This window comes from Sorghum bicolor, chromosome 8 (assembly GCF_000003195.3).
Source record: "Sorghum bicolor cultivar BTx623 chromosome 8, Sorghum_bicolor_NCBIv3, whole genome shotgun sequence".
NCBI classification, from domain to species: Eukaryota; Viridiplantae; Streptophyta; class Magnoliopsida; order Poales; family Poaceae; genus Sorghum; species Sorghum bicolor.
In genome coordinates this window covers 60,871,961-61,001,018 of record NC_012877.2, presented here as the reverse complement: position 1 = coordinate 61,001,018, position 129,058 = coordinate 60,871,961, and the positions used below count along the sequence as shown (strand labels likewise).

At 43.7% G+C, this 129,058-nt stretch overlaps 15 protein-coding genes across 28 annotated transcripts; 8 read left to right on the top strand and 7 right to left on the bottom strand.

The window, feature by feature from the left end:
* LOC8084467 lies at nt 13,661-18,300 on the top strand. The gene is made up of 4 exons (XM_002443541.2): nt 13,661-14,498; nt 15,783-15,932; nt 16,051-16,719; nt 16,830-18,300. The coding sequence occupies exons 1-4, from the start codon at nt 14,082-14,084 to the stop codon at nt 17,937-17,939; spliced, it is 2,346 nt and encodes a 781-aa protein (XP_002443586.2). The 5' UTR covers nt 13,661-14,081; the 3' UTR covers nt 17,940-18,300.
* LOC8071488 (methyl-CpG-binding domain-containing protein 10) lies at nt 21,131-27,176 on the top strand. 3 transcript variants are annotated; one of them, XM_021445784.1, is made up of 4 exons: nt 21,389-24,031; nt 25,093-25,270; nt 25,489-25,630; nt 25,732-26,988. In XM_021445784.1, exons 2-4 carry the CDS (start codon nt 25,268-25,270, stop codon nt 26,676-26,678), a joined length of 1,092 nt encoding a protein of 363 aa, XP_021301459.1. In that variant the 5' UTR covers nt 21,389-24,031; nt 25,093-25,267; the 3' UTR covers nt 26,679-26,988. The 3 variants fall into 3 exon arrangements, with proteins under 3 accessions (XP_002443585.1, XP_021301459.1, XP_021301458.1); XM_021445783.1 differs by having other exon boundaries at nt 25,085-25,270; XM_002443540.2 differs by lacking the exons at nt 21,389-24,031; nt 25,093-25,270 and adding an exon at nt 21,131-21,382 and having other exon boundaries at nt 25,732-27,176.
* On the bottom strand, nt 27,234-28,315 carry LOC8084466 (RING-H2 finger protein ATL70). Its single transcript, XM_002442518.2, has one exon. The coding sequence runs from the start codon at nt 27,840-27,842 to the stop codon at nt 27,354-27,356; it is 489 nt and encodes a 162-aa protein (XP_002442563.1). The 5' UTR covers nt 27,843-28,315; the 3' UTR covers nt 27,234-27,353.
* On the bottom strand, nt 30,071-31,166 carry LOC110429787 (putative RING-H2 finger protein ATL71). The gene has a single exon (XM_021446365.1). The coding sequence runs from the start codon at nt 30,961-30,963 to the stop codon at nt 30,439-30,441; it is 525 nt and encodes a 174-aa protein (XP_021302040.1). The 5' UTR covers nt 30,964-31,166; the 3' UTR covers nt 30,071-30,438.
* Nucleotides 32,591-33,424, bottom strand: LOC110429823. Its single transcript, XM_021446483.1, has 2 exons — nt 33,009-33,424; nt 32,591-32,920 (listed from the first exon to the last, which is right to left on the bottom strand). Exons 1-2 carry the CDS (start codon nt 33,262-33,264, stop codon nt 32,820-32,822), a joined length of 357 nt encoding a protein of 118 aa, XP_021302158.1. The 5' UTR covers nt 33,265-33,424; the 3' UTR covers nt 32,591-32,819.
* On the bottom strand, nt 36,584-40,555 carry LOC110429650. Of its 2 annotated transcripts, none has more exons than XM_021445918.1 (6): nt 39,922-40,555; nt 39,719-39,850; nt 39,029-39,103; nt 38,860-38,910; nt 38,173-38,361; nt 36,584-38,077 (listed from the first exon to the last, which is right to left on the bottom strand). In XM_021445918.1, exons 1-6 carry the CDS (start codon nt 40,489-40,491, stop codon nt 37,268-37,270), a joined length of 1,827 nt encoding a protein of 608 aa, XP_021301593.1. In that variant the 5' UTR covers nt 40,492-40,555; the 3' UTR covers nt 36,584-37,267. The 2 variants fall into 2 exon arrangements, with proteins under 2 accessions (XP_021301593.1, XP_021301594.1); XM_021445919.1 differs by having other exon boundaries at nt 38,860-38,907.
* LOC8071487 lies at nt 51,292-52,714 on the top strand. The gene has a single exon (XM_002443539.2). It carries the CDS (start codon nt 51,292-51,294, stop codon nt 52,711-52,713), a length of 1,422 nt encoding a protein of 473 aa, XP_002443584.1. The 3' UTR covers nt 52,714.
* LOC8071486 (E3 ubiquitin-protein ligase EL5) lies at nt 57,502-58,467 on the bottom strand. Its single transcript, XM_002442517.2, has one exon. The coding sequence runs from the start codon at nt 58,398-58,400 to the stop codon at nt 57,786-57,788; it is 615 nt and encodes a 204-aa protein (XP_002442562.2). The 5' UTR covers nt 58,401-58,467; the 3' UTR covers nt 57,502-57,785.
* On the bottom strand, nt 60,920-62,897 carry LOC8071485. Its single transcript, XM_002442516.2, has 4 exons — nt 62,716-62,897; nt 62,434-62,630; nt 61,750-61,814; nt 60,920-61,358 (listed from the first exon to the last, which is right to left on the bottom strand). Exons 1-4 carry the CDS (start codon nt 62,880-62,882, stop codon nt 61,272-61,274), a joined length of 516 nt encoding a protein of 171 aa, XP_002442561.2. The 5' UTR covers nt 62,883-62,897; the 3' UTR covers nt 60,920-61,271.
* On the bottom strand, nt 63,457-73,002 carry LOC8084465. Its single transcript, XM_002442514.2, has 5 exons — nt 68,707-73,002; nt 68,252-68,594; nt 67,611-67,890; nt 64,168-67,180; nt 63,457-64,078 (listed from the first exon to the last, which is right to left on the bottom strand). The coding sequence occupies exons 1-5, from the start codon at nt 71,534-71,536 to the stop codon at nt 63,699-63,701; spliced, it is 6,846 nt and encodes a 2,281-aa protein (XP_002442559.2). The 5' UTR covers nt 71,537-73,002; the 3' UTR covers nt 63,457-63,698.
* LOC8084464 (protein IQ-DOMAIN 1) lies at nt 74,167-80,148 on the top strand. Of its 2 annotated transcripts, none has more exons than XM_002443538.2 (7): nt 74,167-74,498; nt 75,063-75,193; nt 76,012-76,254; nt 76,583-76,810; nt 78,264-78,377; nt 78,985-79,480; nt 79,687-80,052. In XM_002443538.2, the coding sequence occupies exons 2-7, from the start codon at nt 75,110-75,112 to the stop codon at nt 79,842-79,844; spliced, it is 1,323 nt and encodes a 440-aa protein (XP_002443583.2). In that variant the 5' UTR covers nt 74,167-74,498; nt 75,063-75,109; the 3' UTR covers nt 79,845-80,052. The 2 variants fall into 2 exon arrangements, with proteins under 2 accessions (XP_002443583.2, XP_021302131.1); XM_021446456.1 differs by having other exon boundaries at nt 74,168-74,386; nt 79,687-80,148.
* Nucleotides 87,452-90,089, top strand: LOC8084463. Its single transcript, XM_002443537.2, has 2 exons — nt 87,452-89,070; nt 89,658-90,089. Exon 1 carries the CDS (start codon nt 87,932-87,934, stop codon nt 89,027-89,029), a length of 1,098 nt encoding a protein of 365 aa, XP_002443582.1. The 5' UTR covers nt 87,452-87,931; the 3' UTR covers nt 89,030-89,070; nt 89,658-90,089.
* On the top strand, nt 100,461-106,050 carry LOC8071483 (nuclear transcription factor Y subunit A-10). Of its 8 annotated transcripts, none has more exons than XM_021445706.1 (7): nt 100,461-100,691; nt 100,794-101,285; nt 101,425-101,826; nt 103,508-103,608; nt 103,754-103,822; nt 104,571-104,714; nt 105,133-106,050. In XM_021445706.1, exons 2-7 carry the CDS (start codon nt 101,141-101,143, stop codon nt 105,529-105,531), a joined length of 1,260 nt encoding a protein of 419 aa, XP_021301381.1. In that variant the 5' UTR covers nt 100,461-100,691; nt 100,794-101,140; the 3' UTR covers nt 105,532-106,050. The 8 variants fall into 8 exon arrangements, with proteins under 8 accessions (XP_021301381.1, XP_021301387.1, XP_021301384.1 ...); XM_021445712.1 differs by having other exon boundaries at nt 100,471-100,691; nt 100,794-100,860; XM_021445709.1 differs by lacking the exon at nt 100,794-101,285 and having other exon boundaries at nt 100,471-100,691; nt 101,435-101,826.
* LOC110429604 lies at nt 106,604-113,126 on the top strand. Of its 3 annotated transcripts, none has more exons than XM_021445779.1 (8): nt 106,604-107,190; nt 107,297-107,387; nt 107,513-107,569; nt 110,268-110,370; nt 110,652-110,711; nt 111,171-111,265; nt 111,600-111,746; nt 111,881-113,126. In XM_021445779.1, exons 5-8 carry the CDS (start codon nt 110,702-110,704, stop codon nt 112,706-112,708), a joined length of 1,080 nt encoding a protein of 359 aa, XP_021301454.1. In that variant the 5' UTR covers nt 106,604-107,190; nt 107,297-107,387; nt 107,513-107,569; nt 110,268-110,370; nt 110,652-110,701; the 3' UTR covers nt 112,709-113,126. The 3 variants fall into 3 exon arrangements, with proteins under 3 accessions (XP_021301454.1, XP_021301455.1, XP_021301456.1); XM_021445780.1 differs by having other exon boundaries at nt 110,198-110,370; XM_021445781.1 differs by having other exon boundaries at nt 107,297-107,569.
* LOC8071482 (GTPase LSG1-2) lies at nt 120,354-124,238 on the top strand. Its single transcript, XM_002443535.2, has 7 exons — nt 120,354-120,729; nt 120,862-120,951; nt 121,048-121,134; nt 121,506-121,599; nt 121,911-121,967; nt 122,582-122,661; nt 122,744-124,238. Exons 1-7 carry the CDS (start codon nt 120,482-120,484, stop codon nt 123,879-123,881), a joined length of 1,794 nt encoding a protein of 597 aa, XP_002443580.1. The 5' UTR covers nt 120,354-120,481; the 3' UTR covers nt 123,882-124,238.

Genomic DNA, 129,058 nt, shown 5'->3' with positions numbered 1-129,058 from the left:
GTAAATCATGACTCATGGGTAAAGATGTGCAACCTCTGCAGAGTGTTAAAAACTGGTATACTAGCCGTGCTCACGGTCAAGAGCGGCCTTGGGGATTCTTGCATCGACGATGATGATTCTTGTGTGTTATATATGTTCATTATTTATTATTTAATGCTCTACATTATTTATGTCACATTGATCATGAGATTGTGGGAGCTATACAATCTAGTTGCTATACTTGTGGAGTTCGACATGGACTCACTCTTGCAATTTCTCCCATACCTCAGGAGAAGTTTTGGGCTTGTGATCAACCAGTCAGTTGGATCCTGTAGAGAGAAGTTAATACCCGAAGTTGGAGTTGTCTATCCGCTGTTTGCTATCAAAGGTTATCCCTTTTATACTAAGTACGTTATATTTGTGCATTGTCTTTTGATATTACACCTTATTTGTAGCTATATGTGAGATTTGGCTTCTAAAACTCACATATAATGTATATCTGGTTTTGTCCTTAAAATCGGGTATTACATGATTAGAGTATTAAAATAAACGTAAAATTTTGTAGTTTTGTGATAACTTCAATAATGATTCATCAGTTTTTCTTACATGGCTCATGAGGATTAACGCAGATGCTCCACTAATAGACCCCTCTAACTAGTAATGTATTAAGATCAATACTAGATTAAACAACCATAAAAGTTTGTTGACTTACATTTTCATCCAAAAAATGGTCGGCCTTCACTGATGGCATGGTTGGTGAAATTGGTTTTGTTGTTTAACTGATAGCATGAGTGCATGAGCAAAAGGGACTCTAGCTGAGTTGGTTAATTAGGTAGATTGGTTAGCACTCCTCGAGTTTCGAGTTCAACTCAGGAGCGATTTTTAGGCTAGCATCAAAAAAATCCCTTCACCTATCCTATGACAAATCACAAGTCTATGGTTCTGGATGGGATAAAAAGGTTGTTCTCAAATAGGCTACGATGCCGTTATGTATCGGGGAAGGTGCACTTCACTCAGAAATTAAAGTACTCATCAAGTCATCATAAGATTATGGGCTTTCTTTCATCATACCAATTCTCTGCAATGTTGCTATCATGTGCAGTGTAGCTTAACACACAAGTCATAATAAGGCACCACACCACAAGTCCACAATGGATGGAGAGCGTGCATGCAATTAATGCACGCATACATATGTATATCTATCTTGATCCATACAGTATATATGTACCAAAGTCTTCTCCTAGCGGCCACTAGCAATCATGTGACAATACACATAAGTCGTTGTCACGATGCTAGCTAGCTAGCTGTATAGGTATGCACATCAGGAGAGATGGCGATGAGATTGTTCCCCAACCGAATCCAATCCAAACAGCAAGAATTCCAAGCAACTAGTGGTTGAATGCATGATGGTGAGCAAGTCAATGGCGGATTGGTGATGCTATCTATCTATCATCTCGGTCTTTGATCTCCACCAAGCTAAGCAAACGAAAACAAAAGTCCTCTATAATATTGGCTCAAGCTGAGCACGTCTCCTTCGACATTCAAAAAAAAGTACGTCTCCTTCAACTTTTACCACTCCTTCATTTAATTTTCAGATTGAACAAACAAAAGAAAACGAAGCCGATGGACCACTTCCGCGTATTACTTTTACTGTAGTATTCCCTCAAGTCAGATTTATATGACGTAGAAGGTTATTGACTTCATGTAGTCAAATTATATATACAAGTTTAGGACGTAAAACTCATATCAATATATTTGTATTTAAAATGCCTTTGAGATTAAAATATATTATATTATAAGACAAATTAAGGGTCAAAATCAATTTTATATGAATTTTCTCTAATCAAAATACACCGATTACGCCCATGTGAAGCGTCATATAAACTTGATTGGAGGTGATTACTTTTCAAAGAGTCATCAACACCGTTGAAAACTCGAATACTCTTGTGTATAAAAAACACAAAAAATGCAAATCCCAACAAAAAAATATTTTTTCGATGGTGTACCAGAAAAATGAGTTTTTTGTGCCGTTAGAAATAGTTTTCTGTCGGTCTTACACACACAGAAAAATTATGTTCACCTAGACTAAAAACATTTTTTATATATGGATATCCACATAGGAAAAAAGAAATAAACATACGAAAAAATATGTATTTTTTTGTGGGTTTAGTTGAACTCACAGAAAAAATAAATGCAAAAAAAATAATTTATTTTCAAACAGCAACAATAACATATTAAAATATATAGTCCATACAATAATTTTATCATACATCACAACATCATATAGTCGCATTAGAACACACAGATCTTATAACATTATAAGTAGCATACACCAACGTTTGTCTAGTTTATAATATTCACATGATGATGTGTCTAGTGGAACAACAACAAATACTAAAGGATGTTAAGTACTGGTATGTTCTGTGCATGTTAGCAGCTACATCTATCACCATTAACCTAGTGCCAATCGACAATAAAGGAGAATATATAGGGTCACTCTTGAAACAAAACATCCCTATTTTTCCTAGGTCCTGTTTGGATCCTTGCAATCGAATTTATTTAATAATTATAATTTAGACACATATTCATTAATCTAATATGGTTATATATATGGATTATATTTGTATATTATTGTTAGTTATATGAGAGAGATACTTATATGTTGTATTTTTACCGTAGTGGAGCGAGTTAAAAGAGCGTGTTATTATAAGTTGCAAAGTAGAAATATAGAATGATACTCTATAGAATCAATTTCCATCTCGTACCCTATGAATTTAAGATAAGCTATATGTGAACTTCGGAATGTAATGTCAAACTACAACCCAAATAGACTAATTTGTTAAGTAGATTTTAATTTTTCTCCAAATGAAAGAGTCCAAACGCGGCTCCTAATTGTTTTCCATGCGCGCGCATGTATGCACAATAATCTTAATTAATTTCTAGATGATAATCGAAGGGAGAACATTAACAAATTGGGGAGACAAATAAAGAAAATGAGTGAGCATTTGGACCAAAATGCCCAATGCGCCACGGCAAATACCGTCAAATTAAAGGAATACGACTTGTGCGTAAACTAAATTTTTCATCCATGCATTTTCAATGCTTACGACAACTCTTAATTTTCCATTCATGCATTCGTACTACGACGAATCACGGGCTTTGATCGATCATCGAATACATGATGAGGGGAGACACAATTAAGCCACTGGGATCGAAAAAAAAGGATTGATTAATTAACGAACTATCTTTTCCCTAGCTACACGTACGCACGTCATGCATTCATGCATAAAAGAAATCTGAGACCGTTTACGTCAGAAATGATGCAATGATATATATGCATTCATGCATTATCACATATATTATATATTCATGCACATATGATAATCTTGTTAATTTGATGATGATTTAATGACGCGAATGGACGGCAAAATTAAGGAGAAAGCAGTGAACGTATGTGGTTTATATATGACCAAGCCTACCCAAATCGCCGCCCAATGCGTCACAACGCCGTACGGCAGCTATATCTTATTCCTGCTACCATCACGACTAGTTAGATCATGATGCATGCATGCAAACTAAACCCTGATGCATCATATAGTGAACAAAGATATTTTTTAAGGTCTTAACAAAGATCTTTGACAAGTGTTGAGTGAGAGGGAGCCCATATTAATTAGGAGCACAAGTTACTGAGCTCTTATTAAATATCACAGATGTAATTACATTTGTGTTTAAATCAATCTTTAAATTTTAACTTTGATGACCAATTAATGAAAATACATTACATTGACATAACATAAATAGTAGTTTTCATATGAATGTAGCAATGCTAGTCTTAGTTTGTCCTATATAAGCTTTCGGATCAAAACTGATGGTCAAAGTTGAAAATGTTTAACTTACTATAAACTACTGCCTCCGGACACAAATAAATACTTGACAAATTTTAAAAAGTTTTCATAATTTATACATATATCTTATATTTTTCTAAACTATAAATAATTCAAAATTTGTCGACTTTTTGAGTTTTATTTATGTTTTGACCAAATATCTTATCTTAAACGACACAAATTTTTATGATAAGAGGGAGTAATGTTATATTCATCATTGTGATTTGCATGATTTTCCTTTTCGGGATAGGTTTTGACTTGCTAACATGAAACCGATCCTTCAACGGCTCAACTTGCAATTGCAAGTGTGGCTACCATATATAAGTTCATAACCCATCCGAATTAGAGTAGTAGTGGCAGTCGTCGTCATCATGGATTGAGCAATATGGGCTGCAAGGACGTCTTGTATTCTCTTGTCCCTGTTTCGGATCACTTAGAGGGACTGACAGTTAGTAACTTAAAGTCGATCAAACTTAGGATAACTTTGACAAAGGACAAACCAGGAATTGCATCAGCATAACTTAAGCCTCTTGTGGGACAAATATGGAATAGTTTAAATTTTTTGCAATGGGGTGAGAGCTTTGTTGATTGTTCTATTTATACAAAATTTTGGATGGATATTGATAGTGAAAGTTAGAAAAGATTTGACTTGCAATTTGTATGGCATTCTTCTTGTGGCTAGCCTTTTTTGACATGTGCACGAGATGGACCCATGCATCAACCTTCCGGTTGCAATCGAAAGTGTGTGGGTGTGGTGTGGCTATCGATCATCCAGCAGCCCCCAAGGCGAGCAGTAGTGGTGGTCGCCGTCATGATCGACCAGGCGGTGCAAAAGGGTAACCTTTAGGTGCACTTCTAAACCTCTTTAGTTCAAATATTTCTACTACTTCTTAATTTTTTTAGATAAATAGTATAAATATTTAAACTAAAGAGATTTAGAGGTGCACCTAATCGTTACTTATTTGCACCCCTATATCGATGTGGGCTATAGCTAGCTGCAGGGACGTCTTGTCTCTCTTGTTGTCCCTGCACTTGCATGTTGTCTGCTTCTCCAATTCATCGATTCCTACTCTCTATCGCATGCAAGAGAGACAGCACCTTCGATCAGGCTTCTTCATCAGCTGACTGCTGATCACACCAATAGCAGTTAGCCAACCATCTATTTGCTCTGACCCTGACCAAAAGTGGCTGCCTCTAGCATCTTCTTTCGATCTCTGCATTGCTGCTATAAGATATGGCCGTGCCAATTATTCATTCAGAATTTCAGGTCAAAATGCTAGACACTAATAACACACCCCATCAAACTTTCATTAGGATCGACACGCATGTCTAGCTACTCACATTTTTTTTATAAGTGCTTCGTCTTTGGTGTCGATCGAAGAGAATCAAACCATTTATATATACTAAAAAAAATGTATACAAGATAGTAACAAATTATGTTTTGCTATGCATATGTCTTAATAGTAAGAGCAATAGTTCTGAAGAAGACAAAATACCGTCTTATAATTTGAAATGAAGAGAATACGTAGCAGACGTCTCTGTCAGTGCAGTAATTCTCTTTATGATGATTCTGTAACTTTGTTTTGTAGTGTATGGGTGTGCGTGGTCCCCCACTGCACACGGACAAAACAAATCAACCGAGCATTATATTTGCGTGCCACATGTTTTTTTTTACAATAGCAATATATATATATATATATTAAGCAGCCATATTACAAGTAGGTCCTCCGTGGAGAACCGAATTACAACAAGGTCCTATAACCGGATAAGAACAGCAACAACAACGGTGACAGTGACGCCGATGAGTTTGCCGGCGAGGGGCCGCAGGGGCGCCGAAGGCGCATACACCCAGATGGAGAGACCGCGCGATGCGACGGTTGAAGTTGAGCCGACAGAGCCGATGAAGAAGGACTTTCCAGACGACCGAAGAGTAATATTGTTGCCGTCGCCGGAGGTTAAGGATGAAGCTCGCTGTAGAATCCCAGAAGATGGCGAAGGTGACGGGCCAACATCGGTTGAAGAGCTGGGATGGAGCCTGGATGGACCGGGTTGATGGCTGCAAGATAGGGGTGGGGGCGGAGGCGAGCTGTGGTGGAAGCGAGTCGGAGCTCGGATCTGGCGGAGCGGTGGAAGAGGATGGAGGATCCGAGCCGAGGTGGGGGAGGGCGAGGGGATGAAGGAGCGATTTTATTTTATTCTCGCTTACCTGGGTTGCGATTTCGGCGACGACGACGAAGCCGATGAAGACGGCAACAACGACGGCGGCGACGGCGCTTCCCGGCCAGCGAACTTCACAAGGAACAAACGCCATTGAGGCACTTTGAAGAAGCTACATAAACTAAAACTACTACACCTAGCTATGGAAGGCTGCCGGCCATCCAAAAATGTGCGTGGTCGGTGACAAGAACTATATATAAATTATAATACTAAGTATGTGTATATGCTGGCAGACCAGCATCTATATGGGAGAGCCACTCCATGAGTCCATGTGCAGGCGTACAGAATCGGAAGCTTAAGGCCTTGTTTAGTTCAGCCAAAAACCAAAAAGTTTTTAAGATTTTCTGTCACATCGAATTTTTCGGTACATGTATGAAACATTAAATATAGATAAAAATAAAAACTAACTGCACAGTTTAACTGTAAATCGCGAGACGAATCTTTTGATCCTAGTTAGTCTATAATTGAATAATATTTGCCACAAACAAACGAAAGTGCTACAGTAGCGAAATTCAAAATCTTTTTGCATCTAAACAAGATCTTAAGCCTTAAAGTGGTCGGTCTTTGTTTAATTAATAAATAAACAAGTCAGAGCAAAGGTGTAAAGTGTGCGAGCCACACATATATGGCCATATGGGGTCTGTCGATGAACCAACAAATGAGTGGGGCATGCAAGAGCTAGAGCTCAGAATGGCCATGGATTGAGGGGTGCACCATCATTGCAGTGCATACCAGCATACCAGTTGTACTGTTCAGCTCTTCTGATGGCCACACATCTCTCCGCTAAAAAAAAGGTTATTCTCACTTTTCAATGAATTACTCCCTCCATTTTAAATTATAAGCCGCTTTAATTTTTTAGTTCATATATTTTACTATATATCTAGACATATTATTATATCTGGATGCATAGCAAAATGGATGTAAAAAAATCAAAACGACTTATAATTTAGAACACAGAGAGTAGTAAATTTTATGTTTGACAAAAATATAACATATATATATATATATTGATATTTATAATACATAATAAATATTATTAGGTTTATAAAAAATGAATTTGTTAAATATTGACAGTATTTCTATAAATCTTTAAGAAAGGTTGACTTAATTTTAAACCTAAAATTACATTCTTTCTAGGCAGAGAGAGAAATGTTCGTCATTAGGCCGGCACAGCACATAGCCGCCACGCCTCCTATTACTCCTCTACACCACCACCTCAATCCTTTATGGCAACCTCGCGTCAGTGATATATGGAGAAACAGGGGTCCCTCTAATAGCTAGTCATACTCTCATATCCTTTATGGGCCACTAGACGATATCATCTTTGTCGATTCCTCACCATATCTTGTTTCTTGTAGAGAATTCTAGTGTGAATGTCAGACACTTAATTTTCACGTCGTTTTTGTTTTTGCAGCTGGTTTATATGAGTGGTGGGGGATGGTCCTGTTCATCGTTTGCATCTTGGCATTGTGATCCCACACGTTGACCAAGAAGTCATCTAGACTTCCAATTTTAGCATGGCTGCTACCGATGGTGCGAGATGATTGGTCTCTTAACTGGTCATCTTCGACGACGAGGGCCAGCAATGCTCTTTGGATGTGTTAGCGCAAGGGAAAGAGAGGGGTTCCATGGTATTGGATCATGCGGCGTTATCAGAACTAGAAAATTATCATGTAAATGAATTGGAGATGCCAGGACTAGGAAATCTTTTGAAAGTGCAATACGCTATTGTATCTTTGTTGTTAATTCGGAAACTAATGTAAATATGAATATCCTTGTTCTCTGAATTCCTTCCCTCAAAATAAATTTAAAATCTTCGTCGTTGGGCCAGCCGGACATGCTGCGTGTAAGATATGTGACGACGATATATATGATCGTCCCATGACGACCAACCAAAAACTAAAGCAAGTTACTTGCGTATATGTTGTCTCTTCCTCTGTAATGTAACAATTATATACACCAATTTCTCTAGAAGAAATAAAACATATGCACCACCTTTTGCTATACATACCTATTAGACCCATATCTATCTATCTATCTATCTATCTACTCCCTCCGTCCCCGAAAGAATCAATTCCTGGGATCCGTGCCAGTCAAACTTTTTAAAATTTGACTAACTTTATAGAAAAGAGTAACAACATCTATAATATAAAATACACATTATATGAAAATATATTCTATGATGAATCTAATAATACTAATTTGATACTATAAATCTTAGCATTTTTTTCTAGAAATTTGGTCAAAGTTTAAAAAGTTTAACTTAGAACAACTCTAGAAATTGACTCTTTCGTGGACGGAGGGAGTATCCATTATCTATATATATCGTGCTTTCTTACACATGCACGTGAACACTATTATATCTACTACCTATATATCTATCTTGGCAGTTGGCACACTCGGTGATTTGTCTCGATGCGAGCAAATCTCATTTGGATTTGAATGCATGCATGTCTGCTGGGTCTTCGATCGTCTGGCTGTCGTCGGCGTCCCGGCGCGCGCGTGTCGCGCCCCCGGAGGCCTACGCCGGCCGGCCGGCCGGCCGGCATGCATGACGCCGCACAAGCAACTAGCGGACGCCGCCAACGATTAAAAAAAAAAGCAAAAAGTCATCCATTTTAAAGTGTTTGAAATTTATCGATATATATACTTTTTTGTTATATGCACTTGTATAGCTAGGCTGTTTCATTTATAACTAAACAAAACGTACATATGTTAAAGATTAAAGACTATATGTATATAGAAAAGTCAAGCGATAGTCTACAAGAAAGTATCTTTTTTTTCTAGATATACAAATGTTGGTATAATATATACTTCTCGATTAGTATATATTCAACGGTTATACTGATCATGCAAACAATATTATTAAGTCTTGTAAATATTTTTTTCTTGACATTTTTTCTATCAACTTTGATGAATTCAACAAGACCTATCAAAGTTGATAGAAAAAACTGTAATAAGCTCTCCTATTTTTAATTTTCTCAAAACACACATATAGCCAGTAGGATCACTAGTCCTACAAGACGTATGTATGTATATATCAAATTGCATACTACTTATCTTTCTCTCTATATATATATGTAGCTTCCTTGTAGCAGGTATAGTGACGTATGCCTGCAGTTTCTATTCTGTGGATAGTGATACGATCAAACGCGTGGAAAGTGCAAATTAGGTGCATGTCAACAAACGGTTCATCAGAGTCCACTAGTATTTCATTCTTAGGACATAAGGCATTGTGTTGTTTCTTCTCCATTTGGCAGCATATGCATTGCAACACCAATCAGCGTATACGTTTCTCTTAATATGATCATCCACACATATATTGCTGCTGCCGCCACCTCCATTTTCACAAACTGAACACGCATCTAACATGAACAAGAAATCGGCTACAATAAAAGAAGACATGCTGCTATCTCCATACCCAAAAGAATACAATTCTCAGTTTAGCCAAAGTCAAACTATTTTATGTTTAATTAAGTTATAGAAGATATTATCAATGTTTATGACTCTAAACAGATATATTATAAAAAATCATTTCATGACAAATCTAATGACATTTATTTATTTATTTATTTATAATATACAATAAGGAGAAGAAATCCAATGACATTTATTTGTTTGGTTTGCCTCCTAAACTTTTAGTTGCTCCTAAATGGTTTAGTCCCTTTAGTTACTCTAAAATAACTAGAGAGGACTAAAGGCCATTTAGTCCCATCTCGTTATAGTGTTTGGGGTACAAAGTGACTAAATAAGACAAAGGCCTTGTTCAGTTGTCAAAATTTTGGATTTTCGGGTACTTCGGGTACTGTAGTATTTTTGTTTGTATTTGATAAATATTGTCCAATTATAGACTAACTAGGCTCAAAAGATTCGTCTCACAAATTACAAATAAACTGTGTAATTAATTTTTATTTTTGTTTATATTTAATATTTTATATATGCGCCACAAAATTTGATATTACGAGGAATCTAAAATTTTTTGCCAAACTTTTTGGGAACTAAACAAGGCCTAAATTTAGGAACTGCTAGGTGAAACAAACACCCCCTAAGTACTTGTATCTTTTTCATCTAAATTTGGTCAAACTTCATCAGGTCTGATTCAACATTATCCTAAGATTTTATTATTTTTTATAGAGGGAGCACAAAAAAGGAAGGAAAAAACACTTTGCTACCCTACAGTGACGAAGCTACACATCAGCATGTATCTTTCCAAAGTCTAAAGTCCAACATCCAAATAAAAGCGCACATAGCCCCAGAAGCAACACCACAGAAATATCACGTCATATCCCTTGGCTAAACGATTCAGAATTCATATCCACAGTCCAGACCTGCATGCATAGCTAGGTGTGTACACTAGCGCTAGTGCGCATTGACTTTTGGGGCACGCAGCGTCACGACTCACCCTCGCTGCGGTTGACATCGCTGCACCACGAAAAAAATGGGTGGGGTACACGGCGTGAGGGCCCCCGAAAATTAAACGGCACCATCACCAAGGGTGGTGGATATACAGTGGGGTGTGCCGTCGCTTTCCGTGGTTTTCTGGATGGAATTTTCTGACCGCGGAAAATGGAGGCAGATGCCTTTTACATGCTTGCATAAAGTTTTTTTTTAGATAAAGGACATGCTTGCATAAAATGGTGATGGAAGATAATTATTGATTAATTGTTGGTCAAGTACTCAAGTTATTATGGAAAATTGGTTTCCTGTACCGGCCTCACATCACATAGTACACGTGTGAAACATGTGGCGTGGAGAGAAGACGGTGATTTTTTTTTTAATTTCACAAGGATAGAATTGAACAAAAATATCTAGCTATGCGTGGTGCACGTGCAAAAAAAACTTATATTACATTTTTTTTTCGTGCATACGCACTTGGTTTAATGTACCACAATGATATTATTATAATCAATAGTCTGTTTGTCAATGCATATGTCAAATATAAGAAAACAACAAGGCATAGATTTTATATTATATTTTTGATTAATAATATGCACACCTAGAAGATAACACTGCTATATATATAGCCTTGTGCCATTTTATTTTTTAAAAAAATACCTCCAAAAGCTAGAGTAGACTTACAAAGACATGGCGCTTTGTTACACAGAAAAGGTAGATTTATGATATACAGTATGTTTTATTTTATCTCAACCTCGAAGAGAAAACATAAATAATGCTAGCGATTATATATATTTTGCGTGCTTGCAGCCACACGAACAATGATTTTTGTGCACAGTTGGCATTGCTTGTGAGTTGTGGGCCTCCCTGGTGTACGTGCGTGCACTTGGGGCACCGATTGGAATTGGAATAGTTCCCACAGCCTGCCACGGGAATTGCTTGCAGTGCTAGGTGCTCGCAGGCATATTCTCCCCAACCTCTCTCTAGCTGGCCGGCCATATGCATCACCTATACCTAGCCCAACCCAAGGGATGAGAAATTCTTCTGCATATTTGCACATGCCTGCCATCCCATAGCATCTATCTATCTATCTATCAATTGTGTAGCCCATGCACATAGAAACTTTATGGAAGAGCATGTCTTCTTATCCGAAAAGTCATGACTGAAAGTAATATTTGCTGATTTACTATAAGAGAAAAACACAGCTGACTGGTAAAAAAAAGTACGGCTTATAAGAAACCTCCTATATTTTATTTTATCTTCTTTCTTTTTTTTTCACACTTGCTAATTCACTGAAAGTTCCATAAAAAATATAGTACTAAACTAATGTCAACGAAATGAAGGGTAACTTTTCACACTAGCTATAGTACTTTTGTTAATTAGCAATGTCGTCCTAGAGCGTGAGGTGCACATAATCCATGCATGCATGCTCTCATGGCCCCCAAGAGTCAGAGTAATCATTCCAGGGTCAGCTGGTCAATCCGCCACGCGTGTCCAGCGCCCAAAACTTGTGGTATTAGTTTAATGGCTCGGCAAAGATCACCATCAAGGAGTAGGAGTAGTACAACACAAGCACATACTAGACACGCTTTTGCTTTGAATAATGGCTCGACATTTGTCTGGCTCTTGTATGGACACACACTTTGTAGAGCCATGATTATATACATAATAACCGAGGAACAACAAGTGCACATAATATATAGTTTAATCTTGTGATGACCTCCCTGCCTTTTTGTCTTGTTCCAAAATGTCTTCTTTTTGTTCCTTGCCTTATGTGCACCCCCAAGGACCCAAGTACTTTAGTTGTGTGTAGTGCAAATACTAGATATATAGTTAATTATGTGCATTGTATAACTGCTCAAATAGTTCTCCGATCCTATTCTATATTCTCAAGAACTCTCTATCATCTGTAATTGATTATGCCTGCTTCTTTCCCCCTTGAAAATATAACCTAGCTTTGTCACTGTATTGTGCGGTACGATGTTTTAATGCGACAGCATGTGCCGAGTAAATCGATGCTCAAGAGCATATGACATTTATTTCTAAGCAATATAATGTTTTCTTTTTTTTTATCAGAAACAAATATTATTACTATTATGTAAGCTTAAAATATTTAGTATTCACTCTGTACGATTAAACTAAACACATGTATTTTTAGAAGAACAAATCATTGTTCCTTGTTCCTTATAAGTAAAGCCTATCATGCATACGGAATATACGTGGATCCTGTCTTTCTAGGAAGCTACTACATGGTGCATGTAGTGCAAGGTAAGAAAACAAAACAAAGGCATGAACTATTCCATTCAAAATTAAACCAAGAAAATATGTTACCTGGGAGCAGTTGTAAACCTATGTAGTACACAATCAAGGCAATTGATGGATATTTATGTTTTTTATTATATTTTCGTAACATCCAAAAATTTGTTCCAAATATGATATCAATTATAAACCATGACCGGATAAAAAGTGATAATGGAGGTTTGAGTTTTCCTCCCACTCACATCAAATCATATATAATGTCAAGAATATGAATATATACTATTGTTTCCATTTTCATTCATCAGCGTGTAATAATAAACACATGTATATGTATCTAAGAATATTATCCTTGCAATAATACCAAAGAATAAAATGACATCAACAAAATGTGCTCCACCATATTCCAAGTTATGACCATTACCTTTTCATTCTTGAGCATGAACTCGTCATAATCTACCCAACCCAACAAAACCAAATGATGTCACGCATGTATCTATCTAAGCATATGGAATTTTTTTTTTTTTTTTTTTTTTGCGAGCAAGCATATGGACTAGCTTGTTGACACATCCTCGAATAATGATCCAACGGCTCAACTTCGAAGCAACACGAGTTATCCGATAATTATCCCAACATTAAAAATAGATAAACACATCCACACGATTATAACAGACTTAACTATAAACCCCCTAAAATAGCATTATCCAGAAACTAAAAAGGAGAAAAACAAAATAAAATAAACGAAAAGTAGAAAAAGCGAAATTGAAACGACAGCAGGGGCTTGGCCGGCCGGTGGGTGGGCCCACCCCCTCTGCGATATCTCCCACCCCAGAAAATTACAAAACAAATAATAAAATAATAATAATTAATTAATTAATGAACTGGTAAAAAAAAAGCTTTTTCCTCCCCCCTATTTATTTCCTCTCTCCTCTCCTCACTCTCCCTCCTCGTCGCTCGCTCCGGGCGTGCATTGCATCTCTCCTCGTATATTCCCGTCCCAATCTCCAACTCCCTCCTCAAATCCCGACCCGCTCCGACACAAATCCGCGCTTCTAATCCCGATTCCGCCGCCAAAATCCAACCTTGCGCCGTTCTCGTCCCCCCCCAATTCGTGGATCACTGGGCCGGCCGGTTCGGGCGCGGAGATCGAGTCTCCCGTGGCGCTCTTGTTGTAGCCGAGCTGGGATTTTCGGTGGCAATTGGGGGCGTGGAGCACGATCTTTCTGTGGGAGTTTGGATTTCCGGTCGGAGGTTGTTGGTAGTGTGGTCGCCGGGAGCCTTTTTTTTTGCCGGAAGGCATCGGTTTCTTCGCCGGAGGGGCGGGCTGTTTGACCGACCGCCGGTACGGTGATGGTGGCGAGGATGATGCGGTGGCCTCGGCCCCCGCCGGCGCGAAACTTCCGCGTCCGCCTGGTGGTGCGGCGGGCGGAAGGGCTGCCTCCGCCGCCTTCGCCCCTCTCGCCTGAGGGGTCTCCCGAGGCCGAGGCGAAGGTGTTTGTAGAGGTGAGCTGGAAGGGCCCCAAGATGTCGCCGCTCACCTCGCTGCGGCGGTCCCAGCGGCCGCCCAGGAACCAGACGCGGAAGGAGGCGCTGCCGGCCGTCGCCACGGCCGACCTCGAGGATGGCGCCGCCGCCGCTCCTGCTCCGGCGGCGGTGTCGGCGGTGGCCTGGGAGGAGGAGTTCGAGAGGGATGCGGCGCTCACGGCGACGTCGCACCGTGACCCCGCTGTGTTCCATCCCTGGGACGTCGCCTTCTCCGTTGTCAGCGTGAGCATCTCTTCCATCTCTCGGACTCGTCTCCCCTATGCATGGATTAAATCTGCTGTGGGTTTGTTTGTGCGACAAAACGAGTAAACTTTTTTTTTAATATATGTGAATCCCACCATTTCCATTGGATTTGATGTTTAAGTCGGTTGTAACAATGGATTAATTCTGCCATTGGTGTTACCGTAATTCTTGTTTGAATTTTTTAAAGCATTTCATCTTGGTCATATTGATGGTGAAAGTTTTGACTTTTTGCTTGGAAAGGGTCAGGCCTCATTGGTTATTTGTTGGTACCGTAGAAAGTGATGAATTATTAAAATTCCATAGGGTTTTGTCTTTACATTATAGGGGAAAAAACTTGGAAGGCATCAAAATGATGCTTTAACAGAAGAAGGCATCTAGGTCGAATTATTCTTTGTGCATAGATATATTCTGTGATTTTGTCCTACAAAGCCTATCATTTTAGGAGTCTTAGGAAAATTGTTCCTGTTATCCACATATATATGTTGACAGTTGTCTTTGCTCCATTTATTGTTTTTAAGATGAACAGCCTGGCCGCGTTTTATTTCCTGCCATGTTGAGGTCAATTCATGATGTTATTTTTATGATTTTCTAATCGGATTGATTTAATTTTGGTAACTTACTAAGAAAAAGGTGAAATATTTTTGTTACGTAAGTTATGTTGGTTTTGCAACCTGAGATATTGGATAAAGAAATAGTCTAGCTGTCAAACAGTTAAATTGACAAGTAATTCAATAGCTATCCTGCCTTGACTAGTTCATGTTCCACGTTATCTTTTTGTAAGAAGAAATGGCAAATCAGCAAGCGGCATAATTTACCCTCTTGTTGCCCCGTAAACTCAGGAGAAATTGGCCGTTATGAATTGTTTCCGTTTGTTGTCCTTGTCTTGCATTGTTGCCTTGGGCCCCCGAGACAAGCACAAACACGCAAACTTTTTTATGGTTACAAGGATACCGTTTTGTCTTTTTTTGTTTTGACTTGTTTCCACTTGGGGGGACTGCCATTTTGCAGTGCCATTTCCTTGGGTATGCTTTGAGTGCATCGCGTGAATTGATCACACAAAAGAATCAGAGAAGCTAAAACTGAGGTCATTAATTCCCTCTAGTGGTCTGGTGCACTTTGTGATGGTTATTTTTTTTTTCCAGATTCTACTGTCCTTATAAACATGCAGAACTAGTAACGGATGCAATCTTTCCTTTGTCGGTATGATGGAACCTTATGCAGTTTATTTCAGCCCCCTTGACTTTTATTTTTCTGTTGCTCCAGGAATCAAATAAAATGTCAAAGAGCAAACTTGTTCTGGGGACTGCTTCACTGAACCTAGCAGATTATGCATCTGCCGCTGAAGAGGAAATCGAGATAATCCTACCATTGTCTGTGCCTAGTAGTGCAATGGACCTGGCCCCATCACTCCATGTATGCCTCTTGTCAAATATATGGCTTCATGTATTGGGTTACCAAGATTTATTTTGGTTTGTGATTCTCGTCAGATAGTTAAACATTGTGTGACATTTAGTGTTATTTTTCTTTCCAGCTTACTTTAAGCCTGGTGGAACTAAGGATATCTCAACAATCGCCTGGTGCTTCACAGCGTTCTGTTATTGCCCCATTGTCACCTTCCTCTGGTGACTCTGTTCCTTCTGGAAAAGATGAGGTTTCTGTCATTAAGGTGGGGCTGAGAAATCTGAAAATCCTAAGAGATCTAGTATCTACACGGAGGTTCAAAAAGACTAACCAAGATTATGACGGCAGTGAGGAGAAGTATTATGTTCACAGTGATGGTGCAGAATTTTCTTGTGATACTGACTCTCTTGATGATGACCTGGATGATAGAGAGCAGGATGATGAGTTTGGGGGTTCAGCAGTCAGGAAGTCCTTCAGCTATGGCTCACTGCAGACTATGAATGTCGGTGCCCTACTTTATGCACCTAGGATTGATGGAGATGACGAGGGTTGGGTACATTACAGCCACCGAAATTCTGATGTCAGTTATCATGTTGAGCAAGTGCCATCCTCCACAGCTGAGGAGCATGCTTCCATCCCATTGCGGCGGAAGAGGAGCCTACTTCCAGCTCGATGGAGAAAGACAAAATTACCAAAGGCTAAAGGGGAGCCTCTTTTGAAGCCATATGGAGAAGAGGGTGGTGATGATATTGACTATGATCGGCGGCTGTTGACCCCTTCTGATGGATCTGTTTCAGAGGTACATATTTTCTTTATATCTCAAGATTTTTTTTATTTTTTTTATTTTTTTTGTTGTACTAGCATTATGTTGGAGGTTAATTGACAGCATACTATCTTCTCCATTTGCAGGGATCAAATGGCTCTGGTAATAGTATGGTGTCGGTATTTGGTGATGATGATTTTGTTGTGGGGAACTGGGAGTCGAAGGAAGTATTTAGCCGAGATGGCCACCTGAAGCTTTCTACACAGGTGTTCTTTGCATCAATAGACCAGAGAAGTGAACGGGCTGCAGGGGAGAGTGCTTGCACAGCACTGGTGGCTGTTGTTGCAGACTGGTTCCAAGCAAACCAAGACCTGATGCCAATCAGGTCACAGTTTGACAACCTGATCCGAGAAGGCTCTTTAGAATGGAGGAAACTTTGTGAGAATGAGACCTACAGAGAACGCTTTCCTGATAAGCACTTTGATCTTGAAACCGTCCTTCATGCAAAGATCCGCCCACTCACAGTTGCACCCAGCAAGTCGTTCATTGGGTTCTTCCATCCTGAAGGTACTGAGGATGTATCTGGATTTGACTTCCTTGATGGCGCAATGTCATTCGATAACATCTGGGATGAGATAAGCCGAGCAGCAGAGTGCTCCTCTGGAAAACCTACCATATACATTGTCAGTTGGAATGACCACTTTTTTGTCCTCAAGGTTGATGTTGATGCTTATTACATCATTGATACACTTGGTGAGAGGCTGTCTGAAGGTTGCAATCAGGCATACATATTGAAGTTTGATGACACCACCACCATTCACAAAGTGCCTGCTGAAAAGAAGGAATCAAATCCTGATACCGATGGACGCCACAACAAGGATTCCTCAGAGATCTGCTCAGCTGAGCAGGACAGTGGAACGGACACTGAAGAGTGTGAGCTTGTGTTGAAGGGTAAGGATGCATGCAAGGAGTACATCAAGAGCTTCTTGGCCGCTATCCCAATCCGGGAGCTGCAGGCTGACATCAAGAAAGGTCTCATGGCATCAACTCCCCTGCACCACCGCCTCCAGATCGAGTTCCATTACACGGAATCTTGCCCTGCCGAGATCAGCGTGCCTGCTCCACTGTCCCCATTCGAAGCCCCTTTTGAGTTCTGTTGGCCTGAGCCACCATCACCCCCACCTGCCACTGAATTCGCTGTAACCTATCCTCCTGCCATGGAGGTCGCCATAACCCAGGCCGTTGCCGTTATATAGCTGACCTTGGTTGCTGCTGTGACTAGGGCAGTGGCTGCGTAGTTTATAACATATAGAGAGCTGCGCTTTTCAGAGCGAATTGTGAAGTGGACCAGATCGAAGATTTGGCTTCGTTTCTAGTTTGCTCGTTTGCTGTCCAAAGTCCAACTAAGATGAACTGACTAGTATAGCTTAACTGTCTTTTGGTCTGCGTGTGTGTGTTTGTTTTGTTCACTTCTTCCAGGCTTTTGGGGAGCTTCCATTTTGTAAAGAAAGAAAGGATGTTTGCTCCTGCACATCTTTACCTGTGAAGTGAGTTTGCTGGACTTGTAATCCTGGCTACATTATCATTATGTTAATTATGTCCTGTTCTCTGATACTAGATGCGTATCCTGGTGATGTTCTCTCAAGAAATTTACAATTTGAGAGTTTCCCTATCGTTTCCTTGGATTCTAAAGGAATTTGTAATCAAATGTGTGACTGAATGAGGGGTGTGATTTTGGAATGCACTGTAGCTGAACTGGGACAAGGTCACTGAGTGCATCCACACAAATGAACAAATGGTCCCTGAGCCTAACGAAATCGTTGAACCATTGGGCTCGGTGTCTCCATCAGTGAAAAGATTTATGCCAAAGCTGACCTCTCGCTGTCAAGGCTACTCTGCTTTTCCGGCGCCGATCCACCACAAGCAAGCAAAGCTTCATCACGAATTTAAGAGCGCCAAAGAACCGTCAAATTATTGGTGAGCAAATGTTTTCTAGTGAGTGCGACAGGTGAGCTGCTGCGCCTCACTGACAAATGAACCGAGGTTCCAAATAAATTGGCCATCCCCAAAGGTTCATGCACTCTGCATGTAAGCGCAGGTCAAAAGATGCATTTGGGTGTAGCCTAGTCGCCAATCATCAATGGACGCATGGGTTTGACATGGAATATATTCTTTCTCACCTCTTTGAAGAAAAAAAAAATCATTGTGTTGTGAGTAGTTTTTATTGCAAAGCGTGAGTTGGCACCACGATGTCTCTTTTCCAGGTCAACGATATGATGTATGAATGTTCATCAGATGGGTCAGGGCTGATCCGATCAAACAACAAGATACTATAATAATGCAAAAGCAGACGCAAGTGACAGCTTAGTTTTCTATGGAAAAAAAAGGGGGTGAAATTCTTAAAACGCTACTAACACTAGTTGAAACCTACCCTTTTTCAGTACAATCAGGCCAGCCCTTTCAGTAGAATCAGGGCCAGGTGGTGGTTGTACCCTTTATTGCCACTCTCATTGAACGGTTCAGAGATTTACATTTACCTACGAAAGACAGACCCATTCACAGCACAAAAATTCGAACCATGACCGCCGCAAAGATGTTTATCTTTCATGGTCTTGATCCTTGACAACCACCTGTCATGGTTGTAGAATCAGACACCAAGGGTTTGGTCCTCATTGGCTGCTGTAGTACTAAGCATGGGGCATGCAGGAGGTTGAAGACAGACATGTTGAGGCTTGAGAGCTTCACCAACCAACCAAAGCTGCTGCACCAAATCACGTCACTGAAACCAACAGAGCGTTGGGGGTCGTAGTACTACAACCAGTAGGTGGTGGCACGGCCATTGCAGGACTGAAAAGGCTGCTACAGACCTGCTGCAGTGCAACTGTGCAAGCCCTTTTGGCTGACCAATGATTTCTCGTTGAGTTAGCATCAGTTAATGATTCATTTAGATTTGGGTGTCGGGAGAGTTTCAGAGATGGACCAAAAGCGGATTCGGTTCAGTAACCTGCTGGCTGCTGCAGCACTAAATTTCGTCTGAAATCTTTGGTGCGGATTAGATTTCTGAAGCAAATCCATCAGGCGAGATCGTGGGTGCTGGTACAGCATCCGGAGACAGATTTTCCCTGCTGTGATGAATGCATCCATGAGACGATCCGTTGAGCATGAGCAGGAAAGGAACCATCATCAAAGGCATGTTGGAGTCTGCATTGCTGCACTCCAAATCCAAAGCCTGGATTGCCGAGAGAGCCACGCAGACACGGCCCATCCTTTCTACCAACGGCCCAGAATGAGATGTGCCCGGCCCAACTGACACCGCTAAAAGGCAAAAGACGGTCAATGGGTCAGTTTTCTCGATTATCTCACGCACGCCTTTCCTTGCCCTATATAATATTATTATATGTTCCAAAATATATTCTACAATTTATTTTAGCTTTCTCACAATACACTATTTTTACTATGTATCTAGATGTAAAGGATGTCTAAATCCATAGCAAAATATATGTATTTAGAAAACCAAAAAAATCTCTTATAATTTAGAATGGATGGAGTGTCATTTTAATGTTTCTTTAATGTTTTTAAGTTTAGATAGTATTAGTATCTCTATCTCTATATCTTATCATGAAGATATATTCCGCTCTAGATAGGAGTATATTAAAAAAATATTAGTACTTTTATGGATAGATTTTATCAAACATCAAAAAAGAATTATTAACTCATCAAAGAAAACAGGACCGTCAATAATAAAACAAACAAAGAAATGAATAGAACAGTACACTACACGTACTACTACTAGTGAACGAATATAATAATGGCAAAAAAAAATGAGAGAGACGGGAGCGTGGGGTCCCCTCGGCGCTGCGTGGCCGCGGTGACACGACACGGCCCACGAGGCGCGCGTGCGGGCCGCTGCGCTGCGCCGCGACGCCTACGTCACCCCGCGCTCCCCCTCCGCCCGTCACGTGCGCCGCGGCCCTGCACCGATCCGCGCCACGTGGCGAGCGCGCAGCCCCCGAGGACGAGGAGAGAGAAAACCCAGTTCCCGCCCGCGCCGGACTTCACGAGGCGGGAGTGCAATCCGGTTTGCCGTCGGGCCTCGCCGTCCGGCCTCCCTAGACCCGGTCCACGAGGTCCGTCTCACAGTCGCTGGGCCCCGCAGCTGCCTTCCGGCGCACGGACCGTGCCCACGCGGCACGCGCCACGCCCCCCACGCCGTCGGCACGGCACCGTGGTCCCCGCACGTCCGTCCCGGGTCCGTACCAACATTCCTCCGTCCACACTCACTGCCACCCCGGCCCCACTCCCTCCTCGAAGGCTCCTGGACCCACGCGTCAGCCGCGGGCGGGCGGAGGAGGTGTCCCCCGTCGTGGCCGACCGAAAGGCAGCCGTTATCCGAGCGAAGTGGATTATTTTTATACTATTATTATTTTGCATAATATAAAATGCAAATGAAATCCCACGCGCCCGTCGTTGCCCGCCCCCCTTCCCTACACTACACCTGCACACCAAGCGGCGAGAGCGCGTGACTGACAGCGAGAGCCGGGACGAGGCAGCGAGCGAGCGAGAGAGCTAGGGGATAACCATACCCACCAACACCAGCACCATGGCGACGCCCGGCGAGCAGAAGGCGCCGGCCGCGGCGGCGGCGGCGGAGGAGGTCGTGTCCGTGGAGATGCCCGCACCAGACGGGTGGACGAAGAAGGTGATGACGACCTGCTGCCCGCCTTCCTGCCTGTCCTGTCTCTCTGCTCGCTCGCTCGCTCGCTCTGCACTGCTTCGTTTCGCGTCTGATTTTGGGGGATCCAGGGGTGGAATTCGCGGGGTTTGCGGGTCCTGGGAAGCGGAATTCGACTTCCCCGGCCGCGAATTCTAGGGTTGGGTTTCGGCGGTGCTGGTTTTGCTGTTCGAGAGCTTCCGTTTCGGGTTTGGGTGTCTAGGGTTTGCGACGCTGCCCCCGGCCAGCGACCGACCACCGCGATTCATGTCCTCGTGGGGGTTCCGGAGCTCGATTTGAGCTGGGAGTAGGCGCGTCGCGAGCTCGGCCACGAGTGTTCCAGCTCCCTGCTCCGGCTGGAGCAAGCGGCCTCACTCTACTCGGTGGGTAGGTGTGGTTGGTGAGCTACGGGCCCCGTGCCCGGACCGTACGGCGATCATTCCAAGCTGGGGCGCTCGATGGGGAATTTGGGATTAGGATCTTCTAGAGATTGTCCGGGGCGACTTGAGCCGGGGGAAAATTGCTAAATCTGGCCGCGAAGTGTCGCTGTTCACTTGCTTTGTTTGCTTACGGTACTGTGTTTGCTGCTTGTTTGGACTGGGGGATGTTTTGCTGTTTGCAGGCTGGGGCCCTTGCAATTAGGGGTGCTAGGGTTTAGCCCATCGGTTCCCAAATTTGATATTGGTCATTGATAGGCTAGGAATTACAGTGCTTTTGTTTATACTGAAATGCTTGAGCTTAGTGTTCGTACACAAGCTATTAATTCAGATTAGGATGTTGATTCTGGTGAGAAGTTGTGCTCTTCTAGTGAGGCTGGAATGGGGAATCTCCTGCAGCACTTGGAGCTATGGCAATCACACTGCTAATAGGGGCTTTAGCCTAGCCATTTCTAGTTGGATGTTGAATTCTTTATGATAGGTTACAGGTTCCAGCGTTCTGTTTGGGCTTGAAATGCTTCATCTATTGCTTCAGATTTAGGCGGCTGATTCTGCTTGAGTACCTGTGTGCTTGTAGTGAGGCTAGAATGGGGAATCTCCTGCAGCTTCGAGCTATGACAATCACTGCTAATGGGGGCTTTAGCCTACCCATTTTTAGTTGGATGTTGATTGTTTGATGATAGGTTACAGGTTCCAGCGCCTTCATCTGTTCAGGCTTGGAATGCTTCATCCATTACTTCAGATTAGCGGTTGGTATTACTTGAGTAGCAGTGTGTTTGTAGTGAAGCTGGAATGGGGAATCTCCTGCATCTTGGAGCTTTGGCAATCAGCCAGTCACTGCTACTAGAGCTTTATCCCCTGATCTCTCCAATTGGATGTTCAATTGTTCATTATTAGATGGTGGGTTAGTTTACTGCTTTGTTTTGTTCTGACTTCTAATGGTTCGGCAATTACTTTGGATTCAAGGGGTTAACATTGCTTTAGTAGTAGTGTGCGTGTGGAGAAGTTGTAATGGAGAGTGTTCTGCACTAAGAGCTGTTGATTTGCTGGTAATAGGTGTTTGTCCTACCCATTTCCAGTTTCATGTTGATTATAGATGATGTGTGCTTAGTGAATCTGGTCATATTTTGGTCCATGGTTTTGGTTTTAGTTTCATTTTACTGTGATTAGTGCCAGTTTTGCTAGAACAAGTGCTTGTTGAGCTGAATCATGCAACAAATGAAAGCTTGATGCAGCAGAACAGGGTGCCGTCACACTGATATGGGCTCCTATTGAGTGTTTAGAGGGTTTGAAAAAGGATCCATTTGCTCAGATGTAGTATCACTTGAATACCGACCTGAAAATCTCAAATATTGAACCTTTGAGTTTTTGTTCATTATCGGATGCGTCTATGGTCGTTTCAGTATCCTTTTTGAATCAGATAACAGAAAAGTGCCAAACAACCTTATTAATGTAGGGATTACCTGTTCTGTGTAGTCTGACATGGTTATTTTTTATTCCTAGCTGGAGACTGATGGTGCTTCATAGGATTTACTGTCGGTGTTTTGCATTATTTGTTGTTGGGATGCACTTTTCATGCTATTAGTGGCGGCAATGTCTAGTTTCTCTATTGGCGGGAAGCATTGAATAGCTCGGGCAGTTGATATAGCTTGTCGTCTAGCGTGATCTGTTTCTGTTTTTAGCTGGGTGAAACCGACTGATGCTGGATAAAGTTCAATGTTGGAATCATCTATAAACTGGTCTAGAGCTGGAAATAGTTCTTGTGGATTGTACCTTTAATGTGTTGCGTTGCCGCTTGTGGATTGTACCTTTAATGTGTTACGTTGCTGCATTAAAATGAGAGAAAATTTCCTATTTAGCCCTAAAAATAATGGTCCTTTCTTATTTGACACCCAAACTGAAAATCTTTCCTGTATGTCCTCAACTCGAGTTTTTCTTTCCAATTTGACACTTCCGTTAGTTATGCGAGCCATCCCCGTTAGTTGTCCAAGTAAGGCAATGGAAAAAGACCGTAATGCCCTTCTGGGAAGAAAATGAGTCGTGGCTGTTCGCAACTTGACTCGGTCCCGAGTCGTGGTCGTAGGGGCGCGTTCCCCTACCTGTAACCCTAGACCGAGGGCGGCACATCCATGAAGATGGCGGTGCGGCTTCGGCAGAGGGTGGCACAGACACGGAGGCGGCACGCGTGGCCCAGGCAGAGGTGACGTTCTAATTCTTTGTCGGATACCTATTTTTTCGATTTGGTTATTAACTGTTTGCATGCTTATCGTTCTGTTGGTCACATAGCAACCGGACACGTGATGTTGCTAAATCAGCCACTAGGTTGGTTCTTGTCTGTCGTTGTTCAAACAAAGGGACAAATCTTGCCTAATACAAATAGATATTATCATCAAGTGTCTTGCATTATTTTGTGCACGTTTCCATTTTTTGTTGGTTTTGCAGCTTTCTGTTATGTCTAGTAAAAGTATTGTTTCCATATAATGTGATGTTCAAAATTAACTATGTAGTTGTTGATGGCAATGTATCTGAAGTGGATGATAAGGGTTTGGAAACTCTCTATAAACCTCATTTGGAGTTTGCTGATGCATTCAAATTCTCCATTATAAGGCTGTCATTATATTTTTGCTGATAACCTTCTAGGAAACTAATTTTGCTAGGTGGATTCCCAATAAAGATCACTTCTATTAAGCTGTGAGATAACTGTTTATTTCCTGTTCATTTCTGTAGACACTGTGAAAATCAATCTGCTAGTAGTTAGAAGTTTGTCTGGTGACATTTTATCTCTGCTAAGCTGACCCATAAGTTTCACACTAATATTCATATGAAATCTATCTGTTATTTTTTTCCTTGCTGAACTTGAGTGGATTGAATTTGGTTTCGGCTAATCATGTATCCAAAATCCAATTACTTAGCTAATTGTTTTTGAACGTTTGAGTCACATTGACTGTAGTGCAGAAACAATCTCACTATCTTTCTGCTTCTTAGTGTCTTACTTGGCACAGTTAGCATACTTCCAGTCTACTAGTTCATGTGAGAGGAAGATGGCACTGATTATGGTGGTGAAAATCAAGAGTGTAATGTGAAGTTAAAACTCTAGTACTATCTCTGTAGCAGTGTATAACAGTGTAGTTCTTTGTTTATTGTGATGCATATGTAGCAGTGATGAATTGGCAAGTATGCATTCCACTGTCTCCGAGCATTATGTCTTTTACTTACTCACTTGGGTCCTAATAGCTGCTGCTCTTCTTCTTAGATGAACAGTATGTGTAGGGGTGATTGCTGCTGCAGCAATCACAGCCGAGCAGGCCCACAGTTTCCCCACGTGGTGTTAATGACTACCTGGCTGTGGAGCCGGCAGTTTTCTCAGTTAGTGGTCTCGTGCCTGTGCTTTTCAGTATGTAATCCTCTGGATGATAGATGAACATCCAAACATTAAATGGTACCAAGGCTATTACTGTTCCACAAAACATTATTTCCCTGTTAGCATGTTTATGTGTTCCTTTAACTTTTTTTTGTCTTTCAAAGTAACACTTCTCTTTTTCTTTGTGTGGAATTAGAGAGCTGTTAGTAGGCGCTTATTTCTTTCATTAGTTAATGTGTATTTTATGGGGATATCTGATTGCATGAACTAATATACTTTCTTTCTCAATGTTACAGTTTACTCCCAAGAGAGGGGGAAGATCTGAGATTGTTTTTGTTTCACCAACTGGCGAGGAAATTAAGAACAAGAGGCAACTAAGCCAATACCTGAAGGCACACCCTGGAGGACCTGCTTCTTCAGAGTTTGATTGGGGAACTGGTAGATACCTTTGACTATCACTCCTTATTATTTCTTTAAATCTCTGGCTCAAATAGAAGGCTTTAGAAGTCTTTCTCCATCTAATTTTTTTTTGCAAACAGGTGATACTCCAAGGCGTTCTGCTCGCATTAGTGAGAAAGTGAAGGTATTTGATAGCCCAGAGGGCGAGAAGATCCCAAAACGCAGCAGAAACTCAAGTGGTAGGAAGGGTAGGCCAGGGAAGAAGGAAGCCACTAAAACTGAAGAAGCCAAAGATGCTGAAACTGGCGAGGAGGCAGAGGAGGCCCCTACTGAAGATGCTACAAAGGAGACTGATGTGGAGATGAAGCGCGCTGAAGAGGCGAAGGAAGCTTCTGCTGAAACTGAAGATACTGAGAAGTCTGCAGACAAGGCTGATGATGCTCCTGCTCCAGCACCAATGGAAGAAGCTCCTGCTCCAGCACCAATGGAAGAAGATAAGAAAGAAACTGAGAAGCCAGCTGAATCTGTTGTAGCTCTTCCTGCACCAACGGAGGATAAGAAAGGAGATGCCAAGCCAGCTGAGCATGAAGCTGTGGCTCCAGCTCCAGTAAGCAACCCAACTGAGAACTCAGCTCCTGCTCCTGCTGAGCCTGCTGTTGTTCCTGCTCCAGCACCTGAAACCAAATCAGATGCCGAGCCTGTTGCTGTTGATGCTCCGGCACCTGAAACCAAATCAGATGCCGATCTTGCTGCTGTCACTGCTCCAGCACCTGAAGCCAAATTAGATGCTGAGCCTGCTGCTGTCGTTGCTCCAGCGTCTGAAACCAAACCAGATGCTGAGCCTGCTGCTGTCACTGCTCCAGCACCTGAAGCCAAATCAGATGCTGAGCCTGCTAGCAAATCAGATGCTGTTGCTGCTGATCTAGCGCCTGGAACCAAGGCAGATGCTGCTGCCGCTGATCCAGCACCTGGAGCCAAGCTAGACGCTGCTGCTCCAGTAGAGAACTCCACCAACAAAGGCGGAAACCAGGAGAGCCAGCCCGTGAACAACGGGCAGGTGCCGCACTCAACGGTGAAGTGCATCTGAAGCTGGAACCGGAAGCCTGAACCCCTTCTGGGTTCCGGCGCCCGTGTATCTCATTTAGGAACAAAACAAACATTTGCATTTGCATTCTGCATTGTAATCAGTTAAAGAGTCGATGGATCGGTAAGCATGTTAATTAGTCAGTCTCTGACGCTGCTGGGTGACAGGTTGGTAATTAGACTTCTGCATTTTAGCTGTTCTGTATGGTCGCTGTCGCCGCCGTACATGTATCCACCACCTTCATCTTCTTGGTTGTATTGTACCTAACTCTGCGTAAGCATATTAATCTTAGGCCATGTATACTCCGCTCTAATGTCTGTGGTCCGTGTACGTGTGCTCTGTGTATTGTGAAACTTGCATAACTAGTTGCATGTTGTTATGAAAATAAAGAGTGGCTGGGGGTATGCATGGTATGGATGCTGGTATACCCATCCAGCACCAATAAACCCAGCCAGGAACAGCAGGATGAGAATCTCATCCGAACCTGATGCTATTTGTTGATGTGATGTTTCTGCTGAATTTCGTGTGGTTGGAATGGAATGGATGGCTTCATGTTTCTCAAATCTCTTTCTTCCATTCCATTCTAATTTCTACGTACATACTGTATGCTACAATACAATGCTTCTACTTTACATCTGATGCCCCGGAATTCGGTGAGAAGTATATAATAGAATAGAATCACGACGGCGGAGGGGGTGGTTTGGCGGTGGTGGCGACGGGGTTGGTCACCGGCGGCGAGCGGCAGACGGGGCAGGTCGGGTGGAGCCGCAGCCAGCGGTCGACGCAGCGCTGGTGGAAGGCGTGCGCGCACTGGGGCAGCACGCGGAGCACGTCCCCGGCGGCGTACTCGCCCAGGCACACCGCGCAGCACGCCGCGGCGGGCGCCTTTTTGGTCGCCGCCACCGCCCCGTCCTCCTTTTCCTCGCCGTACACCACCTTGGGCAGCGTCCGGAGCGCGGCGTCGTCGAGCCCGGCCTCGACGTCCTCCACGCCGCCCACGAAGACGGCGGCAGCGGCCGTGCGGGCCTGCGACGACGACGACGACGACGACGAAGACCTCCGGCGCGCGGGCGGCGCGGCGCGGCGGGAGCACGCGCGGAGCAGGGCGGCCACGGTGACCACGGCCAGCACGCTGACGACGGCGAAGGCCGCCTCCAGCTCCACCATCCCGCGACGGCGACGGCGAGGCTCGCGGTCGAGTGAGGGAGCGAGCTAATTGGCTGATGGCTGGCTGGCTGGCTGGCCGGCGATGCTCTGCTCCGCGTTGCGTGCGATGGGAGTGTTGGGGGTGACGGAGCTAGGGAGGTGGCGCTAGCTGCTGCTCAGCTCAGTGGGTTGCTTGTGTGGATGGGGTAGGTCGCATGGCCAGGCCTTGCTGGGAGAAGCCTGGCGAGGCTGATGGCGGCACCCGGCGACAGTGACTTGCTGAAGTGACACAGAATCTAGAGCACCACACCATCATAGAGTGGATAGTTGTCTTGTACCATTTGTACAGCTTTGTACGTAAATACCTATAACCCCCTTCTTTTCTTTATAGTATACTCCCTCCTAATTACATTGATAATAGTGTCTGATTAGGAAATAAAAAGAGGATACATTCGTTTTTTTATGTTTTTTCTTAGTTTATCTTAAAATTTCAAAAATGTACTGTATTACAGGATAGGATAGAGAGAGTATATATAAAATAAAAAGGGAGCTTCCCTGCCGAATTGTTCAAAAAAGAAAAGGTTTGAAGGATTATGTGCTCATGTATATAGCTGCAAAACAAGATCTTTTACGAACATCGTTGCCATTTTTTTTTGGCACAAACATGTGTCTAGTGTGACAACACATGCTGAACGAAATAGGCTATTTGTCTGCCTTGTTTAGCTACGCCTTCTCGTGAATATGAGTTGTCGTTCTCAGGGAGATCAGAATTTCGGAGAGGAAGTATATGATTCTCAAAACTGGAAATCAAACCTGAAACTTGCATGCAAAGGTCGTGAGGTTAGACGCCACTGAGTTTTTTTTTAAAAAAAATTATACATTACAAGACACACACTCACTCACAACACGGTCCCTGAAATTAACGAAGTCACCACAAACGTCTCGCCGTCGACGAGAACCTAGAAACTGAGGTGGTACCGAGGCTCTTGTAACTGCTAAGCTACATGCCCTTTCACTTAGGCCATCCTCAATGGAAGTTTCATGACACAGTTTCCAATACATAAAAATATCATGGGGATGAAACTCTCTCTACTCCCATGAAACTCTTGTCATCTATCTGTTTATTAATATAGCGCCACATCAGCATATTTAATGTGCATGAAATTCTAATAAAACTCTCATGAGACTGGCGTTAGGCACCGTGTTTTTTTTACGTAAACAGCAGGACCTTTGTCTGCCTTTTAATTAGTATAGAAAGAGCTTTTATTACTGTGATGACATAGGATGGGGCCTTAAAAAAATGGATCCAGCACACAACGGCATTCTAGGAGCAACCTAATGGCACCATCACAGATCACGCACCAACATAAGCATGAAAACTAGAAAATAGTTAGGATACAAATCTAAAAGCCCTTTTACATTGGTGAATATATATCATCCATCACCTTTCAGTTCCAAGCCACTTTCTTGGATGTTTGAAAGTTGTTTTCGAATATGCACCGTTTTCGCTCTTTCCAAACGTTCCACATGATATAGATGGCAATACGATGAGACAACATGTCTTCTCCATTTTTTTATGCACGATTTTATATAGAATAATAAGTCTGGTAAGTCATGGCTAAAAGTAATGTTCGCTGATTTGTTGTGAGAGAAAAATACTATTTAATGGTTGGTAAATTCGGCAGATAAGCTCGAGTGAACAGGTAAAGAATTTGGGCCATGGAATTTCATCGGTGCTATTCGTCTAGGTGCTAAAAATGACTGATAAACAATACATACAGTATTAATCAAAATTTGTCATTTTCTCTTTTCATCGTTGGTCAATTTCTTCTATGATCTTAGAAAATGAAGATCCAGTATATATGTTGATTATATATAAACACCTTTGCATGCATGTCAGTCGCATGCAGATATATCTGTGATATTATTGATATTCTAAGCTCTAAACAAGGGTTTACGCTACGTCTCAAAACATTGTTCTAAACAAGGGTGTCATATTCTCTAATTCCCGTTTGGAATGATTTCATTTCTCTTGTGTACGTACTAGGAGTAGAATACTTTGCGCATGAGAGACGATATGAGTAAATCTTGCAGAAACAGAAAACCACGCTGTCCATTTCACAGAGTTCATCTGATTTTTAGCAAGGACCCGATCGTATCCAAAATGCCAGAACACTGTCCGATTGTGATTTGTGAACCACAGAGAATAGAAATTTGCGAAAAATCACTAGAAAGGGACATCCATCCTCTAGGAAGATTAGAGAATATATATAATATGGGTGGTTGCAGGCACTTGGTTGCATTGCATTGTGTACCTTTCATATCCATCCATCCATCGACCCCATTCAGCAGCACTTGAGTGAGGATGAGTCTAATCCAAACTTGTGCTTCCTTTATATGACTGATGACGTGATGTTTCAACTGAATTTTCGTGGCAGTGTGCACACACACGTATGTAGGAGTAGCTGTTGTACGTGCAGCTGTGTGTGCTGGAGGATTTCCTCGATCTGTCTTGCCTGCTTCTCAATCTGCATCGCTCTTCCATTTTTGCCTTTACTAAAGAGAGGATGCATGCATGAGTAATTGAGTAGGTAATCAGGGGCTAGCTCGATCAGATTCAGAGCTGGGTGGGTGCAGCGAGCGGCGTCGCCGTCGTCGTCGCGGCAGGGCTGGGCCTGGGCACCGGCGGCGAGCGGCAGACGGGGCACGTCGGGCGCAGCCGCAGCCACCGGTCGACGCACATCTGGTGGAAGGCGTGCGCGCACTCGGGCAGCACGCGGAGCACGTCCCCGGCGGCGTACTCGCCCAGGCACACCGCGCAGCACGTCGTCGTCTCCGTGGCGATCGTGGTGGTGGTCGTCGTCGGAGTCTTCCTCGCCTCCTCCTCCTCCTCGCCGTTGTCGCCGTACACCACCTTGGGCAGCGCCTTCAGCGCGGCCTCGTCGAGCCCCGCCTCGACGTCCACGTCCACGGCCACGGCCACAGCCACGGCGGTGTCCTCCTCCCCCGCGTCGGCCCAGGTAGCGCGCGCCGCCGCCATCGTCGCGGGCGCGGCTCTGCGGGCGCACGTCTGAAGCAGGAAGGCCACGGTGACGATGACCATGACGCTGACGACGCCGAAGGCGACCTCCAGCTCCAACATCCCGCCGGCGGCCCCTTCGTGCGAGCGAGGACGACGATGAGCTTCTTCTAATTTCAGCTGGTCTGGTGTTCCATTGCGTGCGCACAACCTCTGCCAACCTACTCGATCGATCGAGGTCGACGCAATGGATCGGAGCTTCTTCGAATTTCAGGCTGGTGCAGGTTGCAGTAGTATATGGTCGTGCAGTGTGTGTGAGCTGACGAGTGGTTGGTGTTGCATGGCGAAAGGTCATGAAATGAAACCCAACCCAAGGTGACCGGCGCGCAAGTAACCGGGTGACGTGATGGGAGGCGATCGACCTAGAAGACGACGACGACGACGACGACGACGCGACCAATGCAAATCTGACTTTTCATGCGTAGTTGAATTGAGAATGGTTTGATTTTGTTGATTAGCTGTTGTGTTCTGGCTGTTTGATGAATTTTCAAATGATCGTGTGTATGGAAAAGTGGCCTCGTTTGGCCGTACGACGTGCGATGGGCCATGACATGTGTGCTGGACTGCCTTCCAATGTCAAACTTATGGCAGTCTCTTGAAAACAAAACGCGTGTACAGGTCCATTTTACTATATATCTTGTTTACATGAACTAGTAGCAGGATCGTGTCGATTTTCAATTAATTGTATCGCTCCAATAACCTACTTCCTATCACCATAAGTATATATAAATATATATGAATAGTTAATAGTAACCGGGTGACGTGATCGATGTGAGGCGATCGACCTAGACGACGACAGGACGACGACGGAAGATGGTTTTTCTGCCTTAAGCCTCCGTTTAGATCAGACATAAAAATTTTTTGAGTGTCACATCGGTTATATCGAAAGAATATCGGAAGAAGTTTTTAGAAACTAATAAAAAACAAATTACATAGTTCGTCTGGAAACTGCAAGACAAATCTATTAAGCATAACTAATCTATCATTAGCACATGTGGGTTACTGTAGCACTTAAGGCTAATCATAGACTAACTAGGCTTAAAAGATTTGTCTCGCGATTTTGAACCTAACTGTGTAATTAGTTTATTTTTTTATCTACATTTAATGTTCCATGCATGTGTCCAAAAATTCGATAGGATGGATAAAAAAATTTTAGGTGGGGAAGCCTAAGGGCATATGCTTTTACTCTCCTGTCCATTAGATTCGCTTTGAAAAATATATAAACACATATCTTAAAGCAGTTTCGCATTAAGATGTGTGTTTGCACATTTCTCAAAGCAAATCTAATAGGTGGAAGAGTAAGGGCATTTGCTCTTAAGGGCAAAATAAACTTTACCGACGGCGACGATCAATACAAATCTGACTTTTCATGCTTAGTTGTGTTCTGGCAGTAGTTTGATGAAATTTCAAATGACCGTGTATGTATGTATGTATGGAGAAGAAGCTTCGTTTGGACGTAGGACGTACGAAGGGTCATGACATGTGTGCTGGACTGCCCCCTTCCATGTCAAACTAACAGCAGTCTTATTACATAGAAGACGTGTGTAACAACAAGTCCATTTACACGTTCAAGTACTATCTTGTTTACATGTAGTAGTAGCAGCAGCATTGTGTCGATTATTTGCAATTAATTTTACCGTTCGGAAACCTACTTCCTACCACCGTGAATATAAATAGTTCATTCAAGGAATTTCCCTGAAAATATGATATTTAAATAAATAAAAATGCATATAGGTTACAGGATGAAAACAGATTAAATTGGAGCGAATAATGTCTTTCCATATTATATTCTAAGAGCATCTTCAAGAGTACCTCATTGTCATTTGTTACTCCCCAAATTATGTAGTAGTTTTGCAACTCCCCAAAAGATATTGGGAGGAAAAATGAAAGCCATCTCCAAGAATTCCCGATAAATAGCTTCAGAAACTCAAATTTTGGTCCTTGGTCTGCTGCTGCTCCGGCCTCTGGGCGATGCAGTTCGAAGCTCGTGTCCCTCCTCGTTGGCGTTTCGTCAAACATGCTGCGAGCGAGATCACCAGCAGCGCTGAGTGACGCTGAGAAACGGAACTCACCGAAGTGTTGCGGGCGTGCGCGCAGAGAAATGGAACCTGGGTCATGAGCGCGGATGTGTCCGCAGTAGTTTCCTCGCGAGCGGCTGGGAGCACCGGGCACGGCGACGCCGCTGCACTCGCATCTGCGCGCGCCGATCGTGGAGGACCAGCTCCCCCGCAGGTGGTGGACCAGCTGCACTCGCGTCCGCGCGCGACGGAGCTCGCCCGCGATGGCGCTCAGGGGAGGAGGTAGACCACACCCACGACGGTGCTTCGCCATGCCCGCCGCCGGGCAGGGGTCAGAGCCGCGCATGCTGCTCGACGGGGTAGCAGGAGAGGGAGGGGATGCGGGGTCGCCGGAGCCAAGCGCGGGAGGGGCCGCGGGGTCGCCGGAGCGCCGCCACCGCCCGGACAGCGAGGGGCGGCGCCGCCTAGACGATAGACGGGAGGCGCTCGCGAACCATGTGGACGGGAAGATGTCGCGGGAAGGACGAGAGTAAAGATTTCCGCCACATAAAACGGTCTGGTCCGAGTCCGACGCGAAAAAGCCCGGCCTTAATCCAGCCCTAGCCCGTCCTAGCCGTGCCCGTGCCTGGCCCGGTCCGGTGCCGTGTCTGTGCCTGGGCTGCGAAGTCGGCCCGTAGTGCCGGCCTAGACACGGCCCGCTGCAACGGGCGGCACAACAATTGTACGACTTAGTTGTTGGATGAGGGAGGAGCGAGAACAGCCGTTGGATTTAGGGCGACGAGACTGACCATATATAAGCCGGTCGCCGCGGCCGCTCCCTCCCCAAACCCTAGCTCCTCTCAGTCTTCTCCCTCGCGCCGCGCCTTGCCCGTTCGCAGCTCGTTCGTCGCTCCTCGCCCGCAGCCCGCTCATAGCTCGCTCGTTGCCCTATCGCTCTCTTGCTCGTCGCCGTCCCCTGCTCCGTCGTATCCATGGCGAACTCCGACGCGTAAGGGGTCGCATCCGATGGGTTCCGTTCTCAATCTCGACGCTTTCCCCTCCTCTCTGCCCTCAATCTCCCTCTTCTCTATCAGATTTGGTGGTTCCCGCCCTCAATCTACATCTGTTTCCCTTGTTCTTGATCCCTAAAAGTCGATTCCTCCCCAACTCCTCCCCGTCTTCCGTTCGTCGTTCTCGTCGCCGGCCGACGCACCCTCCAGAGGGTCCGGTCTCCGTTGAGGTACCGGGGTGTGCTCACGGTCTTCCCATTGTCAAGAGAGTGCACGAGAAGGAGGAGACAGCGTGCGATCACGGACGGTACATTTTTACGCACCATGAAGGCAGCCCCGCGCGACCACCCGAGTTAAAAGAAATATGGGGTACTTTTTTGAAGATGAGCTCTTCTCTCTTTTTTTTTCTTTCCAGAAACCATGAATGTGGAAGAGATATGAGGCACTCGTGGAATGCTCTAATCCATTTCTTGGGTCGGTATTATACGCATTAAGATGTGAATACGGTTTTTTAATGTAAAAAATGGTACAAATTTAGACCAGTGTTTTAAGTCAGATAATATGTGTCTACGTATTGTTTTTATGATGAGAAAAAATTCATTAACCAAATTAATACAAATTTCAAATCTGGATTTAAGAGTATAAAACAAAACATGTAAACGAAATAAATATTCTTAATTAATCAAACTTTCACCATTTGCTGATTAGCCGCCAATCAAGCAATTACTAGGATTACTATTCCATGTCGTGCGAAAAGATACTGAGAAACTCCAACAGATATGTTATCCATATTATCTAGGCTATTTTTACATTTTCAAAATAAAAATTAAAGTCCAACAGATATGTGCTATCTGGTTTGCTAAAATAGCAAGTTTGCTATTTCTAAATTTTTTTAAGATTACTTTTCATGCAATTATGTACCCTATGTAAGCTTAGCATAGACGCCTCTAACGTATATATCATTATAAAAAACTTACTGTATTTTCTCAGCATAGGACATCATGCATGCCTCTGTCACACAAAATTAAACTCAACTTATAAGAGAACAAACAAAACAAAAAACAAATTTTATTAATTAGAGGGTATACCAGATCAACTAATTGAAAAATGTTTGGCAGAGTAGCTAGATTAAAACCAAGTTAATTTTCTTAAAGGTTTCGGGCTTCCAATGTGTATTGTTTAATAGTAAAATGTAATTTTCTATTTTCAAATGATTTATTATTGCTATTAAAGGAAGTAGCTGTTAGAAAAACTTCAACGTGGACTACACTGGAACAAAGACCTATCGAAGTCAAGGCACCTCGAAAGCAACCGGGTGACCTGACCGAGACGACGGATATACAAATCTGACTTTTCGTGCGAAGCTGAACTAAGAATACTGATCCATCGATCTATGATGAATCTAATAATACTAATTTGATACTATAAATCTTGGCATTTTTTTCTAGAAATTTGATCAAAGTTTTAAAAATTTGACTTAGGACAACTCTAGAAATTGACTCTTTCGTGGACGGAGGGAGTATTATCCTAAATGCGCGCGCGAAAAGAGAGTAAACCCTAAGCCCTCTACGAGCTAGTCATTTTATACTAATAAGATATATAACTACTAGATATTGGTATAACCGATTAATTAGCACCAGAGTTTCACTCTTGAGTCATGATAGTATGGCTATATAGCGTGGGAGAGAGAGAGAGAGAGGAAGATCAATTGCTCAATTACTTCTTTAAGATTGGAATGATTACATGACCTCAATATATTTATAGTCCCTATATAGGATTTGTATCCTAAACAAACTAGAGGGGTCGTCCATATAGATTTGGACTTCTCCTTTCCTAATAAACCAATCCTATTTCCTAAACAAACTTAACCTTTTTTTTGAACGAATAAGCAAACTCAATATTATTTCCTAAACAAAACTCTATTTTATTTTCTCTAAATTTATCCAAAATCTCCATTCTATTCCGGATTCTCCTGGCCGGGAAGGAACCAAGGGGTGGCCACGCGCCCCCTGCCCGTGCGGTCGTGCGCATAAAGAGGCCAAGGCCAGCCAGGGCCTGGTGCTGGGCCTCACTCGGCCCACTTGGCGCGACGTGGGGGCCCATATTTAGGCGGGTGATAATAAAAAATTTAGCACAAAGTTTAGAACAGATCAATTAGAGCATATCAATTAGACGTCTCAGAGGTTAATTAACTACTAAAAAGCATAGGGAACTCACCTTAGTTCAGTCATCTGTACGAGAGCTCAGTGGCAAAAGCTTCTATGCATCTTGGAAGTGCCAATAAACAAGCGCTGCACACAAGGACTCAATTCAGATAACAATCATGGTACACAGCATGATTTCGGAAAATACTGTCATATAGAACATATTACTTAAGGCAAAAGGATATTTCAAATTATTTTACCACTGCTACAAGAAACCACTTAAGCAGCTTCTTCAACAGGCCAGGCAACATGTGCACCAGGTCTGAGTTTAGTGGAACTCACCACATCATGTAAGGTACTGCTAGTGATCTCACATACGAAACTCAGCCAGTGATGTCACATACTAAACTCACCACATCTCCTGTAGGGGCCTCGGCCCCTCTAGTTCTCTTCAAAAAAAAAAAAAACTCACCACATCAGATAAGGTACTGCCAGTTGTTGTGTCATCATCCCAGATTTCACTGATCATGACTCACTCAACTCAGATCCGGTCTATGAATTGTATATATATTTCTCAAATGACTAAATTATTTGTACGGTTACATGTCAAATTCCAGAAATATTGCATTCCCTATTCATTTCATAAAGTAATACCATGCTTGTCCTACCATTTCAGAGTACTGAACATCCTCCCAGATTTCAACCAGACAACCATTTCGAGTCTGAACAAGCCTCACAGATTTCAACCACCGACACAACCGCATCAGCTCAAGTATCATATTTGATTTCTTATATATTAATGGAATAACAAAACCATGTGTTCTCTTGCACACCAAATTCCAGAAATAGTATAGCCTCCATTCACTTCCTAAGGTAATACCCATAGTTCATGGTTTCAGTATCTGCACACACATGCACATGCTGACAAACATGCAACCAGTGAGATCAACAAAGAAACACCAGATATCTCAGCAAGGTTCAAAAATCCATATCTCCCTTTACATATCATATCATCACTGTGGCAAGGTGCAGGTTGCAACTTCCTGACTATCCAAAGCAAAGGTAATATACATCTATTTATTGTATACACAAGAATAATCGGTTTTCTGTCGCAACAAATCAGAGGGTCCAAGAGAAACAGATTAATCAGCATCACCCATCTTAATTTGTAACTTCTCACAACACACAACCAGTGCTGGCGGCCATGCTAGTAACTCTAATCTTCTAAGGTATCTTCCAGACAGTACTTCTCATTTTGCTCAACGAAATCAAGTAAGCACCAAGTCAGTCTTTGCTGAACAAAAACTTCTTCGGGGGGTAAACTACCCACAGCTTCTAAAAACTTTGTCTCGCCGAGGGGGAAATCTCTTAATCCCTCAATAACCCCACTGATCCATGTGGTCACATTACCGGTCTTCACTGTGAGGTTCACAACTTCAACTGAAACCTCATCTTTAATGAATTTCATGAGACCTTCTTCTGCATCCATGAGGGAAGCCATGAGCCGGCATCCCATCATGGCATGCTGCTGTGACACATGCCACAGTGCAGAGCCAAAACCACCAAGCCGTATAATCTTCAATTTATTCTGATGCCTCCTGGACAATAGGATAAGGATGTGAAGAGCTAACCTCTGAGATTCTGCATTTCCAAAGTAGCTTCTGAGCACTACAGTGGCAATAAAGCCAGGTATGTCTCCTATTGCTTCAACATCTGTAATATCTTTTACCGCTTCACGAAGCATCTCTAGGGCTATTTTGTCCGCTTTTTCATCTCTTGACAAACAATTCCTGCAAAGGAATTTTGTAATCTTGGAAAGAACCTGCATGCTTGGGGAATCAATTTCTCTCATGTCCAATGTTAATCCAGTCGTCTTCATCTCCTGACACAGAAACCTGATGTCCTCATTGTTGGTTGCCATCTTTAGTGAAGTCAATCTTCTTCCTGAAAATTTCTGACCAAATACATTTGGGCAAGCTCTGACTGTTCTTTGCCATACTTTCTTCTCATCACCAGTACCAATTCTCTGGAAAATACGTGTAGATTACAGAATATAAGAGAATTATAATACTAATACAGTTTGACATCACAACCAGCATAACTAACAAGCAAAGAATTTACCATGAAATAATTTTCATCTGATTCCGATTCCCTCTCGAGCAACCAGTTTTGAACAGAGTTTACGTCGTATATTTTTTTTGTCTCAACTAACTCTGTTGTTGCTCTTTCGCATAAAGTATGAGGTATTGTTACAGCTTCAGATTTTCCAGAACTTGCACCCAAGCCCTTTGAAGTAACATTGGTGGTATCCTGCTTAGCATATGAAACGGAACTTCTTTTAAAAAATATTCATTGAGGGAAAAACAGTCTTATCAAGTAATAATTCATGACTAGACAGAACTAAAGAAATTCATAAAGATTTTGTAGCCACAATTAGACTACATTTCCCCTAGCTAACATAAACCATTGAAAAAATATCAGACAAAGATGCTGGTAAATTGCACACCTAAAAATAGCATCAGAGATTACTTTCATGAAAACGTTACCATCAAACTAACTTTCTTTAGCTTTCAAAAATCCTAAACAATTTCAGACATAACAAGATTCCCAGTTTAGTACACTGAAATAAAAGAGAAATATTTTCTGTAATTCAACATGAACAAAGGAGCAGAAAACCACTAAGTCATTTAAGTTAGAGAGGCCTACACCTTGCCTATCAAACATGCCTTTTTAAGTTGGTTCACATCATGTAAATCTCCAATAGCTATTTAGAACACAGGCCAAAACAAAATTGCATTAAGTCCTTACGTTGGTCTTTGCTGCCTTCTGTGCAGTCCATTGGTCTGTTTCCACGCCCTGCTAAATTAGTAAACTATGTTCAGTTACTTATTGAATTAGCATAAATAGATTCTCTCAAGAAAAATTAGCATAAATAGATTACAAGACTGATAACAAACAGAAAGCAAATCTGACTCACTTTCCGTACTAGATCAACGCCCGAATCATTTTCTGTCACTTCAGCAACATCGTTCAGCTCGTTTACCTTCAGACCCTGATAACAGCAATATAATTGAAAAATAAGATAAAGGTAAATAACTTATCAGAGATCCAATTCAAACAATAGCGTTATCTAACCTATATTGACTAATGCAATTATGCGAAGATGCCATGCATATTGTACTGACAATGGTGTAGTTAAAACTGTGGCATTTTAAAAAACAAACTGGAAAAGGGTAACTTTTAGGTGTCCTCCCTCCGTCTGGTGGTATATAACATTTGAAACTTCAAAGATATCAAGAATGTGATATGGAAGTAAAGTCACATGATAGTTTTTTTTTTTTTTACAATTATGCTATGACAGCCAAAATTTCAGTTAAAGGCAATGAAAATTAGTCTTATCTACATTTTGGAATCTACAACATAAGTTACAAATCCATTAACAGCATGCATACTAAAGCATGTAAAATCACATTACAGAACCACAAATTCAAAGAGGTTTCATGGAAGCCGAATGCAAACCAGTTGGCAAAACAATACAGTAGTGATACTGTCTATTTTCTTTAAAGAAACTGATACTCTGTCTATGATCAGTAAATGTCTGATAGCCAGTTTGCAAATGGTATGGATAGAACCATTTTCTAGAGCGCCTGACAGAGCTAAAACAAACCTTGGATTCAATAGAGCGGTGGTATCCGGAACACCTTGAAGTTCTACCACGCTTAGAAGATTGGGGCGCATTAGAATGAGATGTCGCACTTGACACCGACGCTCTCGCCATTGAAGGAGAGGGCAGCCTCCTCTGCAGAGTGACCTCCTTCGAGTCAGTGCAAAAAAAAAAAAAAAAAAAAAAAAAAAAAGAACATTGATCACCTTTTCGGTTAGGGTGACAGCATGCGGGACGGCCGGAGTGGCGTCGAAGAAGGCAGCCGCGGCCTTCTCGGCCAAGGCGCCAAGACCCGCCCCATCGATTCTCTCCGCGGCCGCCGCGGCCGCTGTGTTTGCCATCTTCGAGCCGGCGAAGGCGCCAAGCACCTCCTCCGCCTCCGCCTCCGCCCCGTCGTTCCTGGAGCCCTTCGCCGCCAAGAAAATCCGCTCCGTGCCGAGAAACTCCGCGCCGTCGTTCTTGAAGCCCTTCGCCGCCAAGCACCTCCGCCCCGTGAGAAGGTCCTCCCCGTCGTTCTTGGAGCCGGCGAAGCCGCCGAGAACCTTCGTCTCGTCTCCTTTCCCCCGCGGCGCAGCGCCCGCTCCTCCGCCGGAAGAAGAGGCGTCATCGTGCTTGCGGTTCAGCTCGCCGCGAGACATCGTCAACCTCCTCGCCGGCGACACTCGACCGAGCTCACGACGCGGGGACTGAGCGCGGCGTCGCAAGGGGAGAGACGGGGAATTCACCCCTGCCTCAATCCCGTCCTTCGACTCCGACGAGTCCATTGTCGGCGGCATTGCCGCGCTTCTTGCGATGCTGGGACAGGGGGGCCTGGAGGGTTTGGGAATGGGACCTGGGGGGATTTGGGATTTGGGGGGGGGGGCGCGGGGCGGGCGGGTGTGCGGGTGCGGCAACGGCAAGGGTGCTTATAATGTAACGGGCTACGGGCATGTGCGAGGCACCGGCGGTTATTTACCCGTTGAGGCACCGGCGGCTAATAATTACACGACTCGTCTCAAAATTAATCCTATGAAGAGTTAATTATTTGTAGGATGAGTCTTTTAGCTCAATTAGTCATGTATAGTAAAATTACTTAGGTGGATAAAAAATACAGAGTTTATTTTAGGTTTGGAGATTTACAATGTGGGACCCATATGTCACGGTAATATGCACAAAAAGCTTTTTTTTTTAAAAAAAAAAACAACAACAGGCTATTATGGTCCTATATTTAAAATCATGTGCTAAACAAAATCACGAGCAACAAAAGGGTTTACAAAATCTAGGAGGGGGTACAACCATATCAGATTGTCCCGGGTCCTAATTCATACACAACTTTGCAATTTCATGTACAAGATTGTGGGACATTTCTAATATAGACACATCTAATTGATCAGTGCGCGAGGAGTTCCTACCTCTAAGCAAGATGCATGCCTTCTAGAGCTAAATCACGGGAGCCTGTAATTAGCCCCTCCCTCAAGAAACCTATCAGTCTCCACAACGATTCTTGATATTCTATACAACTCTGCTGATTCCAATGCAAACTTGCATTGCATGCTACTGTTTCGGCCATCATACATAGCATCACGCATAGGAGTAGGACTAATGTTTGCTACTCCGGCCATCACCGGTTCACCACTGCGGCTGTTTCTGATAAGCCTGCTGATGTCTCACGTCTGAAAGCCCCGTCGACATTTATCTTCAGGCAATCTTCTCCCAGCGGCTCCTGAATGTGGTTGCTGGATTTTCATCTCAGCTTCCTCTTGAATCTCCATCAACATACAAATTGTCGCCCCCACATATATACCTCCTAGCTAGCTTGACAGTGCCTTCTCACCGGCATTCACCATGTTTCTAGCATCCCACACTTTCCACAATAAAATGCCATGTATCTGACTCCAAGTCCAAGACGATATTCACTAAATCAATCGCAGATCGAGCCTCCAGCAATCATAGTATGATTCCTTCAACCTGCATTCCTCGCCAGCATGCCCGTGCCATCTTGCATTTAAGTGCCCTCTGTCCTCTTGCTTAGGTATATGTCGAACAAAAAAAATTCATAAGCAAACTGGTAAAATCTATTTAACAATTCGATAAAATTTTATAAAAATTGTCCAACAATCCGGTACACAACTATTAAATGACATAAGTCTTAAATTACAATACAAAATAGTTTTAAAAAGCACACTAAATACTTTTTGGAATATAAATGAAACAAGCTTAAATAACAAATAGGATTACAACACACGAAAGCAATGTCTCCATCCCTCCTCACACAAATCCGACAACCAAATCGCATAATGCATAAGTAATCGACCAATACATATACAAATCTGGCAACCAAATTGTATAATGCATAAGTAATCAACCAATACATACATCTTTAAGCTACATCAGCTAAAGTAAATCTAGAAAAAATATATAAATAACTATCTAACAAATTAGATATCAGTAAAGTTAGGAAAACCAAAGAAAACATAGGGGAGAGCAGAGGGGATCAAGTTCTTACCAAATGGCGACAACCTGGTGTAGCCTAGTTGGGAGGTCGGAGGCAGGTTCCCGAGGTAGGGCTAGCTAGCTAGGGCCGACCGCCGAGGGATGAAGCGCCGGGTGGAGCCGAGGGGCGCGAGTGCCCGCCGCCAGGGCAAGGGTAGGGCATTGCACGCCACCACTGAAGGGTAGGCCGGTAGGAGAGTGGACTCAGGCATTCGCTGGTGCTAGCGAGTCACGAGTCGTGCGTCCATCATGCGTTTGAAAGGAGCGGGCGAGAGCAGGTGCAAGACCAAAGAGAATAGAGTTTTTTTTTACCGAGGCCTTGTTTAGTTCCAAAAAGTTTTTGGATTTGGCTACTGTAGCATTTTCGTTCTATTTGACAATTATTGTCCAATCATGGACTGATTAGGCTTAAAAGATTGGACTCGCGATTTACAAGTAAACTATGCAATTAGTTTTTGTTTTCGTCTACATTTAATGCTCCATGCATGTAAAACTTTTAGGTATAAAACTTTACATGTATGTTTTTTAGGCTAGGCCTAGGGTATGTCATGCCATACCTTGGATCTGCCCATGACCAACAGACTGGGCATCTAGTGTCGAGATCAATCCCTCTCATCTTGATGTTCAACTTCATTACCAAACTATATTACGTCCCACTCGATCTCCATAGAAATTGTTTGATCTTTGGTGGCCAATTCAACTTTCACAACTTACACACCCTATTAGCATTCCCGCAATTCTCAGAATTAGAGCTTTCACCACGTTGAGAACAGCGACTAAGTTGTTGATTGTCCCCTAAAACATGATAGGCAGATTTGATATTGAATGTTCCTTTCGAATCAAAATGACATGCAATTGCATCTTCACAAGCCGGTCGAATAATAGAAAATATATTTGTCACATCCTCCTCCCAAAATATATCTCGGATAGCTAAGAATCCCACATGCCCGTTATTGGATCACTGAGTTCAGAAACCTTGGATAGGAGTACCGAGCCTTTCGGCGTCCGGACCTGTATATTTGATCATTTGCAACAAACTTTTATTTTCTTTTCTAAAATTAAATAAAAAATTACTTTACCCTCTCTTGTTATGAACGACGTATAGGAGTATGAAGTAAACGAAATCAATCACAACAAAGACACACGATTTACGTGAAAAACTCCTTCAATGTGAAGGGGAAAAACCACGGGCAATAACCGGCAACAATCTCACTATCTCAAGAGTTTTATGTTACACGCCTATGACGGCTTATAAGAGAATCAAGTCTCCGCTACGCTCTGGCCCAAGCCTCCGGCGATGAGCCTCCGCTTCGCTCCGTCAGAAGCACAGCCAATATCCTGAAGTGAATTTGGAACAACTCTAACATCTCTATCTGTGTATATAGTCATCGTTATATAACAAGTTATCTCTAGCTAATTTTAGTCTATTTCATGAAATATTTTTTTAGGTGAAGATAAGTTTTTTTTAAGTGTGACGATGGTTTTTCATTTTAGAATCTAATGACCTACTAAAACTTACTTATCAAAACCTATGCAAGATACTATTTATAGATGTGCACACGACTTTGTTGAGTGTTGCTATTTCTAACTAAATAGTTTTGCATTCTAAGTTGCAATCCTATCAACTAACATAGACTAGAAAAAGTAAACACGCAACCAGAGAAATGCAACTCACTGTGAAAACGAATGAATTTGTACCCGCATCAACATACATTGTTAATAAAGCGTCATGGTAAATGTGTGCTTGAACAATGATATACAAAAGAGATTTTTTTTAAGGTTAACATACATTTAAAGATTATTAAAGTGTTTCTTTGGCACCTAAAGAAAGAAGTCATTTAATAATAATTTGGCAAAAAAGAGTTAGAGGAGTTGCACAAAATATAGTTTTCATACCATCTATTATCACTGGGGTGGTGAGGTCCATTTGGAACGGGTAATGCTACTACTCATACTTCAGGAGCGTAGAATCGGGCTCATAGCTGGTGCCCCGTTTTTATACGCGGTTCCAGTTACAACATGTCTGTAGTATAAATGGGACGGTGTCAGAGATCCCAGCCACCTGTGCAAACTGATTATCACAGGCGGTTGACTTAAGCAAACCGCTAGTGTAAATGCTCCATTTACACAGGCGGTTGACTTAAGTCAACCGCCTGTGAAAAAGGTTTCCACAGGCGGTTGGCTTAAGCTACCTCCTGTGGTATCTTCTGTATAAATACTCCTTCTTCCTCCCCGACTAGAACAGTATCTCGCACCCACCTTCCATTAGGGACGATTTTGGAGGTCCAGATTTCTGGGGAGAAGGTTGCTAAAAAAGGTTAGTTTATATCCCTATTGCCTCAATTTGCTCATTCTAGCTCAATTTGAGCCACTTTTTGGATTTAGGGTTTCACCATGAGTGAGAGAGAAGAATAGCTAGCTTCTTGTCTTTATTTATTGATATGGTTAGATGAGGTTGCTTAATATGGTTGGATAATGCCTCTCCTCTCTCCATTTTCATGATTGCTTCTCAATTTTAGAGAGAGAAATGTAAGATTGAATCAATGGTGTGTTCTTGTATATTTATGTAGAGAGAGAAATGTAGATTTGGTTTTTTCAATTATGTGGTACTTTGGTTTTTTACTTCAATATCTCTCCTTATTTCTCAATTTATTTTCTTTCACATCAATATGTTTCTAATGAATTGTGTGTTTCTATAATTATGCTATGTAATTATGTAACTTAGGTTTTTTCCTTTAATCCCAAGCTAAACCATAAACCCTAGCTAATAAACCCTAGATAAATCCTTTCTAAACCTTAGATCATGAATGGTGTTTTACAGGTAGTGATGGAGAGGTCATTCTGGATGTATAATTTATCAAGACTAGATCCATCATACATAACTGAGGTCCAGAGGTTTATTGATGTATATATGATGTGTGATGATGGATATACTCTTGTAATTAACTTTATGTCTTTGAGCACCAAACTTTGATGTATACAAATATATGTATGAGATGAAATATTTAAATTGCATGTTGCTATGTTTGAAGACCAACCAATATCAATATATTTAAATAATAACAATATAAATAAATAAATAAATAAATAATACATTTTTAAATATGTTTTCACAGGCGGCTCTCTTAGAGAACTGCCTGTGTAAATGTGCCATTTACATAGGCGGTTCCCTAAGAGAGCCGCCTGTGGAAATGTTTTCTACAGGCGGCACTCAAGGAACCGCCTGTGGAATTGGACGATTTATACTGGCCCCCAGCGCAGGCGGTGCTGGAAAACGCCTGTAGAAATAAGTTACCAGCCGCCTGTATAGTATGCCCCTGTACTAGTGATACCAGCGATCGAGTGACTTCGCTCCCCATCCCATCCCGTTCCCGGCTCTTTCTTTCTTTTCCTCGCTCTGCTCGTTATCTGTTTCTCGAGGCTCCACTCTCACTTTGCTCCGGTGTTGTCGCCTTTCCTTCGTCTGCGCCCTCCACGCCACGACGATGGCGGCTACCAGCGTGCTACCCCTCCCTCCCTCCTTTTGAAAACTCTAGTTTGGTTTTAGTGAATTGATAAAATTCTATGTGCTAACCAATTACTCTAAGTGTTCATAAGATAGAAAAGCACATTCCAAGTGGTGAGCAACGTAGGTGATAATCATAATGGTGATGGTGGAACCAAGGTGATCAAGTGCTCGTGCTTGGAAAAGAAGAAAGAGAAAAACAAAAGACTGAAAGCAAAGGTATAATTGGTTAGGAGTCTTTTGGTTTGCACTCAAGACACCATAGAGGGCGTGAGTGATTTAGGATTGATAGTCGTACTATTAAGAGAGGTGAAACTCATATCAAAGTGCGGTTGTCAAAGTGCCACTAGATGCGTGCTCTAACTCATTACATATACATTAGGATCTAGTGAGTGCACTAACTCCTCTGAAAAAACGCTTGTGAAAATGCTAACACACTTGCACATGATGGTTTACACATGGTGGTATTAGCACTTTTGCAAAAGAGGTAGAGTTTGAGGGGTAGAGAGGGGTTTGGGATCCTCTCTCTCTCTCTCTCTCCCAATGAGCTTACGAGACATGATTTGGTGTTTTTGTAGAAATAAAATGTGAAAGAGCATCTAGGCCCCTAATGATTTCGGTGATTAATGACAATGTTGATTACTGTGACTAACGTGTGTTTTCTAGAGGCAAAGTCATTAGTGAGGTCATAGTAATAGGTACTCGATGAACAGGGACGTACATGCCTACTTAATAGTGGAAATCGTTTCGGTTTTCAAAGGATGGATGGACATCGTCAAGACTAGACTAGGTCTAAGTGCCATATGGTGAAGAAGGGCACTTAGAGTAGTTTAGGACTTTGTTTTCCTTTGACCGTACTATTAAGAGGGCCTTTGATCTAGTAGCTTGACTTAGGCAAGGCTTTAGGTTTAGGTGTGGTGCACCCTTGGTAAACCTAGCACTAGGCAGCTCAGAGATAGTCCTTAGATCGAGAGAAACAAACTTCGTTTTGGAACGGTCACGTTTCGATAAAGTTTGGGTGCCTAAGTAGGCACCGGACGCTTAGTGAGTGCGTCCGGTGAGGTCGTTAGCCGCTGGAGTGCTGAGTGTCTGGGTTTAGGCACCGGACGCACCGGGTAGCGTCCGGGTTCCGGGTTTAGGGTTTAGGCACCGGACGCTAGCACCGGACTTTGTGGGGTGTATTTATACTCCTCCACCTCGTCCATGGGTGGTCTCTTGCCCATTTGAACAGCTGAGAAACTCTTTGTGGAGCAAGAGAGAAGCAAGAGCCTAGAGAGGATTGAGATTTGAGAGATTTCTTGTGAGAATCCTTCTCTAGTTGAATTTCAAGAGTCAAGTGTGCTTCCACCACTCTCTAGTGCCTTGTTTGGGTCAAGTGAGAGTTCTTTGCTTGTTACTCTTGGTGATCGCCATCACCTAGACAGTTCGGTGGTGATTGGAGGCACGAAGACCGCCCGGAGTTCTTGTGGGTGGCTCGTGTCAAGCTTGTGAGCGGTTTTGGGCGATTCACCGCGACGGAGTGTCAAAGAATCAGCCCGTAGAGAGCACTTTGTCCTTGCGCGGACCAAGGGGGGGAAAGACCCTTGCGCGGGTGCTCCAACGAGGACTAGTGGAGAGTGGCGACTCTCTGATACCTCGGCAAAACATCGCCGAGCACTTTCTTCCACTACTTCTTTACTTTCTAGCATTTACTTTGTGCAATTACTTTGAGTTTTTACATTCCTAGAATTGTCATGCTAGAATAGGATTGGAACTAGGTTGCAAAACTTTTATCCGGTAGCTCTCTAGTCTCACTAGGCACAAGGGATTGAATTGGAGCTTATAGGTTGCTTAAATTTTTAGAAAGCCCAATTCACCCCCCCCCCTCCCCTCTTGGGCATCTTGATCCTTTCAAAATGCTTATTTCTCACTGCACCGAAGGTGGATTTGAAGAGGTGGCGAAGTCGTGAGCATCAGATGCTGCTCCGTGTCACGTTAGACGCTGGGGCGACGTCTAACGTGTGCTGGGTGCTTTGGCGTAGTGCAGGGTGTTGCACTGGCACGTCCGACGTGTAGTGACGTCGGAAGGGTCACAAGCGAGGAGTTTTGGTGGTGCTCGCATCAAACACTTGTCGGGTCCGATGGACACCCATAGGACGTGCCCAATGGTGATTTTCACCGTTTGGAACCTCCCTGAGTTGCATTTGACGTAAAGGCTCAGTGTCCAATGGTTTTTGTCAAGCGTCTGATGCCCCCTTTAACTGCGTCGTTGATTGACTTTGTGACCGTTAGAGATCAACGCACGAGATTCTAAAGAGGGACGCTTGTGAAGGATTATGAGGTTGCTACGCTAGCTAGGAAACAAAAATTTTGACCTCATAAACAAGCATCAACTACAAGTTATAGATCACGGGATTACCACTAGACGCGCAGATGCAACGGAAGCGACTCGGTGTAGTTGTGCGCGTAGTAGCAGTGTCGTGCAGTTGCGTGGTCGTCGACCACACCAATGACCAATCCCTCTCCCGCGGTTCATCCTTGTGCTCCAGATGCAGCACCTTCGAGGTATCCCAGACGTGCGGGGAAGAAGCGTTGCACCTCCGGACTGCTAGGTCCACGAGGAGCAAAAGGCGCGAGCGTGGGTGAGCGGCGGCGGCTGCCTGATGGCGTGGGATTAACCCTGGCCGCGCCCCCTCCCTCTCTTATATAGGCATCCTCCAATTAGCCCCGAGTCGGGGGCCCAATTAGAAACTCTAAGCCTTGTCTAATTCGGGTCCAACCCGAATTAGGTTTCCAGCCTCTTAAGCGTGCGACCCTATGGGTTCACGTGCACATAGACATGGGCCGAGTACTCCTACTCGCCTAATAGTTGACAGCAGCCCTAGCAAGGCGTGACAACTCCTATACGTACGCAAAGATCATATCAGACGAACCACTACATACATATACATGTTATTCCCTTGCCACACGATATTTGGTCCAACTCGTGGGTTACACTTAACCCAAGCACGACCATGCATTTGTTGATCCAATCACTTGAGTGATCCAGTGATATCTCTCTCACATAGAGAGGGGCAAGTTCCATCTTGATCATCTATGTCTCACAGCATGTTCCCCGACAAACCCGAAGACCACCTTTATAACTACCCTGTAACGGAGTAGCGTTTAATAGTCCCTAAGTAGGTCATTTCACATCTCGAGAACATACGACAATCTCAGGTCTAAGGACATAACGTACATGATGTATAAAGAGATTATAAGAACATCTCATGTTGGGTCAGTCCAGCCCCATGTCATACATGTGCCCACATTATTAGTTTGACATCTCTATGTCTATGACTTGTGAAACAAAGTCATCAACTAATACATGTGCTAACCTAGTGTTCATGTGTATCCTTACATGAACTCTGATCATCAGGGACAACTTTAGAATAACCATACAAGTAAAAGAGTTTCACAAACAATTCACATAATTATTAATCGATACAAGTTTGTCTATAATGGATATTCACTGAACTCATAATATATGTCATGGATACAATCGTAATATCATCATCTCTATGATTACCTCTAGGGCATATTCCCAACACCTTGGGCACCATGGCTAACCGTCAACGCGTCCGACGCCCCTGATTTCTGAGCAGTGAGAGAGCCAACGACTCTTTTTGTTTGGGGTGTCTATAAATAGTTGTTGGACGGCTTGGGCTCTCTGTTGGCCATTTTCATTGATATAGCAACCTTGTGAGCCTAGCCAACACACTCCCATTCAATTGCATCATTGATCATCATCTTTGTGAGATTGGGAGAGCATCCAAGTGTATTGCTTGAGTGATTGCATCTAGAGGCACTTAGTGATCGTGTTTCGCTGCACGATTCACTTTGTGAGATTGGATCATTCCTCTACTCTATGGTATATCAATCCTAACCCTTCTTTGCATTACTTAGCTAGCTAGTTTGTGTAGCTCTCTTGCTTAGTTTAGCTTATCACCTAGGGGTAAGTAATGACATAGTCTTGGTGTGCTTCCTTAGAGACTATAGAAACTAGATTGGGTAGGAGGCTTGTGCCACCCTTGTAGAGCTAGTGCCAAATTCGTTCGCCATCTTATATACTAATCAAGTGCATTTAGTGTTGTTGTAGAAAATTTTATTAGGCTATTCACACCCTCTCTAGCCATTAGGACCTTTCACCTTTCCTCCCACTGTGTTCCTGCAACCTCCATGCCACAATGACGACGGAGGCTTTCCGGCGAGTCGTGCCTCCCTTCCTTCGCTTTGGCGACCTTCATGTCACAGGAGCGATGCGCCACGGTGGTGGCTTCTAGCAAGGTAGGTGGATCATTTCTGGATCTGAGCCCTCCTCTTTCTCCTCCTCCTCCTCCTCTAGATCTGAGCTTTCCTTATGTTCCTTCTCTTTCTCCTACTCCTCCCTCTGGATCTAAGGGATATAGCGGTGGCTAGGGCTCCGATGAGCTTTTCGGGTTCAGATCTTGCCATGGTGCAATGGTTCTCTCTGGATGTTGTCGTAGGTTTCAACTAATGTTATAGTAGTACCGCTTTGAGATATACGCAGTATGTGTTTAGTAGCTTTAATCTGCATGTTGCAGTAGTTGTTGTAGCAGTTGTTTGGCGTTGTTATAATAATATGTTCATGATGTTTTAACTGCTTTAGCATAATTTCTCAGTTGTTTTTCTTTATTTTTGCAATAATATGTGTCAAGGTGTTTTAACTTCTTTATCCCAATGTTGCAGTTGTTATCCCTTTTTGTTTGTTGCAATATATATCAATATATTTTCATAGTGTTTCAACTGCTTCGACATATTGTTGTTGCAGTTTGTTTGACGATGTTGCAATAACATATTCATGGTATTTTAGTGTTATAGTGACAAAGGGGGAGAGGTTGTGGGGGCAGCTGGTGACGCGAGAGGTGCTTGGGGCCGGCAGATCCTGTGCACGTGAGGAATCGGGCGAGTTCCTTGCGTGGGAAGTACAGGATGGGATGATTTCCTTTCTTCTCCGTGTGGAGGTGGGTGAGGTCGCGTTCGCATATCTTACTTTTTTTTTTTTTTTGTGTGGGGGGCAGGCAGAGGCGCGTACAAAAGTCGATGTCCGGACGCTAACTACCGGATCAAAAGTCTGAGCGCTAGCAGTAACGTTTAATATTCAAACCAAGCATAATCCTAAGACCTTGTTTAGATCTGAAAACTTTTTGAATCTAGCTATTTTAGCACTTTTGTTTGTATTTATCAATTATTGTCTAATCATAGACTAACTAGGCTTAAAAAAATTATCTTATAAATTACAGGCATACTATGTAATTAGTTTTTTGTCTATATTTAATGCTCTATATGCATATGTCGCAAGATTTAATGTGACGTGAAATTTTGAAAAGTTTTTTTAGATTTCGCGTGAAACTAACAAGACCTGAATTGTATTGCCGTTCCCGGCCGGCCCAGGGTGCTGGGTCCGGGGTCCGTGTCGGACTGTCGATGTGCCGTGTCAGTGTCGGTGTCGGTGTCGTCCCAGCTAGGAAGTCGAGTCCGAAGAAGTTATCAAGCTGCCTCAGCGCCGAGTCTATATATTATTATGGCGACGAGTCCATATACTATTATGGTTACAATAATGGCGATCAGCAAGAAGATGAAGACGACGATAGATCCGGCGGCTGCGTCTCCATCAACAGCAGCAACAGTCATCCTGCCGGAGGAGCTCATCTGGGAGGTGCTCCTGCGGCTGCCGGCCAAGTCCCTGGCGCGGTTCCGCTGCGTTTGCCGGTGCTGGAACCACCTCCTCCGGTCGGACTCGGACGCCGCCTTCCAGCGGCTCTACAGCGACAGGCAAGCGTCCATGGCGATGGCGTCCGCCGGCCTAGTGTTCGCCGCTGCCCGGTTGGCGCCGCCACATCCCCACGAGTTACACGGCGGCTTGACCATCATGCCCTGCCCCGGCTGCCCCAGGTTCGTCGGCGGCAAGCCGTGCCACCGTGGCCTGGCCCTCCTCAGCCGGCCGTGCACGGGCTACACGCTCTGCAACGTGTCCACGGGCGGCCTCCTGCGCCTCCCGCCGTGCCCCACCGTGGGCTGCTTCATCTCCACCGCCGGCGTCGGCTACCTCGCGGCCACCGACGAGTACAAGGTCGTGCAGCTTGCCGTGGCGTTGGACCGCCCGCTGACGGAGAGCTTGGAGTTGGACTGCCAGGTGCTCACGGTGGGTGCGGCCAACGGCGGTGGCGTCCGTGGTGGCTGGAGGTCCGTCGCCATCGACCTCCACGGTAAAACAAGTAACATCCTTATCGAAATCGAATGCATGGACCCTGTTTTCGCCAACGGTTGCCTTCACTGGACGCTGGACACGGGCATGCTGCTGCTCCGAGACGGCGGCGGCGGCGGCAAGCGGCCGGAAGGCATCCTCTCCTTCAACCTCGCCACCGAGTCGTTCGCGACGGTGCCAGTGCCGCCATTCTTGGCATCGGACCTTGTTCCTTACGACAATGACCTCCCACACGCAAGCCGTCTCCGCATGGCCACCACCACGTCGGGGGACTACCGGCTAGCAGAAGCCGTCATGCAACCCATTGGCACAGCGCTCGCCGAGCTTGACGGGTGCCTGTGCATGATCCGGGACCTTCGCCGCCGCCGCGACGTGGCCGCCATGTTCGAGGTCTGGAAGCTCAAGGACTACGAGTCTGGAGTCTGGTCGTTGGACTATCGTATCCACGAGGATCTCCTCGCTGCGCCCTCGTCGTCTCAGCTGACGAAGAAGCTGATGGAACCATGGCTGGTGATCCCAATTTGCTATCTACCTTCTGACGACGACGACAGCAGCAGGACGAAGAAGAAGAAGAAGATCCTACTGGCAACCACGGCACACGAGGTGCACATCTACGACCAGCAGACCGCCACGCTTGAGACGATTGCAACGGCGGCACATTACCCGGACCCGACAAACCATGATAACGATCTCTACTTGGTTATGTATCAGGAGAGCCTCCTTCACATCGACGGCATGGAATATAGTATGGTGGTGCACAACAGGGATCACTGAATTGATTGATGTACCTGTATATGATCCGTTGATCGATGTTGATACGTGTATATATATATATATATATATATATATATATATATATATATATATATATATATATATATGGATTCTTTTTTTTTTGGCAGCAATTGTACTTTTGAATTTGTAATCTGCTGCCGGCCGGATACATTGTTGGATATATATGGAACCTGCTTTGATTTCTTCAGCATTGCAGCATCAAGTGATCGATGATGATGTCTTCTTGTTAGGAGCTAGCTCCATCATATCGTCTTATTTTCATTTATTATGTATATAGATCGATGGTCATAGTACTACATTAGATTATTACTGTATTAATTAACTATACCATCAATCCGCGCAGAAGCAGCTAGCTATAGTACAATCTTAGGAAGCAGCCTCTATAAATTATTTTCAAGCCGTGTTTTTGCAAGTTTTTCACTTTAAACCCGAAACTCCCAGCGAACGGGCAGCGAGCTAAAAAATACGAAACAATATGTGACATTTTTTATATGCTCTCCTCTTATAGATGGGACAATAAAGAAGAAAGTTATTTTCCGATCATTTACTTTGCTAGTCCTTTCTTAATTTTTAATGCAAATAGATTCAATCTAATAATTTGTTTTAGATGAAGTGTTCAGTCTCGTTTGACTGAGCCGAAAATGTGTTAGACTCAAACAAGAAAAACCGTCTTATATATAGTCGGATCCTTCGGGGCAAGTAGTTGTTGCCGGACGCATTTTACAGAGAAACCGCCGGCATAGCCGATCTAGTTTTTCGTATAGAAAAACATGGAGCCAAGAACTGTATGCGCTAGGGCCTAGGGAGAGGACGCTACTCATCCCATACAACTTTTGCATAATGACTGAACAACTAAGGCCTTGTTTAGATGCGAAAAGATTTTAGATTTCGCTACTGTAGCACTTTCGTTTGTTTGTGGCAAATATTGTTCAATCATGGACTAACTAGGATAAAAAAATTCGTCTCACGATTTAGAAGTAAACTGTGCAATTAGCTTTTATTTTTGTCTATATTTAATGCTTCATGTATGTGCAGAAAGATTCGATGTGAAGAAAAATCTTAAAAACTTTTTGGTTTTTTGGGTGAACTAAACAAGCCTAACAACTCTGCTCTACTAATTGCTCATGAGGTAAACTATATTCTATTGAGCATCTCCAACAACTCCGAATATCCACTTGGTATTCTATATTTTTTGGCAAAAACACAAAATTTCATCTCCAACAAGTCCCAATATCCACTTGGTAAAATAGCAACTTGGAAAAAAAAACCCCTCCGCGCGCGTACACGCGCGTATCCGCCCGCGCTGCTCGCCCGCTGCCCTGCGTGGCCTCGGCCGCGCGGCCGCCAACGCCAACACCGGCGAGGGCCTCACGCCCCGGCTCTCAGTTGGACGGGCGGCCTCCGGGTCCTCGCGATCGAGCAACAGGCAAGCGGCCTGCTCTCGCACAGGCGCGTCCGTCCTCGATCGCGACGGGAAGGCGGTCTTGTGGGCAGTCCGACCGCGACCGCGACCGGAGGAGGCGAAGAGGGCCGTGGCGAGGGTGTCCGATTCCATCGTTGGCTGCTGCGCCGAGCTCGGGCGCCTCCAGGGCTTCGTCGCCGACAACGCGGCCCTCGTCTCCGTCGTCGCCAGGGCAGCTGCTTCCTCGATCCGACGACCTCGCTCACCGCGTCCTCTCCCCGCCCTCCATCGAGCCGAGCCACGCCGCCGGGCATGAGCTCCGTCTCGCCGTGGGTCCGCCACCTCCGCCTCAGCACCCAACGACCCGCGAGCTCCACCGGACGAGCTCCGCCAGGTCGTGGACGCGAGCTCCGCCGTTGGCCTTGGCACGAACGCGAGCGGAACCTGCCGCGGGCGCGAGCGGAACTTGCTGGTGCTGTGCCCGTTCCAGAGCGCTCGCAAGCACACGGGTCCTGGACGACCACCACCCATCCCGACGGCGACGCGACGGCTCTCGACGGTCTGCAGCGTCAAACAATTTCCTCGGACAGATCAGAAATAGTGAATGACATGCGGGTCCCATAAGTCATTCTCTAGTTTTACCAAGTTGGAATACCAAGTTGTTGGAGATGATTCATTTTTTCACTTGCCAAATAATTTACCAAGTTGCTAAAACACGAAATATACCAAGTGAAATTTTCAAACTTGTTGGAGATGCTCCACTCGAAATAACCCAACCAATAACTAGACCCTGCTAAAAATAACTTGGTAAAAAACGACTCAACCAACACCTTAACTCTAACAACCGCTAGCATCACAACTATCTCTAAAAAATTATCGCAAAAAAAAAGAACTATCTCTAAAATACGGAGTAACATCCGTTGTTCGAGATGGCAAGACCACCGAGCTGGATGAGCAAGAACGAACTGGCAATTCAGAGGATACGGGCCCATGCGGGCTGGGCCGCAGGGTACATGGGCTGGCGCGCGCTTTGATGTCCGCTGGACCAGTTCGAAAGCTGTAGTAGTCTGTGGGAGTGAAGGCCCTTTGATTTGGGCTCTCGGGACAACCATGGGCTGCCGGCCTGCACAACTTAGCCTTTGTTTAGTTCTCAAAAAATTTTAGCACTTTCATTTGTATTTAGTAATTATGGTTTAATTATAAACTAATTATATTTAAAATATTTATCTTGTAAATTACAGATAAAGATTCAATATGACGGAAAATCTTAAAAAAATTGAGAACTAAACAATTTTCGTGACTGAACTTATTGCAAGAGCGATGAAAAAGAGGAATTTCCTTAAAACAGTATGGTTTGCTTGGCAGATGAGCAAAGCCAACAACGCCTGCTAAACAGGATTATTACATACAAACAGTGAACGAAAGTGGGGGAATACTCCTCTTTTGTCTGCAGTGTCAACATCGTACACGAGCAGAGCATTGCCTTTGGGAAAACACCTCGCGTGGGTCTCTGTCTGTCTCACAGGTGTACGGGAAAAGAGCAACCATTTCTTTCTTTTGCCTCCCTTTTTTTTCTTCTTTTGTGAAAGGAAAGAAAGCACAACCAATGTCTACTAGGGCCTTGTTTAGTTCAAACCAAAAACCAAACAGTTTTCAAGATTTCCTGTCACATCGAATCTTGCGGCACATGTATGAAGCTTTATATATAGACAAAAACAAAAACTAATTACACAGTTTGTCTGTAAATCGCGAGACGAATCTTTTGGTACTAGTTAATCTATAATTGGACAATATTTACCACAAACAAACGAAAGTGCTACAGTACCAAAATTCGAAATCTTTTCAGAACTAAACGAGGCCTAGGAGAAAAATATGATCAGTTAAACCTTATGGACTACGTACTGTTTTTATGTATAGAAAATGGAATAAGATGGCGGGAGAACGTTGGCCGCTGATGGACGCATGCAGCCACATGCCCACATTTCGAGGCACCCCGGTGGAACGCGTGTGTGCCGGCCGGCATCCTCCGGCCGGCAGCCAGTGCACCGGCGGACCGGCCGGAGCTCGTCGCCTCGCCTGTGTACAAGCGGCGAAGGTAGCTTCATGGTTGTGGGTGTACATGCACCCATAAAAATTAAAAAAAAACTACTATTACAATTAATAAATGTTCACCATTGTTACAACTTAAAATTTTACATCTACTAGAAACCTATATCATTCTCTAATTTATTTTAGCTTCACCACCGTGTGTACCTACAAGGCGGTTGACGTCGGTCGCGGCACAAGACGACTATGAAACGGACGTCGATCGTCCTCGTCTGCCAATGTAAAAGACGACAGGGCAGCGTCGACGTCGTGGCAGTCGCACGCAGAGTTGGCTGCTTTGACGGCCGACGACGACGACCTGTAGCTATAGCCTTGGCCGGAAGCATGCATTTTTATTCGAAAACGAAAAGGATTTATTAGAATTTCCAGAAGAAAAAAAAAGAATACGCGTGGATGTGATGAAACAAGCAGCTTCCATCCTCTACTCAAACAAAAGCACACCATGCATATGGAAGATTGTAAACCAAGATCCATTTGAATTTATTGAAGGTTTCTCTCTCACCGTTATTTGAATTTCCTATCACTATGCTTGATTATATATATTTTTTCGAATACGCAAGAGATTTATATATTATTGTATTATTAAGAAGAAAAAGAGTTTAAACATACAAACAGCATGTATCTACCGAGCGCTGAAGAAGGTCGACCAAACAACCATAGTTGGAACATTCTAACAAAATACCTCTAGTTTCGATATTACATAGGAAAAAAAACAACCAATACCGACCTAGCAACGAAAACGAACTTGCTGAAAATTAACACGAAGAACAACAACAGTACATGGACAGCTCCAAAAAGATACCTCTGTCCATGATCTATTCCTGTCACTGAAGTTGAACATACTATGTTTAGTTTTAAAAAACATTTAAGATTTTTCCGTCACGTCTAATCTTACGGCACATGTATGAAGCATTAAGGCCTTGTTTAGTTCGCAAAAATTTTCGTTTTTGGCTACTGTAACACTTTCGTTTTTATGTGACAAACATTGTCCAAACAAAGAGTAACTAGGCTCAAAAGATTCATCTCATAAATTACAAGTAAACTGTGCAATTAGTTTTTATTTTCATATATATTTAATGCTTCATGCATGCGATTAAAGATTCGATGTGACGGGAAATCTTGAAATTTTTTACGAACTAAACAAGGCCTAAATATAGATAAAAATAAAAACTAATTGCACGGTTTGTCTGAAATCATGAGACGAATCTTTTGAATTTAGCTAATCCATGATTGGATAATATTTGTCAAATAAAAAGAAGAGTGCTACAGTGCCTAAAAACCCAAAATTTTAGAAACTGAATAAGGCTTATTATATGTACAAGGAAGAGGAGAAATTTAAAACCAATAAATACAATTTGTCAAGCGCTTAATAATTCCGCCGCTCTCCTCGGTCGTCTACACTCCGATTCCGGTCCGGTGCTGCATTGCGCAACCTCCTACGCTTCACGCCGGCGACGTACTACGTACGCGAGACGGTCACCGCGACGTGTTTCTCTGACCCATCGTCTCACCCCACGCGCCGCCGGCCGCGGGCCTCGCGACCTCACGACGAGCCGGCAACCTCAGCAGCAGGGCTGCCGGCTGCTGCTCCCTTGGCCGCCGCCGCCAGCGGCGGCGAAGGCGGAGGCGCGCGGCAGACCGGGCACGTCGGCCTCCGGCGCAGCCACTGGTCGACGCACCCGCGGTGGAACGCGTGCCGGCATCCAGGCAGCCGCCTGAGCTCGTCGCCGTCCACGTAGTCCGCCAGGCACACCGCGCACCGCGCCGCGTCGGACCCGGCCCCACCTGCCGCTGCCTCCTCTTCCTCCGGTTCTCCGCGGGCGCCGTCGCGCGCCGCCGCCTCCTCGTCGTCCTTCTCCTTCTCCGATGACGACGAAGAGTACAGCAGCGTCGGGTACGCAGCCAACACAGCCTCGTCAATCCCGCCTGCCGCCGCGCCGCCGCGGCCATGGCCGAGCTCCACGTCGTCGCCCGCCGCGTCGCGCCGCTGGGACGCCGACTGCGCGCGCCTCCTCCGCCGCCGCCAGGAGCACAGGAACGTGGCGGCCGAGAACACGACCAGCGCGGCCACGGAGGCGGCGATCAGCACGGTGTCCTTGGTCATGGCCGCCGGCACCGACGACTGGCGTGCACGGCTCTCTCCTTCTCTCTGTCCCATCCGTCTGCGGCCTCTTATATGATGATGAAGCTCCACGCCACGCGCGCCCCAAAGCCAAAAGCTTCTTCTGCACCGCGGTTAATAAAATTAAAACGCGCTAATATGACCGGGTGGCCTGGATCAGTACTCCCTCCATCCCAAATTATCAAATTATTGTAATCTTGGAGAGTTAAACTTTTCTAAATTTGACCGAATTGATATATAATAAAATAATTATTATTATGATACTAACTAAGTATTATTAAATTCTTTCTTAATTATATTTTCATAGTATACTCATTTTACGTTACAATTCTTAGTATTTTTCTCTATAATTTTGGTCAAACATAAAAATGCTTTGATCTTTAAGATTCTTGGAATGACTTACAATTTGGATGGATGGAGGGAGTAATAATTAACTAATTAACTAGGGCTGCTAATTGCCCTACTAATCCTCTTTTTACCGCTGCTTTGTTTGTTCGTTGCTTCCCGCAGGAGCTATTCCTGAGACCGACCGCCACATGACACCTCACCAAAATTCGACTCTTTTCAACCGCTTGAATTCGCCTAGGATTTATCAGTGTGTTTGAGGCATATTCGTGTCAAGTTGCGAGTGCAGAAACGGCAGCTAAAAAGGCTGCCTCTTTGCCTACTACTACTAAGGTTATATATAATATTGTAATTTATATAAGATGCAAGAACAGGGTGCTTAGGCTGGCGATTAAGGAAGTAAGGCCGTGTTTAGTTTCAGATGCGAAAAATTTCGCGACACTGTAACACTTTCGTTTGTTTGTGATAATTATTATTCAACCATGGACTAACTAGACTTAAAAAATTCGTCTCGTAAATTTCGACCAAACTGTGTAAGTAGTTTTTATTTTTTCTATATTTAATACTTCATGCACGCATCTAAAAATTCGATGTGACGGAGAATTTTAAAAAATTTTAGGCTTTTGGGTGGAAGTAAACAAGACCTAAAGCGCGCACTAATGACGCAGGGAATGAGATCTCTGTAGCTTGATCTGACAGGAATGAATATCCCCTGATTCGACGTATTTTATTTGTTCTGGTTTGTTGAGGATTTGATTCGACAAGTTGGTCTCCTTATCGTCTGTCAGCAAAACAAATAAAGCAAATGTTGTTTTTCAATTTCCGTTACCCAGAGACACGGGTTTCGCTCTCGTACATGCGCAGCCTCACGTGGGCGGCGCACTTTTTGTTGCAAGTTTCAACACCCCAAAAAAAACGTATAGTTCAAATTTTGTTAGGTTTGAAAACACGAGGCCTAAATTTGTTTCAAATTTATTTACGTGGACTGTTCAGGTCCGGATTGTTGCTTTGTGCAGAAGATGGAGTGGACGGAGAGACCATCAGTTGCTTATGCCAACTGGCAAATGATGTCTGAACAATAGGAGAGACCCGTCCAAATATAAAAATTTGACGTGTACTCCTTCCTACGTACATAAGAATACGATAAAAAATTGACGTGTACTCCTTCATATGAACGTGTGATGGACCCGGTACAATACCTGGGGTTGCAGCACTGACAAGTTATCGAACTTTTGAATTGACTCATCATTGGACCGGGCGCACGAGCAAATCTCAATTTTTTTTTTCTATTCTAGGAACTTGACCGTTTCTTGTGTGTTTCCACGAGCGTGCATTGATCATGTTCCAGTCATTCGGATCTCTTTTGAAAATGAACCAACATTTTTGTTTAAAGAAGTCATAATGTGAACAAAGCCTGAGGCCTTGTTTAGTTCACCTCGAAAAGTAAAAACTTTTCAAGATTCCCCGTCACATCAAATCTTGGAGCACATGCAATAAGCATTAGATATAGATGAAAATAAAAACTAATTGCACAGTTAGATTATAAATCACGAGATGAATCTTTTGAGCCTGGTTAGTCCATAATTGGATAATATTTGTCAAATAAAAACAAAAATGCTACGGTGTCGAAATCCAAAATTTTTTAGGAACTAAACAAGGCCTGAATCAATTTCTTTTGTACCGAGCGTGTTTGGCAGATCCACCTGATGCTTCTGATGTGTCGACGTGTCGTGACGTGAGGTGCTTGGACTTTGGAGCTCAATCATCTCAGGTGATCGAAGCAAAAAAATCTGAAAGATTATGTATATGTAACTCACCGTTGTTGCCCAGGCCAGGATTTTGTTCCAGTTCTTAACAGGTGCAACTTGCTGCCTAGAAATCTTTTCAAGAAGAAAACCCCTGGCTGGAATGTGACATGTGAGTATGTGACAGGATGGGCACATATAATATTTGCCACTGCTAACAGCAAATTGATGTATGATGCCTCCAGATATGATACTGTATTTGCCATCGCTAATAGCAATTTGATGTATGATGACGCCCCCAGAGATCAGACAAGTAAAAAGTCATCATGTTAACTAGTAAAACCAACCACATCAACACATTTGTTATGTTCCTGCAAATGCTGTTGTTTTCTGTTTAAAGAAACTCCAGTCAGATCTTAGTCGTTCGGTTGGACAAAATAGACAATCTCAAACTCACAGATGGCATTCGTTCTTGCTCTGCATCATTCCAAACCAACTTGAACGAATCAACGCTATGCTACGCACTCTTGTAGCTTTTCGCTGTCATTCTTTTCACAAGAAATGTCTCCTTAATTTAAATATTTATTACTTAAAGAAATTACAAGCAGGATGCATGCACCACATCTAAGACTAGAAACTTCATGCTGATTTATGCTATGCCATAATGTTTTGCCCTTACAAGAAAAAATATCTGAAATGCCCATATGTAGCTAGGATGCTGATGCTAATCCTCTGAACATGGGCACTCTCTAGGAAAACATAACTGCAAAGCTGGGCTATACCTTCCGGCAAATTGACTAGAGCAGTCACATAAAACTCAGCTCTTGTTTTCAGTAGTTTCTGCTGAAGTAGCAGATGTTGAAGCTGTGAGGTCCCTAGCGCACTGTGATACGTATGGCTTCAACTGCAATCATTCACACATGACAACGGATTGATGAGAAAATGCAGGCAAAAATTGAAACTCAACTCATCTTAGCCCCATAACAGGTTATAGGTGATAATTGTCTGTCTTCAGGCCCTCTCCTTCCCAGTCCTAAACTCGACTTTTCTACGGTAAAAGTTTCATAATATCAACTCAAAAAAATTTAATAACTATTCTGTGTTGGATTTTGCATTTGCAACAACTTCTTTACTATCACACGTATCCAAGTGCTGGAAGTAAATTGAATGAATGTCTTCCAATTTCGTCCAGCAAATTAAATTGTGGAGTGAAGAAGATAATTTTGGTAATTGATATTTGAATTAAACATGCTATATCTAAGTATGTAAACTGCGAATCAGAAAATGCCAATTACCTTGAAATCAGTCAAGTCAGGGACCACAAATCTAGGCAACTTTTCATCAACAATCACATATCCACCTGCAAAAAAAGGTAAATTATGCTACTACAGTTTTATGATAATTATATATAGTATGAAAGTGAATCAAGATATTGACTCAATGAAGTAACATCAAGAATCCAGTGGAAAGAATGACTTCTTACAGCATCTCTAGAGCTACAATGTGGTGGTTAGTGGTTACAAAATAGGTACAATGTGAGGCTGAAACAAGAAAAGATACTGACATCTACACGGCCATACGCCACATATGCTGATCTACATATCAAAGAGCAGGAGACAGGGGAGACAGCTAACCAGGTGTAGGCAGATGAAGAACGAACTTGGAAAACATGATGTAACTACAAACGCTGGAGGTGGGTTTGCTAATTTTCTCAGTGCATACCATCACTAGTTCAGTAGTTCGTAACTTCGTATGGCTTAAAACAATGCTAAGTTTCAACAGATCACTAGTTCAGTACTTCGTAACTTCGTATGACTTAAAACAATGCTAAGTTTCAACGGATGCCATTAGGTTGTTTCAGCAGATGGCCTTGCACGTCAAGCTACACCGATCGCATAATTTCAATCCTGTAAATTCTCACTCCAATGCAGGCAAGGCTGGAACAGGTAGACCTAGATCACTGGATGGCAAAATGCTACCTTTGCGGGTGTGGAACCCGGTGGGCTTGCAGTTCTTGCCCTTGTAGTAATCCCGCGGCGCCCGCTTGGAGGAGAGGATGTCGAGCGAGGACAGCCGCTTCCGCCGCATCGCCCGCCCCAGCGAGCCCAGCGTCAGCCCCAGAGGCATCCTCCAACGCCGCGGCGAGCGAACGAGCAAACGCCTTCCTCGTAGGTTCCTGCACAGCCCAGGGGAGAACGGATCAGCGCGTCTCGGCGGAGTTCGGCGACGGCGGCGCGAGGAGGACGGGGAGGGGAACGTACCGGACGGCGAAGGGAGAGGAGGCGGAGGCGGGCGGCGGCGCTGCTGGAGGGCTGGGTAGGGTTTGCCGTGGAGTTGCCGAATCAGATAGCCCGCAAAGGCCCAATGCAGCCCACCACGGCCCACGGGGATGCTGAGGTGTTCCTTTTATCTTTTCCTTCTTGAGCATTTTTGCAGATCCTATTCTTGAGCAATCTTATAAATGTTTGATTAAATTCTCCTAAAAAAAGTTTGATTAAAATATAAAAAATAATTCAACAGTTTAGTTTATGTACAATATTATATAAGTAAGAGTATCTGGGTAAACAGCTTTCAAATGCTGCCACTAAATTGCACTGCTGAAACATTTTATTCGTTTGTTTACATTTTAAAAAAAGATTTAAAACATGTTCATGGAATTTTTATTTGGCTGATCCTCAAACGCATGATCAAGTAAATCCCATATTGTTTTTACTTGAAGCTTGCTTCACTTTTCTTGAATCTTGATAGACAATTGGCCGTTTGCTTTTTTTTAAAAAAAAAAGAAAAAGAAAAAGAAAAATCAACTAGCGTACATTGACCATGTTCCAATTATCAGTAACCCTGAAAATAAATTATCAATTGTTTATGCAAGATTGTAGTCTAATTTGTGTAAACAGCATCAGCCCAACTTATCAGCCACTCGAAAACTGTTGGCTCATTGTTCTGCATTCTAGTTGCTATCAGAAGCAACTTGTCTGACAATTAGTATTCAGAAGCACATATTCGATCACTGGAATGATTTAATGGGAGATACCCATCTATCTGCCATCGTAAAGAGAACAGTACAGACCCACTCATCGTATACAATGACTAACAACAATAAGATCTCCGATGTATTCTACTTCTACCGAACCAGCACATATATACCCACACACAAACAAAACTAATTCATAAAATTTAACTTCTGTTGTCATGTTTGACAGTATATATGTTTTCTATCGCTGAGAGACTCTGTTCAATCTCCTCAGTGGTTCAACACGACATCCTTGACGGTCTCAAGTTCTTTGATGGCAGTCCTGATATGCATTCTTGCTCTGGAGGATTCCTGGGAGCATTGCAAACCGACTCGAAAGATTGATACCATGCATTTGTGCAGCTTTTCAGCGTCGATCTCGTCACAAGAAATGTCACCTTTGCTCAAATATCCGATATCCAGAGGCATCAGAACAGGGTCAACTATCTCCATTATCTTGTCCGGGTAGCAAGCTGCAACATAGCTCTGTAGAGTTTGGCCTCCATGGAATGAGACCTCTGTCGGCCGCTTTCCGGTGAACATCTCGAGCAGGAGGACGCCATAGCTGTACATGTCACCTTGGGTGGAAACATTGCCATCCATTCCGTACTCTACAGGTTACAAGCAGATCAAGAGACAGTGTGAGAACCTTTAACGTGGTTAGGAACATTTTAGGAAAACCATAGAAGCAGTGAAATACCTGGAGGGATGTACCCAATGGTGCCCTTGATTCCGATCGAAGTGCTGCTTTCTTCTGTTGAGTTGCTCACCAACTTATTATGAATGAATCGTGCCAGACCAAAGTCCGCGACATGTGCAACCATGTCACTGTCAAGGAGAACATTGCTTGGTTTCAGATCACAGTGTACAATAGGCACCTGACCATGGTGGTGCAGGTAGTCAAGTGCCCCAGCGACATCAAGCGCAATGTTTACCCTCTGAGACATGGTCAATCTCCTCCTCGGTGCCACATCTTGTGTCTCATGCCTATAGTGTAGCCACTTGTCGAGGTCCCCATTCGGCATGAACTCATAGACCAATGCTTTGAAATCATTTCCCTGGTGATCAACGCTCGAGCAAGCAGTGATGACCTTAACAAGATTCCGATGGCGAATGCTTCTCAGGGCACGGCATTCAGCCAAGAAACTATGCTCAGCTCCATGTTGCTGAAGATCAATGACCTTGATTGCAACTTGCTGTGCACCTGGGCTCAGAATTCCTCTATAAACTGACCCAAAGCTTCCCATGCCTATGAGATTACCTGGGGAGAATTGATTAGTTGCCTTTTGTATCTCCTCGAATGAGACTTGCCAATGTTGATCCTCTGCCAAAGGGAGATTAGGGGCCCTTTTCTTCTGCCTCATGATGAATAAGAGAAGACCACATGCAAATGCAAGAAGGAGAAACAAAGATATAGAACCAATAACAATGCCTATAAGCACTACTCTCCTTGGTCTCCTCTTCCCAACACCTGGCTCTTTGATAGGGCATTGGGGAAGGTGCAAACTTGGAATACCCCCACAGACCTTGTTACCAGCTATGGAGAATGCACTTGCATTACTGAAGACGCCTGTTACTGGAACAGAACCTTCAAAGCTGTTATAAGACAAATTCAAGTAGTCTAGGCTTGGCCAGTCAGCAAAGAATTTTGGAACAGGGCCAGATAAGTTGTTTCTTGCAATGTTCAGTTCTTGTATTGCTTGCAATCCACTCAAGGACTGTGGGATGGTACCTTGAAGAAGATTATCATTCAGCTGAAGCTGCACTAGCTCGACGCATTTGCCTAAAGTTGCAGGAATATCTCCAGATAGTTGATTTACTGACAGATCCAATAATACCAGGTTCGTCAATTTTCCTACCTCTAATGGGATTTGACCAGTGAGGAAGTTGTATGAAAGACCAAGGTAGCTGGTTAAAGAGGAGAGACTAATGACTTCCACTGGTATCGAGCCAGTAAGCTGGTTAAATGACAAGACTAAACTACCAATGTTCTGCAACTTCCCCAAGCTTATTGGTATGGATCCATGCAAGTTGTTCTTGAATAGGTAAAGTATGGAAATGTTTGTCAGGTTCCCTATTGTAGGAGGAATTTCCCCAGAAATGTTGTTCTCGGACAAGTCTAAAATTCCTAAGTTGTAAAGCTCCCCGATTGATGGTGGCATACTACCCGTTAGGAAGTTACCCCTGAGAGTAAGTATGGTAAGATTCGAAAGTTTCCAAACATCTGAAGGAATTGCTCCATGGAATTTGTTGTGTGCTAGGTGAAGCTTTTGCATTGTGTTGGAGAGATTGACGATAGAAGGCGGGAACATGCCTTGGAAGTTGTTCGAATCAAGAGACAGATAAAAAAGCTTACTACAGTTGGATAACGAGGCAATCAACTCCCAATCACTTCCCCATTTATCCTCCAGTTGGTTGTTTTCCACTGTTAACACCTCAAGATCCTTAAGGTTGCCTACTTCCAGTGGCACGGTCCCTTCAAGCTCATTGTTACCAAGCTGTACATACCTGAGCTGTGACGCGTTCCCTATGGACCGGGGAATTCGACCAGTCAGTTGGCAGTCATTGAGGATAAGATTTTGGAGGTTTGGTAGAGTGACACCGATATCCAACGGGAGAACACCAGAAAGGGCACTATTGCCAGATAATTCAAACGTAGTGATTGATGAGATGTTAAACAGGTTTGTTGGGATTGTGCCACTGAGATGGTTGTAAGCTAAATCAAGAGACTTAAGCTTCCTCAGACGTCCCAAGGACTCTGGTATTTGGCCACTAAGTCCATTAGTATCAGCAAACAAATCGACAAGCGATGAAAGATTACCAAGAGATGCCGGAATGCCTCCTGACAAATTGTTCAAGTACAACCCCAAGTATGTGAGCTTCGAGAGCGAACCAAGCAACAGCGGGATTGCACCAGAGAGCTGGTTGGAGCCAACGTCCAAGACCTCCAGCTGCTGCAGATTGCTTAGGTTGGCCGGGATCTCACCCACAAGGCTGTTGTACTCCAGCTGCAAGATCAGGAGCTTGGAGGCGCTGGCAAGGGATCCTGGGATCACACCTTGCAAGGAGTTGTGCCGGAGGTCCAGGTACAAGAGCTGAGGCAGGAAGCCAAGCTCCCAGGGGATGTTGCCAGACAAGGAGTTGTGTGAGAGGTTGAGCATGCTGAGGAACGTCAGGTTGGCGAGGAAGGGGGAGATGGTACCGGTCAGGTTGGAGGACCGCAGCTCCAGCGAGGTGACACGGCCAGGGTGCCGCCGGGAGTGGCATCCCACGCCTCTCCAGCTGCAAACGCCGGCGGTCATGTTGGCGGCAGCACTCCTGTTGCCATTGCCGGCTGTCCATGAGGTGAGCACCCCATGAGGATCACCGCTGATGAGGGCCTTGAAGGAGAGCAGAGCCAGCTGGTCATCGGTGGCGATCAGCGCCGCCGCTGATGGAGGAGAGGTGGTAGCAGCATGTGCGGTGGTATGGCTGGTGTTCAGCAAGGAAGCAGCAAGGAGTAGCACGCACATGGATTTGGTGGCCTGATAGGAGAGACACGCTCCAGCTCTTGCTACCTCCATTCTTGTGTGCGGTTCAGCCATGCTTGATCTTGATGGTGTATACATATATCCTTGTTCCTTGGAGTTCAACCACCAGAGCTTAAAATATCCTGCTAGTGCTATAGTATATATGCACAAAACTAGAGCTGCACGTACTGTGAGAGTCGTGTGAGTTCATTCTTCATTCAATCCACGTCTCGCCATTAAGTTTGCGGTCGGTGGAGTTCAACGCCTAACTGCAATGTAAGGCATGGCTGCGGTCAGAAGTGTCATTAGTGACCTGGAGCTCACTCACATGGACCAGGTCGAGTCTCCTGCCAGCCTCAAATATGCACATGAAAAGTAAAATAAACACACTATCGATTTGATGGCAGATCATATCGGAATCTATCAATAATCAACTGATAAAACCAGGACAGATTTTTTTTTAAAAAAAAGGAACCAAAAACTGTTGCTGTAGTGAGTAAGGAAGATGAACTAAGGTTGAGAAAAAATGACAGACATGATTATAGTAAAGTGTTAATTGCCCCTTACTGCAGCATACAGTCGATTCTTGAGTAGTAAATTCTGAATCGAACTAATGGACTGGCTGGCAGCATACCTGTCGCGTCGGTGCCTGCGCCACTGCTGAGAGCTCCAGGAAGGGAGGCTGGTCGTCACCGGCGGCCAGCCGAGCCCCGAGCCGGCCACCTTCACGGCATGGAAGCTTCAGGGGGCACGTCGATGAGGAGGGAGAGCAGAGTAGTGGAGATCTGCCGACTCCATAGTCCAGACAAAACAAGGATGAGGCTTTCAGTTTCATCACGTCAGTTATCAGGCGCACGCCACGTCGCCACCTACCAAAGGCAGCCTTCCCGGTCCTCTTCGCACTTTTTTTGACACTATAAATGTGGATGCAAATGTCCAGCTCCCGAACAAAAAACGCCATTGAAAATGTGCTCCTCCCTGTTAGGAAAGCATTACTCTTCTGAGGTCAGCTTTATTACTACAGCAGACTACAAGTCAACATTGTAACACAAGGTCCACTCTCAAACTGAACAGAATAGTTGTCCACACTGTGCTCAAGAAAAATCATGAATTGTTGGTTCCTTTCAATATTCAAAAAGATAAATCTTTTCCGGTGCTACACTACTCTGTGGTCATGCTCCGTTCATCAGACATGCCTCTTCAGGCAAGCTAGCAAAAACCATGTTAATGTAATGTACAACAATTTTAGCAGTATCATGCTTGTGTACAAGCAGCTACTCATACGCACCCCTTACAACAGCAAGCTCTCTAATGACATCTCTGGTGAGCATCCTTGTTCTCGGTGACTCCTCGGTGCATCGCAGCGCGACTCGGAAAACCGACACAAGGAACTCTTCCAGGTTGTCTTCATCCAGGTTTCTCTCTTCGTGCTGCAATAGAGCTTGATCAGCGATGGATATTACTCTCTCAGGATAAGCTGCTGCGACATAGCTGCAGATGCTTTGACCTCCCTGAAACAAGGGATCTGTTGGCCGCTTTGCAGTGAACATCTCGAGCAGGAGAATCCCATAGCTGTAGACATCACCTTCCACTGAAATTCCACCACCCATTCCATACTCTGGAAAAAATTAAGGGCAAAGTTATCAAATGCAATAATGCTACTGTTATTTTGGTTGTCCATTCGATAAGTGACACCCAAAACTACCAAACTAGTATAGTGTGCTATGTACCTGGAGGAATGTATCCAATGGTGCCTTTGATTCCAGCAGTGTTGGTTGTGCGTTGGAACGAGTCGTTGTTTGCTCCCTGAACAAACCGTGACAGCCCAAAGTCCCCTACGTGGGCAACCATGTAATGGTCAAGAAGGACATTGCTCGGCTTCAGATCACAGTGCACAATTGGTACTTGGCCATGGTTGTGAAGATAGTCAAGAGCCTCAGCGACATCAAGTGCAATGCTCACTCTTTCAGCCATGGTTAGCGCACGAGAGGAACTCTCACCTTCCCCAGTGGATGGATGAAGCCATTTGTCCAGATCTCTGTTAGGCATGAACTCGTACACCAAGGCTTTAAAATCATGCCCGCTGTGATCCATGGTCGAACAGGCTGTGATGACCTTTACAAGATTGCGGTGTCGGATACTTCTCAGCACCTCACATTCAGCCAGGAAACTCCGCTCAGCGCCATGCTGTAGGAGGTTCAGTACTTTTACTGCGACTTCCTGCTCCTCATTGCCTAGTGTTCCTCTGTACACTGAGCCAAAGCTTCCAACACCAATCAGATTAGCTGTAGAGAACCCATCAGTAGCCCTATTCAGTTCAGCATAGGTTAATTTCCAGTGCTGGTCCATCAACTTTGGAGCAGGAGATGTCTCATTACTCTGCACAAGCTGCTGATTCAGCCATTTTCGAGCATACATAACAAAAGTGCACGTGACAAGGATTAGGGCCAAGATAGATCCTATGGTAATAGACACGATCATTACAGTTCTTGATTTGTGTAACCTATTACCAGAGTTATCAGTATCACCAGAACATTTTGACAGCTGCAACTTTGAAACACCACCACAAACTTTGTTCCCAGCAACAAAGAAGTTCCTTGAATCATTGAACACTCCTCTTGTCGGCACTGGTCCATCAAACTGGTTGTAGGATAGGTTCAGGTAACGCAAGTACTGCAACGTTGATAAGTAATCTGGAATTGAACCAGACAGGTTATTCTGTGACATGTCCAAGTATTGAAGCCCTTTCATTGAGCTGAGAGATTGGGGAATCCTGCCAACGAGCTGGTTTCCCTGCAGAAATAAGTACTCCATTGCTTCGCACTGCGAGAGCGCCTGTGGTACCTCTCCTGAGAGCCTGTTGTTTGACAAGTCCAGAACCCCAAGGCTGCTCAGTCGACCTACTTCTGAAGGTATTGGACCTGAGAAGATGTTGTGAGACAGGTTGAGGAACAGGGTTAGAGAAGAGAGACTGACAAGTTGCTTTGGTATCAAGCCACTGAACATATTGTAAGACAAGTCCAGGATTGCAATATTTCTCATATTCTCAAAGCTCTCAGGTATGCTTCCTTGCAATTCGTTCTCTGACAGATCCAGGAAAGCAAGCTGGGTTAGGTTTGCAACAAGCATAGGTGGGATCTCACCAGATAACTTGTTGCCAGAGACATCTAGCCCAGTCATGTTGTGAAGACCACCAATGGTGTCTGGAATGGTGCCAGTCAAGGCATTATCCGCGAGCGCAATAACACGAAGGTTGCTGAATTTACCAATCTCTGTGGGTATTGAACCACTTATCTTGTTTCCATTCATTAAGATTTGTTGTATCTCAATGGTAAGGTTGACAAGAGAAGGGGGAAGCACGCCTTGAAACCTATTATTGGAAAGGCTCAGTGCAAATAGCCTACTGCAATTCCCTAGTGATTGTATCAGAGGCCAGTCCCTGTCCCATTTATCCTCAAGCTGGTTATTCTGCAGGTTCAACACCTCAAGATCCTTCAGCCTGCCAATAGGTGGAGCACTCCCCTGTAGACTGTTGATGTGAAGCTGGATCAGACGGAGTCCTGTCATGTTGCCTATTGACATGGGGATGCGCCCTTTGAGCCCACAGTTGTACAAAGAAAGGAATTGAATTCTTGGTAGCGTGAAACCAATATCAGCGGGTAGCACACCAGATAGATCATTGTTTCCCAAGTCAAGTACCCTAAGGGATGATATGTTAAACAATGAGACTGGGATTTTGCCACCAAGGCCAGCAGAAGCTAGCCTGAGAAAATTCAGCTTGGTTAGTCTCCCTAGCACGTCTCGTATGTTACCACCCAGATTAGAATTCTCACTGGCATCAAATGCCAGGAGTGATGAGAGGTTACCCAGTGATGGGGGAATGCCGCCAGTGAGGTTGCTCCGATGAAGCCCCAAGAACTCGAGTTTCGACAGCGACCCAAATGATGGAGGAATGCCACCGGACAGGGTATTCACACTGATATTGAAAACCCTTAGCTCCTTGCAGTTGCTCAGGTTCACTGGGATGTCACCATGAAACCCATTCTGTTGCAACTCCAAATGCGTGAGACGAGCACAATTAGAGAGAGATGTGGGTATCTCACCAGTGAGCGAATTTCCTCCTAGGCTGATGACTTGGAGGCGCCGTAGAATGCCAAGCTCCGAGGGGATGCTGCCAGAGAGGCGATTGCTAGAGAGGTTGATTGTGTGGAGGAAGGAGATGTTGGACAGGCTGGGGCTGATCACACCTGTCAGGTTGGATGACATGAGCTCCAGAGCAGTGACACGACTAGGGTGCCGTCGGGAGCTGCATGAGACACCTGTCCACCGGCAGATGTTGTCCGTGGCATTCATGCTGCCGTTGGTAGGCGTCCATGCAGTAAGCACCATGCCTGGGTCACCAGAGATGCCGGCCTTGAATGCAAGCAGTGCTTGCTCATCAGTGGACTGAGATTTGCAAATATGAAGGACCTGAACAACATGGAGGAGACAACTGGTTATGAGCAGGTATCTGCAATTGCTGATGCCAAAGAGGCCATGCCTCCTGCTACTGCCCCACATAGTTGCTTGCTATTCAACTATGTGTTTGAGGGCTTTGTGCGACCCCTAGGGGGATATATGAACACAATGTGAAAAATAATATGAGGAATTCAACTAAAGCTAGGTTACTTGTTCCAAGTTGCTCATTCCTAGTGTAGCTTTTAGGAGATGTGAAACTGCTGCCATTCAGAGAGTTAGGACGGCAAGCCAAAGACAATGATGTTTTGCTCAGGTCCTTCTCAACTGCTCACCTAGATTTCCACTTTCAAAGTAATTGCATGTCCTTCATAGAAGTAGCTATCAACAGAAGCAACCTAATTAAGTCATTTTGACATATAATAAACTACAATAATTTGTTATTTGCACTCTCTCATGAACCAGGCAAATTAGTTGCAGCCTGCAGGACAACTGAGTTTTCCCCCTCTTAAAGTATGGAATAACCAAAAGAGTGGTACTTTTTGCTACTCTTGCAAGGAAGACATGCAATAATCAGCTAAGAGCCTAAGACTAGGTCCTGGTTTGAGATTGGTTATAATCGTCGTGACCAATGAAACTAACTGCAGAACATTCCTGCTTTGTTTCCTTTCACCTATTCATTGAAAAGAAAAATTGGAACTTGCAACTACTTTGAAAGATTTCACCAAACCTACTAAGGCAGGTAATCACCCAACTCTAACAAATTAGCACACGTGGCCTATAAACATAACACACAGGTGAGAACAAAACAGCATTAATTTAGAAAGCTAAGGCAGGGGACAAGGTTCCCATCATCCATTAGTACACACCGTCTCCAGTTCAGATGTGATTTTTAAGAGTCTTACAAAAGAAGTAAGGAAAAAAATTGTTCCAGGAAATAACCATCTGATAGTCAAAAGGGTGAGTCATCAGGATATATTGATGATATGCTTACATAATGATGATCGTTATTGTTTGATTTTGCACACAGAAAAAAGAAATAATACAAGAGTTTTCTGACTGCAAGTGTTTTCTGCTTCCCTAGATTATATGCCGGCATTATGAGATGCACTCCCATTCAACTCTAATCTAAAAAAAAGCTAATGCAGATGACGTTGGCGTGTGGTTTCAGACTCATCTAACCAAAGTCAAATTAAATTTCTATTCATACAAATACAGGACAGCACGGATTCCCTATCGTGCAAAGCAAAACTAAGAAAAAAGCCTTTGTGGACTTCAGATCCTTCAGATCACGTCAACACTAAGTGTCATTGTATAAGCAACAGGATCTTTATGTTCAACTGATAGTCTGATAAGTATCATATATATTATCATGGGATCAAACTACTACTTAGTATTCACGCAAGAAAAATTACTGGAGAATAATCTCCACGCGCACTTGTGATGTGATGGGGCATAATCTATTAGATCATTAGTTGCACACAGCCTGGACAAATGTTCCAAATTGAAATTTCAGCGCGTGATTGTGGTTAGACTCAGGCGTTTACTGCATTTTCAGGGAGAGGCGAGATAGCTCACTGGGAAGTAGGTGGGTGCTGGGCCAGGAAGGAGTTGCAGATGGCCGATGGACGACGTCGTTCGAGGCGGATGCCACATTCACAGAGAAGACCCGCGTGGCCGGCGACCACCGGAGCTAGCCCTCGGCCCTCGCTGCCGCCCGCCCCGTGCCATCCTCGGCCACCGCGAAGAGGCTGCTCCCCAGCAGCGAAAATAGCAGCACCGGCGCACGGTACGGGTTCGTCATCTCGCGCTGAGAGTGGCGGCGGCGGAGGGGGCACCTCCGGTCGAACGGCGGTGAGCTCCCCGCGGCGGCGCGGCGGGACGAGACTGGGTGGTGCATCTTTTTTTACCTAAAGCCCCCTCGATGGCAGAGATTGCCTAATTAGGCCTTGTTTAGCTAAAAAAACCAAAAAATTTTCATGATTCTCCGTCATGGAGCACTAAGAGGGTGTTTGGGACTGCTTCACAAACTCTGCTCCACAAACTCCACCGTGGAGCAGCTCCAGGAAAAATTAGAGCTTGTGGAGTACCTCTTTAGGTGCTCTCACAACTCTACCCTTTTTCCTCGAACTAAGTGCGTGGAGTTGAAACTGTTTGGCTAAAAAACATGAAGCGGTGCTGAAAAACGTGGAGCAGAGCAGTCCCAAACACCCCCTAAATATAGACAAATAAAAATTAATTGTACAGTTTACCTGTAAATCGCGAGATGAATCTTTTAAGCCTACTTACTCCATGATTGGACAATGTTTATCAAATAAAAACGAAAATGCTATAGTTCCAAAAACAAAATGAATTAAACAAGGCCTTGCAATATACTGTATGTAATTCTAGGACAATCTGCTCCCATGCAAAAACAATAAAGGCCTTGTTTAGTTTAAAAAAACTAAAAACTTTTTAAAATTCTATCGACTCTTGCAACATATATATAGAACATTAAATATAAACAAAAACAAAACTAATTGCATAATTTGACTCTAAATCATGAGATGAATTTTTTAAACATAGTTAGTTTATAATTAAATAATTATTGTCAATAAAAACGAAAGTGCTGCGGTATAAAAAATCAAAAAAGTTCAGAATTAATCAAGGCCAAAAGCGAGGGCCTTTCTGAAAAACATGCTCTGCCACCTGCAGCAGCTTTTATTTTTGTACCAAAAAAACAAAAATTCGCACGAAGTACAGTCCAAAAGGGGAGGAGGTGGTGGAGCTCAATCAATCCAAAGTGGAGGCGAAACCGAAAGCGAGAGGAGGGAGAGAAAGACAAGAGAGGGGAGGAGCAGCGCGGGGCGGTCGGTCGACTGGTCGGCGGTGACGCCTCGCTGCGGCCGTCGCCGCAGAGGTGGAGCTCGCCCTCACCCGGTTTTTTGCTGGAGCTCGAGTCGGTTCGGGTGTGAGGTGAGCTCAGCTCCATGGAACAACTCCCGGGCGTGCGAGTGGGAGTGGGATGCTTGTTCTTGCTGCTGGGGCGGGCGCGGTTGCTGCCAGCCGCTCTGATTCGTGGCATGAGGTTACGCTTGGTTTGCTCTACCCGATCAATGGTCCTGTCCGTGAATTTGACTTGCATTTCGCCCTGGATTTTTTCTTTTCCTCTCGCTCGATTTAGGTACTCGGCTGCCTAGTGGTTCTTCCATCCGTGGACTTCTCCTAGCGTTTTGCGAATGTCCTGAGCGTGAGTCCTGAATTTGTGTGCTTTTGCTCCATTTGTGTGCCCCCTGTGATGCCAAGAGTTTGGGCACCGGTTGCAATGTTGTCCTCTTTTTCGTTCCACCACAAAGTTCAGACTTCAGAGTTTGCAAGACCGTATCTTTTTGTAACTGTGCATGGTTTTTCCATGCTTGGATTCATATTTGGGTTGGGATGGATTTCCCTTTCGTATTTTCTTCTCAATGGTATAAAGAGCCATTTGCTGTCGGTGCATGTTCACCGATTTTACTTGCTTGTTTAGTTACTTCTTTGAGCATTTGTTCTTCAACTAGTGCTTCGTCTGGTTATGGTTGATGGGAGAATTTGGGGGCAACTTTGTGTGCGAGCGTGCTTAGTAGCATCACTTACATTATGCAGTTATTCCCAGGTGATGTACAGGTGCTAGCTGTTGAAGGCAAAGAAGAAAAGACTATCATGGGGATTTCAGCTAAGTGGATCAAATCACTTGTTGGGATAAAAAAGCATGAAAAGGGGCGAAACGCCGAATGCAGCGATGCGGTAAGTCAACCATACAAATGTCTACTTGAGATTTTTGCCTGCATTTCCGTGGTGTTCTTTTGTTTTGCATTTTAAAAAATGTCCTTTAGCAGGCATAGGATGATGCTAAGATTCCTAACACTGATGGTTTACCAAAACTCGTATGAAGCCTGGACTCGTAACCACTTTTATTGTTGGCGTGTCTTTGTCATTTGATTCCCATCAAGGGTTGTTGCCCCACTATTTTTCTAGTTAAGAGCAGTGTCAAATGTGGGCCAAGTATATTCCACCATTCCTTCAAAGTCAGGGATGTAGTTAATATCAACATATGTCGTGCATTTATGTTGCATAAGTATTTTCATTTCTGATGATATGTTGATGTTTTTGTTTACGCCGATGATGTGTTGATGTTGTCAAGACTGATAATGCTTCCATCCTTTCAACCACCATAGGACAGAAAAAGGACTCAGACCAACTACTGAATTGAATAGTTCAATTTCAAATGTTCTAGTTTATGTCTCTTCCCAGTTGTTATTGTTGATATGGTTAAACTCAATTTAAGCTGGTTTCTCAAGCGCAAGCGGATACCGTTGCCGGTTCTGGAGCTTTTATTTCTATTACTTAATTGTACCACAACACCTAAAGGATCAAACATAGTTGAATTCATGGTCTTCTATGCAGAGGTTAAGAGAAGTAGAGAACAGCACTGCTGTGTTTTGGCAGGCACTGCCCATCCCATCCTCCATAGCACTATGCTGCACATATCTCTGTTAAACATTCTTTGTTATTTTATCCAGTTGGTTATGCTGCTTTAAGATCACACTTTCTAAAATTTGCAGAGGAGCTGTGTTGTTCAGTTGCTACACAAACAGGAGCATTCTGTAAATACAGAAAGTGTTCCTGTGGCTGAAGAACTCAGAGTACAGGCTGAACCGTTGGCAGGTGACATAAACACAGAGACAATATCAAATTCCGCTTCCTCACCGAGCACATCTCTTCAAGTTCAAATTTCTCAGACTGAACTTGGTACAAAGGAGCATCAGGCTATTGTAGCTATTCAGTCTGCCTTTCGAGCATTCCTGGTATTATAAGAATACTTTAGTTATCGTGTTTCTACCAAAACTAAGAAAAGTATGGAACATATTTGCATTATTCTGTAAGGGTTTCTGGTTGAGGAACTTATCAAACAAAATTAACTGTTGCAAAATGCTGCAAGCGCGGCTAAACAATATAAGGTTATGGTTAGTCCTTCACTTGTAAAAATGGTAACCATGAACCAATCAAGCAGCTTCAGATATGAGAAGTTTTAAATGTCATGTGTTTAATTCATTTCTTCATTTGTCATTTTGTTGATAGTAGTATGCAGCTCAAAAGGTAGTTTGATATATTTTGCATTGTCATATTTACCAGGCTAGGCGGGCGTTGCGGGCATTAAAAGGACTAGTTAGGCTCCAGGCACTTGTTAGGGGTCATGCTGTAAGAAAGCAAGCAGCAGAAACACTTCAGTGCATGCAAGCGCTAGTAAGAGCTCAAGCTCGTGTCAGAGCGAGACGAGTCCGTGTTTCTTTGGAAAGCCAAGGGACCCCAAAGAAACCTCCTGAACAAAATGTTCATGAGGACCATGTTCGAGATATTGAGGTGAGAAACAGCATTCTCCAGACATCTGGTTTCTTGTAAGCATTTTCATCCTTACATGCTTAGGATATATATCATGACAATGCAAGTCATCCCTAATAAATTTCTCAATTTATATGGCTACCTACTTATCCTGGACGGCTGGACCTGGGGGGCGGTTTGTCAAGGATAAACGACACCAGTAGCAGTAGCCTGGTTCTGTTCAATTAGTATAAGTAATAAGACTGCCCATGACGCCATGAATGCATTGGTTGTATTGTTGGCATGATTCACACTTTTTTTATTTAGACTTTTTACAATTTGTCAAGTTAAGAAAGTTCCTACTGCCAATAGTAATTGAAGAAACTAAGCTTTAACTTACTCTTTAAAGCAAGCACAAAAAACTCTGGTGTTCCCTGACTTATATGAAGACTGAAGACAGTGGAACTGAATGTCAACTACAACTTAGGCAATACTTCTTCTGATTAAAAAAAATGTCATTTAGGACAAAATTTAGGGTCCATTTGGCATGGCTCCGGCTTCTTGCTACAGTGCGCTTAGGAGTCGGAGCTGTTGAAGCCAAAATTAGTGGCTTCATCACCTCCTAGTTCATTTTGAGAAGAGATAAAAACAACTCCTTTGTAGTGCACATAGGAACCAGAGCTGGCCAGAGCTCCACCAAACGGGACTTAGTCAAACCTAAAAAAAGTACAAATATAAATAACTTCAATTGTTTAGCCTGAAAACAACTAAGTTGTATGATAAATCTCATAAATATGTAGGATTTTAAGAATAAGTTCTGAAGAAATTAGTGGTCAGAGATATACCGTGTAAAGTCAAATACGACAAGTATTTCTTTTACCAAAAGGAGTGTCAAGCTTGTGTGTTTAATCAAGTATGAGTTGAATAATCTTGATAGATATGTCTATTAGGAAAGTGTAAATTAGGCAAGGCTATATTTAGTATGATTAGCATCTGCCATGTATTGCATTAGGAAGAAGACCTTCTCACGCAGGTCGAGAAAACCCCCAAACCCCTGCCCCACCCATACACAGCGGCACCGTAGCCCATGTGAGAACGACCACGACCAGGACCGGGTCTTAGACTTGTGCTTTGGCATGGGACAGACGAGGGGATTTTTTAACCTTACCCTGAAAATTCGCTCCCACTGGGAGTCGAACCCAGGACCTAAGGAGTGCCGCCAGGTTCCTCTAACCAACTGGACTAGAGGCCGGCAAGGCTATATTTAGTATGATTAGCACCTGCCATGTATTGCATTAGGAAAGTGTATATTAGGCAAGGTGCTAATCATACTAAATATAGCCTTGCCTAATATACACTTTCTTAATAGACATATCTATCAAATCTAATGTGGTTATTGACATTTTTCCAATTGCCACTGAAGAATTAACAATCCTGAGATGTGTTTATTGAAGTAAATGTTACTGAAAATTTATTACCTGTCAATGACATGCAGGAAGACTGGTGTGGCAGTATAGGCTCAGTAGAAGAAATGAAAGCTAAGGCATTAAAAAGGCAAGAGGCTGCGGCTAAGAGGGAAAGGGCAATGGCATACGCTTTAACCCATCAGGTAACTTTGATCGCTAATGTTATATCTGGAATGTGTTAATAGCTTGATGTTAATGCTTGAAAAACTAAAATATTTCTACACTAAATTAAAAGGCTCTTCAGAGTCTTTTGATCATTTTCTCTTTTTTTCTGTTTCTGTTATTCAAAGTATATAGTCACAATATTCTAGTCAAGAAGGATATTTGTGACTTCTGTTCTTGTAGGTGTTTGTGGATCACTATGTGTGGCTTAGCTGAACTCTGCATACAATATTGCATATTCTGTGGTTTAGCAATTTAAAGTGGGTATAACTCCATCTTTATCAAAATTGTAGCAAATGGCTGTGGATAAACTGCTTAGAATGTTCTCCTGTTGGCCTTGACAAGGTAGACTGGACCACGCACCAGGTTAAAATAGATTCTGGTTGCTGACTTACTGAGCAATAGTGTTAGGCTGCTAGCATACCAAAGCTCAATAAATATGAAAGCTCAAAGTTCACTTTTGGCTCGCCTAAAATGTATCCTGTTGGCTACAGAACCTGCTACTGTTGTGTGTAAACTCGCTTTTCTTTTCACTGACTGTGATCCGTAGATGCACAAGTTGTGCTAATTTGTGTTTCCTTTTATCAGTGGCAAGCAAGTTCAAGGAAACAGAAAGCAGCAAGCCTCCAAGACCAAGGACTTGCTGGGGATGAGAATCAGTGGGGACAGAAATGGTTAGAGAGGTGGATGGCTGCACGCCCATGGGAGAACAGGGTACTTGACAGCAATGCCAAAGATAGTGTCACAGTTGGCAATGACAAACCAGCTGAGGAAGACAAAGCTAAAGCTCTGAATCTCAACAAACCAAAAGGAAAAGTACCTGTTTCCACCACACAATCAAATGGCGCAGGCCATAAGAAGTCACATTCTGATATAAGTGGCTCTTCATCGGGGCACTCTGCAGTTGTGCAACCAACTGCTTCTTTGGAGTCATCCAAGATAAAAGTGAAGCCACCGAACGAGATCACAGATGAAGTCAGCTCTGAACCTTCAAATTTGGCTTCCCGGTCCACAAGCAATCCAAAAGAAAGACCAGTGCAAGTCAATGCACCAGCGAAGAAGCGATTATCCCTTCCTAACAACGGTAAATCATCTGTCTGTGTATGTTATTGCCGTCACAGTTCCTTAACCCTCTTTCAGAAAACTGCATATGCCTGAACTCTCTCAAAAGTGGCTATGTCCTGCAATAATCTACAGTTACATATATGTGTTCATATGTTGTCCTGCATTTGAGCAAGACATCAGCTGTTGAAGCTTTGAAAGCAATTGATCTTGTCACTCATGGTGCAGCAACAGCCAGTGGGGGAGTAGGAAAGCGCCCTACCAACAGTAGTCGGACAACCCAGGCCTCGAGATTGAAGAACGCCAAAGGAGCCTCCAAGTCTGAAACAAGAGACCAGCCAGGGCCTGCTAACTCTGCCGTGAAGCCAGTTGAGACGCTAGCCTGAGAGTGAATCCCATCCATATTATTTGGACACATCGCAATGCCCCTTTGTCATTGATGTTGTTGCATCTCTGTATATATAAGCAAAACCTGCATCTGAACATGTTAGCGAGTAGTGCCGCAGGATATTGTTGTACAATTGTTTGTTCACGTTGCTGTTATCCATCATTGTGTTATGTATTTTTCTCTTCAAATTGCCTCCTTTCGTACTACTCAGTATGTGAACAGTTGAAAAACCATGTGTCTCTGAATTCCGTGATTCGGTCTTCAGCACCAGTGATGGTTGGTGGTGGTGTTATGGATATAAAGTCTTCATGTCCTCATTACATGGCACTTTTCTTCAAGCTTCCTGCAGACTAAAGGCCATCCAGATTCTTCCTTATGGGGCACAAGGTGTTCATTTGGTTGCACACTCGTGTGTTTTGTATATGATAAAGTGCTGCAATGTGGTACTAGTGCTTTTGCAAAGAGGATTGTATGATGGATGTTCAAGTGCAATCATACAGATCAAAGCAGCCTCCTTTGTAAGTCTCTTTTAGGGGGGCTCAATGTGAAGCTGAGGCCTCCTTGTGTGCCACCTGCTAGGAACCTGCTTATATCTTAGGCCATGTTTATATGCTTGTTGTGCTCTGTTGTGTTCTGCTGACTCTGTGTGTTGCATTTGCATGCACCTGTCCATGCTGTGTGAAAGCATAATGCATGCGCTAGGATAAGAAATGCTCCTAGGATTTCTTTATCGATTTGTTTAATCTATTGGCAACCATGATTATGTTAAGTAAGATCAAAAAATTGTTTCAAGACTGCTGCCAAGATTCGTTTGTGTAGCGGTCGTTAGAAAGTCGATGTAGGGGATGGCCATGACAAGAGGGAGAAAAAGGAAAAAAATTAGCCAAAGGCAAATTGGTGTTGTGGACCTGTGGTTTGTGAAATTGCAAGCAAATCTGGAGAGGTCCACACCTGACACAACACGTACAATATCATATTCCCGGCATCATCCATTTTTGTGGGCGGTGGTGATATGCTGTCGTTGTTTGGCAGACACGTGGGCCCAGGTCACATAAATGTCCACATCGCCCAACTAATTTTTGTACGATTACACTTTCCCTTTTTCCATAGGACTTGTTTAGTTCACCCCGAAATTCAAAAAGTTTTCAAGATTCCCTGTCACATCGAATCTTACGGTACATGCATAAAGCATTAAATATAGACGAAAACAAAAACTAATCACGCAGTTTGACTGTAAATCACGAGACGAATCTTTTTGACTCTAGTTAGTCTATGATTGGACAATATTTACCACAAACAAACGAAAGTGCTACAGTTCCGAAAACTTTTCAGTTTTCGGAACTAAACAAGGCCCTAGAGGATATGAATTCAAGAAACTGTAGTACACTGTATCCTGCATGGAAGGAAAAAGGTCCCTGTAGTCTCATCTTTCTGATGCTGAAAGCGCACCGAATATGATGTGAAGTGCAGGCTGTGGTGTCGCTACGTTGTACTAGTAGAAATTTTCAGGTTTAAGAAGAAAAAATCAGAAAGAAGCACTTTAAATTGACGTTTGATGGTGTTTTTTTTCTCTATATTTTCATAAAGTATAGAGCTAGCTTTGGCTGTATGGGAATATCGTGCAAAGAAAACGCAGTATCGAAACCAGTTGGAATGTTGTCAAAAAAAAAAACAGTTGGAATACTCCTATAGTTTACTAAACAATTGGACACGCTATGTTTTAAGTGTACTATATAGAGGATCAGTCAACCGACAAACTGATAATTAATCATTGCCATGCGATGTTTTGTTATTGTTAGCCGAAAGAAAAAGGGACAGATGGTTGTGATGGAAAACACGGGCGAACACAAAAACAGAATCTAATGTGTTTGGCATGCATGCGTGTACGTACGTGTTGACCAGGACTGAATGGAGTGAATTTATACAGTAATGTACTAGTGCTCTAATAATGGAGAATATTTAGTATTAGCTAGTATTCGTTTTCCGTATCTAATTAACAAATCCGTGTCAGGAGATGATAGGATCTGAACCAACCTGTAGCACACTATATGTATGGTGCTAGAACGTGCCATGAACCTGTAACAGCATGCATGGTTCAAGTTCAACACGACACCACCAAGGTTACGCTGCTGCAACGGCACCATGCAATGCATGCATGAATGATGGCACACAGCACTGACGTGGTTGCATCGCGTGCTTTATAATGCAGACGGCTCAGGTCGGCAAATAATATAGTAGGAGTAATAATATAAATAAATTAATATTGAAAATTTAAAATAAAAGGTTGCAGGTGACGAGCAGACATCTTTATTTTGCATCCGTCACTTATCTGCTACTGTACATACACCTGACCTGCTGCAAATCCGGTCGCCGGTCGGTGGGTTGGTTGCTGAATACTACTCCTACTCTCCTACGGAGTATGTTTGTTTGTACTAGAAAAATTTCGTCATATTGTAGTATTTTTGTTTGTTTGTAATAATTATTATTTAATTATAAATTAACTAGGTTTAAAAGAATCTTCTCATAAATTTTGAACAATTACAGCGCAGGCTTTATCCTGACGATGGGTGAGGAAGAAAAAAAAAAAAACAGGCGGCAGCAGAGCGCTGCTGAGCTTGATTTCTCTGCTTTGAGTGAGACAGCGGATTGATAGCAATGAAACATTCTCTATCGCATCGAATCTTGCGGTACATACATGAAACATTAAATATAGATAAAAAAATAACTAATTGTACAGTTTACTTGTAAATCACGAGACGAATCTTTTAAGCCTAGTTACTCTATGATTAGACAATGTTTGTCAAATAAAAATAAAATGCTACAGTGTCAAAATTTAAAAAAATTTTGGATCTAAACAAGGCCTAGGAAAATGAAAATACCACTACTCCAGCACTTGGCTAGCGCTGCTCACAAACTTCACCGCGAAAGTTCGTTGAATACTTCTTTAGTTATTTTCATGACTCCACCTCTTTTGGTTGAATATTGTTTGCGAAGATGAAATCGTTTAGCAATATAGAGTGGACCCGTTCTAAATATCCTCTTAATTTCTTTCTTTTTTAAAAAAATCAACGCATCAAAAAGCAAGTGTGAAACAAGCAAACACAGCAAGAACGCAACACGTTGGATTGGAATGGTGGCGTAGTACGCTCCGCACTGCAGTACTGAACGCACGTACGGATTCGGTACACTGCCTGCCGGCTGCCGGGGGCAGTGCAATGCGAGCAATTTTCTTTTTTTAGGCCACTCAACCAAAACATTTTGTTACACTGTAGCTTTTTCGTTTGTTCGTGGTAATTATTGTCCAACCATAGACTAACTAGGCTCAAAAGATTCGTCTTGTCAATTTCGACCAAACTGTATAATTAGTCTTTATTTTCATCTATATTTAATACTCTATGCATACGTCTAAAGATTCGATGTGACGGGAAATCTTGAAAAATTTTGGGTTTTTGAAAAGAAGTAAACAAGGCCTAAATCCCTGCCATTTTTTTCTCAGGGAAAACAATCGCGGGGGCAGGCGTGTTGTACGTACTCCGCACGACCATGCGCCACGTATGCTTCTTATCCGCTGAGTCATCATCTATTATACAACCACCGTCACCTTGTGCGGCGTTTTGAGTGTCTCGTGAAATGTTTTGTAGGACATTGAAAGAAATGATATTAATAAAAAACTTAATTATATAACTCGGCTGAAAACTACTAGACAAATTTATTAAGTCTAATTGATCCATCATTAGCATAGGTAGGTTAGTATAGACTTAAGGCTAATCATAAACTAACTAGACTTACCAGATTCATCTTGTGATTTTTAACCAAACTGTATATTTACTTTATTTTTTATCTATATTTAATACTCTATTCATTCATTTGATGGGATGAGTGAAAACGTTTTGGGTAGGGAACTAAATAAGACCTTAATTCACTCTAAATTCAAAAACTTTTCAAGATTTTTCATTACATCAAATCTTACGCTACATGTATAAAACATTAAATATAAATAATAAAAATAATTAATTGTATAGTTTATTTATAATTTGTGAGACGAGTTTATTAAACCTAGTTAATTTAAAATTAAAAAATAATTATCAAATACAAACGAAAATGATGATTTGAAAATCAATTCACCGTCCCCAGGCCACTGACTGGAATAATTGCTGGTTATTTTATTCTTTTTTGGCGAAAGCATGGACCCTATTTATTGGACTTTTTTTGAACGGTTTTACTATGATAAGAAATCTCATTTAAGGGCTTATTTAATACTCGTACTGTTATGCTATCGTATTCACCTCAACCTATGTTTATATGTTTATTAGGACGGGTGAGTATCCGATATATGGTTTTGATCTTTGTATTACTAAAACCAGTTTCTCTCCCCCTAAGCTTATGTTTGCGAATACTTCAGCTAAAACCGAAGAGCATCTCCAATTGTTTGGTAAAATTCGTTGTACAAATCTTGTTATTTGCTAACTTCCAAAATAATATGAAGCGAAAAAAAGATCTCTAACAGTTTGGTAAATTTCGCTTCCAAAAACTAAAAAATCTGCTAACGAAACGAAGAGCCCCGCTAAATGAATGAAGAGCCCTGCTAATAAGCATAAGAAGAAAGACATGGCAAGCACGGAGCTCACACGCATAATTGCGCGCTAGAAGAGAGATATGCTAAATTAGAGAAGACGGAGAATTGAGATGTCTAACTATTGGAGAACGTTTTTTCTTATTTTACTAAAAAATTTATGGATAGAAAATCGTTTGCCAAACTGTTGCTACCGGCCAAATAGAGATTTAGGAGGATATTTACATTACCTTATTTGTCTCAAATTATAAATTTTTTTTTCTATTTTCAATATGTGTCTATTCTTTTTAAGAAAAATCTGTCTACATACATAATAAGTAGTACACAAAAACTACGTATTTGAAAACAAAAAAAATACAATGATTTAGTACGGATGGAGTGGATTACTCTATATGTTGTGTTTTCTGTTTTTATTCTCGTCAGCGTACCGTACGTGCACGATGCAATGTCCCTAAATTAATCAAAAGGAGGGGATTTGATTCCCTAGCAAATGAAAAGAAAAGAAAAACGATGCACAGGATTTGATTCCCTAGCTAGCGTGCACATTAGTAAAAAAGAAAAAATGCCGCTGGGGCGGCAGGCGTGTACTCCGGCTCCGCACGAAGGTCGCACCATGTACGTGCGTACGCTCCTTATCCGCTGAGTCATCCATCATGTACGCGACGTTGACGCTACTGACACGAGTATGTATATTATACTAGTGTGGCCTTATTTAGTTTATGAAAAAGATTTAGATTTAGTTATTCTAGCATTTTTATTTTATTTAATAATTAGTGTTTAATCATGAACTAATTAGTTTTAAAAAATTTATATCTAAGTATCGGTGTGATGAAATAAAAAGCAAATTTTTAAGAACTAAACAGGAACATATATATATACTACTGCCAGGAAGAAGGAATCCACCCACCGTCACCAGTCCACCGCTACTGTAGTTTGCAAAATGTTTTGTTTTTGGGCACTGTAGTATTTCGTTTTTATTTGACAAATATTGTCCAATCACGGAGTAACTAGGTTTAAAAAATTCATCTCACAAATTACAGATAAACTGTGCAGTTAGTTTTTTTTTTGTCTATATTTAATGCTCTATGCATGTTCGATGTGATAGGGATCTTGAAAAATTTTGTGAACTTAACAAGGCCTCCACATGATAGTATAGTAAAAGAAAAAGAACACGAGGCGTGTACGAGTACGTACACTTGTGAGCTCCGGGAAATGGCCATGCAGCACACACAGCAGCCATCCACATGCTCCCTCGCGGTCCCGGGCCCTGCCGACAGCAGCCACCGGGCCCCACGTGTCAGCCTGAACCCGAGGCCGAAAGGCCAAAGCGGGACGTGACGTGACGTGAGTGAGCGTGATCCGGCGCCCGCCCATTACTGTCTGTAATAAAATGCAACAGGTGATTTGTAGTAATCGATACACGGAGTACTACCATATGGGAGTAATAAAATAAAATATTTTGAGAAATAGACATTGTATTAACAAATATTGTTCAATCATAAATTAAATAGATTTAAAAGATTTGTCTCGTAAATTATAGACAAACTATATAATTAATTATTTTTTATCTATATTTATTATTTTATTATGTATGTGTTACAAGATTTGATATAACAAGAAATATAAGAATTTTCTAGCAACTAAACAAGGCCTGATAGCAGCAGCCAGCAGCCACCTGCAGGTCCGATGGCGATGCGATGCACGCAACGCACGGGACGGGCGTGGGAACTGTTCGTTTCCTACAGGTTTCCCATTTTCCTCCGGCCGGTGATGATCGATGCTCGCAAGGGCATCTCGACGAATATTCGTATAACTCACTCTGTAAATAAATGTCCATAAATATTAATATTACTTGGATACTTATTTGTACTCTAATATTTTTCTATAACTTTAAAGAGTCATTCTTGTTTTCTGTTTTTGACTATAAAATAAAAATAAAAGTTTGCTATACTCCTTCCATCCACAAAAAAATATAATTTAAAAGCAAGTACTTTCAAATTTAACTAAATTTATGTCAAATAATACGACTTTTACTCATGACTCTTCAAATAAGGATTTACGGTGTGGGGAGTTCAATCTTGAAGATGTCCAAAGCATAACTTTGTGTGGTCAATGAGTATCCCAACTTACAAGAACACTTCATCAAATCATAAAAGTAGATAATTTCTATATTTATTAATTAAAGTGCCAACTAAACACGAAGATGATATAACATTCCATGCTGCCCACGAGGCCGCAGCAACAACGTGGAGAGGGGGTCCGAGGATGATGGTGCATGGGTGCGGTGACACCATGACAGTCACAAAAAGGTTGCAGCAACGCCCCAATCTAGGTTTGTTTATGAATTAAGGCCTGTTTGATTATGTCGTTTTCAAAAACTGTAGTATCATAAAACTATAGTTCTATAAATTAAATAGAAACAAAAGTGTGGTTTAAATTAAAGATGTTATGGGGTTTCTAAAACTCTAAAAAGACTATAGATTTAATGAAACCATTGTTTTAGAGACTACAAGATTTATTTTCGCAAAAAAAAAGAGACTACAAGATTTATTGCATACAAACAATGATACCTTTAAAAACCAAAGTATTTTGTAAAACCATAGTATTTCTTCGATACTTTGCATCCAGACAAGACTTAATTTGTGTCATATTTGGAAGAAAAAACACTCTAAATATAAGACCCTTTATGCAGATAACCTCCGAATTACGTCTTTTTTATCTTTTTCTAAAGTTTAGAGCTCTAAAAATTGTAGAGCACTTCAGCTCATTTTAGGTCTAAAGCTCTAATGTAAGGTGAGCTAAAGTTTAAAGCTAATTTTAGACCATTTATTTAGACCTTTAGCTCCAAGGTTTAAAGCTCTAAAGTTTAGATCTACCACCCTAATTGTTTTAATTGGTCCAATCTACCTTTAATTAATAATATTAATCTTTTTTTCACCGCACATACGAGTTGATTTTTAAGTCAAGAAGACAAGATGTTACGAACAAGTTTTATTTATTAATAGTCCGTCACTCCCCTTCCAATACACAAGTGTCTCCCTCTCTCTCTCTCTCTCTTCCTCTTTCCCCACCCCGGCCCCTGCTCTGCTTCGTCTCCACTCCTCCCGCCGCCGCCGCCCCGGCCCCCCGGCCGCGCGATTGGGCTCTAGACCCTCATCGGATCCGCCGCCGCGCGCGTCGCCATTCCCCGCGCCGCCTTCCCGTCTCACTCCGCCCGCCGGTTCCCGTTGCTGCGCCTGCGGCAGGCGGTTTCCTTCCCGCGCCTGCCTTCCCCACCTTTCTGTTTCCTGATCCTGGTCCTGGTTCGCGGGTTCCCGATTTCGCGCGCTCGTGCGGCGGCCGATGCCCGCGTCCTCCTCCGTGGCGGCGGCGAGATCCGGCCCGCGCGTGGCAGTAAACCGACCCCACGTCCTCACCTGAGCCGGCGGAGGTTTCGTGTCCCGTTCTCTCTTCTGTTCCGACCAGAGAGAGAGAGAGAGGATCGCCAGTCGCGAGGCTGAGGAGCAAGGGAGATGGCGTCTCCGTACGCCGCCTCGCCGTACGTGCTGTCGCTGCTGCTTCTGGTGCTCTCCGTCCCGGCCGTCTTCCTCCTCGCGCCGCGCCTCATCCCGCCGCGCACGCTCCCGGCCATCCCGGACGCCGACGAGACGGAGGACCTCGCGCTGTTCCGCCGCGCCGTGCTCCTCTCCGCCGCCCCCTCCAAGACCGGCCCCGCCTCCGCCTCCGCATCCACCTCGCGCTTCTTCGGCGCGGCCCACCGACAGAGGAAGCAGAAGGTGGCGTTCCTCTTCCTCACCAACTCCGACCTCGTCTTCGCCCCGCTCTGGGAGAAGTTCTTCGCGGGCCACCACGACCTCCTCAACGTGTACGTCCACGCCGACCCATCCGCGGCGCTGCTCCTCCCGCCCACGCCTTCCTTCAGGGGGCGCATCATCGGGGGAAAAGCCACCGCGCGCGCCTCCGCCACGCTCATCTCCGCCGCGCGCCGCCTCCTCGCCACCGCGCTGCTCGACGACCCGGCCAACCACTTCTTCGCGCTGCTCTCCCAGTCCTGCGTCCCGCTGATGCCCTTCCCGGCGCTCTACCGCACGCTCGCCGCCGACAATGCCGGCCCGCGTGGACGACACCGCAGCTTCATCGAGATCCTCGACGCCGAGCCCACGCTGCACGACCGCTACTACGCGCGCGGCGACGACGTGATGCTCCCCGAGGTGCCCTACGAGAGCTTCCGCGTCGGCTCCCAGTTCTTCGTGCTCACCAGGAGGCACGCCGTCATGGTGGTCAGGGACAGGAGGCTCTGGAACAAGTTCAAGCTGCCGTGCCTCGTCAAGAGGAAGTTCTCGTGCTACCCGGAGGAGCACTACTTCCCGACGCTGCTGGACATGCAGGACCCCGCCGGATGCACCAAGTTCACGCTCACCAGGGTCAACTGGACCGACTCGTTCGACGGCCATCCGCACACGTACCAGCCGGAGGAGGTCTCCCCGGAGCTCATCAGGGACCTCAGGAAGTCCAATGGCACATACTCCCACATGTTTGCGCGCAAATTCGCGCCTGGATGCCTTGCGCCCCTCATGGAGATTGCCGACTCTGTCATTCTTCGTGACTAGGCTGCTTGCATCCCTCCGTTTGCACAACTGGAAGAGCTGAGGTAATTATTAACGTTTATTCTTTCTGCATTTGTTTCAGTTTCTAGTGTGCCAAGTTTCGTTAGGTTGATTGAAATCACAAACAGGCAGCAAGAATTAAGAAATTGATCATAATCAGTGGGCATGCCATATTAGACTGTGTTTGGTTCAAAGCTTGTGGGTTTTATACTTCTTTTCGGCTGCTATTGTGAATCGCCATGCAACTGACTATGGTATTTAGGTATTCACAAACTTGGAACTGTTAACTTGCAAGAATAATAGCTTGTATTCAGTTGTGCATTTCATATTAGATTGCATCTGATCCAAAACAGTTGGGTTTATATTTACTTCCAGATAGTATTGAGAATTGTTGTTACTGACTATGTTATCAGTACATGGTAGAAGGATGTTAGATTACCTCTTCACGTTCACATACTTGCAAACTGTTAATCTATAGAAGAACAAGACATCGTATTAACTCTGATATTATGTGGAAGATTGCAAGATCATGCTTGCTGCTGTAAATACTTACCCATTTCTTGGTCTTGCCGGTGGTTTACAGATCAGGTTCATGACAAGAATATAACATAAATTTTGTATTCCCCTGCAGGGTTGTGATGTGATGAACAAGCGTAAGCTGATCCATCCATTCCCTTTGGAATTCTTCAGAGAGGAGGAACCAGCACCAAACCTACTTTGTTTTGCACCTGCAGTTGCTCTTTGGCAAAAGTTGGATGCCACGCCTCAGAGGTTAATGATGGCGGTATTGGTGGCGAAGGGCCCCAGCTGCCTCTTGTGAGTATTTGTTTTTTGTGAGTTCTTGTTTCTTTTTTTTTTTCCAGTGAGAGCTGAGTGGTGGCTAAAGATGATGGAGAAGTTTGCACGTAATAGGGTCGTAGTTAGCATGATCATCCTGTGTATTTGCATGGAGACAATCTGTCGGTACATGCAGTGATGGTTTGTAGTATCTGTTGCATATATTACATATGTCAATATCATGCCTTCTTAAAATACATCAAAATAGTGTGATTGTGTCATGGCACCATTGGCTTGCCTTTGAAGTCATCAGTCAGTATAGCGCTAACATCTTGCGGGCTTACACCTGTCTTTGCTTGCTTGCCCTTGTTTAAAGCCTGAAGATCAGTTCTTCTTCTTTAAAAAAGCCTAAAGAGCAAAAGCGCAGTGTCAATACTAACAAAACAACTAACTAAAGCAACCATTAAACAACACATTACACTCAATGCATCATGTTTTATGATGAACGGATAAAGTAGTTCTGGATTATGATCAGAAGTGCACATTTTAAATCTTCTGTTAGTTATATCTACTTCGAAGCACACAGATCTTGATTTCTTTTCTGGTTAGCTATATCTACCTAGAAGGAGCCAGTGGAGCGGTCCAAATGCTGTACTATAGATTTTGGCCAAATAAAGTGGGTTCCTGCACTTCTCCATGTTTTCCTCCCCCCTGTTTTCTTTTGGTGGTGTTGTCCTTTTTGGTTGCTTCTTGGTAGGGAGGTGAGGTGAGGTGGGTGCATGGAAAGGGACACTGGGCCAGATTTGCATACTACTATTATGTGCTGATGTGCTCAACCAACAACCGCAAAGTCAGCAGCTTTGTCCTTGGGAGGAGATTTTGTGCACCCGTTCATGACGGCAGCATGATGAGAATGACTTGGTTATGTGAAAGGTATGAGTTCATTATGTGAAAGGGAGGTTTCCTGCATGTGCTGCTTTGGTACTGCTGAGATGCTGGTGAACGCAATATGGAGGCTTTCATGCTTTGAGCTGTGATCTGAAATTCTGAATATGATGTGCAGTGCTTCCATGCTTTTGAACTGTAATCTGAAAATCTGAATATGATGTGCAGTGTTTTGAATGCACCTGGTATGTGCAGTGTGCCATGGTATGAGTGTCTTTTTTTTTTCTTTTTGATTGAGATGGAATGTGAGTTTGAGTATCTAACACTAACTAGTGCAGATGTGCATGAACTGATTGGTACGAGTATGACAGAATCAGTGATACAAAAACTAATCTGAAGCTAAATGTTTTGGAGAGTTGTATGTGTTACTTGCTGTGCAGATTGCGGTCCCATGATATTCAAAATTTGTCACAGGAATTTGTTTTTTGTTTTGGCCAAATTCGAAAATTTTACGAGTCTCCCAAAATGAATGAATGTGGTTTGTGCTGTGGAGAACTCCCAAGTCCGTCGAAGGTTCACACTGCCCTATCCAGAAAAGTTATAAATAAAACTGAAAAAGAATTGTTCTTTTTTTTTGGAGAAAAAATGATTCTTGGCTTCATGGTTTGTAGGCAAAGACTCGACGAATCTCGCGAGTCCCGAACAAAAAAGACGCGACAGATAACACCGAAAGGCCATCTACTTTTTATTCCGCAATAAAAAAAACCACTTCGTCGTGCAAACATTTTTATAAATGCCAAAAAAAACTAGAATGGGCCACGAAACTGTCCTCTCAAACAGTCCGTTGGCCTGTCTGCCTCAAACCTTTCAAATATCACGGAAATTCGGCACGATTTCTTCTGTACCGAAATCGCTCGACGTTGATGTCTGATCAGAGAGCTCTGACGACGAGTGACGAGCCAATTGAAGCATGGGCCACCACTCCAGTCGCCATTTGCAAATGGAAAATATTGGTGACAGCCCATTATTGGATGATTCCCAGCCCAGAGAGATAAGTACCCAGCCCACAGACCACAGTAAGATAATACGGCCCATTTAAATCCTGCATGAAATCCGCTGAATCCTGGAGTTGTAAGGAAAGCTTACATTCCACTCAAAAAAGAAAAGGAAAAAAAAGGAAGCTTACATGAATTCCATCCAACTTTTTCAGTGCCTGTCAAATGTAACCCAATGTCAACAAAAGGCAATGAAAAGCCCTTCAGAAAAGGCCCTGAAAAGCAGCAGAACAGACTGTTCTCCTAGGTATCAAAAAAACACATCGACGAGATAACCCAAAAAAAAAATTACAAATTTCTGTCGCTTGAATTTGAACCTCAGTTTTTCTAGCTCTGCTGCAGAAAAGCGAATCTCATCCAAGGTCAACTAGTGCATATAGTGTTCTTCCTGACCATCTCTAAATGCACACATCGCTTTCAAAAACAGTGTGATCTCAACGATTCTTTATGGTTGCAGTTTTGTTAAGTATTATAGGCTCCCTACATTTCGTTGACCAAATGCTAAGAGTAGGCAGGCATTTTTTTTTTTGGGGGGGGGGGATCGATTAGGCAGGCAAATTCGAGTGTCTGTACCAGCCACAAGAGCGAAGAATTAGTTGACTTGTTGCCAGATTAAAAAACCATATCCTTCAGCTGTCTCCATTTCAGCAACAACCGTGACAACTTGGAATCTGAGCGACAACTTGGAATCTTACTGTATATGTGAGATTTTGACGTTGACTTTGGCAGTTTCCTTGTGTTGGATCATGTGCCTATTGCCTCAATTGAATGTGTATCATTATATTATTACAAGCAGGGCCAGATCCATGAAATAATATCAAGTGACATCCCCTCATTTTCACCTCTAGCCCCACCTTTTAAGGTTCTATAGCAATAAATTTGTGAGAGAGGTTCCATATATGCTCTGAACAAACACTGTTGAGTTAGAGAAAAGACAGTAAAATTTAGGGTTAGCATTTATTTACATATTTGTAAAATTCCTAGTTCCACAAAATGCATAAGGTGGTGAAGGGTAGCCTGAACTTGAATACAAGGGGATGAAGGTTCAGAGTTTGGACTTTAAGATACACCTGAGGATGATCCTTCAGCTGTACATGTGGACAAAGTAGTGCTTATATGAAATGGATCCAATTTTGAGAATGCCCTCTGAAAAGGCAATCCAGTGTCAACAAATGGTACCGCAAACGCAGCAGTAGAAGAGTGTTAATCAGAAACAAGGAGATAGAGGTTTTTTAAGAGAGAGAGAGAGAGAGAGAGAGAGAGAGAGAGAGGATAAGAACAAGTTGGTGCTAAATTAAAAGAAGTAGATCGAGGAGTAAGACTTGAAGCTTTACACAGTAAATTAAAAGTCTGAAACCACCATTTTGCATAATATTAGCTTTTGGGTTTGCATCTTTGAGATATAAATTCAATATCAAATCATGGTACTGTGAACAAATAGCATTTTTAGCAATCAATAATGTTTTTGTTTGCGAAATATAGTGAGAGGACATGTCCAAGTTAATTAACTTAAACTGAGTGCTAACCATTTAAGGCATTATTTGTATGCACTCTTAGGCCACATGTATTGAGGTAGAAAAATAACTATTTTTCACTCAATCTATTTAAACATATATGGATTGAGGTGAGTACGAGTGTATCCGCAAGCCCTAAAGAACTTAGTTATTTAAGCTAATTCACCAACCCTGATAATCCTAAAGATCAAGATTAGTTGAGCTCAGATGGCATGGAAGTGATTTTACAACAATTATACAATATTATCGATCATGAGAGTAGTCTATCTATTGTAATTTCCTTGGGTTCTCGGAATTCAACTCGCTCATATTTTCATTACAAGGCACAACAGGTGTGCCCCATCTATTTGCTTCTTATGCCCCACCACATCCCTTGCTTGGAATACGGGAAAAAAAAATCTTGTTCATGTGTTTTTCTATGAAATTGAACTAATTCACAGTAATTTCAGCCATGATTTTTCGGACCAGCGAACAACGCCCTTTGATCAGGTCTCTATCGCTTTGCTAAACAACTTATTGGTAAGTATGGGACATACTCATAGGACTTATCCAGTTACTATATAATATGGTGGGTGGAACTTGCTAAACACCTAGATATTTTCATCTCTTTATTTTTTTGCTAGAACGAGATGAACGAGCTTGACACGGTTCGAGCTCACCAGATCAGCATGACATTGTTAATCTTGGCTTGTGTCGTGCCTGGGTCTTAGGTTGAGCATGTCGGGTGACAGAGCAATACCATACTCATGGCGCCCAAGTGTAAATTGGCTCATGTTGTGTGGCCGTGTGGGGCCATACCATCCATTTGTCCATCTATAGACAAAAGGGAGCGGTTAGGATGATAGGGGATAAAAAATAGAAGTAGAAAATGTGACAATTTATAGATGAGCTACGTGCACGCACAAGATGGGTACGATCACAAAAAAGATAGCCCTACAAAACTATTTAGGGTCATTTGAACATTATTACTCAGCTACTAGAATTTGTGTGCCAGTCAAACTTCTTTAAGTTTGACAACTTTATAGAAAAAAATATCAATATTTATGACATAAACTGAGTATCTTATGAAAATATATTCTACGATAAATCTAATAGTATTAATTTGGTAATATAAATTTTAGTGTTTTTTTCTAAAAAATTGACTTAAGACAACTCTAGAAGTTGAGCTTTCATGAAAAGAGAGTAGATACCAAGGGTCAAGATGTTGAGTTTTGTAGTTGATGTGGTTATGTAGTGAATGAACCCTCGATATGTAGAGATTTACATAGACTATTTTCATTGTTATTGACTCACAATTATGTTATGTTACATACCACGTTAGCCAAACCAACTTCAAAACTGCCCAAAGAGTTATTTAGGTCCTGTTCAGTTCCTCTGGTCTGAGTACCTTGAATAATTTCAGGTGAAAATGATTCACTAGTTTATATAGTTTTGATAAACTGGAATTATTCCTGGCTCCAAACCAGGATAATTGAACGGGTCCTTAGGCGGTTTTTAACACTTTAAGTGGTAAATACATAATGTAGTAGGCTAGGTTCTATAAAGAGGCTAATCACTTGAACTATGCTCAGTTTTTGTAACTTCATCGTTCAAGAAATCCACGAAGCATATGCACGATGGGAATTAGACTTTTTACATTTATATCATAATTATATTGCTAAATTAGTTGAGCTATTTCAAAATAAACCATGCCGACGATATTATAACGGCTCTCCTTTTTTTTCTTCCAATTTTTGAGTAAAATGTGGCAGGAGCTAAAGAGGCTTCTGGTAAAGACAAAGATAGAACACAAACGACCATAAAAGAAAAAGAATAATTGAACCTACAGGGATATTAACGTAAGAGCTTATGTATGCAGAAAAAAAGCTTTACTATTGTATTCTTAAACTGTTTGACTAATATCTATATCTTAATGCAAAGTACTCAGAATAATGTAACGACCAAATGGCCACCGAACAACTTTTGTATGCAGAGAACTCATAGCCCTCAACCAAACAAAATCTACTGAGAACTCAAAGCTGGAGGCTACAAAGTTTAAACAAGCCAAAAGATGCACACTGAGATCAGAAGATGCATTATTGGGCGCAAAAGACCAGCGTACGTGTCAACTGATCAGTGGATCATTACACTCCTTTGTTTGCCCAAAAATCAGTATATGAAATTTTCTACATACAGTACATGTACTCTCTTGCTAGAAAGGCTACACACATCAGGACTGGATTCGGCTGCAACTAAAGGTGATAGATATGTTCCCAGCATACAAGTCTAGCTAGTTGCCTCTCCACTAACGAATTGGCCTTTTGGATCACATCATTTTTTTGGGTTAGTGGCCCTCTTGATATATTTCTTTAAACGTGTGTTTCTTTTCCTTTTGTCTTGGAAAGTAAGTAAAGTTAGGTTTGTGGATAGAGCTCTCTGAGACTGAACCTATTTGGGAGATTCATTAGTGACTTGATCTTTATGGGCTGCAAAAGGCATATAACCTGAAATAATTGAAAGCTAAGTTTAGAGCTAGACAACTCAAGATGAAGTTCATCCAATTATCTATGGAAACACAAATATTTCAATTAGTGTTTCATATATAAAAGGTTTACATTTTCAATGAACCTAAGGATATTGGTGCAATCCCTTTCATTTTCAATAAATACCATAAAAGTGAGCTGATTTGTTTAAGAAAATAGTAAACTATTTATGAACTAAATGGGGGTTAATCGGTGGATACCCTTAGGGCACTCCCAATGCAGAAACTATCATAGTTTCTATAGATATTAATTGCAGCGCTACCTAAGCATTTTGCTGATGTGGTAAGGTAGTTATGGAACAGAGAGTAAAAATCATAGAAACTGGGTCTAAGGGCACACACAATGTAAGACTCTATCACAGAGTCCAAGACAATTAATTACACATTATTTATGGCTTTTTGCTGATGTGGCAGCATATTTATTGAAGAAAGATGTAGAAAAAATAAATAGTCTTGCATTGTGAGTGCCCTGAGTTAGAAACCATGTCTACACGAGATCTAAGACATAAAGTGATATGATTGGTTGAGAATGAAGAGAGAATTAATATGATTGGATAAAAAATTATTCTATAGAAACTATCCATTAGGACCATAATTTCTATATATAGTGTCTATAGAAATTAATAGGTATAGAAATTACTACATGTAGTTTCTAGCATTGAGAGTGCTCTTAGACTCATCCTTTTGGTGCCTAATTATTTGATCGAATTGGGATTATAAAAGTTTACATACAGAAGTGGAGTCCTTTTCCTATAGCCAACATGGCACACCGCATTCACTAATAATCTAATATTAATCACTACGGCCCATCTCAGAGCAAACCACTCTCAAAAGGATTTATGACTTCGGCTCTTTTTGCAACCGATAATATAACTGGATTCACAATCACCCCACCACGAGAATAAAAAAAAATCCATCAAATGTCTCGCGGTAGCTATGATTCTTTTCATTGCGTAAAACTCATCCACCGCGAGATTGAACTACACCATTCACAGGGCCCCTACTTGTCTGTTTGGGTAGCCACACATTTTGATGCTACCCATTTTTTTCAACTCCAATAATACTACCTAAATTATGGCTCTCAAATTTATTCTAGGGTCAATATAACATGTGAGACCCACATGTCATCCTCCTCCTTTCTCGTCGCCATAGACTAACTTGGCCATCGGGGTAGCGGACCACTAGCGGGGAGGGGAGCCGCTAGATGAGGGCCACCGACGGGGAAGGAGTCGTACCACAAGGTGAGGAGTCGTCGGGAGGAGTTGTCGAGTAGGGGGCAATATGAATGGGTGGTGTGAGAGGGAAAATAGGAGGCCAACAAAATTGTGAGGTATAAATATGGCCTCCACTACCCAATTTGGGGATAGAATGTCATTTAGATAGTTTTGTTGGAGATGCTCTTCCAAATATTTCAAGTCAAGTCAAATTGCAACATTGGATGCCATGTCGGTGTACTGAATGATTTATGTTTTTGAATCAAAAGGAGTATATATATATTAAAAAGGCTTCATGCTTAATGAAATTTCTATTTAGTTAACAAATTATCAAAGGAGAATTATTCAAAACGTTTTACACATGAGCGTGCTGATGTCACACCGTGTTTGGTCATTTTTAGAGGGAACGAAGCTTCCCAAATCCTTTCACATGCACATGCACGTAGCTAGCCAGCTCAATGTAATGTGGACTCCAACACAGCGTCACTACCCTAAAAACTGATCCTCATTACCTATCTTTAATTCTTTTTTATCCTTTATATGAAACTTTACTCATCTTTCATCCTGATTTCACTTATTTGAATATTACCTTAACAAGTGGAGAGCCTCTACCTCTTGTGCATCCACTAGCTGAATGAGCAATCCTACTCCCGAAGCACTAGCCCTTGATATAAATACATATATGTAAAATAGCTGTCCCTTTTCTGCTGATAACAATTGAGTAGTGACTCACCTATTTTGTTTGTTACTAGTGTTGCATGCTGTGAATAATCATCGTCACTTGATAGACCTACTCTGTTCAAACAAAAACACAATTTTGCCATCCGTAGCCACTGAGGTTATCTGTGAAATATGTGTGATGAGCTTGAGGTAACTGTGCCCTGAGTGAAGATTCTTCTCCAATTAGTCAATCACAAACGTAGGTTGACCTGGTCTTCTTTTAAAAGCTTCAACTAATATGTCGATAGAAAATCACATATTTCTACCTTTGACTATGGATACATAATTTTTTTTACATATTGAATTATTGATAACCTAATAACATGGGTGTTGCTAAATTTGCTACAACTTTTTTCACCATAATGTATAATTTATTTTATTTCATTTTGAGATAATAATTTGTTTACCTATAATGCAGGTCAAAGTATTGTAAGTCGTTTTGACTTTATGAGATATATAGTTTATTTTTCATTATATATCTAAAGATAATGTGTATCTAACTGCATAGTAAAAGCTACACACTCTCTCCCTCACATCTTGAGTATCATTATATAAAGGGAAAAATGGCTACCGGACATGCAAAGTGGTGACCATTGCTGGAAGACACTTTTTCATGTAACACTCACCACCAAAACAATTACCATTTGTAAACCATAAGGCCAACGGCTATGAAATTTTAACAGCAACAAGATACGATAGTTATCTACAAATCATCTAATACTCACTTCTATAGAAAATCTCGTTAAGGACACGAAATCATGTCCACCAGCAAATCATGGCTGTTAAGGTTGCTGGTGGACATGATTTCATGTCCTTAACAAGATTTTCTATGGAAGTGAGTATTAGATGATTTGTAGATAACTATCATATCTTGTTGCTGTTAAAATTTCATAGCCATTGGCCTTATGGTTTACAAATGGCAACTGTTTTGGTGGTGAGTGTTACATGAAAAAGTGTCTTTCAGCTAATGCGCGCCACTTTGCATGTCCGGTAGCCAAATGCCCCTTATATAAATTACACCATATACTATTTTTTCTAATAAATCTGTCTACAGATATAATTGTTGATAGTCAAACTTTAAAGTGTACTCCCCTCATCTAAAATTAATTATCGTTTTTGACGGATAAGCCATGACAGAAAGTATTGTTGACTGATTTACTGTGAGAGAAAAATACTATTAAATGACTGATAAATTCGGCTGATAAGCTCAAACAAAAAGGCTAAAAAGAGTGGGGATTCGACTAGTGTACTCTAGTATAAGCCGGGTTAAAGAGCAAAGAGCGAGCGTGTAAAATGACTCCCGGTCACAGAGAGTGGGTGGTGCAAAAACCCCCTTTTTCCTACACAATATTTAATTGTCTGAAAATTTATGGCTGAAAGCCGGTAGAAAAACGTAGGGCTTATGTGCACGTGCATGATGTAGCAGCGCCAATAATACACGTACGAGGTTACTGTAACTTTGTTGCATGCATGGTATGTGCCAGATCGGCCGGGGACCGCCTTGTCATGTCTCCAGTCGCAAATTTGAAGTACGGGTACATACGTGGATTGACGAACACTTGTATGGATGTACTCTGTACATGCATCGCGTATACTAGTTCGTGTACACTAGTGCATGCATGCAGACTGTGACTTCTGTGAGCAGGAGCAACGGTGGAAGAGTCAGCGTAGTAGCTAGAGCCCCTGAGGCGGCACGTGCATACTGGGCCTGGGCTCAGGCTCATCAGTCAAGACAACAATGCTTGCTTGCGAGTGTGTGTACTGTACATGTCGTCGTACATGTACATCATGCATGCCATCCACACAACACATGGTGGCGTGCAGTGCAGAGAGTGGAAAAAAGAGATACTACTACACCTGCACAGTACGCACTGCACCACCTGCTACTTGTACTGGGTTCTTTCCGGCTCCCGTCGTTCCTTCCTTCCTTGTGTTTGGTAGTGTCGTGTGTAGCCTGCAACTTGACTCGTAGTGCACGACACGGCTAATAGGCTGGTCCGATTATTTCCATCGTTTGATGCTTTAAGGATACATCATGATCATTACATATATTCTGAGCCACATATATAAACATCACACAACCCTTCAAAACCCTAACTTTCTAACCGGCGGCGCAAACGTATCCTTGCTGTGGCCACTCTCTCTTCCGCTGGCTATACGATAACGGTGGCATCTGTCTTTCTCGACTCCTCTCGAAGCCATAGGCCGGCACGGGTACCATGGACTGCCGCAGCACGGCACGGTCATCATGGTAGGACATAGTGTAGCAGAGTGGCAGGGCAGCCGCGCAAGTATAGGATGGATGGATCACTGGACGGACCGCAATCCGAGCTGCACCTGCCTTTGGCTTTGCCGCAAATTGCATGCAGCAGGCTGGTAGCTGTCATGACTGTGCATGTCACGGCCGGCCTGCTCTTCTGCGTCCTCCCCTGTCCGTCATTGGGCACCATGATTAGGGCCGGAGAGCGCGCTAGCTAGCTGGGTCGGCTCTGCTTTAACATCAATTGCACTCGAGCTAGTCATTGCTTCTCCTACCGCCCCCCTTCCTTTCTTCTTCTTCTTCTTCTTCTTCTCCTCTTGTCCACTTGGCCATGGTTGGGGAGTAGAAAAACACCACCTTTTTTTTTTTAACACACCACACCACCACCATTGTCCACTGCATTGCATTGCATTGCATTGCATCGTCCCCGGGCCCGTCCGTGTGTTGCCCTGGCTGGCCCCCGCCCAACCCTCGCCGTGGCTGCCGTGCCTTTTTCTCGGTGTCTGTCAGTGACGCTCTCGTCGCTGCCTGCCTTTCACAGCCTTCCCCCTTCCGCCATTTTATACGCCCCCGTCCCGTCTTGTCCTCTCTCGTCTTGGCACCTCTTTTCTCACTGCTCTCTGCTGCAGTGCTCAGTGCCAGTGCCAGCCGCGGTGCTTCTTCTTGTCCTCTTCCCGACGGCCGCTGTCCCTGCTGCTGCTGGAGAGCGAGAGCCAAACGTGAGTGCATCTTGTTGTCTTCCTCCTCCTCCTGTTGCTGCCGCTGTGCGCTCGCCTTGTTCTTGATTGATATTGATACCCTCCTGGCCTGCTCGGGCTCAGCTCCGGCCGGGGTCACCGAGTAGGGAGGGAGCCCACTGCTGCTGCCTGGTATCTGGATTCCGAGGCGGTAAACCAAAAATCACCCCCAATTCATGTGACTTGGGAGTTGTACGCCGCTCCTATTTAATTTTTTTTTCAGTCACAAATCATGATTTTTCTTCTTGCCCCATTTTCGCATCCTTGGTTCATGGGTTTCTTTCTTCTAGTCCCTAGTAGTTTCTTGAGGCAGCAGTTGAGCCGGTCTCGTCTCCTCGGTTATTGGTCTCACTCTGACTGACCCGCGCGCTTCCCTCCCTCGCCTTCATTGCTCTGCTATTGCTAGCTGCATTTCCCCATGCGCCTTCTTTATGTTCCCCTTCCTTCCTTTTCTCTCCTCCTCAATCCTCAATCCTCACTGCTTCAATCAATCTCCACTAAATAAACCATTTTTTTTACGCTCCAATTCCTTTTCACAGTTTCATTCACTTTCACCTCTCCTCCAGCCCGCATCTTGTTCGTTCTTCTTTTCCCTCCCTCTTTTCTTTTTGTTTTTTTATTTAAAAATGCTCCTGCATCTTGTTCTTGCCACAACCTGGTACGGTGCTTGCTATGCTCACTCCACTTTTTATTTTGCTGCTGCTCTTCATTGTAGCATACTCCAGTAGCTGGGTGGTGGTTCGGTTAGGTACGGTGCCCTCACCCACATCCCTCGTCAACGTCGCCAGCACCAGCACCAGCAAAACCAGCAAGATGATGAGCTTCAGGAGCACCACCCACGATGGGTTCGTCGGCCACGCCGCCGTCAATGGAGCCGGAGCGCCGGTGCCGTGGTGGGCGGGGGCCCCGATGCTGTGCGGCGAGCCGTTGGGTCTGGGGAGGCCGGTGGTGGCGGCCTTCTCGCCGGAGGACCACTGCCGGGACGGCCGCTTCCAGGTCCTCCAGGGACCGCCGCTGGATCCTCTCGTGCCGTCGCTCAAGGCTCCTGTCGCACACCAGCAGCAGACTGAGAAGGGGCTCTCTGCTGAGCTCCTCAACCTCTCCGTGGCTCATCAAGGTGAGGATACGCATACGCTTCTGACCTTTCTGTGCCTGTGTGTGTCTCTATAAGATTGTAATTGTAAGTTAAATTACGCAATAACATGGCAGAGACTACCAGGCTAGTTTAATCTGCTGAAATTATTTGGCTTCAGGGATGTGAGGGACGCACTATATAAGATTCAGATTGCAGTAATCTAGATTTCGAGTACGAATGTGGCAGTGTTTGTTTTCCTCTCCTTATTTATAGTTAGAAGAGATGATTCGATACTAAAAAAATGTTTAGAACTAACTTTTTTTTTCACAAATCCATGAAGCACATTAGGCATAATTTTGTGCTGGTATTTAGCAAAGATGACTGAAAGCAGGTGTTGTAGGAGTGTGGCAAAGTTTCTTATCCATACCTGTCGCTACCTAGTAGGAGGCTAGGACAAGAGGAGCATGGTGGCATCCATCATGCCAAATAGAAAGTTGCCCTGATTGATTATCTATTTATGGTGCCTGTACAAGGGTGGATACTTCCTGTTTGTTTCTAAATTTGACTTGTCCTGTCCAACGGTTGGTAGTTGCTAGAATGGGAAAAGAACGATGTACTCTTCTCCAATAATCATGATATACTGCCCTTTGATTTTCTCCACAGACTGATGCGTTAGATTCAGAGAAGTAGCATACATGCTGTAAGTTCCTTGGTGCTTTCTTAATACACACCAATACTTGGTATGGTTGCTGACTTGCTGTAAGTTTGATATACATGCCATAAGTAGCATACGTATGGTTTTATATGATTGGCACCTGGTATGAAACCAAAATATTTGATAGGTGCCATACAAAATACTGAAATTTTCTGATGATAAGTATTTTCCTCTCATTTTGAGCTGGTGTGACTCTAGAAACAACTATAACCTGCTGAATCATGTGTTTGTTATGCAATCAAACAAGGATTATATGAAAAAAAAGAAGGAAAGATACTTCAAGTTGTTACTTGCACACTTGGGGCCTATTTGGTTTGGTTCCTGCAAACCATACCAAAATATTGGTACCACCCTTGAATGATGTGGCATGTTGCTGTTGGTTGGATTATTTGTCATTGCTTTAGCAAACTTCAAATGATTTTGAATCCTAGAGTTTATTTGATTTGCAATAAGTTTACACCATTTTATTCGTTGCAGTTGAATCCACAAAACAAGATCTCATTTAGCTATACTTTGCGCCCCCCCCCCCCCCCCTCCCTTTCGTCCCGGCACCAGTGCACACACCCAAAAAATGATATATGTGGTCATACTAACAATCTTAACAAGTGTAAGGTTGCAATGCAAACATTTTTTTTCCATCCCATGTTTTGGCAATGTCAACCCAAACAACTGCCTTTTGCCCAAGTTTTTAAAACACTGACACCAAAAAATAGTGAGGTACATGTTGGATAGGATACAAACAGGCCCTAGTATTTCTAATCAAATACCACAAATTACAATGCCATCGGTACAGGGACTCATAGATGATGTTCTTTCATCTGCACTGTCGTTTAATTGTTGTTGATGATACTAGACAGGTTTCTTTTCTTAGTTATCAGAATTATCAGTTTTGCTTGATCAGATTCTTGGCTATGGCAACTTGATTGTTGATGCATGTATACTTTACTTCCGTTTTAGCGTACAAGGACCATCCTGAGTGCTTCCATGTTTTGTGGCATTTGGCTTCAGGTAAAGGGAAGAAAGGTTCTGAGCACTCTGCCACTGTTGCTTTGCAATCACCATTCGCAATATACAATGGTCGTTTTGAGCTGGGCCTTGGTCAATCAATGGTATGATTGTCTGTTTACTTTGTTATACAAATGATTTGAGATTACGTCTGTGATTAAAGTTGTAGTGCATTTTGCATGTCTTCATAATTCAAAATGCATCTTCACTCTCAGCTGCTGACTGGCGACTGGTTTTCTGTGGTGTTAGATTTCCGCTGATAACTCTTATGCTGACCAACACTATGGCCTGATTTCTCCTTACCCAATGGGGGCAACGGTACGTTCTGTTAGTTTTGGGTCAGAATATGAAATTTATTTGGCTGATTTTGTTGTTGTGGTAACAATATACTAATATATCACAAAACCAATATAGTAATACATATATGTAAAAAGGAGAACTCATTTCAGTGGTCAATTCCACATTTTCAGTGATTTACGTGACAGTTCTTTTCATTTTTTCCTTCTCTTTCTCAAACTGTTTTTAATGTTGTGTATTGTTTAATGAGCATGAAATTCACATGTGCCTTAAATGTACAGTAAAATTGCATTTTAGTGCCTATCTATTTAATAAATAAATAAAAATGATTGGCTAATATAGTATTTCTACCATGAAAAAATAAAAGAAATACAATGTAACCCATAGAATAAATGTACTATAGTTGGATGGGCAGGTGTAATAGCTATATCTGGTGAGATTTTCTTTATAAATGCAGGGCTGAAGCCATATCTTTGAGGATATAGAAAGGGATATTATATCATGAAAACATAAAAGGACTACAATGTAATCCAGGGAAAAAATGTCTTAAGATTAAATGAGCGTATATAGTATAGCTATAATCTGGTGAGATTTCTTTATAAATGCTATGCTGAAGCAATATCTTTTCCATGGATTGCATTCTAATTAATGATAATATAGAAATGAGATATCTTTATTTGATGCTTCCCTTTTCAAGTAGGAAATCTGTAGAATATTTATGAGTAGATATTATTGCTTATCTTCTAGCATTTTTTGTTTGTGGATGCAGCCTGGAGGTCGTATGCTTATACCACTGAATATGCCAACAGAAGCACCAATTTATGTGAATGCTAAGCAATATGACGCCATTATGCGTCGACGCCGTGCCCGTGCAAAAGCAGAGAGAGAAAATAGGCTGGTCAAAGCCAGAAAGGTATCTTGCACATCTCAAACTATTAATTGAACACCTTAACTGTCACCTTTGACTGATGCTATATCACCATGCCATGCAACAAATCTTCTGTTGTCCTAGTAGCATTTATGTCAGTCAGCTGTCTCCATGAGTCATGCTGTCAAATCTAGAACTATTTACTTTCAAACAAAATCTAGAACTATTAAATGAACTACTTAATTGTCACATATGACTGAATGATGCTATATCACCATGCCATGCATCATATCTTCTGTTAGTCCTGCATTTGATGGTGCAGCCATATCTCCATGAATCCTCTCGCATCTCAAACTATGATCTTTAATTGTCACCTTTGAATGATGCTCTATCACCATGCCATGCAACATATCTTCTGTTGTCTTCTACGACTACATTCATGTTACTGCCTTTGATGATGCAGCCATATCTCCATGAGTCACGCCATCAGCATGCACTGCGTCGCCCACGTGGCTCTGGTGGACGTTTCCTGAACACAAAGAAAGAATCCGACGGGAAGGATGCTGGTGGAGGTAGCAAGGCAACGTTCAGCAACCCCCTCATGCGCCAGGTGGCGTCTCCAAGTTCAGAGATCCAGCACTCAGACCTGGGCAACCCGAGCAGCGTCTCCAGCCTGTCGGGTTCGGAGGTGTCAAGCATGTACGATCGCGAAGACATGGATCACTACCACAGCTTTGATCACCTCCGCACGCCCTTCTTCACCCCGCTCACGAGCATCATGGACGGCGATCATGGGGTCGTCGGTAACCCCTTCAAGTGGGCAGCAGCCTCTGAAGTCTGCTGCGACCTCCTGAAAGCATGACTAGCGGGGTTGCCGGACAGCCAAATGCTAGGAGCTGGTGACTGCTGGCAGTTCCCAGCTCCAGGGTCCGGGATTGCCCCTCCCATCGTTTGGCTCCCGGTAGGCAAATCATTCTTGGCTGAAGGCATTGTTGAGCGTTCCACTCATGCCGCCTAGTTCTCCTAGAAACTCTGAAACCTAGTTTCTGGGATCCTGTGGTGAGTGGAACATTCCTTTGCCTCAAAAAACAAAACAAAAAAAAAGTTGGTTGTACTATCGACCAACTTCTAAATGGTTTCACCTTATTAGCTTTCAGAATAATAAAGCCTGATACTTCGGACTCGTCTGAAGTTTCAGAGGTACTGGAATTGTGCTATGTGTGAGTCTGTTAAAGCGTCAAGAACTACGGATTTGTTGGTGATGAATTGTAGTGTGCTTGAAGCTTATGTGGACTTGATTCGTACTTTTGTGGTGTGCTGAAAACTTAAACTCGGTAATGTAATGAAACTCGGGCTTGGTTTGTATTTTGTTGCTGTTGCATGTCTCTTGCTCTCTTGCGCCATGGCTTATTGGCTTTGGAGTTGTTTCTCATAGCGGGAAGGAATTCTGTTTGGAGCTTGGAAATGACAAATCTGCAAGAATGCTAGTTATAACCGATCTTTGGAAATTAGTTCTTGAACTAAGGCCTTGTTTAGTTTCCAAAACTTTTTGGTTCAGCACATCGTAGCACTTTTGTTTTTATTTGACAATTATTGTCTAATTATTAACTAACTAGGCTCAAAAGATTTATATCACGATTTACAGGTATACAATTAGTTTTTGTTTTTGTCTATATTTAACAGTCTATGTATGTGATGCAAGATTCTATGTGACGGATAATCTTAATTTTTTTTTGGTTTTTTTGGGTGAACTAAACAAGGCCTAAATGGACTGGGAACTCAGGTAAAAACTGAATGGCGTTTTCGTGCTTGATTTGCAACGACAGTCACATGATCAGAATTATCCACTGTTTTTGTTGCTGATACTCTTGTGTTCTTGCATAACCAAGGTTTCATCAGAATAGAAAAAGTGAGCAAATGTGCAAATGCAAGACAAGTGCGAATCCAACCCTCCATCACTTGACATGTACCAACAAAAGTTCGGCTAGAAAACGACTCTTTTATGGCTATCGATTACAAATTTACAATTAGGGACCCATTTGGAATATCTGTGTACTAATTTATTTACAAATATTGGGACCGCGGTGAATAGTGGCGACCAAAACTAGGGACCATTCTACAACATTCATCAGACCGCCGTTGGATCCACCTGCTGGCCTTTACCTTCGTCCGCCGTCGGCTCCGGCCGCGGCGGCGCTTCGCCGTCTCCGTCTTCGCCCACCTCCGCTCAACAGTTGACCCCGGCTAGAGCTTTGCGCGCCAACTCCCCGCCAATGCTCGGGTCAGGGTGTTATGCTGCCGCCTTGGTGGCGGCGGCGGCGGGAAGTGACAAAGTTGTTGTTCAGAGAGAGCATGGCGGGCCGCCGGCGGTGCTTAGAGCGTGCGGGCGCTCATCACCAGCCTGGCGCCTGATCAGCGCGCTTTCGTGCTCCTCGGATTTGCTAGGTGGATAAGGAGGAGTGGCGGATGCGGCAAGGGGTCGAGCCGGAGTACCGAGCGCGAGGTGTCTCCGGTATCCATGGTAGTGAGCAGTTCACTTCTGACCATCTGTTTCGCATTGCGAGGCGTTTTCGTTCCACATTGTTGGATGAATATATGAATAGTGTCGTTGGGGTTGTTTCTTGCAGACTATCTGCCATGGAATGCTTGGATGATCATGGATGTGATTACCACCATCAAATGGTGATCTTGCCTCGATCAATGGGGGGAATTTGTAAGGTTAGCGGAGAACTCATTTTTCTGCATCATTTTGGGCATTTGCATGATATTGGTTTCTCTGTAACTCGTGACAACTGAAAAAGGATGTTTGGTATAAGTCTCCGCTCTGTATATTCACTTGTCAGTTGATCTGGAGCTGCCCTATGACGGAACCAGAGTGATTTTCCCGGTTGTCAATGAAGGTCAGTGAAATGTTAGAGGGTCTTGTTTTCATGTACAGCTAGACTGCAATGTCTTGCATCTTGTAAGTGCCAACTTGATTGAAGTCAAGGAAACGTCCCAGAAAGGCCAACACCAGGAAAGAACTATTCTGCAAAGAAAACACGCAATGCCAAGCGGTTCATAAGAAAACAGGAAATTTAGGAACCATACCATACCTTGGTATTTAACACCTCTTGATGATTTGTTTTTATGTTGGAAATTTTAGTTCCGCTTGTAGTCATAGATCCAATTTCTGAAGCAGTTTGTTACGATTGCAATGGCCTGAATGTGTTGTTGTTTGTTACGATTACGGATGAGTGAATGCTTGTTTTTGTAGGATGGTTTTTGTGTTTTAGTGTTCCTTTGCGTGTGTTGGTGTGAGTTTGGGGTGGTGTTGAACCTGTTTTGTACTTCGGCATTTATGCCTCCTTTTTTTCTCTCCTATCTTAATGCAATGATACGCAGCTCTCCTGCGTATTCCAGAAAAAAAAAAGATAGTGATGGACAGTAGATGCTGTAAAAAATAGCCTGCTTGAGGAACATGGTGGTACTTGTAGTGGTCAACGAGTAGCATGGTCTTTTTGATCCTCAACTAAGGATGCCACAAACAAACAAAGTTGTCATTTGTCAGTGTTGTTTGACAGGAATAATAGAGTAGAATGGCTGGGTACAGGTAACATTGCTCATTGAGATGAACATCAGGGAGGATTCATGGGTGTGGCACCATACAACAGTGAAAAAATTAGTTGCAGTTAATTGAAAACTAGGGTGTTTCCATGCCAATGAAGGAGTAGTGTAAATAAGTGACAAATCACTTAAATTGAGGTGCATCCTGTAGTTTGGTTTGTAGGAGTTGCAAGTCAAACAAAGGAGGGTGATAATAAGAGGTGTGGCAAACCTGAAGTTACCAGAAGTTTGTCCCTGATGGAATGAGGACAACTTCCTTGTTGAAGGAGGGGTATTTACTTGTCAGCACTAGCAAAAGTTCAGTATATTAAGCATTGGAGAATGATTGCCTGCATGGAGTGATGGGAGGTCTTCCGTCATCCGTAGAATCCCACTTGTTATTTTTCCTTTGAGTGTTAGGAAATAAACAAAACTGAGCACTGAACATTTTGACAGGTTTATGTGGTTTGATAAGGTATGCCTTAGATTTTGGTATCTATGGTTTTAGGATACTATATATGCCTAGAATGAAGTTATCAACTTTATTTGGAACCTTTTCCAACAAAAAAAAGGGTTAGGTTTAGGTGCATATAAAACTGTAAAATAGTTGTGTAACACGTCCAATGGAGGGTCCCCGGAGAGGGCCCGGCCCACCTAGCCAGCCACGTGGGGGAGCAGCCGCGCCACCCAGGAGGGGCACGCATGCCCAGCGGGGGCAGGCTCTATCCACGCCACCAACACCCATATCTGGAGGATCTTGAATATTGGAAAGAGAATAAAGAAAATAGGAATAGAGTCGGTTTAGATAGATAGGATTTAGAGGAGTCCAAATATATAAAGACTTTCCTCATTTGATTACTTAAGATGTAAGTCTACTCAGGACTATAAATATAAAGGCATTGTAATCACCTGGGATCAAGAAAGAAATAGCCTAAGGGCTTTTCCCTTATCCCCTCTCCTGCGCCTCTCTCTCTCTCTCTGCCCAGCGCTGCCTCTCCTCCTCCTGTGCCGATGCCCACAGCGCCCTCCCTAACCCTAGCCCCCACCACCAGGAGACCCCTTCCCAAGTGACGTGTTACAAGTTGGCATTCATGCTATTTTAATTTCAAATATAGACTTCGGGTTGTATGATGAAGTGAAAATAAATAATTTCTTACATTAATGATTACACAATCCAGCTAGAATGTGATGGTATGACAATCACACAGCAAGCTTATCTGGAGTTTCTGGATCTAGGTATGGTGCCTCTAAATATTCATTTACAAATTTACATGAAACAGAATGGTAACATTGAGTTCCATTGTAATATACCTACAACATACAAACGTAGCACCGATGGACTTAGTAGTAGGAGTCAATGTTTTGCCATTAGACAATAGCTATAGCTTAAATGATGACACAGTGGTTATTAAACAGAGCACGTACATTGTAATATCTACACTTACATATGACAATCCAAAAAGTTTATAAAAGAATATTGGACAAGTCGAAGTCAACTGAAAACATTATATTTCATCATGTTCCATTTTGTAGGGTCAGTAAAATCGGTAATGACTATTTCAGGTTTTTTTAAAAAAAAACTAAACCAACTTCTGTACCAAATACTGAATTCACTGTACACTACTCAGTTAAGTTTCAGTACATTGTTGGATACAATAAATGGGTATTTGTCACTTTGGTGTGATTTGACCAGCATGATTTTTGAGTCATCGCCTAGGCGTTGAGGCGTACCCCGACGCTACATGACACCGCAACGCCGCAAAAACATGATTTTGTTAATAACTTTACATCTATTAATGCATACCTTGTATTCTAGGCTCTAGCATTTAATCAGCCATGCAGAAGTTTCTCTTGCCACAGCAATACAGGATACAGCTTCATTCTAGCCATAACATTTATATCCTGATGATATTGATGTTGTTCTACCCGTCGCATTTATATAGTGATGATATGATGTTCTTCCACATTAAGGAGCAAATCTGCACTAAATCTTGGATATCATTTTTTGAGAAGGTGAACGTTACCGCTCCTATGCACCTGCTGGCTATTTATATCTGCCGCGTTGGTGTCCTCTCTCAGTTGCCTCATTCTTCTTGTTGCTCCTTCATCAGGAAAGGTATTTGTTTTCTTAACCTCCTTTCATGCATCTTGGATATCTTCTGTATCTGATTTGTGCAGCTATTGTTTCCGCTATGTTGCATAGCCAGGACTTGTTCTTGGTTTCTACTTTCTAGACTCTATCTGATCCTTTTATGCTAGGACAACCCCCATACTTCAAATTAATATGTTGTGTTCCTTCCGAGTTTTTAATTCGATCTCTTTGTTCTAATACTATATGATGCCCCCCTTTTTTATGCATGCTCCTGATGATTATGCAACAACTACGATCTATCTCAGCGAGTTAGCGGTGAGCTTCGTAGGTCGGATTTGAACCTGTTACTTCATCAATGTCTCAAGGTGAGGATGCTCTAATATCTAACTTTTGTACATATTTGTACTTTTTGCACAGACCATGGTGAAAATGGAAAGAATGATTATGCATGATCCAATAGTAGATATGGAAAAATCCACTTGTGGTGTACTTTCTAAGTGATGATTTGTATATGATATGTTGTGTATTCATCTCTTTGGAATTCTGTGGGATGTAGTCAAGGTGCATGGCGAGCAATATCTACTCTGCATATCCAATGGCCATTGGTTTCTCTGTGGCTGCTTCAAATACGACCTATATCTGAATTACTAGTAGGAATTTAATTACTTAAATGTTTCTTGAGAATTCCCTGCACTAATAGGCCATGATCGGACTTAGATCTTATACATTGATGTCTGACTTCACTTCTTTCTTATTAAGGACCCTTAATGAATTTTACAGATATTGACATGTAATAGTAGCTGATTTGTGGCATTTTTATCCAGGGAACACAACAAAGGCATCTGAGCGCTCTACTCCTGCAATTCTGAATATGTCTCATGATAATGGTCCGTCTGAGATGGGTGTTGGTCAGCCAATGGTAAGTTATTCTTTCAATTTTCTTTTCTTGAAAAGGGTGAAATTAACTACATTTGACGTTTTCTTGTGATATAATATGTAATGGTTAGGTTCATTGATGGTTTGAATGTTTTTTAAGTTGCCTTTTATTTTAGCAGTGGCATGACCTGCCGATAATATAAGAAAATACAAAATAATGAATGACCTCCAGTAATATCCTGGCATGAGTGATCTACAAAGTAAATATCATGAGAGAATAGTAGGAATATTAGTTGAAGAGCTATCTGACAAAGCAGTTTATGGCTTGATAATAAATCTTTCAATATTTTGTTGATTTTCTCTTTCATGAAATGTAGGTTGTTGGGCGTAAGCTGCTTCCACCGGTTGTACCAGGTGATGAACCAATTCTTGTGGGTGAAAAGCAGTATGCTGCTATCCTTCGTCTGCGTGCACGTCGGCTTCGTATCAAAGAAGCAAGGGAGCGAAGGTTGCTCCAAGCCAAGGTGTGTTCCACTTCAATTCTGGATAGGGTCCTATTTTGGCCACAGTGGGGTTCTATGTTTGTTCCTGTCATGTTAATACAGCATTTCTTCTGCTTTCTTTCTGTTGTCTCTGTAACTATAATGTGCTGATGCAGAAGCTCCACCCAAGAGGTCCTAATGGGCGCTTTGTCATGAGCAAGGACGATCAGGAAGGGCCCAATGGAGGCAGCATGGTGGAATGGAACCCTGCCCTAGGAGACAGTTATCAGCACTTAATCACAACCAATCGATACCAGGAAGCGACGAACGTTGGCGGCGAGGCGCAAAGCAGCATCCCACGAGGCTTCTATTGGTATGTTTTCACAACCAATGAAGGTGGGGAAAGCAGCACCCCTGGAATAGGCTTCTATTGTCCCTTCATCACAACCAATGGCGGGGAAAATGTTGGTGATGTGGCCTCTGGAAGTGAGGTGCCAAGCAGCAATGCCCCAAGCGGCTTCTTTTGGCCCCTCATCATGGCCAGTGGATATGAGGAAAACATTGGTGAGGTCGCCTACGGCAGCATGGTACCAATCGGCACCCCTGAAGGATACTTCTGTTGGCCCGTTGTTGCGACCAATGAATATGTGGAAGACATTGGTGAGTCTGCTGCCTATGGGAGCGAGGTGCCAATAAGCAACCCTGCAGGAGACTTCTGTTGGCCTGTTGTCGCAACCAACGATGACGAAGAAAACGTCGGCGAGGTCGCCTACAACAGCATCCTGAACCTTGAATCACCTGATCCCACCGATCTCCTCAGGATCATGCTGGGCAACAGGTACAACATAGATGAAGTCTCAGAGCAGTTCCAGAATGTGGCCCGCCTCCAGGCCCCTGGCTTTACCACCCTCCTGACCGTCATGAACAATGCAGGGTATGATCCGGCTGCGGATCATGGCCCCTATGATGTGCACAAAGTAATGACAAAGTTAGAAGGGTGGTAGACCAGCGGCAGGTCACACTGAGGCCTGCCCCTGCTACCGTTCTACAGCCAGTTGATTTGCTTAGTTCCCTGGTTGTTGACTTGTTTGCTATCTGTTCTCTTTTGGTTGTGTTAAGACTTGTTAGATTCTCAGTATGTGTGATGGTCCAGCTGAGAAGGTTACTGAACCTGTTTGGTTAATAAGGTTATGTACTAAGCCTAGCTATCACCCAGGTTTGAGAGCTGATGCACTCAAATTTGGATGTCTGTTTCCTCTTATTTACAGTGCTACCTAGTTTCTTCTAAACTGGTTAAGTTTGTGTAAGGTCATGTGCCGTACTGGTACTTGAGCATGCTTAAACCTGAATGGTTTTATGGATGTGGTTTATGAATGATGTTAAATCTTGGATTTTATTAAATTGGTATGCTATGCGTGCGGATTTGCAGTTTATAAATGGGAAGGATGCCCAATAAATTACCAGGTTCTGTAGTTTTTGTTTTCATGAATGCACAACAAGCAAACTGGACTCCCTCCCCAACTTCGCCAATGTTAAGGTTAGAGTTCAGGGCTTACCTGAGTTCGTCGGGCTTAGAGAGATCTCCGGGGGAGAAATTTGGGACTGTGGACTGTGGTGATGGCGAGTGTGGGGTGGCAATGGCGTTGTGTGGAGCAAAGGGTAAAATGGCGAGGAGTTAGGAAAATGGTGAGGAGTTAGGGAGTCAGAGACTATGTATACAGTAGAAAAGGTACTAAACTACCCTTAAGTATAATTAATTAATTTTCTTAATTAACAACTGTGGTAAATAATTTTCACGGGAGAAACAGATGGTTCCTTCCGAGCACCATAACAAAGCTCGAAAAATCGAAGACACTGAATAGTGACACTCGCCGGTTAGAAGATGCATAGTAGCCCACAGACACAAATAAACGATGACATTTGTTTAGACCAACGCATGCATCACTGCAACATAACACTGATCGATTGAGACACAAACGCTAGACAATTTCATGTTCTTTTGTTACAACTAGTAGCATCGAGAGTCCCTACATGATCGACAGCATCTGCTTCACTGGCACTTATATGAGACCCTTTCTGGCTTGTCAGACACACTGACGCTTGTCTTCTCTGGCAAATCTGCTTGTTCACCTTCAGCTGCGCATGATTCTCTAGCTTCCTTAACCAAGGACTTAAACACTCTTTGTGCCTGATTCCTAACTTCACAAGCCAATACAATATCTTTGTAGATTTGCAGACAAGTATTCTTATAGAACTTACCCTCTAGGCTAGGCGCCAGAACCAACAATTTTGATAGGTCATCATCAGAAAACATCATCTTAGAGTCATGTTTCTTTAGGGAAACATATCATCATCTTGAGAGAAGACGCTCGTTTCAGACAGTCCCAGTCATCAAAGTTAATGTCTGATGATACCTCCTTAATGACATCAACAGCAACTTGCAAGGATCTAGCATGTTTTGTTCTCACACAGGTCGCGTTCATACAACCATCACAATAATCCCGTTGTTACCATCTCTGGTTTGACATCATCAAAGCCCTTAGGCTCAAGAAAAACCTATCAGCTCGATCGCTTCTGAATTCTTTTTTTTTTTGGCTTTTGAATTCTGATTGAGTATATATACGAGTACAAACTACAGCACGCCAATATATTTATTTATTTATTTATAAAACTATTTTGTTTTTTGGGTTCCGTCCAGGATTTGGTATCACGTAAGGCCTTGTTTAGATATGAAAAAAATTGAATTTCGCTACTGTAGCATTTTCGTTTGTTTGTGACAAATATTATCTAATTATAGACTAACTAGTATTAAAAGATTTGTCTCACGATTTACAGCTAAATTGTGCAATTAGTTGTTGTTTTCGTCTATATTTAATGCTTCATGCATGTGCCGTAAAATTTGATGTGACGGAGAATTTTGAAAACATTTTGGTTTTGGGGTGAACTAAATAAGGCCTAAAATTCTATTTTTCTTTTCCGTTGTTCCCGTCTAGAATTGCGTTTATTTATTTATTTTTTCCTTTGTTCGGTGGCCTCCTGTCGTTCCCCTGGTGTTTCTTTTTTTCTCTTTTTTCCGGTTTTCTTTTCCTTTACCCATCCTTGGTCCGTGCATTTTTGTTTCTGTTTCTGTTTTTGTTTATCTCTATTTTTTTTTCTCCCCTTCTTTCTCTATGCGTACGTTTCTGTTTTCATTCTTGCTTCTTCCTCCATCCATACCTTTCTTCCTCCCTATAAGCCCATTTATAAATTTAGTATAAAAGGTTAAATAAATAATAAATATAATGTTACATGTATTTGCATTATTGACTGTTGCCAAAAAAAATTACCACTAAGTTGTTGATGTAGTTTTGATTAGAAACAAAATCTATTCTTTTAGAACTTAGATTAGATCGGTCCTAGCTATTCAAATTATGAACTAAACTCTTGAGCACTAAATATGGCACCATATTAATAAAGAGAGAAATGATAAGAGTTTCGTGAGAGTAGAGATAGTTTTATGAGGGTGAAACTCTTCTGCACTGTTTCTAAAATAATATATATTCGAATACTGATCTTTCTTGTCTCTAGTGATGATGAGAATACAGTGTCCGATTCCTATATGTATTGGGTTGCATCTTACTATGTATCTCATATGTGACCCGGACTTATGAACTTCGTTCATAAGAGTTAGAACAAATTGTATCTAACGATGATACAAAGTCTTATTTCTATACATATTGGGTTCCATTAGCAAAAACTTCAGTCTATTTTTTATTCAACTCTCTCAAATAAACTGCGTGAATGCGGAAACTATCTTTATTAGTCTGTCTATAACCTTCATATCATAATCTACAAATCCTATATTTCGTATTAATGCATTTTTTTTATATTTCATTCCACTCAAAAAATTTTAATACTATGTATTTTCACTACAAGGCACATTTAGTTGCCGATAGCAATTTGATAGGAAATTCTCGCACATTTTGTCCGGCAGCGGCAGCTAGCTAGCACCATAACCTGTGACCGCGGTCGTATGGACGAACCAGGCTCTCCTCCCATAACGCTGCGGCGAAGAATCTCTTGCCAACCTTCTTCTTCTTCTTGGGGTCGCCGGGGCCATAGTCATACAGCGAGCACACCGTCTCCAGCGTCCGCCGCACCGGGTCGTAGTACCCCAGTGAGCTCCCGGTGTCCAGCAAGATCCGCCCATCCTTGGGCTCCACGGCCATGGGAACCACCAGCTCCGCCGTCTTGGGCGAGAACTCCGGCCACCGCCCCAGCTGTATGACGTACTCCCTACTCCATGCTCCATCGCCGTCACAGCCGGCAGTGGACCAGATTGTGATGGTCTCCGTGCCTGGGCACGACTGCACGACGCAGAGCCGCCGTCTCAGCTCGACGAGGAACTCCGTGCCGCTGGTGTCATCGCCGCCGCCGCCGCCGCCGGTGCCTGGACCTGGACCTGCTGGAGGCGCCGCCACGACTTGGAAAGCTCCTGCGCGTACGCAGAACGCGAGGATCGCGCGCGGCGAGCAGCACATCCAGTGTATCCTGCCGTCGATGTACACGGGAGGCACCGTCGACGCAGACGGCAGGAACCGCGGCGTGATCGGCGGCGCGGGCACCGTCCTCGCGCTTCCGACGTTCTCTGTCAGCCTCCACACCTTGCACTCCTTACCGGCGGCGAGGAGCACCAGGACGTGCTCCTGCGTCGACTGGTCGTACCCCAGCCCGATGCTGCTGCTGCTGCTGCTGCTGCCGCCTGACGACAGGTCGTCCAAGCTGTCGTCCAAGTCCATGGCGAAGATTCTGTGTGCTCTCGTGACAGGATTGAACAATTGGGTACGTTCCCCGCGGCAAGTCATCATCAGCTGGGCGAGACCATGGCACGGCTTAGAGACGACGACTCTGCTGTTCATCAGCGGCGGCGTCGTCAGGAAAGCCGAAGCCAAGCAGCAGGAGCGGAGTGGCACAGCGTCTTCATCTGGGTAGCACGTGACGAAGATGACGCGGTCTGCAAGAGACGACGACGACGACGACGACGACGGAGGTGAAGCGGCGAGCAGCCGCCGCTGGTGGTCGTTGTGCGCGGACGCGAAGCGGTCGCTCTCGATGACGGCACGCCAGCTACGGCAGACGGACTTGAGCCTCCCGAGCGTGCGAGCTGGAAGCCGCCGCAGAGCCATCGACAGCGCGTGCAGGTACGACGTCGACGCCAAGAGGACGTCCTCGTACGGCCGCCCAACGGGCTCCAGGCTCTCCTCGTACAGGTTGTCGTCTCCGCAGTAGCCACTGCCGGCGACGGTGGCAAGCTGTGACCACATTTGATCTCGGCAGCCCGCCGCCGCCGCCGGCGTCCATATGTGACGCGGTCGATGTCGGTACAAGGAGACAAGGCCGAGGCGGCCACCGTGGAGAAGCGTGAGGCCGAGCGAGGTGCCGCGGCAGCAGGCACGGGGCGGCAGCGGGATGGACGTGAACGTCTCGTCGACGAGGGAGAAGGACATGACGGAGTCCGGCTCGGGGCGGCTACGACTCCCGCTCAAAGACAAAACGGGCCTCCTGCTGGTGGCGAGCCAGTGCACGCGGCCCTGCGCAAAGACGCCGGCCGTGTTGGTGATGCCGAACCTGTCGACGGCGAAACAGGGCGGCTTCGCTCCGCTCGCCGCCGGCCTCCAGTACCCCCCTGCCTCGGACTCGGAGTCGGACCCGACGACGACGTCGTAGACCTCGCACCCGGCGGGGAGGCCGACGGGGTAGTAGAGGCGCACCACCTTGTGCCGGTCTGCGCGCGCGTCGTGCCCGAGGCCGAAGCTGACGTAGCCAAAGATGAGCCTGTTCCATGCGACGCCGCCGTCTATCCGCTTCACCGGCGTGCCGTCAGGAAGCGAGGCTGCCTGACCCGTCGACGGGTTGCAGACGTAGTAAACCCCCGTGGAGTAACTCTTTACGAGGCCGAGGCCGCGGCAAGAGCGCGTGAGCCGCCGCGCGTCGAGATGGTGCTCTTGCAACAAGAAGCGCCGCCGTCCAGGCCCAGCATGATGATCGAGGTGGCGGTTGATGAAGCCGCGGGAGGACAGCACGGCGGCCCAGGCTCGGGATAGACAGCGGCAGCGGGCCACCGATCTGGCTGGTAAACGCATCAAGATGTCCTCCATCACCTCGTCTGGAAGGAGCTCTAGTTGCTGCCATGCCGCCGTCGTCGGCGTTTCCCTACTAATACGACTCTTCTTGCTCGGCGGCAGAGCCATGTACGTTCGTTCTGTACGTAGTAGATCGTCTCGTAAACAATCACGTTCACGACAGCATGCATATATCAATGGCCAACCATGTGATGCCCTGTGCTCTCTCTCTCTCTCTATATATATATATATATTCCCAACAACTAATAAGCGAGTTTGGTAGATAGAAACCGAATCAGATTATTAGAAAAAAATCCTCTCTTGGGATGAATTCCGTATCGGTTCTGAAAACGGATCAGCGCTTCCTTTCCTCGAAAAAAGATGTGCCGCTGGACACAGTCTCGAAAGAATCTGTATATACCCGCGCTTGAGGTCCGAACACTCTTTTTCTTTTTGTTCACCGGCTTCTTCCTCCTCCCGACGCGCCGACGGTGGCCTCCTTTTCTCCCTCCCCCCTCCTGCGGTGTCTATACCGTGTCTTCTTGTTTCTCGAGAAGCCAGACATTTTTAACTTTGACCAAATATATACAAGAAGATATTAATCATTATAGTACTTAATTGGTATGATTAGATAAATCATTAAATATATTTTCATAATCAACTTATTTGAATATACAAATGTTGCTATTTTTTTCTTCTACAAAGCTAGTTAAACGTAAGAAAGTTTGACCAACACGAATACCATAGTAACACTTATTTCATGATAGAGGGAGTAGTACCATGTTTGATCCGCAACTCTAGCCTTGTGGGACCAGCACGTATGATATGGATTTAGAACCCGCACGCAGAAGGCGTTTTTTTGCCCTTAAGGGCACATGCCCTCACTTTTCCACCCATTGAATTCGCTTTTGACAAGTGTACAAACACGCATCTCAAAACAGTTTCGTATTGAGATGCGTGTTTGCACACTTCTCAAAGTAAATTCAATAAGTAAAAGAGTGAGGGCATATGCCCTTAAGGGCAAAATAAACTTTACCCCCACACGATATGGTTTGATCTTTTCTAGCCATTGGGCCTCACATTTTAGGATTGTTGGATATGATAAAATAGCATATAAATGTCTTATAAATCATAGCTCCAAACACGACTTCTTATCCAACCCACCAATCCTGGATCGGCCGTGCGTGCTCTCGACTCTCCATGCAACACATTCTCCCTCTTACTCTCCGGTCTCCACGTGGTGATACAACAGTCTCTACATGGGGTTGAAGCTAGGGAATGGTGGCACGTGCCCCTCGTGCGGGGGAGTGGCGGCGTCACACACGAGATGGGCTTGGAGTGGTGACACAAGACACGACTGCGACAGTGGTGCAGTATAAACTTGGGTCAGCACGAACACATCACGCTGTTGTGCCCAGTAGCACAACATGGCCAATGGCCTATAATGTCATGCCTAGGCCATGACCTAAAATCACGATAACGCTAAGCCGTTGTGTTTAACCATGCTAGTGTCCTACAACCTGTTTGACCATCTATAATTACAACATAGAGTAAAATTATTTTGTACATATTGAGTTTCTAGCTTAACTTTTAAAATTTAAAACTCCAACAAGTTATTTAGTACCGATACATATAATACTGCTGAATAAAGTGTAAATTTTATAACTATTTACTATATTAATAAATGTATTTCATTGAATTAATTACATATAATTTTTTTGATGTAATATATCTTTTGCTAATATCATAGATTCGCCACAGAAACAACCAATGGCGAATTTAATAGTCACAATTACAAATAATTAAAAAAATATAAACCATTTTTAATTATTTTTAGAAAAATATAAAAACCATATTTGGGGACTAATGAGATGGATATATTCAGCGATACAGTCATGGAAATACAACTTTAACCTCTTATTTTTATAAAAGTATTTTAAAAAAATAATATGTGTATACTTTTATAAAAGTATTTTTCAAGACAAATCTATTCATATAACTTTTACATTTGCAAACTCAACAAAAAGTTATTGATGATTTATATTCCCAATGTTTGACTCATACTTTGTCCAAAACGACTTCTAAATCCTATACAGAGGGAGTGTTTATTCTGTATTAGGCTCTATTTGGTTCCTTTTGATTTTTTAAACTCTCGCCACATCGAATGTTTGGACACTTGTATGGAGTACTAAATATATATACTATTTACAAAACTAAAAACACAGCTAGAGAATATATTTACAAGATGAATCTTTTAAACCTAATTAATCTATGATTAGACATTAATTATTAAATATAAAACGAAAATGTTACAGCTTAACCAAACACACTTTTGGGCGGTTAAATAATTTAATTTTTTAGAAAATAGAAAATATACAGACTCGGTTGGACTCCTGATTTTGAAAGGCTGGGGGAATTGAGTGTCTGTCAGATACGATACGGCTCCCAAATTAAAAAATCCTCTCCCCGTCACTGCACACGACTCCGACTGGTGGGTCCCATGCGTCAGAGGTTCATTCGGTGGAGAAAACGTAGTCGAAGTCCCCACCCCAACCTTTCCGCCGCGTCGTCTCCTTGGTCCTTCCTCCGCCCCGCCGCAAAAACCCTAGCCGCAACAGCTTCTTCTGCCTCCACGGTGCCCAAGCCGCGACCTGACCTATCTCTTTCTCCAAGCCGATGGCGGGCGGCGGGAAGAAGGAGAAGGGCGAGGGGCTCGGGCGCGCGCTGATCCGGCAGCGGAACAAGGCGGCGGCGGCCGCCAAGGAACGGGGCGAGGCGCTCGCCTTCGGCCGCCGCCGCGCGATGCCGCTCGAGTCCGTCATCGACGTCAGCGACATCGACGCCGTGCTCCAGCGGGCCGCGGAGGCAGACCAGCTCGCCGAGGCCGCGTCCGTCTCCTCCGACTCCGACCTCATCATCGACCTGTGAGCCCTCGCCTCCCCCTCCCCTTTCCTCCTCCATGGGGATAATGAAATCCTGCCTCTTGTTCTGCTGGTGCTGCGAAACTGGTGTGTTCTCTTGTTGCGGATTCTTACGGATTGGATTGGTTGCGCCAGGGATGCGACGGGGGAGACGGAAGACGAGAGGCGGCGGCTTCGTAAGGAGCAGGAGGCCTTGCACGCCAGCAGCCTCAGGGTTCCCAGGCGGTGAGCATTTCTGTTAGTTGATGGTGTTACTGTTTGTTCATGGCCTTGGGTTTGTTCCTTTTTCTGATTATGAATCATGTGTGTGTGCCATTGCAGACCACCATGGCATAGTCAGATGACGGTGGAGGAGCTTGATGTGAATGAGCGGCGTGCCTTCCTGGTGTGGCGCAGGAATCTTGCGAGGTTCGTTCAGAGACATACACGTACTCTAAATGTTTAGTGGGATGATACTTTTTGTGTAGAGTTATATTTTGGGCGCTAAGCTATAACTACTGAATTCTATATAATTGACAATAAAATAAGTGAGTTTGTAAGCTTTACGATGCGCCTTTACTTGATATTATGGTATCGCGAATGTTACTTAGTTATTTTTAGAACATTCCTGTTGCAGATTTACCTTCTGGATAATCTAAATAATACAAAACTTGCATTCCTAGAGAGAACAGTATATATTTGTTGTAAAATTTGGCACAGAGTGCTTAATGCATTTTGCAGCATTATTTTCCAATTTAATGCTTAGAGTATGCAAGACTGATGAGCAATCTCCTATGTAGATTGGAAGAGAATGATAAGCTTGTCCTGACTCCCTTTGAGAAGAATATTGATATTTGGAGACAACTCTGGAGAGTGCTTGAACGCAGTGATTTGGTAAGTTTTGCTGTACTGAATTGCCAGGCATTGTGGGTTTGGTTGGTTGCCTTACAAATCTTTCTCTCTTAGTGCATGCTCATACTGGACCATTTGTTAAACTACTCTAAGAAAGTAACATACACAGATTTAGATCACTTGCATGCTTTAGTGTAGTTGTTGGTGCTTAAATACCATTTTTCCTGGAAATATTCTACTCTGCTGTCATGCTGTGCTCAATCACGTTTGTGTAATTCTGATTGAAGAGTAACATCCTGTGATATCGTTTCTTATGCAAATTACTGACTGTTGTTTTATTTTCTTCTGTGAAGTTGGTTATGGTGGTTGATGCTCGGGATCCTTTATTCTACCGCTGCCCTGATCTTGAGGTACTGCTTTTCTTGATTTTGATATAAATTGTTTAGCTTTCAAATAGTATATAACTCGTAAACCAAACAAATGATGATGGCTTGCTAGACACTTCTTAAGACTCCCTCGATGTTGCAGAACTGCGCAGTATCAGTAAAATTGTTACATAAGCCTTATCCATGAGTTGTTCAGACTTATGTCGCACTTTCCTTATCCATTTTAACCAATTAATGTACAAATGGAAACTGTGTTTTTCCTCTATTTCTGGCAGAAGCAAGCCACATTTGTTTTTGTACCATAAAAAACAACTGGAACTGAGATTCCCAGATATCGTCATTTTCAAATATTATTTGCTGCCAGATTGCAATGAAAGCCATGTTCCCAGAAATTATATTCCTTCCAAAGCAACCATATGTTGATCTCACTTTGCTTTGTTCCGCATTAGGATAAGCTTGCTATGACTTCTATTTTCTAGAAGTGTAAATTATGTTTTTCAGGAATCTTTGTTCTTTCCTGGGAGTTTAATTTCACGTCAATCTTTTTTATGTTGCACTTCATTTTTTTTTGTTGGTGAGCATCCTACATTATTTTTTACTTGTATAACTTGTGACATGGCTTTCTGTGTGTGTACTAGGCATATGCAAAGGAAATTGATGAGCACAAGAGAACAATGCTCCTTGTTAACAAGGCTGATCTGTTGCCGTTAAATATCAGGTCTGCATGTTGTTCATAAGACTTGATTGTGTACTACCTTTATTGCCTTAGTAGTGACTTCATTTACATTTGTATAATGCAGGAAGAGATGGGCTGATTATTTTAAGGCACATGATATTCTCTATGTGTTCTGGTCGGCTAAGGCTGCCACTGCCACATTAGAAGGCAAGAAGTTAAGTGGATACTCTGAAGAAGAATCTGCTTCTCTTGACTTGGATACCAAGATATATGGCAGAGATGAACTGTTGATGAAGCTGCAAGCTGAGGCAGAGTCTATTGTAGCTCAGAGAAGGACCTCAACTTCTGTAGATGATCAGGAAGCCAGTTCTTCAGATTCTGTTTCTTCAGTGGCTAAGCATGTAGTTGTTGGATTTGTTGGCTATCCAAATGTTGGAAAGAGTTCAACAATAAATGCTTTGGTTGGGGAGAAGAGGACTGGTGTTACTCACACACCTGGCAAGACAAAACATTTCCAGACACTGATAATCTCCGAAGAGCTCACTCTGTGTGATTGCCCTGGTCTGGTCTTCCCATCCTTTTCAAGCTCAAGGCATGAGATGGTGGCATGTGGTGTGTTGCCGATTGATAGAATGACAAAGCACCGGGAAGCTATTCAAGTTGTTGCAGATCGTGTCCCAAGGGATATCCTTGAGCAAATTTACAAAATCACCTTGCCAAAGCCAAAGCCATATGAACCTCAGTCTCGGCCGGCAACTGCTGCTGAGCTATTGCGGGCCTACTGTGCATCTCGTGGGCATGTCAGCCATGCTGGGCTGCCTGATGAGACTAGGGCTGCTCGACAGATTCTGAAGGATTATATTGATGGTAAAATCCCACACTATGAACTCCCCCCTGGTGTAACAGACTCTGAGATGGATCTTGAACAAACCACTGGTTCAGAAGGTCCAACTACTTCAGCAGCTAATGAATCAGATGCTGATGATCTTGATGAAGAGGATGGGGATACAGTTGATCCTGCTGAACCAGACATGAGAGATGTCCTGGACGACCTTGAATCTTTTGACTTGGCCAATGGAGGGTCCAAAACTACTGCAAAGAAGAAGAAAGAGGCATCTCACAAGCATCACAAGAAGCCCCAGCGGAAGAAGGATCGGTCCTGGAGGGTTGGCAATGATGGTGGAGATGGAACAGCAGTTGTAAGGGTGTACCAGAAACCTGCTGTTAATTTGTCCACGGTCAGTGCAAGCGGCAGGGTCTGATGCCTCAACTTACTGCTTGCAGTTGCACAACCACTCGGCACACATGGGCAAGAGCATGTGATCTTTTACTGTAACAATGGCTGAAGCTACTTCGATGGAACTGAGAAAAGAGTGCTAAGCATGAGAGTTTGCAAAACCTTGGAAACAGCGGGCCCTGAACCTGTGTAGCCCTTGCGGCCTAACCATATATATGCTTTGAGTTGTAGCGTGGTAGATACATACTACATCAGGTGGCATGTGCTGTTTTATTTGTTTCCATGTCTTACATAGTTGCAAATATACCTTGATATGTGAAAAATAAAAATTATTCAGATGATTGATACTGTTAAGTTGCAATGTTTGGAATTTTTTTTTTGACTGCCCTTTTGTTTTGTATCATTCACATTCACATTATGCTAGATTTTGTTATTGTTCATCGAGCGCTATGTAAGGTCTAGAAGTGTCAAACTGAGGAAGCTCAGTACCAAGCAGTCACCATACGGTACACCCATACATTCGCTAACATTTACGCCTGAAAAGCTTATTCTACTGAGATGTGTATGTATAGACGGTTTCACCTATACATCCTCTAACATTTACGCATTTACGCCTGAAAGGTTATTCAGCTACCGCTAGCATTGTAGCAGCAAACTACAGAGCTTATTCAGCCGCTAGACTACAGAAAGCTATAATACGCTACAAACTACAGAAAGAAAGCTTTATCTGAGAGAAATACGATCGAGGCTCAGACAAATACCAGCTGATCGAGAGCCTATAGCTCAGAAAACGGCCTCATCGTCGGCTGGATGTCGCACTGAATAGCCGCAGAGAGTTTGCCTCCACTCCAGGGTATGCGAGGTGAATCACCTCCATTACCCGTGGATCTGCTCCCCCTCCAACTCCACAAGATTGTAGTAGAACAGGTTGTTGACGAAAGCTAGTCGGTAGTTTACCTTGGGGTATACCCACGGTAGTAGTTTATCGGTAGACGGTGCGCAAACTACGAACTCGATGGTGACGCAAGACACGGACAAGCTTTTTATCCAGGTTCGGCCGCCGAGTTGGCGTAATACCTACGTCCTGCGTCTGGTTGTATTGATTTGTGTTGAGAGAATATGATGTCCTAGGGGGGTCCCTTGCCTCTCCTTATATAGTCCGGAGGGCAGGGTTACAGATCTGGAAACTAATCCTAGTCGGTTACAATTGCAATAGACAGTTCATTATCAATTCCTATTCTAACCGACTAGAATCCTGCTTGATCTCCACGTCTTGTTTCCTTGCGCGAAACTCCGAGCTGTCAGATCAAACCTTGAGCTTGTCTCGTAGTGGGCCAAGCCTCCTGGCCCAAGTCTAGCCGTAAGGGTATAGGGGTTTATACCCCCACAGCTAGTCCCCGAGCACCATGTATTGTGATGTAACACGCCGTCTTGAGCTTCTTCGGTCGGTGAAGCTTGACGTCTTTAATAAGCAGGAAAATCGCCCAAACAGTTGCAACGGTATTTTGACCAACTCAAAAGACAGTTGGTCAATTTTGACATCGGAGAAGCAGGTTGTGCGAAGAATGCATGGTGCTCTAAATCAAAAAAGATTTATTTCCTGGTGAAGTGTGCCCACTTTACTTTTCTGAAAAGTATAGTCTTTCAAAAAACAAGCATATTCACCGCAAGGTGAAGTGTGCCCACTTAGTCCCCGAGCCTGGTAGCAGGTGACGTAGGCACGTGGTGCTAGGGTCAAAAGAATAGTTCTCAAAGAATTTCTGTAACTGAGATGCATCGCCAGATGCATCGTACCGATGTAGTCCCCGAGCTTGCTGGAAGGCGAAGTATGAGCCTTGTAGCAAGGTCTAAAAAATTAAATTTACCAGTTCGTCGGCAATTGAATAGACTAATCGACCAGTCCCCGGGTGTACAATTGTATGACGACCAGTCCCCAAGCATCGAGCGCTCAGTGGTCGGTGCGATATATTGAAGTTCGGAGCTGATAGACTGGGCGACCAGTCCCCGAGCATCAAGTGCTCGGTGGTCGGTGCAGTCCTTGAAGTTCCGAGTCGATAGACTGGGCGACCAGTCCCCGAGCATCAAGTGCTCGGTGGTCGGTGCAGTCCTTGAAGTTCCGAGTTGATAGACTGGGCGACCAGTCCCCGAGCATCAAGTGCTCGGTGGTCGGTGCAGTCCTTGAAGTTCCGAGTTGATAGACTGGTCGACCAGTCCCCGAGCATCAATTGCTCGGTGGTCGGTGCAGTCCCCGGATTGTTGACTCTCTGCCATATTTGTCTTCTTGTTTTTGAAAAAATCTTTCCAGTTAAAGTTGACGTGACGAGACCTTCTGATGGTGTGTCAGATGGATGCATGAAAAGTTGCGCCTGGCAACTGTGCAGCCGCCCTTTGCGTGGTTTGTGAAAAGGAAACCATCAATTGGTACGAAAACTCCGCCGCATTAATTGTCTATAATCGTTGGAAACCGAAACGCCGCATCCGCTGCATGGCCCGCCCACTTCCCGAGAATAGAGGAAGTGGGAGGGGTGGAGCTTCGGGTTATAAGAGCTGGACAGTTCCGCCTGCACTGCTTACCCTGCCATTGCCATCAAGCCTTCCTCTTTTCCCTCCTTCAATCACCTTCATCTTCGTAACCCAAGTCCACTTCCTCACCTCCAATGGCGAAGAGCGACTCCAAGAAGAGGGCCGAACTGATGGCCAAGGAGTGGAAGAAGTCCCGCAGCACCACCAAGTCCCTCGGTGACCTCGTCGACATGGGACTCCTGCATAGCTCGGAGCTCGGCGGCTGGAGAGCACCGGAAGGAGAGAGCTTCCCCGACCCTCGTGCCGGTGAGATCGTCGTGTTCGAAGATTTCATTAAGAGGGGCTTTGGGGTTCCTGTTCATCCTTTTCTCCAAGGTCTTCTTTTGTATTATGAGATCGGGATTTGCAATCTGCACCCGAACTCAATTCTGCTTATCTCCACTTTTATCCATATGTGCGAGGCCTATGTTGGCATAGAGCCACACTTCGATCTTTTTCGTTATCTTTTCTGCTTGAGGAAGAAGGGAGCAGTTGGAGGCTCCAAGGTTGCAGGTGGAGTATACCTCAACCTTCGTGATGGAATGAAGAATCGCTACTTGCACTGTCCATGGAACACTTCCTTGACTGAATGGTATAGGAAGTGGTTCTACGTCAGGGAGGAACCGGGCAGCTCCACGTTATGCGACGTGGGATACATTCCCGAGAAGAGGGTGAGCTGGACCGACCGCCCGGAGTTCGACGGTCAAGTGGCGGATCTCATGAAGCTGATCGACTGGTCGCGCCTGGACGGGCTTGGCGTGGTCGGCAACTTCATTTGTCGTCGGGTGATGCCCTGCCAGAAGAGGGTGCACTCGGCGTACGAGTACGCCGGAAGCGTGGACCCGACCAGGATGCGACCGGAGATCTTGGAGAAGGCGGAGGTACAGCAGCTGTTGAACGAGCTGTTCTACTTCGCGGACGGAGGCTTCATTCGTGGCAGTGATCGGGTGCAAGCCTTCAAGTTAGGACGACCAGCACCAAAGGTATGCTGCAGGTTATTTTGTTTTAGCATTCGTATATCGTCTGTAGCTGACTCATCTTTGTTGCTTTTGCAGATCGGCGATGTCGACCGGTGCACAGTGTATGTATCACTGGCACCGGGGATGGAGAATCCTGCGGGAGAAGACCCGCCAGAGGAGGACGCTGCTCGGTGTACTCATTACACCAGTAGTGAGGAGGAACAAGCCCGCCCCGTCCCGACCACCGAGGAAAGGGTGGCGGGGAAAAGGCCAATGCCTGCGGATCCGTCGCCGGCGCCGACACTGCCGGCAGAGAGCAACCGAGCGCGAAAGCGGCGTCGGTTCGTTCGGATCGACGTCGATGACGAGGAGGAGGAGGCCGTACCGTCGTTGGTCCGGAGGCCTCCTAGCCGTCCGGACGGCGGGGCGACCACTGCCGACCGTGTGGCCGGCGACCCACCTGCACCTCGCGCTGCGGAGTTGGGGGCACAGGTGCCGACTGGCCGGACGAGGAGGAGGTTCACCGCGACCCACCGTCGCTCAGACCTGTAAGTGTTCGACTTACGTACTTCAGCGATTTTTTTTTGATTGCAGTTTTTTTTAGCGCGGCGTCGGATGTCGACCCTGGCCATGCCGCTGGCCAGGGGACGAGTGAGCCGGTTTGTGTTGCTGAAGACGCGGCCCCGCAGACTACTGAGCAGCCTAGGGCTGCAGCCGTCCCTGGGAGCACCGAGGAGCTCCCGGCCGCGGCACCGACTACGACGGGCAGCCCGACCAGGGTTGAGGAGGCTACAGGGACGCCTCCCCCAGCCAGCGCCGCGGAAGGGGAGGGCAGAGCCCCGACCCCTCCTCCCGCCGGGGAGAGTGAAGTCCCCACGCCGCCCCAAGCAGGAGCCGCTTCGACTGCAGGCTCCCCAGGTCCGGTCCGGGGGCCAGTAATGCCTGCGACCACTACCGGGGGCAACGCAGCGTAGGAGGAGGAAACCCAGGCGGCCTCCGACGATGAGGTGGAGGAGATTGAGGGTCGTCCCCGTGATGGCCGCCAACACGTGTATGTGTGGCGCCAACGCGGGGATCACTTTATCGGTCATGAGGAGCTCGCCGAGACCGAGGAGGCCGCCAGGGTGGAGCGTGCGGCCAAACGCCTCGTCGACGAAGTCAAGGTAATCGACTCTTTGTACTGCTGTACATTCTGTGCGTTATCTTGCTTGGTCGTCATCTGTTCGTTTTGTAGGGCGCAATGAAAACGGCGAAGTACCGGAAACGGTGCTTTGACCAGATAGAAGGCGTCGTGGCCGAGAACAAGGCCCTGTTGGCGGAGGTGGACCGGCTGCGGTCGGAAGTCGGGGAGAAAGTGGCCGAGATGAACGCCCAGGAGGAGCATCGTCTCGAGCTCACTCGTCGCTTGGCCGACCAATACCGGCAGCGAGAAGGTTAGTCACGCGCTCCGAGCAGCTTTGTATAGCTGTGTAGTTTGCTTTACTGACCAGGTTGTGATTCACGTAGACTTGGAGGAGGAGGTGGCGCGCCTTCGACAAGAGAAAGAGCAGCTCAGCCAAGAGCTTGCCGGTGCGCTGGAGTCCGGGCGCCGAGCAGGAGAGGAGTTGGGTCGGAAGGACCGGGAGTTATCTGGTAATGGGTGCCGCCTCGTTATCTATCGCTTGTCGCCCCTTTGTTTTTT

Coding starts and splice junctions, on each gene's coding strand:
- LOC8084467 (XM_002443541.2), top strand. CDS start 14,082: ATGGTGGCGAGGATGATGCGGTGGCCTCGGCCCCCGCCGGCGCGAAAC. Junction 14,499..15,782: donor TCGCCTTCTCCGTTGTCAGC/GTGAGCATCTCT, acceptor CTGTTGCTCCAG/GAATCAAATAAAATGTCAAA. Junction 16,720..16,829: donor CTGATGGATCTGTTTCAGAG/GTACATATTTTC, acceptor CTCCATTTGCAG/GGATCAAATGGCTCTGGTAA.
- LOC8071488 (XM_002443540.2), top strand. CDS start 21,284: ATGGCGACGCCCGGCGAGCAGAAGGCGCCGGCCGCGGCGGCGGCGGCG. Junction 21,383..25,488: donor CAGACGGGTGGACGAAGAAG/GTGATGACGACC, acceptor TCAATGTTACAG/TTTACTCCCAAGAGAGGGGG. Junction 25,631..25,731: donor AGAGTTTGATTGGGGAACTG/GTAGATACCTTT, acceptor TTTTGCAAACAG/GTGATACTCCAAGGCGTTCT.
- LOC8084466 (XM_002442518.2), bottom strand. CDS start 27,842: ATGGTGGAGCTGGAGGCGGCCTTCGCCGTCGTCAGCGTGCTGGCCGTG.
- LOC110429787 (XM_021446365.1), bottom strand. CDS start 30,963: ATGTTGGAGCTGGAGGTCGCCTTCGGCGTCGTCAGCGTCATGGTCATC.
- LOC110429823 (XM_021446483.1), bottom strand. CDS start 33,264: ATGCGCGGCTCTGACCCCTGCCCGGCGGCGGGCATGGCGAAGCACCGT. Junction 32,921..33,008: donor CATCCGCGCTCATGACCCAG/GTTCCATTTCTC, acceptor TCTCGCTCGCAG/CATGTTTGACGAAACGCCAA.
- LOC110429650 (XM_021445918.1), bottom strand. CDS start 40,491: ATGCCGCCGACAATGGACTCGTCGGAGTCGAAGGACGGGATTGAGGCA. Junction 39,851..39,921: donor CTGTCACCCTAACCGAAAAG/GTGATCAATGTT, acceptor GTCACTCTGCAG/AGGAGGCTGCCCTCTCCTTC. Junction 38,911..39,028: donor GCGTTGATCTAGTACGGAAA/GTGAGTCAGATT, acceptor TTACTAATTTAG/CAGGGCGTGGAAACAGACCA.
- LOC8071487 (XM_002443539.2), top strand. CDS start 51,292: ATGGCGATCAGCAAGAAGATGAAGACGACGATAGATCCGGCGGCTGCG.
- LOC8071486 (XM_002442517.2), bottom strand. CDS start 58,400: ATGGGACAGAGAGAAGGAGAGAGCCGTGCACGCCAGTCGTCGGTGCCG.
- LOC8071485 (XM_002442516.2), bottom strand. CDS start 62,882: ATGCTCAAGAAGGAAAAGATAAAAGGAACACCTCAGCATCCCCGTGGG. Junction 62,631..62,715: donor TCCTCTCCCTTCGCCGTCCG/GTACGTTCCCCT, acceptor TGGGCTGTGCAG/GAACCTACGAGGAAGGCGTT. Junction 61,359..61,749: donor CTGACTTGACTGATTTCAAG/GTAATTGGCATT, acceptor GAATGATTGCAG/TTGAAGCCATACGTATCACA.
- LOC8084465 (XM_002442514.2), bottom strand. CDS start 71,536: ATGTGGGGCAGTAGCAGGAGGCATGGCCTCTTTGGCATCAGCAATTGC. Junction 68,595..68,706: donor CATTGGATACATTCCTCCAG/GTACATAGCACA, acceptor AATTTTTTCCAG/AGTATGGAATGGGTGGTGGA. Junction 67,891..68,251: donor GTAAGGGGTGCGTATGAGTA/GCTGCTTGTACA, acceptor CCACATTTATAG/TGTCAAAAAAAGTGCGAAGA.
- LOC8084464 (XM_021446456.1), top strand. CDS start 75,110: ATGGGGATTTCAGCTAAGTGGATCAAATCACTTGTTGGGATAAAAAAG. Junction 76,811..78,263: donor ACCATGTTCGAGATATTGAG/GTGAGAAACAGC, acceptor AATGACATGCAG/GAAGACTGGTGTGGCAGTAT. Junction 78,378..78,984: donor CATACGCTTTAACCCATCAG/GTAACTTTGATC, acceptor TCCTTTTATCAG/TGGCAAGCAAGTTCAAGGAA.
- LOC8084463 (XM_002443537.2), top strand. CDS start 87,932: ATGGCGTCTCCGTACGCCGCCTCGCCGTACGTGCTGTCGCTGCTGCTT.
- LOC8071483 (XM_021445706.1), top strand. CDS start 101,141: ATGTTCCCCTTCCTTCCTTTTCTCTCCTCCTCAATCCTCAATCCTCAC. Junction 103,609..103,753: donor TGGGCCTTGGTCAATCAATG/GTATGATTGTCT, acceptor CTGTGGTGTTAG/ATTTCCGCTGATAACTCTTA. Junction 103,823..104,570: donor CTTACCCAATGGGGGCAACG/GTACGTTCTGTT, acceptor TTGTGGATGCAG/CCTGGAGGTCGTATGCTTAT.
- LOC110429604 (XM_021445779.1), top strand. Junction 111,266..111,599: donor TGGGTGTTGGTCAGCCAATG/GTAAGTTATTCT, acceptor CATGAAATGTAG/GTTGTTGGGCGTAAGCTGCT. Junction 111,747..111,880: donor GAAGGTTGCTCCAAGCCAAG/GTGTGTTCCACT, acceptor GTGCTGATGCAG/AAGCTCCACCCAAGAGGTCC.
- LOC8071482 (XM_002443535.2), top strand. CDS start 120,482: ATGGCGGGCGGCGGGAAGAAGGAGAAGGGCGAGGGGCTCGGGCGCGCG. Junction 120,952..121,047: donor AGCCTCAGGGTTCCCAGGCG/GTGAGCATTTCT, acceptor GTGCCATTGCAG/ACCACCATGGCATAGTCAGA. Junction 121,135..121,505: donor TGGCGCAGGAATCTTGCGAG/GTTCGTTCAGAG, acceptor TCTCCTATGTAG/ATTGGAAGAGAATGATAAGC.